The sequence below is a fragment of the Balaenoptera ricei genome, chromosome 10, assembly GCF_028023285.1.
Source record: "Balaenoptera ricei isolate mBalRic1 chromosome 10, mBalRic1.hap2, whole genome shotgun sequence".
Lineage (NCBI taxonomy): Eukaryota > Metazoa > Chordata > Mammalia > Artiodactyla > Balaenopteridae > Balaenoptera > Balaenoptera ricei.
The window spans coordinates 18691665-18835843 of record NC_082648.1 but is presented as its reverse complement, the minus strand read 5'-3'; the positions used below and the strand labels follow the sequence as shown (position 1 = coordinate 18835843).

General features: G+C 36.9%; 1 protein-coding gene and 2 pseudogenes across 1 annotated transcript; 2 read left to right on the top strand and 1 right to left on the bottom strand.

Moving 5' to 3' along the window:
- The first annotated feature begins 30652 nt into the window (after positions 1-30652).
- On the top strand, positions 30653-31827 carry LOC132372843 (poly(A) polymerase alpha-like; annotated as a pseudogene).
- Positions 31828-48501: 16674 nt separating this feature from the next.
- On the top strand, positions 48502-48819 carry LOC132372842 (large ribosomal subunit protein eL42-like; annotated as a pseudogene).
- A 22059-nt stretch (positions 48820-70878) lies between these two features.
- Positions 70879-141517, bottom strand: ETNK1 (ethanolamine kinase 1). Its single transcript, XM_059935447.1, has 8 exons — positions 141095-141517; positions 114721-114980; positions 104572-104712; positions 99810-99952; positions 90713-90796; positions 88413-88573; positions 74672-74745; positions 70879-74339 (listed from the first exon to the last, which is right to left on the bottom strand). The coding sequence occupies exons 1-8, from the start codon at positions 141248-141250 to the stop codon at positions 74267-74269; spliced, it is 1092 nt and encodes a 363-aa protein (XP_059791430.1). The 5' UTR covers positions 141251-141517; the 3' UTR covers positions 70879-74266.
- Positions 141518-144179: the final 2662 nt, after the last annotated feature.

The window sequence follows — 144179 nt, the reverse complement described above, 5'->3', positions numbered from 1 at the left end:
CATTTATCAGATAAAAATAGTCTGCTACAAGAATGTCATGATTAATGAGGTGAGACTCCAGCTAATTACTGTTTCCTCCAGAAGTAATTAGGTTGGCATTGCTAATCAAGATGAATGAACACTCTGACCTGCTTTTTTAAGTGTAAAACTATGAGCCGCTACTGCAATAACATCATTTAGTTCAGGCAGTGTAGTCTTTATTAGGCTTGTAGTTTGATTAAATTCTTTTGTTACACTAGGCTTTCCACACATGAACAGATGAATGCGGTAATGTTCAAAGAGTTTTTCACCCTTAATTAAAGACTGAAAAGTCTTGTTCAATTCACAGGGCGATACACAGGACAGCTCTAAATTGATAGCTTTTAAGTAGAGAATAAGGGAAGGCGGCTTAGGGCTTGTCCACCTGTGAGAGGTTTCCTCCTCCTCCTCCTGTAATTCCACTTATTATGGCTGAGAAATGCATGTGAAATACTTTTATTATATTTTATTAAACACCTTTTTCATTTCATCATAGCCTCTTTTAAGGAACACAATGCATATATCTGTACTTACTTATTTTTTAATGCAATGAATATAAGCGGGGAGGAATACAGCTGATTCGATGCCATTAATAGAACAAACTGCAGTGTGGAACGCAGGTCTGTAAAAGCAGCGGAGTCCACACTTCCTGATGTTTACAGCAGAGCGACTAACGTTTCATACTCATGGTGATGGTGAAGATGTGAATATATTTCACTTCTTTTTGAGCCAAGGGACTAACTCCTTGATCAATCAGATGAAGTCTGAAGATGATAACTTATTAATCTCTTATCAAAAATGTCAGTATCTTTGCCCCCAAATTAGCTTGCTAGAGGTTTGTCTTAGATCCTGGCAACTGTATCACTTCCACGCACTTAAGAAGTTTTCTTCATCTGCCTCCCCTTTCTTTACTTCTTCACATATTTCCATTTTCTGATTCTTAATGTTTTTCTATAGTTATTCCAAAAGGGTGGGATTATCCTCTCCACTCTTTCTCTGCCAGTTGGTTTATATTTCCACTTGCCAGGTTGGGAAATTCTATTTTTATATCTTCTACTTAATTATATTCCCAGTCTAGAATGTGCTGTCTCCTCTTTGATTGACATGTTTAGACCTCCTGCTGCTTTGTTTTTCTCTGCAATTTTGTATACAGGAGGATAAAATAATCTTAAATTTTGACACCTCTTCTAGGTCTAGGAGTCAGTTTCTTTTTCAGGGTTTTTCCTTGTCGAATTTTATAAATGGCTTTTTGTATTAGTGATTTCCATTTTTTAAAAATTCTGTCTTCATTTAGAAAGATATGAATACAGCTACCTGCAGGTCCTACAGTGTCTGTTCTGAACTCTTTTTAACAATCATCAGAAGCCAGGCATTCGAAGCCCCATGCCTGACAGAGACACAGAGATGGAAAACGGGCCACAGTGGTACACAAAGCCCCACTGTGCAAACAGAAAGCCTAGACACCAGTGCCTGCAGCACCAGGATAGGTAAATGTGTCAGGACATGCCCCACTGCTCGAGGGTAATTGTCAGGGTGTCATTATACACGACACTTCATTCTCTTTCCTAATTTTCCAGTTGGGTTTTGAATTTGTCATAGTTCCGTGTCATTTACTTTACTCCATCATTATTCTACACTAGACTGCCTTTCTTAAATGCAGCTCTCCTCACGTCTACAGTTAGCGTTAGATTTCGTCTTAGGATGTTGTATTAAATAGCTCCCAAGTTTTTTTAGACTTGTCTCTCGGGTTCTCTCTTTTCCTTGGTGCCTGTCTGTTTAGCACAAGGATAGCTCCTGTTCTGCCTGATAAACCCAAGCTGGTATCTTGTGCTTTCTGCCATGTGTTATTTAATTAAAACATGTAGTTCTTTCTTGGTCTTCTAAATAGTTCTGGCACCATAGTAGTTGCTGAGACTTGGGGCAGCAAAAGAACTTAACATAAAGCTCTTGACCTTGATCTAGCCTTTTACAGTTTCACAAATTTTTGTTTGTTGATTGTAGTATGTAGTCTCAACTCCCTGGCGAGAATTAAAGATAAGAACTTTGGGTTCAGGTCCAGTGCCAGGGACTTTTAGTACATATTCCTAAGGCTACAATATATACGAGAAATTCTTAATGTACTGAATTATACTTCCTGAAAAAAAAAAAAAAAACTTCAGAAGAGATTTTCGATGAGAAGATAATGTCTTTAAGCTGGGCTCTATGACTGATCGACTAGTTGAGTTTATTCAGCAAAAAAGAAGTTAAATATTAAACATGTAGCACAATATCCATCAATAAAGTCATCCACAATGTTACCCTCTTCCTTAGTTCTTTTTAAATATCATCATATTTAATGGAATTATTTGGGTTTCTCCCAACTCTACACTTCACCAGTTTGTTTTGAAAACTATTGCATGGAAAATGAAAGTTAATTTAATCCTCCTCAGGCTCCCTGTTCATTTTTTTTTTTTTCCAAATTAAAGTTCCTGTGTTTCCAACCCAAGACTGTAAGTTTTGTGATTCAATTTCCTAATTATAAGGCAGGATTTTTTTTAAACTGACTTTTTCTGAATTCATCACAGGTATATTAATACTCAATAAATAATAGTGGCTGATCCTGAGAATCATGACCTCTAGGAGTCAGCAGGAAAGAAAATTCTATTAAGGCAGCAGTGATAAGTTTAGAAAGTCTGAATCTCTTTTCTCACGGTATTATTTAGGGGTAGACTAAGGATGGACAAACTGTGGTTTCTTGAGTAAAATAGGTGAGGAAGACAGGAGTTTTGTACACACCAACCTCCTGAGACCAAGACACAAACCCAGCCAATAGCAGGGGCTCCCTCAGTCAAGCAAGGCAAATGCCCAGAAAGAGTGGCTAATTCTGTCTTGATTTAGCCAACTGTCAGCACTAGGGTTGCAACAGATGGTGTAAGGTCCCAGCACATTGAATGGAATCCAGGGGACCATTGACATTTAGAAGTTTTAATATCAACTGTTTCTAATCTGAGGCCACCTATTCATTTAAATTATAGTCACTGGGAAAGAGGAGAGAGGACCAAGAACAGCAAGGGCCTTATCTTCTCGCTGAGGTTCAAGAGCTGGGCTCCAGAACCTCAGGAAGAGACTAGAAGCCAAGATCGAAGAAACCAAAGCATTAACCCACTCCGAGACAGTGGAGCACACGGGAGAAGAAAAGCTATGACTTATGGGTGCAGCCCAGTGGCCAACTGGCCTGCCGAGGCATAATCATTCATCCAACAACCATTGTACTACAAGAATGAGGGTTCCAACAATCACAGAGTTTACAAATGAGTGGAGAGATCACTCTAAGTCACTAGCAATAATAAAGTATGAAAATGCTAAAATAGAATAGCAGGAGTCCCGAACACAGTCTGAGATGGGCAGGGGAAGATGTCAGGAAAGACCTCCCTTGGAGGAACTTGTGTTTAATCTAAAGCCAAATCCAGAGTCTGATCCACTGCGAAGGAGAACCTCAGAGTAATTCAGGAAACCCACGTTCAACCACACCTGCTAGATCCATGAGAGTATGATAAAGGAAGTTAGGAAAATACACATTATTTTTTGCTGGCTTGGGATTTGACCCTAAAAAAGTATGTGGAAACCTTGATCCTGGTGAACTCATATGAGCAGAGAGTAATATTTTCTTCTTGGATGATATGCAGTTTAAGCCATCTAGACTCCCATTTACCAAAGTGTGTTCCATGGACCACTAGCCCCATAGAATAATCTACACCAAAAAGATTACACGGTCAAGCGCCTTTGAAAAACTTTGAATACTTTTTCCATCTCTTTAAGAATCACAAATCATACTATATACATTTAATTAAGTACATAATCTAATTTATTAAATAATTACTATTAATGTATTTATATGTATAAAGTTATGGCATCTATAATATTTATACAAATATGTCTCTTAATTTATTTAAATATATAAATAAAAGGACATATTAATTAAATATATATACATTTAAGGCACTAAAAAGATTTACAATTAAGAAATGTGCTTGAATTTTATAACCATGGTAATTCACAAACTTATTTAACCATGGAACTCATTTTTATGTAAAAACTACTAATATTTCTTGGAATTAGTGTTCTATATATCATACATCAGCAAATTTTTCTATAAGGGGCGAAATAGTAAATATTTTAGGTATGGGGGCCATATCTGTCACACAAACCAATTTTATTATAGTGCAAAAGCAGTCATGGACAATATGTAAATGAATAGACACGGCTGTTTTCTAACGAAACTTTAGTGACAAAAACAAGCATTAGGCCGGATTTGGCTCATGGGCCATAGTTTGCTGAGCCCTATTCTAAACAATGACTTGCTACCATAGTCCCCAGACCAGCGTTTCCCCTTAGCCATCCAGTGACTAGTGGGCTAGCAAGGGAAGAGTGATAGCCAACCCAAGTAGAGACAATCTTAGGCCTGTATTACCCAGAGGGAAGAATCCAAAAAGAGGAACTCAATGAGAAGAAGGAGAAAGCCCAAGAGATTACACTGAATAAAAAGAAAATATTTTAATGTATTTGCTGAATAAGAGAGCTCCATCACTTAGGACCTCGGACCAATCGTGTCCTTGGCCAGATCCCTCATCAGCATTTTCCTGAGTAGAATGAGTCGGCAGCACTTGAAGTCCCCCAGCACCAACATGCAGAAATACCTGAAGTGAAACTGAAGAAAGCAAAGACTGGGGGGTAAAGGCAGAGGTTGACAATGGTCAGAGATGCCTCTCTTCACTATTCCTGCTCCCTGTCTTCAGGTAGCCAATAATCAGGGTCTGCCCTAAATATGGGGTGATAAGGCAGCTTTATACCTTTTGAGATTTCTGCAAATCTTTCCCACTGTCCAAAATTCCATCTCAGAGACATAAATGATCCTACATGTCTTGTAGGAATGCAGAAAAGACAAGGGAATGGATGCCAGAACAGTCAAGATATGTGCTGTCCATGGCTCCAGTCAAGGACTACCAGGAATACACCTGCAGTTAAACAAAGTGGGATGTATTGATATGTTGCAATGGGGGAGAACACACACATAGAGAGCCATGGGGCCCCCCAGTAAGAAGCTGGCAAGAGTGTGTTATGGGATTGGGGCTTGGCTTAGAGGTTTGTGGGGAGGATTCAAGAAGTGGGGCTTTGCTCTGGATTCAGTTTTTGTGGTTGGACAATGTTCAGATTTGGGGCTGTGTTTGGACATGATTGTGGAGTGGTCTTGTTTTGTCTTGATCCATCATAGTCACAAAGTGGCCTCGTCTGATGTTTATGTTCTATAAAACTGTTATGTTCAACAAGAGGCCATCATGGCCTAAATGTGAGTGTGAGGCCAATTCATAGCAACCCCACAGCTTAGCTAGGTCAGGTCCTAGCTCTCAGGAGCTGCTTTTCCCTTTCACAGGACTACAGATTTGAGGAATAGCAGAGAGAAGACAGATGTGATTCAATAGGCATAGAATTAAAAGGAAAAGTATTTGAGAGACATGAGAAGTTCTAAAACATAAAGTTAGGCAACACAATGTCAAGCAATTTCCAATGAAGAAGAAAGGGAGTGTCTTAAAGAAATTCAAAGTAGTAGAGCAAGGTACACTTAACGGGCTTATACAAAAGAAGAAAGGAAAAACACAAAGCTAATGTTGGCTGGGAAAGGAGAGCAAGAACCAATGGGAAGAGACAAAATAGCTTAACACCCAGTATACTAGTGACTTCCTCTTACTGCAGAGGATTTTGGATGGGGAGGAACACTGGACCAAGTGACTTCTATATCAGAGTACCAGCAGAGAACAGATGGTATGTTCAACTGGGTGACTGAGAAGAGATTAATAAAGAAACTCTTATAATCATTTAGGAAAGGAATAGGAATGGCATAGGCCTCCGGAGTTAGTAACAGCAGCAAGCTGTCACTATCTCCAGGTCTGAAGAGCAAGGGGAGGGCCGAACAGTAGCCCCAGAGAAGAGACTTTATGGAGAAGGTTGATGGCAATGTGGCCTTTGCCAAAGGGAGGAGCCCACAATGGCCCAGCAGCGAGGAGTCCAGGGAAATGAACACCCTAATCTCACTTTTCTTCCTCCCTCCCATCTCCTGCCGGTGACTCCCATTTTCCAAATCCAACTGGAAGCCAAACAGCAAGGAAATCTGTGAATGCAGCCCATCAAGTCAGCCTCCTGAGGCACAAAGAAAGGTGGAATGTAGATGTGGAGGGAAAAATGGAAGATAAGTCACCTTCGACTCAAAGATTCTACTGCTCCACGGTACTGTTTAGTGTCTTCCACTCCCAAATGGGCAAAGCAAATCAGGCCACGCATAAAAAAGAAGCTGCAACAGTGACATCCTTGTTTCCCCTTCAACATGGACATACCTTGTTGGGGTTTTTATTCACTCTTTGCTAATTGCCTGCCATCCTCACTCCCCTTCCTAGTCTCCCATCAGAGAGCTACCATCCCCTCTCCCTGACCTCTTTGCACAAGCATTCTTCCACCTGTTGTACTCTGCTAATGGACCCCTCTGGGCTGGTTCCTGGACAAGTCTCCCCTCCCCAAGTTCCAGTCCCCTGGCCCTATTCACACAACCTATCCAAGCTCCTCCCAGGTGGTCTGGTGCTCCTAAGGCCAAAACAAATCAGAATTCTTTATACGTTTAATCTGGGGGGGAGTGTGAATAAGGAAATGTATTTAGGGCCAAAATTATTCAGAGACTGGCTTCATGACCTCTCCACAAGGAAACTCCACAATCATGCCACTCTATCAGTCCCAAAATATCAAGGACATTATACAACTTATTATTAGTTTACACATGCTCATTTATAATTATTCACTACAGTCTAACCTAGGCAATAATTGAATTCAGGAAAATTCCTTTAGACCATTATTTTGGTTAAAGCTTTCAGGCTAGAAATAGAAGTCAGCTGTCATCTCCATGAGGGCAGAGACTATGTCTCATTTTGCTCACTGGTATCTCTAAAGCATGTAGCAAAGGGCATGTTCTTGGTTCTTAAAACTATGTTAGTTGAATAAGTAATTAAATAACATCTTCTGGATTCCCAAAAGTGAAAAAAAAGGTGGTATCCCAATTTTGAGTATTATATATTTTTCTTCCCTTTAAAAAAAAAGAGAAAAGAAAACCAGGTACAGAAATGAGTATATCCTTCCTGTCAGCTTATAGCTTATACTCCTAATCAATCCATTTAAAGGTCTGCTAATTTTTCACTCTATTTTCCCCTTCCTGTCTGTACCCCATTCACATCCCCCTCCTCAAAACAGGAGGAGGCTTAATGTATTTTTAATTAAACTTTTAATTTTGAGATAACTGTAGATTTATATGCAATTGTAAGAAATAATACAGAGATCTTTTTACTCATTTTCAACATCTTGAAAAGCTATAGTACAAGATCACAACCAGAATACTGACACTGATGCAGCTATATACAGAATATTTCTATTATCATAAGAATCCCTCTTGTTGCCCACTTATAATCACACAACTTTCCTCCTGCCCACACTGCCTCACTCAGCCCTGGCAACCACAAATCTGTTCTCTATTTCCATATTTTGTTATTTCAAGAATGTTATACAAATGGAATTGTACAGTACATAATCCTTTGGAGACTGGCATTTTCACTCAACAGAGCTCTGGAGATTCATCCAGGTTGTTGCATGTATCAAGCATTTGTTCCTTTTTATTGATGAATAATAGTCCATGGTATAAATGCACCACAGTTTGTGTAACCATTCACCTGTTGGAGGGCATTTTGGTTATTTCAGTTTCTGGCTACTACAACTAAAGAGGCTGTGGACATTCACGTAAAGGTTTTTGCATAAACATAAGTCACATGGTCTAACTCAAAGCCAAGTGAGAAGTCCACCAAGTCCACCTTGAGCCCTGGCAAGGGGGTGGGTGTATTACGTTGCTACAGAAGAATGAAGTTTAGGGACCAATCATCCAATATACCACAGTTGCGTAACCTCCAGCTCTCAGCTACCAAAAATAACATAGCAAAAACCTTTCTTCAACGTTCTCCCTTGTAGATCTTTAATGTGTGCTCAAGTGATATGCACCCAAGAGTGGGATACTAGGCCGTAGGGCATTGGTATATTTCTCCAAACACTACCGGATTGCTGTGCATAATGACCATGACCGTTAACACTCCCATAATCAATACAAAGGACTTCCTATCTCTTCACATCCTTGCCAAGACTCAATATTTACCGCCTTTTTTAACTTTGTATTTTCTGATATTTGAAAAGTGGTATTTCATTGCTGTTTTATTTTGTGTATCTTAGATAACAGATGACTTTATAAACCTGCTACCACCTAGACTCTATAATTTATAAATTGCCTATTCATATGTGTTGTTCATACTGTTTCCTCAGTTTTCTGTTTATTTTTGTTGATTTTCAGTCCTTTCTATATTTGGGAATTATACCTTTGTCAGTTTAAGATGCTAAAAAGATTTTTTCCTATTTTGTCATCTGTCTGTTAGTACCGTCTGCAGTTTTCTTTACTGAACAGAAATCCATATTTTTGATGTAGTGAATTTTATTAAATTTTTACTTGAATTCATCTGGAACCCACTTTTATAAGTGGTATAAGATAAAGATCTAGCAATATTTTCCCCCATTTTAGTGAGCATTTTTATAGCATTTTGTACCTAATAGTTCACATTTTCCCCCATTAATTTGTGATGCTGCATTTATTGTATGTTGAGTTCCTGTATTTAAATAAATCTATTTCTGAGCTCTTTATACTCCATTGGTCAATTTGCTTATTCATGAGTCAAGTCAAACTATTTTATTTCTGAAAGCTATGTAGTATGACAATATCTTGTAGGATAAGAATCCTCATTTTATTCTTTTTCAAATTCGATGTAGCTATTTATTAACTTTATTGTGCATATTAGAATGTGTTTGGCAAGCTCCTCAAAAATCCAGTTGGAATTCAGCACTGTTTGTAGATTATCTGGGGGAGAATTAACACCTTTACTAAGTCCTTTCATCTATCAACATGGAATATATCAATAGTTCCATTTATTGTAATCTTTTATGTCCTTAACAGGATTACAAAATTACCTATGCTAAGTTCTCATGCATCCCTTGATAGCTTGATTCATAGATATAGCATAGTCTTTATTGTGATGTGTATGTTATCTTATATTTTATTAAATTTTTAATAAAATTTGATTACTGATCAAATTGATTATTATTTGATTATTGCTGATTTGAGGAATACTACTGATTTTTGTTAGATCTTTTATCTAGCACATTTGATGAACTCTAATTAGCATTATTTCTAATAGCTTTATTTTGTTGTTGGTCCTGTTGGATTTTCTATGATGATCATCATATTATTCTCAAATAGTAACAATTTCCTTTCAAATCATATATCTCATACATTTTTCTTGTCTTATAGCATTGAACATGACTTCAAAATCACGTTAAACATTTGTAGTGATAGTGGTTAACTTGTCCTGTTCTTAACCTTAATGGACATGTAGCTAAATTTTCTCCAGGGTGTAAAAACTTTTCTAAAAGTTTTCAGAATATATTCTTTATCAAAATAGAGAAATCCCTTCCATTCCTGATTTTATAAGATTTTTAAAAATTATAAGTCAACATTGAACTTAGTCAAATGCTTTTTCTGCATCTATTGAGATAATTAAAACAATTGTCTTCTTTGTTTCACATATGTGGGATAAAATAATAATAATGTAGTTTTAATGCATTGTTGGATTCAACTAGCTAATATGTTACTTAGGATTTTTACATCTGTGTTCATATACTAAGGGGACTGTGTGTGTGTGTGTGTAGCAGATATAGATATATATATATACATTACTACAATATGTAATTTTGAAATTAAGGTTATTCTAGCTGTATAAAATACGTTAGGCAGCTCTAAATTGTTTTCTATTAGTGAAAAATAAGATAGAAATCAACAGATCCTTAAAATTTTAATAAAACTTACCTGCAGGGGCTTCCTTGGTGGCGCAGTGGTTGAGAATCTGCCTGCCAATGCAGGGGACACGGGTTCGGGCCCTGGTCTGGGAAGATCCCACATGCCGCGGAGCAACTAGGCCCGTGAGCCACAACTACTGAGCCTGCGCGTCTGGAGCCTGTGCTCCGCAACAAGAGAGGCCGCGATAGTGAGAGGCCCGCGCACCGCGATGAAGAGTGGCCCCCGCTTGCCACAACTAGAGAAAGCCCTGGCACAGAAACGAAGACCCAACACAGCCAAAAATAAATAAATAATTAATTAAAAAGTTAAAAAAAAAAAAAAATCTTCTTAAAAAAAAAAAAAAAAAAAAAAACTTACCTGCAAAATTGTCTGGGCCAGAGGATTTGGAGAACAAAGATACATGATTTCTACTTCCATTTTCTACAATTATTAGTTATTTAATTTTTCTCTTTCTTCTTGCTTCATTTATGTCAGTTTATGTTTTTTTCTTAAGTTATCAAATTTATTAGCATATAGTTGTTCATATTTTTTAATCTCATATCTATAGTCATGTCTTTATTTTTATTTTTTACTTTATTTGCACCTCTTTTACCTTATTAATCTTTTCAGAGAACAGCTTTGGGTTTTGTTAATCTCTGTTGTTTGTCATCTATTTCACTGATTTCTGCCTTTATGCTTTTAATTTTGTTCTCTCTCAGAAAGGTCTTCTCTATTAATATTTTTCAAACTTCTTGAGCTGAGTGTTTAACTTATTTTTTTTAAATGAAACTTCCCTTAAAGGACTGTTTTAACTGTATTATACATACTTCGCCATGTAAATTTTCATTACTCATCAATTCTAATTATTTTTCCATTTTCTTAATATTTTATATTTACTATAAGGGTATTTGCAGTAATGTTGACTTCCAGCTATATGGACATTTAAAAGTTATTCTTTTATTATTGATTGGTGGACTAGGGCTATAGTCAGTATGATCTTGTTCTTTGGAATTCACTAGAATTTTCTTTATCAGTCACAGTTTGGTGTATGTTCCATACATTCTTTACAAGAATGTGTATTTCCTACTTATTGAATAAATCTATGTAGGTATGTGTACTTATAATATACAAATAATACATGTGACATCTATAAAACTTTACATCCAATAATACATTTTACACATAAGTTTAAGCAAATTAATTATCCTATTCCAATTCTCCATATTTAATTTTTATTGTCTCTTTGATTTACCATTTTCTGAGAAGAGTGAATTAAAGTCCCCAACTATGATTATTGAGCCATCTGCCTCACCTTATAAACCTATCATTTGTTGCTTTGTATATTTTGAACCTATATTGTGCTACATATATGTGTGTGTGTGTGTGTATATATATATATATATATATATATATAAAAACACCATAGCTTTTTATCTGATTTCCGTTTTGCCATTTATAATGTCTCCCTTAATCCTTTATGACTTCGGTCTTGAATTCTATTTCTCTGATATTAAACTTGTTTCCTCAGGGTATTTATTTTAGTTCATATTTACCTAACAAATATTTTCACTTCTTTACTTTAAAACTTCAGTGTCTTATAGACAATATACGGCTATACTTATAATCAGGTATTCCCACCATCTTATTTTATATTTTCTGTTCACTCCATCTTTATACTTTCTCCCTACTTTACTTTCTTCAATTCAGTAAACCAAAATTTCTTCTGCTAAAAAAATTTTATGCATGTTATTTCCATTTTCTGGTGGATACCCCATCTTAATAAGACCCATATTCATGTTCTTTTATCAACATCAATTTTCTAAACTTTCAATACTTAAGAATATCTTCCTACAGAAAAACTCCTTGACATTAGTCTTGGCAATGATTTTCTGGATATGACACCAAAGCACAAGCAACAAAAGCAAAAATAAACTGGTGGGACTACATCAAACTAAAAAGCTCTGCACAGCAAAAGAAACAACAAAATGAAAAGGTAACCTATGGAATGGGAGAAAATATTGGCAAATCATATATCTGATAACGGGTTAATATTCAAAATATATAAGAAACTAATACAACTCAATAGCAAAAATATAAATAATCTAATTAAAAGATGGGCAAAGAGCCTAAATAAACATTTTCCAAAGAACACATACAAATGGCCAACAGGTACATGCAAAAGGTGCTCAACATCACTAATCACCAGGGAAATGCAAGTCAGAACCACGATGAGATATCATCTCATATCTGTTAGGATGTCTATTATAAAAAAGACAAGAGATAACAAATGCTGGCAAAGATGTGGAGTAAAGGAAACTCTTGTGCACTGTTGGTGAGAATGTAAGTTGGTGTGGCCACTACGGAAAACAGTATGGAGATTCCTCAAAAAATTAAAAATAGAACTACCTTATGATCCAGCAATCCGACTTCTGGGTATATATCTCAAGGTAATGAAATTACTATCTCAAAGAGATACATGCACCCCCATGTTCATTGCAGCATTATTTATAATAGCCAAGACATGCAAACAACATTAAGTGTCCATTGATGCATTAATAGATAAAGAAGTTGTGGCATATATATATACAATAGAATACTACTCAGCCATAAGAAAAGGGGAATGCTGCCATTTTCGACAACATGGATGGACCTTGAGGGCATTATGCCATGTGAAATAAGTCAGACAAAGACAGATACTGTAAAAATCTTAAAAAAAAAACCAGAAACAAAAAAACTGAACTCATAGAAACAGAGTAAATTGATGATTGCCAGGAGCAGGGAGGTGGGGGAAATGGGTAAAGGTGGTTGAAGGGTATACAAACTTTTAGTTATAAATTATATGAATAAGTTCTGGGGACCTAATGTCCAGCATGGTGACTACAGTTCACAATACTGTGTTGTATACTTGAAAGTTGCTAAGAGAGTAGATCTTAAAAGTTCTCACCACCACCAAAAATAAAAATAATAAAAATGGTAAGTGAAGTAATGGATGTGGTAACCTTATTGTGGTAACCATTTCACAGTGTATACTCTGTACACCATAAACTTAAACAATGTTATATGTCACTTATGTCTCAATAAAGCTAGGGGGGATATTTTCCCACAAAATGAAAAAGTATTTTATCATATTTTCCCTCTGGTTGCTGTACCCTACCTTCTACCCCTGGACACGTGGACATATCTTAGAATTTATTTCTGAGATAAGTTATAAATGATATAATTTATATCATTATAATGATATACTTTTGCTTCTTTATGAGGAGACTTTTCTTGTTTGGATCATAATAAACTTTTCTAAGTTATTTAAAACCCATACTTCATATATCAATCAACTCATTCTCCTGGATTTACTTCCCTCCTTTCTGGAGCATTTCTTCCAAGAGAGTTTTAAAATATGGTCTTTGTGTGTCAAAATTTCTAAGGCCATGTCATGACTGAAACTTTCTTTATCACGATCTTGCATTTAAAAGATAGTTTAGTTAAACATAAAATTATAGTTTGAATAGACTTTAGAATTAGACAGAGCTGGGATTAAATCCCCATTGTGCCACTATGCATGTTACCTTGAACAAGTCGCTTTACATCTGTGAGCCTCACTTTTCCTCATTTGTAATGAAAGAATGTTAATGTCTAATATGCAACATTGTCAGCACAGTTGGTGACACATGCAGGGTAACTGAAATGTTATATTAACCAGGGGCTTAACAAATGTTAGTTGCTTAAAAAAAAAAAGAAAAAAGAAACACTATAGTTTGAAGTTATTTTTCTTTAACATGTTGACACAATTACTGCATTGTCTTCTTGCCTCCAGTTTTGCTATTGAGAAGTCTAGTTTCAATATGATATTTTCAATTTTGTGGATCATCTTTATATCTAGAAACTTTTAAAATTTTCTCTTTGAATTTGGTATTCTAAAATTTCACACCTCTAGCTGTGAGGTTTTCCTTATTTATCTTATCTGGTACTCCATAAGCTCCTTTATATAACTATTGCTCACCTTTTCTTAATTCTGGAAAATCCTTTGTCATTATTTCTCAGTTGTTTCCTCGCCTCTGTTAAATTCCCCACCTCTCCTGTCTTCCTGAGACTCCATCATAGGCATATTTTCATTTATCCTCCTTATCATAAATTTTATTTTCTATTTTTCTTTTTTTTTTTTCATTCTTTCTTGTGTCTTCTGTGAGATACTCTTAGACTAACCTTCCAGTTTACTAACTTTTTCTTTGCGTCCACCCTTTGTGCTATTTATCCCTCATTGAAATTGTTTATTTCAATTGTTATACCCAGTGTTTCTACTTGGCTCTTTAACTGCTCCTTCATGCTTCACGTAACCAATATTCTTTCATCTCTTTGATGACGTTTATTATATTTATTTTAAATTCTTAATCTGTTTCATTAATTCTGATTTGCTTTTGATAGATAATCCAGGTGTTGTCTCTCTTTAGGCATATTGTGCTCCTTAGCTCTCTGGTTATTGTTGTTCTTCTCAGCTCTCTGCCAATTGAAGATTATTTTACCCTAGAGGAATTGCCGGTCTTAGCTGAAATGTGAGATGGGCAAAGTTCAGACTTCTGCTTGTTCTCTTCATAGGTTCATGAAGAACAGGTGATCACATCGCAGGCCAGGGAGCTCAGTATCTTGACCAGTTCTATTTATTGCCCTCTGTCCTGTGACCCCAACTCTCAGGGGATGTTTTTACTCCTCTAACCTTGAAACTGCTCTCTTCTGATATATTGATCTAATTTGGAGTATGGAGGGGTGGGGAAATAAGTAGGAGGAAATGTTTCAGGGCAGCAAGTCATTCTTTATCTGTTACCTGCTCCTCACTCAAGCTAGTCTCTGGCATTGCCATGAGGTTGCCCCACAAACCCTTGAGATACTGCACTGGCACTACCGTATTTTCTGTTCTACAGTTACATGGGAGCAAATTATCATCTATCCAGGGCAATGTATCCAGAGGGAAACATCCACAACTCAAAAGCTCCCTCCCAATACACACAAACACACACACACACCAGATCACAACTACCTTCTTGAGTGTTTCTCACAATCATTAATTTAGTTATTCATACACTGTAAGGAAGAAGCCAAATGCCTTCTATGACCTAGTCTCATTGATTCCTAGTCTCATTGTTTCCAGCATATTCAACTTGTTATAAGTGAGTCACCAAGTCTAGCTCAAGGCAAGGGGAATTAACCTCCACTTCTTAAAATGAAGGAAGGAATATTAAAGAATTTGCAGACATCTTTTAAGAATCACCACTGAAACTTAGAATAGTACAAATAAATGATAGGTCTCCCTTAACCAACATAGGGTTTAACAAACCAAGTGCCATATCAAATTTTAGGACTTTCTTTGTAAATTAACAAAGAATTTCAAGGACATAAAAGTGATACGTCTTTTGTCATGATGTGGCGAACAAATGTTATTCAAGCTTTTCTCTAAACGTTTATAATACTGAAAAATGCTGACTAATGCTATAAGAACTCTATGTTAGAACTGTTCAGGAAAAGTATCCAACACTTCGAAATAAATCAAAAGATGCCAAAATTACTTTTCAATGTCATACTGGAGCACTGTCTAGCAGGTCTGCCCAAGGTTTATTTAATTCTCTAGGAGAATATATCTTTGACTCATTACTTACTGTTCATTAAAGCCCAGACTCTATGAAGATACATATTAATTTGTGGACTTTAGTCTGATAAGTGATGATTTCTCTCCAACAGAAAAATAACCCTAATGCTTATGGTTTTACTGCTCCACGAGATAAAACCTGTTTTGTCTCTTATTAAGCCAGCTTTTTTTATCATTCCTTTCAGAACTGACAGTATAAATCTTTGTTCCTTGAATTCTTTAAACCAGCTTTACCTTCTAGCTGGATCCCTCATGAATGAGTTAAATAAATTTTGACAGGTTCTTACTTTATATTTGTATGAGAGTCATGTTTTTAACTTTTTGAAGAGTATACTTTAATCATCTGTGAGCTTTTCCCACTAGGATACACTCATCTGCTGGAGTCTGTTACACTGTGATGTCCAAGAAGTACACCTTATGAGTTCTTTCCTCCCGAGAATATCTCTCTTGAGTCCCGGAGGAAATCCCAAGGGCCATGTAACTTTTCTGCCATTGACTGTCTGTTTTTTATTCTTCTGATTTTATGTTTTTATATTCATTTCTCATTGTTAGCCTGTATTTTGTCAAATTTGTGGTTTTGGCCATGTCTTTTTCCACCATCCAGCCTAGGGATTTATAAATAATGGACCATTAGGCCAATCTCAACTAGGTAGTCTAGAGATCACCCCGCATATATCAATACATGAGTCTGCTTCGCACATGACTAATAAGTTATTCCCCACTGGTACAAAGGGTGATTGGAAATCTGATTTTATGGTATGACTCTGTCAATATAATGGGGACCTTCGTCAGATGAGAGGTGACAGATATCTAGTTTGTTTGACTTTTTGGTTTGTTGCTTTGTGTGCAAGTGAGCCCAACCCAATTAGGAAAAAGTTTTATGCTTACTAAAAAGGAGAAAATCTCTTTGAGATCTAGATGGGTGAGTTTTTTGTTTCTGTTTATTTTAGACCTGTATCTGTAGTTGTGGAATTGAAGCTGCAAGCTTTTTGTGTGTCTCTGTGTCAATAACTGAGAAAAGCATTTTCCTTTCACTGCATAACTATGAAATATTTTCCTACCTCTGGAGGATATTAATACATTAAACCATAAAACCTCAAATTAAAGTAGCTCTGTTCTGCTTGGTTATAGAGACCTATATGGGCTTACATAAATTTAGTATTTCCAGAATTATTATAAAATAAAGGAACTGAACTTCTAATGCTCTGAATGTGCCAGGCTTTAAAAAGCAAAAATAGAACCTTTCACAGAAACTGCTAGCTCAGAAGCATTTTTATATAATAATCCAAGTTCATGCAATGAAAGTGAATATTACTGGACAAACCACAATGAACTTTCTAGTTTTGCTTAAAAAGAGCTTCCTGTCTTTTCCCTAGTCTTATCAATGTGAAGGATAATAAAAGCATACCTTTTTAAAGATTTGTATTTATTTATCACGAAGAAACTAGGAATCTGAAGTTCTTAGATTTTATTTTTTATAAGTTTATAAGTTCAGATAATATTGCTATTATATAATTTTTAATTGAGGAAAATTACACTTCAACTAAATAATTATAATTTTAATATTTTATTTCAACAGTAATTATGTCCTGTAGTGTGTCAACTGAAACTTGTTTTCCAAGGTCTTTTTTTTAACTTTAAGACAGAAAACTAATACTAAATTGAGTTAATTACTGGATTATTCTTGGATACCTGACATAATATCTAAGTAAGCATAGTTTGTTGTGGGGTTTTTTCTTTTTAATAAATTTATTTTATTTATTTTATTTTTGGCTGTGTTGGGTCTTTGTTGCTGCGCGCGGGCTTTCTCTAGTTGTGGTGAGCGGGGGCTACGGGGGCTACTCTTCATTGCAGTGTGCAGGTTTCTCATCACGGTGGCTTCTCTTGTTGTGGAGCATGGGTTCCAAGCACGCGGGCTTCAGTAATTGTGGCACACAGGCTCAGTAGTTGTGGCGCACAGGCTTAGTTGCTCCACGGCATGTGGGATCTTCCCGCACCAGGGCTCGAACCTGTGTCCCCTGTATTGGCAGGGGGATTCTTAACCACTGCGCCACCAGGGAAGCCCCGTAAGCATAGTTTTAATATATGTGCTTTTGTTTCTTTTTCTTGCACATTGTAGAGGCTATATACCTCTGAGCTCTGTTAACAAATGTGTTAGTTTTTCCTACTTTAAGAAGGTATAAAAAGGTGTGTGTAGTTATAAAATATGTGTGTGCTCATAAGTTTTGTGGTCTGCTAAAAGGCTTGTGTATCACAAACAGTTCACAATGAACTACCTCCAAATTTTTTCTGATTAATAGAAGTTAGTTACTTTGGTTAAAAACTGTGTTGTTGAAGGTGTACTAGAACAATTATGTACAAATGTGAAAGTAAGAAAATGGGGTGTGTGTGAGTTTTTTCCCAAAGGAAAAAGACAGCGGCTTTGTCTTAAAGTACAGTGTCTTGTTTCAGAACATGGAAGGGAATAATGAAAGAAAACTTAGATGGATATAGAAAGTCATAGAAGGTTACAGAGAGTAAACTCCATTTGCTTTGGCTTCGAATACCTGCAAACAATGAGTCTGAAAAGAAGAAATGAAATGTGTAAAAGGAAAATCAGCAAAGTATGCTTAGTTTGATGCATTAATTCAAAATATGCTTTCATGAAAGACTATAATTGGGTTTTCTCTCTGTTAAAATGAAAAATTGTTCTCAGAGTAATTAGTTTGTTCTTAATAAAAGGTAGTAAAAAGATATTCTTCACATTTTCTGTTACCAGCTCAGGTAACAGAAATTCTGTATCTCAGCAGAGTAACGTTCTGTGTGCTTTGTGCTGAATTTTTATGCCCTTACTTATTTTCTAAAGCAAACAACAGTATCAGGAAACTTAGAGGATAGACAATAGAAATTACACAATCTGAAGAAGACAGAGAATAAAAGATTGAAAAACAAAAGTGAACAGAGCTTAAAGAACTTGGGGAACACTATTGAAATGTCTAATATATGTGTAATTGGAGATGCAGACGACGACAGATAGAAGTTGACTTTCTGGATTAATAGCTGCTCACCACTGCAGGGCTCTGGATTTGTCGACCATATTCCAGGGAGGTTTATATGTGCACATTAACATTCCTGGTTGCATCAATGTAAATGAACAGAACAATACACGACGTAATAAAACCTTTCTGTGATCAAGAATAATCTTTGGAGTTAATTATTATCATGGGGGGGGGTTGTAATTTGTTAAGAAAAATGATCCAAAACTTGAAAACAAAGCAAAAGGATGACAGCTTATCTTTTCAATATCATACTGCGGCATTCTCTAGTAGGTGTGCCCAAAATCTATTTAATTCTCTACAAGAATGTACTTTTGCTTGACTACTATTTACCATTGACTATAACCCAGACTCTGAGGTCACACTCTAATCTATAGACTTTTATCCAGCAGAGATACAAATGATTTCTTTGATATGTGCTCCCTTTCCATTTGTACAAAGTCATAATTTTAATTTTTTGAAACATTTGACAGGATGAAATCACTGAAATTCAGTTTTTGAAAAGTCAAATGATTGCATATGAAGCTTAGGTTGTAGGCAGAGATTGACACAGAATCTTCTCCAAAGAGTTAATTTTGTGTGTTTGTTTTCAGGGGATGACCGCTGTAGCCTTAGGCACTTTCGTGTGATTTCATGAGGCAAACAAAACCAAGATGTATGAGCTTAAATACTGCTTTAAAAATCAGTAAAAACCATCCTAAAATCAATTCAAAAATTGACCAGAAGCCACTGCACTTTGCTCCAAAGAGAAATGACATGCTGAGTAAGCAATGCAAATGTGCCTCACTCTTCTCCAGACTGAAGTAACCTGCTGGGTCAGCATGGTGACAGCTACAATGGCAGTAAAGTCAAAAACAGCAAAACCTGCTGAATGACAGCCAAAAGATGGACATTTCATTTACTCTGTTGTTAGTAACTATATTAGTATAAGTTTCTAGGAAAAGCATAATGGCAGAATGTGGCAAAAAACTTTTTGAAATATGCTCTAGAAAGCCATCTCAAAAATAAAAGAAATGCCATAAATTCCCAAAAGATAAGATAATCAGGTTTTTCATATCATCTGATATTTTTGATCAAGAGACCTAAACTTAAATCAGAAGTTTTGACTTCAAAGGACAGCAGTAGCCCTGGAAACAGATGCAGCAGCTGTTTTCCCACAGAAGATGAGGCTTCTTTACACAATGCTCCAAGTATTTTCCTAAAGTCACCAGAATCAGTTCTTCTAAGCTCACATAAACACACTGAGTTCTTGCTGTAATGGTATCTTTGGGGCCCTCACTCTGTGTTGTTAGATGACTTTTTTTGAAGTATTTTCTGCTATCTCCAAAAATTAAACAGGTTTAGTTGGGCTCAGTAAATAAGTACAATCATTTCCTTCTCCCCTCCCCCCTCAAAAAAAACCAAACAAAACTGAAACAAGTAAATTTCCAGAATACGCCATGTTAATAATGAGAGAAGATTGCTAATGAAGATGAGATGCATACCTTGAAAATAATCTGAGAGAATGGAACAGCAAATACCCTTAAAATCTGGTATTTTTGAAAATTTTTATGTGTTTGCTTTTTTCTATTTGGGCTTGAGATTACTACTTCAAGAAGCTTATATTGGCAATGAGATGACAGTTATGAAGTGGAAAAGAAATGGAAAGAGGGTAACATTTCAAGTTTTGTTTTGTTTTTTTTCTCACAAAGTCCATGGATGGTGGGAGAAAAATAAAGCATTAATTAGAGGACATAGCTTTGAACAAACTTGGGGAAAAAATTACATGTTTTTTTGTTTGGGTGTTTTGTTTCATTGTGTTTTGTTTTTATATGTGTGCTATGCAGTGAGCTCTGTGGTACAGGATCTATTCGGTATCCCCAACTCTTAACACATGTAGTACCAAGAATTTGGTAGACATTCCATAAATATTTATTAAGGACATGATAAAATCAAATAATTAATGAGCTGTTAAAAACCGCTGTGATGACTACCATTATTTATAAATCAGATTTCGGTTAAGGCTAGATATGAAGAAGTGCTTCCGGCCAGAGCGTCTCAAACTTTAACATTCATATGAATCAGCCGGATATCTTGTAGAAAGGCAGATTCTCACTCAGTAGTTTAAGGTGGGGCTGAAGAGTCTGCATTTCTAACACGTTCTTAGGTGATGCAAATGCTGCTGATTCATGGACCACATTTTGAGAACCAAGGTTCTGGACAATCTGATGGCTCTGTGTCAATAAGGAGGCTCCAGAATAGGGCGTCAATGAGAAGTGTTGGGCATCTGGCCAGCAAGGAAAGAGGAAGCCTTGGGTCAAGCAGGCTTGGCAATAGTGGGAGGGGAGATGACCATCCAACAAGTGTGCACACTGCCCCTTTATTGCTCTACAAAATGAAAGCTTTTATCTGCTGCTTGAAAAAAAAATGTTTCAAGAATCAGCAAGAAAGTGGGAGATGGGGACAGAGACTGGCTCCTTACCCGTGAAATCATATTCTGACCATCCATGTGGCTTTATGAGGCCAAGTGAGAAGGGTTGTGAAAAGACCAGTCTCCTCCCCTTATGGCACCTTCTCAAGGGTCCTCATTTCCTGGAGGAGAGACCTTGGCTACAATCACAGGAGACCTATTCCCCAAGGACTCTGAAGCGTGGAGGAGAATGCTCTGGCATCACTGGCCTCTCAAGCAGTTTTCACCAATTAGCTGCCCCTTTCCGTCTCTCTTTCTGCCCAGTCCTTGACTCTAATTCCTCCCCCTCTGCTCCAAGACTCACAAATACTGAAGATGCCAAGATGATTCACCCTGCTCCTGCCCTCTCCCCTATGCCTAGTCAGCCATCAGCCTCCATCATGGCCATCGTACTCATGGAGGTCATGATGCACTCAGTGAGACTGTCCCTTTCCTGAAAATATTGTTTAAGGGTCAGAGTGACTGAATGTATTCACCTACATTTCTGGCCCAGAGGTTACATGAATCTCTCAGTCCCTGATGTTATCTTTTGAGCTCAAGTTTTCTACAACACACACAAAAAAAGAACAGAATTCAAGGTATAGAGAAAAAACATGGTTATTTTCTGTTGCTCACTCTTCACCAGAGATGCAATGTGTAATCGTTTCCTGCCTCCCCTCTTATTACAGTGATGGTCCTGGGCTGGTGCCCCGCAGTGCCAATCAAGAGGCAGTAGGATGATGGAAGTAGGAAGCTGGATGCTGCTGGGCTGCCACTCTCAGGGCAACCACGTGGCACAGCTCCGGGGGCTTAATTAACTTAGGTGCAATGTGAAAGGCACCCTCTGGAGTGGTGTGATTCTGCAGCCCTGGAAGGGACTCTTGAGAGAAGATGACCCACAGGAGGAAACTGGGGGGAGGGGGTGTACAGGTGGGCCAAGAAAGGTAAGTGAATTTCAGCTCTCAGGAAGTTTTCTCTAGAACATTTCTCTTTAACTCTATATGGGTATATATACAGTAACAATGATAATTAAAACGTATATTGCCTCAGGAAATTATCGGTGCCATTCGTTAACTGCCAGATCCTCTCCTGGCTTTGTAACAGAAACACAAACTATTGTCTCTTGTGTAAACCACTGAGCATTTATTTCTAATGGTCATGCTTTACAATAAGGACTATGCATAATACTAAATGTGTCAGTGTATATTATCGGGAGTTTTAATTTTATTTCAACAATAACCTACAGATTTCATTGTAGTTGGTATGTTTCCAATCCTGAATTCAACAAGTAAAAAAGGAAAAATTAGTAAAATTATCAACAAGAAATGTATGACAAGGAAAATGGGCTGCCTATAACATAATCTATCCAAAGAGAAAAACTAAATGAGTAGTTGTGTTTCAAGAGAAACAAGACCAATCATGACTGACACGTGTCATCTTAACGCAAAATAAACAGTGTTAAATGCTTGCAATTTTAAATGCAGTGTTAGAAGCCATTGTGCTTAATCCCATTTAATCCTAGCAACAATCTTATAAAATTGGTACAGTTATTGTCTCCATTTTACCCCTAAACAAAGTAAAGCACAAAGGGGATCAGTAACTCACTGCAGGCCGTGCAATTGGTAAGGGGCAGGACCGGAATTCAAGCCCAGGCAGGCTTGTGCAGAGCCCAAGATTTTGTCACTAAGATGTACAAAGTCCCTAGAACTAGCAAAGCCACATTTGTTCCTCTGTACCTGACACTGAGCTGAGTGTTTTACATATATTATCTAAAGTATTAACATAAGTCCATGGTATATTCAGTTCTACTTCGGCTAGTCTGAAAAAAGAAAGAACGTCAGGAAGCCTAATGCGAGCCCAAAAGAGGAAGAATTTCTTAAAAGTTTATCCAGGATTGTTCAGGGGAGGGAGTACTCTGGCCAAACAGTTTGAGCACTTCAAGTAACTTAGCCATAGGAGGGGTATTTCAGATCAAGATCATCCAAACAACACCTCTTGTTCTGATACAATAATTACCAAACCTTCTGGTTATACATTATTTCTTAGGTTTTCTTTTTTTCCCCCTACAAGGAGAGAATGGAAGAACCACTGGCATCCTCCACAGCTTTCTCACAGTAAATTAATGAATTGGCATTCTGGTTTATACATCACTGTTGTGAGTTGGGACACATCAAGCCTGTCTGCTTGATTAAACTATCAAAGCTGAGTTCTTTGATCTTTTATATCAAAGACCACACCAAAGTTCTGTCATTTGGAGAATCCGTTGGTGAAGTAGCAGACCTCCTGGTCTTTCAAGAGGATGTACCTATTTTGTGCCTAACTAAATGGATGTGTGCTCATTTTTTCTTCATGCATTGTTTCTTCAGTCACACACAATTTTTAAAACTAGGGGAAACATATCTCTTGACTATGGATTAGTTGCCGTGAATTCTAAAGTACACAATTCCCTTGCAAGACATTTGGTCCTAACCAAAAAGTCCATAATACATTTGGTCCATAAGACATATGGTCCACACCAAAAGCTCCTTGAAATCTGGTCCAATCCAAAACGTCCATGAGCACATTTGGTCCATGCCAAATGGTTTTAGACAGAACCAAATATCCAAAATTTTTTGGCACATTTTTTGTCTGCTAACCATACAAGTCAGCAGGAAGATGAAAAAAAAAGTAGAAGGGGAGAAATAACCATCGATCAATAACCAGTGGTAGTACTATTTGGGGAGAATGACTTTAAACCAAAATTATTCATGTTCCCAGTAGAAGAAGCTGTATAGAAATATAAACCAAAGTCACACAAAATGAAGGCTATATAAAAGCCTTAGAGAAAGTCAGAGTTCTTTGGTCTATTCCTAATTTCCAGAAAATACGTTTACAAATGGTCAGGCAGCTGAGCATCTGAGATCTAATTGTGTCACATCTAACAAACTGGTTTGATGTTCTCCTTTTAGAAAAGCAGATGGAGTCGTCTAAGACTATGAGAAACCCCTGAAGAAAGATGTGACAGTCTGAGGAACAGACTTAAACTAATGTTTAAAAAATAAATGCTTTCGTGAATTAGCAAGGATTTTGCAATCCAGATCTAAATGAGATTTTCATCATTCTGTAAACAATGCCACAGTAATTTTCTGGTTTTCAAGAAGAAAAAAGGACAAGAATTTAAGAAGTTAAATAAAGAGCAATTGATGGGAAGGAGTTCAGCACGAAGGCAACATCAAGGAAAATGGCTTTAGATAGTTTTTCTTCTATTAAAAATGTCTTTAAAATACAGGGCAGTGCAGAGAATAATACAATAAACACTTATGCATCTACTACATAGTTTTAAAAAACGCTCATATTTTGTCATACTTGCTTCAAGTCACTTTTGAGAGAAGTAAAACCTTATAAATACAGTTGAAGTTCCCTCTATTCCCCTTCCCAGTCCAATTCTCCTCCCTTTCTCCCCAAAACTCATTATTATGAGTTTTGATGTGTACTACATCTATTGCATATGTATGCAGTATAAAAACAGATAGTACCCCAAACACCCAGTCTATATTTAAGTAGATAACCAACAAGGACCTACTGTATAGCACATGGAACTCTGCTCAATATTCTGTAATAACCTAAATGGGAAAAGAATTTGAAAAAGAATAGTTACATGTACAACTGCATCACTTTGCTTTACACCTGAAACTAACACAACATTGTAAATCAACTTTACTCCAATATAAAATAAAAATTATTTTTAAATAAAAAATAGTACCGTATATACAAGTATATATGTGAACTATGTGTTGCATTAAAATACAGACTGGAAAAACACCAAACTTGTATATCTCATGTAATTCATATATCTCATGTACTTTCAAAACATATTCTTAAAATTGTTTTTAAACTGAGAAATTTCAGAGGATAAATTTCAGAGTTAGTTGAAATGGCTAAAAACCAGTGGCCATTTCTTATTGGAAAATAATAAGAAAAGAAACAAAATTTAGAGCAAGGACTTTGTTATAGTGAATTCTGAAAGCTATTCTATAAATCCTGAGAAGATACCGAGAATGAAAAGGGATTTCAAAGGTGGTGATGTGACCAAAAATTCTACCAAGAAGCTCACGTTTTATAAATTTGAAATTAGAAATGTGGGCTTCCCTGGTGGTACAGTGGTTGAGAATCCGCCTGCCAATGCAGGGGACACGGGTTCAAGCCCTGGTCCAGGAAGATCCCACATGCCACAGAGCAGCTAAGCCCGTGCGCCACAACTACTGAGCCTGCGCTCTACAGCCCGTGAGCCACAACTACTGAGCCCGTGTGCTGCAACTACTGAATCCCGCGTGCCTAGAGCCCGTGCTCCGCAACAAGAGAAGCCACCACAATGAGAAGCCCACGCACCGCAACGAAGAGTAGACCCTGCTCGCCGCAATTAGAGAAAGCCCGTGCACAGCAACGAAGACCCAACACAGCCAAAAATAATAAATTAAATAAATAAATTTTTTAAAAAAGAGAGAGAAAGAAATGAAACAAGTCCAAAATAGATTTCAAAGGTGAACCCAGGTACTATAAAAGATTATGGTGGCTCATTGAACTCTCTTCCATGCATGCTAAGGTACTCTCTGGGAATAATTTACACAGCTTTGGAAATGACAATAACTCTTCAAACCTCTAGGGTACTGTTTAGTGAGTTATTATCTGATGTACTAAATTTTCTTAGCACCTAAATTATTCTCACAACATCAGCTATTCCCTGAGATTAAGTTATGGCCTCCATAAACCATACAGTTTTCTGGTCACTTAAGTGTTCACGTGACTTTCAAATGTGCTCAACTTATTCACAGAAGTAATTTAGGCCACCTAGAAAATCCACCTAAACAAGTGAAATTCACTCTGATGCCACTGTGTCCATATGCTTAAAGACAACAGCATGAAGAAGGTCAATCTGATATATGCAAGCCTATTAAAGAGAGAATCTATTGACTGTACCACCAATCCAAATGGCCATTATGATTGGCAAGCAAAGCCAATTGAATAAAGAATGGTTCACTTATGGCTTTTATGTAGTCAGAGCTTTAGTAAGTTATAAATGCTCTATAAGTCTGGCTCGTGGTCAGACTTCCTGGGATCATTAACAGTCCCCTGGTAATTTTATCAAACAGAGAGGTATCGATCCCAGTATTTCAGCCAAATTCTAACTTACAGAATTATAGCCAACTCTTCCCAAATACCCTCAGATTAAGTGATATATTCTGCAAGGATAACCACCCAGCGCTTCTAATGTGCTTCTCCCAACCCACGCCTCTTTGGGAGGCCAAAACCAACTCCTGCTGGCCCAATTCAGTAGCACAGAAGCCTTGATGGATTCACAGAAGCCTCCTCTCCCACCACATACTCAACAAAGAATGAACCTATTTTAATCCTTTTTTAGCAAGAAATGTGTTTTCAGTCATTCCGCTGGCAGGATCAACTGAACATGGCATGGACAGATACTTATTTACAACCACCTGATTTCTCTACAGACCTTCCCAAGAGCAACAGAGAGAAGACGAAGTGTAAGGAGGAAAGTTGTGAGCTTCGACTTCTGCTGGAAGAAGAGAAAATCATCAGCCTAACTGTTATTCCCCTTGGAAATCAACATTAGCTTTACTGGCTCAGAAATGGAGATCAGAAAACACCAAACAATTACATTATTTTAGCCAATTGAGAAATCTGATCATTACTTTTTCCCTAAGAACACCTAGGGGAGATCATCTTTAAAGGGGTGTAAACTAACATGGAGTAAAGTGGTCCAGCAGGTGAGGAAACTGTGGTGTCCCACCAGTCTGCAGGATAACCTGGGATGAGAAACTATGGACTAGGTGATTTTTTTCAAAATCATTATATGTCTCATAATTTTGTCAACAGGAAACTAAATAATAGGGTATTTATTTGTTTGACTTCATTTGAAAACTCAGTTGATTCAATGAGAAAAAAATGAACTACCACGGTTTGGTATAACATAGGTTTTAATCCCGTATGCATTAACAGGTTAACAGAGTTTTAGTTTCATATGTTTGTTTTATATCATGTTTATATAGCTCAAGCTACCTATAAACTCTAGGGCGGAATTCTTCGGTAATAAGGATTAGAGGCATTGTTACTGCGGGAAATAATATAAATGACCACAGCTCAGAAGGCATTAATGCAATTTCTATGCATATAAACTATAGCATAGTTGGCTGTGAAACATAAATACATCTAGTTAACACATAAGCACATTTTGAGGGTCTAAAAAATCATCTTTTCTCTTTTTAGGCAATACTGACACTCATTAGCACCTTTGAATATAATTTCACACAATTTAATTTTCTTATTTATAAAACTGTTTCCAGGTGTGATTATTGTTCATCCATCACAAGATATATTTTTTAAAATAAAAACTGACAGCATTCACTTCCAAAATTTATGTATGCTGGTAGAATGCTCTAATTATACAACAAAGTAATTTTGTTAATGTAATTTTTTTGGTATTTGGTTATACTCCCTAAAGATATTTGCAAAGTTAAAAAAATTAAACTCCAAAGTCCAGGTATTTTCCATTAACACTATTCACAATTTCTTTGTGGATTATAACTGCATAACCCAAAATGATGTCTGGTAATTCTTTCTCAAGTTCCTTTTCTTATTCTGCATAACCAGAAACCCCAAAGACAGGGAGAAATAGCATCTTCGATATAACTGTGGGCTCACTGTTACCAGAGCAAACTGTGACAGCAGAGTCTGAAAGAATTACTTCAGAAGGAGGGTCCTGAAAGTGAGAAAACTCAGGAAACTTTCAGACAGCCTTCATCGATTTGTGAATCCAGACAACAAAAGTACAACAAGCTATCCCCAGTACTAAAGAACTCCAGAAAGGTGTTCCACTTTAGGTTAAGATACAGGTGCAATCATTCATTCATTCGATATTTACTGAATACCTATTAGGTAAGGTACTAGGTAGCAGTGATCCAAGGATGAAAAGGATGGGTCTCTGCTCCAGTCTAGTGGGGGAGACAGATGCACAAGGGATTTGCCTGTGGTGGTTAAGATTGGGTGTGGCAGATGAGCTCATCCTGGGAATGATGGGTATTCCGGGTAACATCAGTCAGGCCTGCTCTGTAGGAATATCCGTGTTAAAGAACAATCAAGAGCAAAAGACACTTCCGACTGAGCATCAGAGTCTGTCGGCAGAGACCCTGTAGTCTCTGGCTTAGAAATTCCCCCCCCTTGCATTATGAGACCATGAGTTCCTAGAGGACAGCCCCAAACAAAGGGGCCTGGTGGGCCTTTCTGCCTACTGCATTGTTTATTTATCCTCTCTCATAATTAAACCTTCTTCTAATCCTACAAGGTAATAATATTTGCAAATGGAGAACACCTGGCTATCCAACATGATGAATTTTCCATGTTTCTGGGGAAAGCGTTGTTCAAGCCAAAAGAAATCTAACATGTCCCTAGAAAGGAACCCGAGCCCTTCACAATATGAATACACAGGCTCAAGGGTTAAATGTATAATGTATATTCAGCACAGAGAAAGCATGAATATTGTGCCTCTGTGTGTGTGTGTGTGTGTGTGTGTGTGTGTGTGCGTGTGTGTGTGTAACCATAGAATTCTAAGCTTGTAGGGTGTGCTTTACATCTATATCATATGTTATCCAGATACCAGTTGTATATTATAAGCTGCATATGCAATACCATATGGACACCATAAAATATCACATGTGTTGTCAGGATCATTTTACATTTAGTGCATGATTAAAATGTCTTATATTATATACCTATCTCTTCTGTGTGTACATGGATTTGTCTCACAAATTGTTTTTATTATCAAATTCAGATATCAATCAAAGTTAAAGTCTCTTTATTGAGATTTAATAAAAAGCAATATGGAAACGTGAATACAGTTTGGTTTTTTTCCCTAGATTTTTCTGCCATGCAGCATTTAACACTGGTGCAGCTGTCAATACCCATTCATCTGCTATCGGGCAGCTTTTTCCTTTCACTCACTGTGACATTTTTAAAGTGGCAAAAAAAAAAGCTTAAAACAGCATATTTGTCACTTTTTTCTTTCTAGTGACCTTTTAAGCACTAGGAAAAATTACCCTATATGTACTAAACGCTTTAATCATTCCACATACATTTCACAATAGTGCTTTCTATAGGGGTATCCTTTAATTAAGTTTAAGAAATTTACATTGTACTTACTGCTGTTCATTTAATTATTCAAAAATTTAAACATAAGAAAACCTCATAGCTCTTAGCTATGGCAACCGTGTGATGCAACTGTAATCTATATTAAGAATCATTTTTTATAAGGAGAATTTCAGAAATAACTTGTACATACCCTCGGCTTCCAGCCTTTAAGTCCTGATAAATTGCTACATGAAGTACTTTTCTTCAGTATTTAAGAAATTTAAGAATTTAAATTTAGTGAAGAAAAAACAAACTGTCTTCATGTTTCCATATTGCTTTTTATTAAATTTAATAAAAATTAAGAAATTTAAAAATTAAGAAATTTAAGGAAAAAGATATGTGGATGGTGAGACATCACAGGGAAAATTTTGAGGAGGAAGATGTTAAGACTGAGTCTCAACCCTATTTTGGATCCGCTGTGAGACCTTGAGGGAGTCACTGTGTATCTCTGATTGCACCTGGTATCTCATCGTGTGCAAAATAAGATACTGATAGCCACTTCTCTCCATCACAATGTGACTGTGGGGACCAAAGTATCAAGCATCTGTGAATATGCCCTGAAATCTATAAAAAATGAAGAGTAACATGACTTTTAGTTCAAAAACAGATATTGTCTGTTTTAGAAGTGGAGCAATTTTAAATTCTTGTAACACACCAGAAAGAAGTCAAAGGTTTAAAACAAGCTAAAATATCGACATTGGCAGTACATTATTTTAAAGTTAGTGTCCTTTCTAAAAACAGAAACAGAAATACTGCTGTACCTGCTATATAATGGCATTAAAAACTGCAAAGAGTAATAATTCTGGATTGCCCATTTAGTCTCATTTTTATTCTTTTCACTTTTACTATGATTGGCGTGTCTTTAGAAGTGAACAGGTCTCACAGACATAGAAAACAAACTTATGGTTACCAAAGGGGAAAGGTGGGGAGGGATAAATTAGGAGTTTGGGATTAACATAAACACACTACTATATATAAAATAGATAACCAACAATGACCTACTATATAACACAGGGAACTATAATCAACGCTTTGTAATGACCTATAAGGGAAAAGGATCTGAAAAAAATAGATACATACATCTATGTATAACTGAATCACTTTGCTGTACACCTGAAACTAACACAACACTGCAAATCAACTATACTTCAGTTAAAAAAAAAAAAAAAAAAAAAAGTAAGTGAACAGGTCTTTCTCCTACCCTCGCTACTCTGTGACCCTGATAATCCAAAGTGAATGGGCTGAGCACCCTCGGACAGAACATCTACTTCACCACTTAGGAGTCAGTCACCAAGAGTAACCTAGCTTCTCAAAGCGTGTCTCTGCAAAACAGAACATAATACCTATCCCAGAAGGTTCTTTGGAGTCATAAATAATGTATATTCAGGGTCTGGTATACGATAAGCTCTGCAGAAATGGTATTTATCACTGTTTTTCTGGCAAGAAATCTCTTAACCGCACTTGGCTCTATCGGTAACGTGGAGGACTTACTGATTCTGAAGTTCAGCAAGAATCCAGCCAGGGTTCTAGAACGTTGCTGTGGTAGCTCTCGGGCGCCACGTGAGGACCAAGAGGAAGGAGGCGAAGCAGTGAAGTCCGCAGGGCCTGAGGCGGGAGCGGGGGCCGGGCTGGGCGTGGACCCGGCGCTGAGGCGTCGACCCGGGGCTGAGGCCCGCCCCCTCTCCCTCCCGCCTCAGTGGCCACGCCCAGGGCGGACGTGGCCGACGTACAACGCGGTTATCGCGATCGCAGCCGCGGCAGAAGCACCATGGCGTCATCTGTCCCATCAGTTTAGCAACCCCCAAGGAATCTGACCGCCTACTTACACAGAAACTAATTGCCACTCAAGTCCTTTGGGGGTTTTGGGAGAGGAAGAGAACTGCAGCGTAGGATTTTCATTTGGGGAAAATTAAATAACCTGGTAAGAGTTTTTACGTTTGGATCTTATAGATGAGGAGTACCTACGAAAGGTACCGATATTGATGCGTTGTGTGTTGCCCCAAGACATGATGATCGAAGCGACTTTTTCACCTCATTCTATGATAAGTTGAAATTACAGGGAGAAGTAAAAGATGTAAGAGCTGTCGAAGAGGCATTTGTAATCAGTTATCAAGCTGTGTCTTCATGGGATAGAGATTGATATTTTGTTTGCCAGATGAGCACTGCAGACTCTTCCAGAAGACTTGGACTTAAGAGATGACAGTCTGCTTTAAAATTTAGATGCAAGACACATAAGAAATCTTAACGTTGCAGGGTAACTGATGAAATTTTACATCTAGTACTAAACATTGACAACTTCAGGTTAACCCTGAGAGCTATCAAACTGTGGGCTAAATGCCACATCTATTCCAACATATTAGGTTTCCTCTGTGGTGTTTCCTGGGCTATGCTAGTAGCAAGAACTTGCCAGCTTTATCCAAATGCAATAGCATCAACTCCTGTACATAAATTTTTCTTGGTATTTTCTAAATGGGAATGGCAAAAGCCAGTCCTATTGAAACAACCTGAAGAATGCAATCTTAATTTGCCTGTATGGGACCCAAGGGTTAGTGTATTATTTTTTCCCCTAGAAATTCACACTGTGCAATAACAAATAAAAATCGTCTGCAAAAACTTCAGGGAGACTTCCCATCCTGTTACCTATGAGTGGACATTACACTTTCTTTCGGTCTCAACTATAATTGCCCTCTGAAGTAAGAAGTGTAATTATGTACCCTGTGAACTACATTTAATTGTACATAATTTGTAATATCAAGGTCACTAACTTTTTAATTCAGTCTATACAGAACTACCTTGTAAGTAAAAGTTGTGTGGGCATTTGTGCTTAAAAAATAAAGATAAAAAGATACTTAAAAAAAAAAAGAATCCAGCCAGGAATCAAGATGCAGTTCTCGGACTTCCCTGGTGGCACAATGGTTAAGAATCCGCCTGCCAATGCAGGGGACATGGGTTTGCGCCCTGGGCCAGGAAGAGCCCATATGCTGCGGAGCAACTAAGCCCATGCGCCACAACTACTGAGCCCACGTGCCACAACTACTGAAGCCCATGCGCCTAGAGCCCGTGCTCTGCAACAAGAGAAGCCCGCACACCGCAACGAAGAGTAGCCCCCGCTCGCCACAACTAGAGAAAGCCCACACACAGCAATGAAGACCCAATGCAGCCAAAAATAAAAATTAATTAATTAATTATCTTTTTTTAAAAAAGATGCAGTTCTCCCCATCTTTCAAGTAGTCCTCTTGAAGGCCTCCTCATCTGGCTTTGGCATCCCTGTGAAGCAAGGGCTGGGAAGGACAGCCCTCCCCTCAAGGCCAAGGATCGCTGTTAGTTTGCAACCTCAGGAATTTGGTTGGTTACCTGGATGAAATTCAAAATCGGCCCCCCTACACAGAGGAGAGACCAATGAAACAGGCAAACCACTCCAGATTGGTAGGTGGCAGGTGTAATCAGCAAGGGAGATTACTTAGGAGGCTTGTCTTGGGACCACAAGATGAGTAGGTCTCTGCACCTGCTGGCGGGAATCTTAAAAATCTATATAGAGGCCTTAATTATGTTCAGTCACGTATGTACCATCCAGATGGTCTCAACAATATCTTACCCCTCAAGGCTATGTCCTTGAAGTAGCTCCTAGTGTGGAAATGGTGGGTGAAATGTACATTCCAAAGACAGGGGAGAGGGCTAGGAGCCTCCAATTGCCCGCATCCAGCTGGCAGGTCAACTTTGACAATCGTGACGTCTTTCTTCCCTCGCCATCATCTTCTCACACGGACAGGGAAGTGGGACAATGGGCTGGCATCACGCCTGGTAGTAATCGGACTGTTCTAATAGAGTTCACTAAACATCATTAAGAAAGGGGAGTAGTAGGATCACTTGAAGCCATCATGTCAGGGAGGTTTGGAAGAGGAAATTGGGCTGGGTCTTAAAGGATGAATGAAATTTGCCAGGCTGGCAGGACTGAGGAGAAAGGTTTCCTAACAAATACAACAGTGTGTCCAAATCGCAGAGAAATGAAATGGCATGGATGGTTCACTGTGCCGAAGTCTGATTTGAGAGCAGACAGAGATCAACAGAGACTGTCTCATGGCACCATCCTGAGAAGTCTAGGTCTTATCCTCTCTTCTGCGAGGACCCAATGAAATGTTCAGTAGGGAAGTAACTTTCCCAGATTTGTGTTTTAGAAATATCATTTAACATTTGTGTAGAGAATGGGTTGGCGGGAGTGGGGTGGGGAGAGTGCACAATGAGAGATTAATTGGTAGATTTTGGAATGGTCTAGACAGGAAATAGTGTGCGCCTGAACTAAGGCAGCTCCGGTGTAGTGGGAGAAGAGGACACGTAGGAGATGGAATCAACAGAACATAGTGAATGAATCTAAGGAGTGGGAAGGAGAGAGGAGCTGAGTTTCCTAGTTTCCTGACTAGGGTGCTGGACTGGATAGTGGACAGAGTAAACATAATGAAATGATATATTTTTCAAGGTGGAAATGCTCAAACACGAATACACCAGAAAACATAATGAAGTAGTCCTATGTTTGCGCTTATCTACAACAAATGTTTAGATTTAAAACACACTTTTGTTTGTATTTGACATCTTGAAATAAAGGCTAAACAACTCTATTCCTATATACTTTAAATCACTTTGAATGTGCAATAGCTACAAACACTAAGCCATCTTCTGGGCAATGATACGCTGTTCCAAATTGGGAGATAACTCGGTAATATTATGTCATGCTTGATAATGTTCTCACCAAAATGTGACATAATTTCCCTTCCACTTACATGGTAGTTGCATTCTTAGAAAATTCTGTGTATGTTTACATGGTAAAAATTTACTATATGTTCATAGGTAAAATGGTGTTACATTCCAGGCTTAGAAAATTGTAAACAGCGTTTTTCACTTACATGGATGCCTATTGGGAACATCTGAAGTTGTACAGAATACAGGACCATTCTTTACGTGACACTGTCCTGGTATTACAAAATCTTGAGTGTCTCTGCCTCTCCATATGCTATGGTGACACTTAAGCCACTGAAGCACCTAAATCATTGGGACAATTCAAAATATTCCCAACAAATTTCCTAAACATTCCCCAGGGGATGTATCACTCTGACCCCACTGAGAACTAGTATGCTTGGGGAATGTTCCAGAGAAAACACCACAGCATCTTCTTTCTCAGCATCTGTGGGCACCATTTCAGCCCAGAAATTAGAAATCAACTACCTTAAAGGGAACTTTGATCCTGATAATTGAGAAATTTTCGTAGGTTTGACTCAACCTGTTCAAGACACACTAACGTTTAATCAGAAAGTATGAGAAGGAAAAAAACAATATCTTATCCATTCTTTAGTTTTTAGAAGTCTCATCTCTGTCTCTGAGTGTTGGTGGGACCTTAGGCAATTCACGAACTCTTACAGGACCTGCTAATCCAGGGGTAGAGTTAGGGGCGAGATATGGAGAACGACCCTGGCTTTACTTTATGGCTGCCCTTGCCCACTGGTTTATTTAATCCAGTGGCGTGTTGGAGCCGGCTTGCGCTGGCTTTTGAGAGCCAATCTAAACTTTGTGGAATTTGTGAGCTGGTTGACAATATATTAGAAACTTGAAATTGACCATGACGACAGTATTTAAATCATGGAAATTGGAAGACACTAAAAATCAGTCCTCTCCCCACCGCCCTGAGCCGGTGGTTAAGCATTTACCAGCACCCCACTGGTTGAAGTTCTCCTCTATCCTGTAGGAAAGGGAAAGGTTGTCACTGGGAAGGCATTATACAAAAGCCCATCCTCTACATCCCATCTGGTCTCACAGGCTGCTCGTTATAACTTTAGCGCTTGGTGATAATGCTTATGTGTTAGTTGTGGACACCTCAATGCTGTTTCTCTGAAGCATCTGTACAAGGGTCTGTGCTGAGCACCGATATAAGCAGCTAAAATGACTCACCCCAAACAGACACCTTTGGGAGATGCTAACACTTCAGTCTGGCAAGGAGTGCATTCCAGCCCTCCCCTAATCCTCTTACAGCAGCTAAGTTTTACTCAAAGCTTCAGCTTGGGTATAAAAGCAGACTCACTCCTTCACTCAATCGGCTGCCCCTGCAAGACCAAGCTTGGGGAAAAACCACAATTGCCCCCAAAGCAACTTGAAAAGGACAAATTCCTGAGCTTCAGTTTCTGGGCCAAAAAGAGTTAAGAGTTTTGTCAGCCCCGAGTCACTAGAGGCTTCAGAAGTCCGTCAAATCTGCCGACTCAACACATTTTGCTTTAAATAGGAAAGATGCCAACTGAAGTTGAATGACAAAAGAGATTTCCAGGGAGTGGAAAAACTAAGGAGAATGTCCGGAAAAAGAATATGTAGGGATAGTAATTATTCCTACTTCAAACAATCTAACAGCCCTTTTACTAGCTATTCTGTCTCCTTTCTCCACCCTGTCCTCTGAGCTAAGTATTATTTTGTCTATTTTACAGGTGGCAAAATTAGATTGGTCAGAGAAATAAGCTAGTTCCAGGACATTTGGAGAAATCAGAACTAAAATTCTGGTCTTCCAAGATCTTCCTGTCAATCACTCTGACTCTAGATACGTGTTCCCTATTTGGTAACATGAAGACAACACAACTAAAATATCCCTTGAACCTCATCCATGCTTAGGCTTTCATGTACATGAACCGCTTTTAAAATAGTTGAAAATAGTCAAACATCCATTTAGTTCAATTGAATTCTAGTACATCTTTTAAAAATCAATATAAGCTACAATAACTCATATGTTATTTGAGCCTTATATTTTTTTCTCTTTTCCTTTTTTAAAGCAACTTTATTGAGATATAAAAGCATGCAATAAGCACAGTAAGTGTACAATGTGATAAGTTTTACATATGTATAAACCCATGAAACCATTATCACTTTCAAGGTAATGATTCTTCTATCACTCCCTCATTTCCTCGTGCCTTTTCTAATTCCTCTCACTTACTCATCCCACCTACCCTCTCAGGCAACACCTGATCTGCTCTGTCAATATAGATAAGTTTTCATGTTCAAAGTTTTATCAAAATGGACTCGTACAATATGTACTCAATATCTGGACTCTTTCATAGAAATTTTGGGATATATCCATGTTGTTGTATAGATCATTAGTTCCTTCCATTTTATTTTTAAGTAACATTCCATTGTATGAATATGCCACGATTTGTTTATCCATTCACCTATTTGGCTCTTTTCCAGTTTGGGGTTTTTACAAATAAAGCTGCTGTGAACATGCATGTAGAAGTTCTTTGTATGGACATATGACTTCTTTTCTCTTAGGCTAATACCTTAGAGTGGAATGGCTGGGTCATATGTAAGTGTATGTTGAACTTTTTAAGAGAGTTAAACTGCCAAACGTTTCCAAAGTGGCTTTACCATTTGACATTCCCAACAGCATAGTTTGAAAGTGCTAGCTCCTCCACATCCTGGTCAACACTTAATATGCCAATCTTTTTAATTTAGCCAACTAATAGGTGTGTAGTGGTATCTCATTGTGGTTGTAATTTGCATTTTCCTGATACATAGTGATATTAAGGATCTGTTCATGTATTTATTTGCCATGCATGTAGCTTTGTGGGTTAAGTCTGTTTAATTTTGTTGCCCATTTTTAACTGTGTTATTTTCATGTTATTGAGTCTTGAGAGTTTTCTGCATATTGTGGATACAGTGCTTTAACAGTTATATGCTTTGCAAATATTTTCTCCCAGCTTGTGGCTTGTCTTCTCATTCTTTTCTCCTTTGGAGAGGAGAAGTTTTTTAATTTTGATGAGGTTGAATTTATTAATATTTATTTTATACATCATATTTTTTGTGTCATAGCTAATAAATCTTTAGCCTAGTGTCACAAAGATTTTTACTTTTGCTTTCTTCTGGATGTCTTATAGTTTTAGATTTTACATTTAAGTCTCTGATCCATTTTGAGATTTTGAGTTAACTTTTGTATATGGTATAAGGTTTGAACTGAAGTTTGTTCTGGTTTGTTTTGCATATAGATATCCAGTTATTCCAGCACTATTGTTGAAAAGACTATCCTTTCTCCACTAAATTCTCTCTGCACCTTTGTCAAAAATCAATTGTCCATATATGTATGAGTCTGTTTCTGGACCTTTCTTGTTCATTGATCTTTTTTTTCTATCTTTACGCTATTACCATAGTTTATTGATTACTGTAGCTTTATAAGTCTTGAAATTAGGTGATATTAGCCTTCTAATTTTGTTTTTCTTTTTCAAAGTCATTTTGGCTCTTCTAGGTCCTTTGCATTTCCATGTGAATTTTAGAGTCAGTTTGTCAATATCACACACACACAGCCTGCTAGGGTTTTGGTTGGGTTTGTATTGATTCTATAGATCTCTTTGGAAAGAACTGACAACTGTATTTCTATATATGTGCAACAAACATTCAAAATTTTAATAGTAAAAATAATATCACTTACAATAGCTTCAAAAATATGAAACAGTTAAAAATAATTATGATAGAAGATGTGAAAGACCTGCTCACTGAAGAATACAAGACATTGCTGAGAGAATCACAGACCTAAATAACCTGGACAATATAACTTGTTCATAAGTCAGAAGACTCAATATTGGAATGATTTCTTCTTCCCTTTAATAATAGAAGCTATTGTACTTTCACTTCTCTTGGAGGTAGATGTGGCCATTTGACTATGTTCTGCCTAAAAGAATCTGAGCAGAAGAAATATGTGTAACCTCTGGGCCATACCTTTTTTACTTTCTGTTTTTCCCTTCCAGGGGGCTAGGGAGGATGGGGACAGCACTCGAGAACAGTGCCTCTTCAAGTCTAGTCCCCTGACCAGCAACATCAGTATCACTTGGGAGCTTTTTAGAAATGCAGATTCTCAGTCCCCACCCCAGACATACTGAATCAGAAACCCTGGTCTTGGGGTCCAGCATTCTGTGTTTTAAAAAGCCCTCCAGGTCTGATACAGGCTAACATTTGAAAACTGCTGCCCTCGGGAATGCAAAGCATCAAGTAGGACCTAGTTGGCTGATATCCTCACTGAGCAGAGTTGCCTACTCTTCCTGGACCACCAGCTTACCTTCACCCTCTTATATGATGGAGAAATAAACTTCTCTTGCTTGAGACTTTTATATTTTTTTTTTTGCTCTTCTGAAATTTTTTTATTGGAGTACAGTTGATGTAGACTTTTGTAATTTTTGTCTATTTGTTATACCATCCCTAACTATGCCCCCTTCTTTCCTCCATGTGGTATTATCCTGTCCTTGTGTCAGGGAAGATTCTCTTTTCGGATATTCTGTTTACCTCAATGATATCAAGAGCATCACTTCATGTCAAGGATTGTATAGGATTGTACACCGAAGGGTACATCATAATAATAGGTAGTACTTTTCCTATATAAATTTTGACACTTTGAAAAGTTGGATAAATAATAAAGTTACATAAAAATGCTATAGTCAAAGAGATATAAATTATCATATACAAGTCAGTCTTAAAAATTAAAATATGAAACATGCCATTTCCCTTTTTGCATAATTTCTCTTCTTTTTCTCTAACTTTGAAGAGGAACTATGATGTTTTTCCTTTGCCTTCAAAGTATTAACTTTTTCAATCCACTCCTATCATATAGGTACTTTAGTCATCAATAGCAGCAAGAATTACCCTGAAGACTTGTGCAAACGAATTGAGAAGGTATGAATAGCCCTAGTTGCTGAAAGTAAAAGAAAAATACTTTAAGTAATATTCACACTTGACTGTCCTAATCAAATCTTCAAGCAGGAAAAAAGAGAAAGAAATATGATGTAGAAAAAATTTCGTATTATTTTAATCATTTAGGTAGATAGAAGCTTTTAGTCATATATATGTATATGTGCGTGTAGATAGATATCGTAGATAGATAGATAGATACTTCCCAAAATATAGTGAAATACAGCCTAACTGTATTTCATCAACTCTTGGTGAAAATTTTTCAATGATTCATCATGAAGCACTTCTTATGATGCTTGAATGAGCCTGTCAAACAACTTGAATACTTCCTAGTGACAGGAGATTCAAGTGTTACAGCTCATTCAATATTCCACTTATTTGTTAAGCACCTACTCTGTACCAGGCAGCCTCTTCAATTTTTGAACAGCTATAATTGTTTAAAAGTTCTAACTCATGTCGAGATGAAATCCTCCTGTAAAGAGCTTCAACACCTCGTAAAGAGCTTCAACACAAAGTGTTTCTCTGTTGCAGAAACACAGTGTACTGGGGGTTGGGGACAGTGACACAGCTGCCTCTAGGGACCTCACGGTGTCATGCGAGCAGGGGCAGGACATCTGATGGTGGAATAATAAACGCCAGTACACAGACATACAAAGTGCTCTCTGAGAAACTGGATGCAGAAGCCACTACCTCTGCTAAGGGAGTGGTCAGAGAAGGCTTCGAAGAGAGCATGGTATTAGAGAAAGGGTGAACAGGACTCAAAAGAAAAAGAACATTCCAGGTCCAAGGAATAGTATAAATACAAGCATGGAAGCCTAAAAGAGCACAACATATTTGGAAACTTCAAGTGGCTCCGTATGTCCTCAGTAAAAGGTTGTGGAGCAGAAGATAAGACTGACAAAAAAGTCTGTTAGAGGCAAATTAGGAAAACACTTGTTCTTCGTGACAAGGAGTTTGAACTCCAGGCTATGGGGAATCAGTAAAGAATGTTAAATGAGGAAGTGACATGATTGACTTTCTTTTTTTAAGTTTTATTAATCAGCTTTGTTTTAAGCAGATGTGGTGTATAATTCCCTAGAATTTTTTTTAATTTTTATTTTATATTAGAGTATAGTTGATTTACAATGCTGTGTTACTTTCAGGTGCACAGCAAAGTGACTAAGTTATACATATACATATATCTATCCTTTTTCAAATTCTTTTCCTACTTAGGTTATTACAGAATATTGAGCAGAGTTCCCTGTGCTATATAGTAGGTCCTTGTTGGTTATCTATTTTATACATAGTAGTGTGTATATGTCAATCCCAAACTCCCAATTTATACCTCCCCCCCTTTTTCCTGTGGTAACCATAAGTTTATTTTCTGATTTGAAAAATTACTCTGACTGAAGTTGAGGATGAACCAGAGAAAGGAGAAAACATAAGAAAGAATAGAGAGGAGACCTGTAAATGGTTTGTTTCTTCCCCTTTCCCTCTCCTACCTTCTCTCTGTTCCTTCCTTCTGAAATAGGAAATATGTCTAAACAAAGGTGATACGTGTGAGGAAGAGATGAACCAACAGATTTCAGAGGTAAGGAAGTAAAATCATCATCAGTACTTTTTGACCAGTCCAATATGGGGATTGAAGGAGAGGGCTCTAAGTCTGCCCCCTGGGGCATCACAGAATTCTTCCCTATGATAAATCTTCAGTCATTTGAGAATAATTATCCCATTCTTTCCCTCACCACTCAAGAAAGCACTCCTCTTCCACCCAAGAACAATAAAATGCCATTCCCCAGTCCTGCTGTCCTCCAGTGCTTGATTAGGTAAAGAGGGTGCCTTATCTAAAATTTCTCAACTCAACAATATGCCCAAACTCAGTAAGTAGATAAATGCATTCTTCTTCAGCCTATAGGTATTTACACCAGCCAAAACATCTCCCTCGCTGTTCAGCTGTCAAGAAAATATATTAATGCTTCTAAATCAAGAACAAAAATAAAATCACTCAGAAATAAGTTTAACATTTCATATTTTGGGCACTTAAAATATTCCTCTATTTGTGCTATCCTGAGCATATGACTTGCAAAGTGAAGTAGCCATAAATCAGGCTACTCTAATACCACTCCTCGCAGACATTTGTCAGGAAAAATAATTAATATACTGGCTAAGAGAACACTAATAAAGCAGTGTATTGCATTTCATTTGGTCCTTATTCAACAACGGTGAAGAGTTCCAAAGCAAAAGACAAAGAAAATTAGAATGATCATTATCCTATACCCTGTCCTATTGATGAAGCACATTCTTGATGCTGGCAAAACTCCTGGACCTGATCTTTATTTTTAACTTACTGATTCTTTTCCATCAGTGACAGACTTGTTCTGCCACAAGGGATGGGTTTCCAACTTGGCCTGAGGGAGGCATGTGGGTTAGAAACAATATTGTCATTGGCCTACTTTTGGCAAGATTGGTGGAAAATCAAACAACTGTTATGTTTTGGAGTTGTGGGCTAATAGTGCCCTCTGTTTTCCATTTTAGCTCCCATCAACAGAATTACCAGATGGCTAAGAAGCCACTATAATAGAGGTAATGTTCCAATATAGTGGGAAAAGACCAACCCAATAAACACTCTAACATTTATCTAGTCGCTTAAAATAGCAATCTAAATGTTTAAAGATAAATTTTGTTAAAAGAATACATAGCAGAAACTCTTGAAGCCTCACTCCTTTCACCAGAATACTTGGTCTTTTTAGAGCAATATATTCATTGCTGATGCCAGCACTCTCAAAATATCTCATCCATCCTCCCAAATGCCAAACCTTATAACCCAGTGGACCACAATCACCTGCAAGATTTGTAAGACTCTTCCTAAACCCCCCAGAGATTCTGAGTCAGTGGGTCTATGATAGAGCATAAGGATCTGTAATTTTAAAGACTCTTTCCAGATGACAGGGGAACAATTTAGAGAAGTCTGAGGTCTACCTGTGGGAGAAATTTTTAAATAAGGGTGTTGGACAGGGAAGCAATCAGTTGGGTGGATTTTCAGTTTACATATATCCTCTGCTCCCGCCCACAGGTTTCTTCATGCCTCCTAGTGGATGGAGGGTGAGGTACCCAGGGTGAATGTGATCCCCTGGTTGAGAACCAATGCTCTTTGGAATAAAGAATCATGGGACTGCTTGGAGGAAAAACAAAAACAAAAAGCTTCCTCTCTTAAAGTGTGAACATGTAAAACTAGTAGGATTCAATTATAGAACCACTGTTTTCTTCAACACCCTCAATTTTGGTTCATTCTATGGGGTTAATGCTTCCTCTGCTCCTGAAAGAAATTCTGGGAAGATGGAATTAGTTTTTCCAGGCATTCTCAGATAAGAAAGTCGTTTTGTCTGAAAAAGAGTCTCATAATTGAAAGTCAAAATTACAGAATTTAAAGCTAAAATTTCCCTCCTCCCCGTGTTCGGACCTGCACTCCCAATGGGGACCCACACATTCAACCTTTTCTCAATTTCCCCTCTTGCTTCTCCCTTTCCTCCATCTCATTTAGTCAGCTTCTTCTCCCCTATGCAAGATTGAAGGTGGAACTGGGGTCAGGAGAGAGAAGGGAGAAGAGGTAAGGACACAGAGAGAAGGTCTTGCCTGACTAAAACCGATGCAATCTGCCACTGGCTCCCTCTGGCTGGCTACTGTGTAAAGCTGACACACTCATGAGGTGCATAAGGGTTCTTTGTGGGGCTCCTGCCCTCACTGAGACCTCTCACGCACAGAACTAGGAAAATCGCTTTGCTCTGGCTCCTGGCTCACAGGTCCTGCAGCAGCTCCTGGCTTCCTGCCGCCTTTCACGATGAGCTCTCTTGCCCTACCTGCCCCAAGTGCTTGGGCAGGATTCAAGGCAGTCCAAGACCAGCTTTCTTTCTCACAGGTGGCCCACATTTGATCCATGGAAAAGACTCATGTCATTCCCTGTCCCATCATCAAAGCAGGAAGCTCTAACCAGAGAATCTTGCTTTTAGGTGCTTAAAGCATGTGTCAGACATCAGTCAACTCTGCCCCTTGAACAACAGGAAACCAATGTATTCCTCTGAAGCACATTTTGCTTGACTTAAAGCAAGAAGAAGCATCTCGACTACTTCATCTCCATGAGGAAAGGGGATGAGCAACATACTAAAAGCTCTCTCTAAACAGTCCTCTCTTATATCTTCAGCTAAGTCCTCCCAATCTCTCCAACTTCTTTCATAGACTGGCGGCAGATGATCTGCAAAATCAGGCCATAACTACCATCTTCTCAAAATGCGTCTAAGTGATGCTGCACCTCACTTGGCATGCAGTGCTTCTATTGTCTTGCGGCCTCAGGTGAAACAGGGATTGAAAGAGTTCCCTTTTACATTTGGGTGGCTAAAATCCTAGTCTTCTAGGCTGCCAAACTGAGAAGGGCAATGAATTTCCATTAGAGGATCTGAACATGCCCTGCATTCACTTGGCTCTTTGACATTTGAAGTCTGGGCAGACTGGCAGGTCCCATTTGCCAAGGAGCAATTACTTCTGTAGTAATTAGGTCTGAAATCATGTTGCCTCTTTGAATCAAAAGCAGTTATCTGCGCGATATAACATTCAACCAGTGCAGACACAGAAGAGAAAATAAACAGCCAATGTTTCTTCCACCAGATGCAGCACTGAATTTCACACAGATAAAGATTCTGAGAGTACTAAACATTACAAGACTATAATCATAAGAATACCAAAGACTTTCTTTTTTTATTTATCTTTGGCTACGTTGGGTCTTTATTGCTGCGCTCGGGCTTTCTCTAGTTGCAGCGAGTAGGGGCTACTCTTTGTTGCAGTGTGCAGGCTTCTCCTTGCAGTGGCTTCTCTTGTTGTGGAGCATGGGCTGTAGGCGCACGGGCTTCAGTAGTTGTGGCTCGCGGGCTCTAGAGCACAGACTCAGTAGTTGTGGCGCACGGGCTTAGTTGCTCTGTGGCATGTGGGATCTTCCCCGACCAGGGCTCAAACCCATGTCCCCTGCATTGGCAGGCGAATTCTTAACCACTGCACCACGAGGGAAGCCCCCAAAGAGATTTATTGACTAAAGCCATATTATTGTTAATTCTATTACAATAGGGAAAGAACAGGGGGGCAAAGTGAGGAAAAAGAAGGAATCTTAAGTGGTAAATGGAAAGCAAAAATTTAGATATATCAAGTATTCTGAAGATCAGCTAGTTTGATTGCTTTGTTTTACATAAAATAATAACAACAATAATAGGCAACCCTACTGAGCATTTACTATGCCTTAAGCACATTATATATGTTATCTCATTTAATCATCACATATATGAAAAACTGTGGTAGATTAAATTATTGTTCTTGGGTGTTCACTCATTCCCATTCTCTGCTATGCAACCTCACAGCACATTTTAGAGGGCAGAGTATATTTCTCTACCCCACTGATGTTGGGCTTGGCCATGTGACTTGCTTCGACTAATGGGTTGTTAGCACATGTAACACAGATGTGTTTGTGTAATTTGACTTGTCATCCTGAATTCTTGAGATAGATTGTTGTTGGTTCAAGAAGAATGAAGAAACATATGGAGCAGACCTAAACTCAACCTGAAACCTAGAGCCAAGGTCAACCAATGAGCATCTTCAAGCAGATATGACCCAACAAACTTGCAGGACCATGAGCTAGGAAAATTAATGCTGTGTAAGTTGCTGAGTTCTGGACAGATTGGGATGTGGCATTATTTTGGCAACAGCTGACTAATATGGAGACTTAGACAAAGAAAAATAATTTCTGCCTATGACCACTACCAAAATAAAGTTCAGAATAGTCATATTCCCAGTTTTCTCCCATACTACCAACTTATCTCAATTTAGATACCTTGACTCTAACCTGTGGTCACTGCTGGATGTTAAGAATTTTATTGGGAAAAGAGTTCTATATGAAATTCACAGAAATTCTGAATTACTAAGAGAACTAAAAATTTCCTCCTCCCTTTTTTTGTTTTTGTTTTTGTTTTTGCTGTGCATGAGATAAAGACAAGCAAAAGGACATCTACAGTTTGACTCAAGCAACATATCAGCTTTAGAATGAAAATGAAAAAAAAAAATAAAGCAAATTGGCAAAAGTTTTTCATGCAAAATGAACCATCAAACCCCAGGACTAGAAGCATATAAATCCTTGGCATTAATCAATGGGTATTTATTGAGTGCTTATGCAACATTAAGCTGAGGGCAAAGATGGTGGTGGGGAGTGGTTGCTTACTGAGTGGTTAAAAATAAAATTATGAAAGAGAGATCTTCCCTTGAGAAATTTTATCCTCATTAAAAAGTAACTCTTGGGACTTCCTTGTTGGCGCAGTGGTTAAGAATCCGCCTGCCAATGCAAGGGTCATGGGTTCAATCCCTGGTCCAGGAAGATCTCACATGCCGCGGAGCAACTAAGCCTGTGCACCACAACTACTGAGCCTGCTCTCTAGAGCCTGCAAGCCACAACTACTGAAGCCCGTGTGCTCTAGGGCCCGCGTGCCGCAACTACTGAGCCCGAGTGCTGCAACTACTGAAGCCTGCGTGCCTAGAGCCCATGCTCTGCAATAAGAGAAGCCACCACAATGAGAAGCCCATGCACCTCAATGAAGAGTAGCCCCCACTCGCCACAACTAGAGAAAGCCTGCGCACAGCAACGAAGACCCAACATGGCCAAAAATAATAAATAAAAATTAAAAAAAAAAAAAGTAACTCTCATAGGTTCAAATCATTGCTTCAAATCCCAAAACATTCAGAACTGCATGGAAAGTCTTAATTTGCTTCAAAAATAAATTCCAAATTTGCTAACAAACAAAAACATCTACCCCACCCTCAAATAAAACCTACAGCAAACATCAACACAATAGTGAAATTTTTAAAACATTAACTTTAAAATTAGAAAAAAGAAAAAAGCCTGATATCACCATTTCTATTCACATTATACAGGATATCTGAACCAGTAAAATAAGAAAAAGAAAATAAGTCAAAAACATGAGAACTAAACAGGAAAAATCAACAGCCATCATTTTTTTTTTAAACATCTTTATTGAAGTATAATTGCTTTACAATGGTGTGTTAGTTTCTGCTTTATAACAAAGTGAATCAGTTATACATATACATATGTTCCCATATCTCTTCCCTCTTGGATCCCCCTCCCTCCCACCCTCCCCATCCCACCCCTCTAGGTGGTCACAAAGCACCGAGCTGATCTCCCTGTGCTATGCGGCTGCTTCCCACTAGCTATCTATTTTACATTTGGTAGCGTATATATGTCCATGACACTCTCTCACCCTGTCACATCTCCCCCCTCCCCCTCCCCATATCCTCAAGTCCATTCTCTAGTAGGTCTGTGTCTTTATTCCCGTCTTGCCACTAGGTTCTTCATGGCCCTTTTTTTTTTTTCCTTAGATTCCATATATATGTGTTAGCATACTGTATTTGTTTTTCTCTTTCTGACTTACTTCACTCTGTATGACAGACTCTAGATCCATCCACCTCATTACAAATACCTCCATTTCATTTCTTTTTATGGCTGAGTAATATTCCATTGTATATATGTGCCACATCTTCTTTATCCATTCATCTGATGATGGACACTTAGGTTGCTTCCATGTCCTGGCTATTGTAAATAGAGCTGCAATGAACATTTTGGTGCATGACTCTTTTTGAACTATGATTTTCTCAGGGTATATGCCCAGTAGTGGGATTGCTGGGTCGTATGGTAGTTCTATTTGTAGTTTTTTAAGGAACCTCCATACTGTTCTCCATAGTGGCTGTATCAATTTACATTCCCACCAACAGTGCAAGAGTGTTCCCTTTCCTCCACACCCTCTCCAGCATTTATTGTTTCTAGATTTTTTGATGATGGCCATTCTGACCGGTGTGAGATGATATCTCATTGTAGTTTTGATTTGCATTTCTCTAATGATTAATGATGTTGAGCATTCTTTCATGTGTCTGTTGGCAATCTGTATATCTTCTTTGGAGAAATGTCTATTTAGGTCTTCTGCCCACTTTTGGATTGGGTTGTTCGTTTTTTTGTTATTGAGCTGCATGAGCTGCTTGTAAATCTTGGAGATTAATCCTTTGTCAGTTGCTTCATTTGCAAATATTTTCTCCCATTCTGGTGGTTGTCTGTTGGTCTTGTTTATAGTTTCCTTTGCTGTGCAAAAGCTTTTAAGTTTCATTAGGTCCCATTTGTTTATTTGTGTTCTTATTTCCATTTCTCTAGGAGCTGGGTCAAAAAGGATCTTGCTGTGATGTATGTCATAGAGTGTTCTGCCTATGTTTTCCTCTAAGAGTTTGATAGTGTCTGGCCTTACACTTAGGTCTTTAATCCATTTTGAGTTTATTTTTGTGCATGGTGTCAGGGAGTGTTCTAATTTCATACTTTTACATGTATCTGTCCAATTTTCCCAGCACCACTTATTGAAGAGAACAGCCATCATTTTATGCTTGTATACATAGAAAACTCAAAAAAAAATTATATAGGTAAAGTGTTAGAACTATTAAGAGATTTTAACAAGGTAGCTAGATATAAGATTATTAGTTTTTAAATCCATATTAAAAAGTCAATTGTACATTTACACACCAGGAACAGACATTTACAATACACAACTTTTAAAAATACCCCCTAAAAATCAAAAATTAAAAAAAAGTTGTATAAATAAATTTCACAAAATCTTTGCAAGATCTCCAAGAAGAAAAATATAATACTTCACTGGAAGGCATGAAAGATGACTTAAATAAATGAGAGATATACCATGTTCATGGATTACATGAACATGTGTGTATTCTAACCATATCAGTTATCCCTAACATGTTCTGTATATTCAATTTAATTCTAATCACAGTTCAGTAGGTTTTATGGAACACTAAAAGCTAATTTTTTAATCATATGTAGATTAATGGGTAAATAGAGAGATGGACAGTTATGTGACAAAGCAACATGGCAAAAGGTTAATTATAGAATCTAAGTAGTGGGTTCATGGGTGTTTGTTTGCTATGAAATTCTTTCAAGTTTTTTTCATTCTTGGAACTTTTCATAATAAAATGTTGGGGGAAAATCATATGGAAATGTCAACAGCTCAGAATAGCCCAGACACTCCTGAAAAGGAAGGGCCATGTGCTTTACCACACAGGAAAATTTTGAATAAAAATTATAATAATTAAGAGAGTGTGGCATTGGTATGGGAACAGAAAAACAAATCAATGGACTATAATAGAAATCAGGCATTTATGAAAACCTGATTTATTTCAGATCTGACATTATAAATCACTGGGGAAAGGGTGGATCATTCATTAAATGGTTCTAGGAAAATTTGTATGCAAATAAAAAATAATTAAAATGTAAACAACAAAATTTTAAAACTCAGGAAAAAATCAAGAGAATATCTTTAAAATATCTTTAAATTAATCAAGGCACAAAAAAGTATATCATAAAACCGTTTGCAAAAAGAGTTTAAAACAGAGAAGATTAAGCTATATATATATTAGGGTTACTAAAAGGATAAGGAAAACATTATTAAAATTTATGGAGTGTTTTTCTTTTCATGCCAATAACACTCTTGCAAACATGGTGAACATTCTTAAAATCCACTGGACTTTCTGTAAGAAGGGTGGCAACACCAACCCCCCCAAAATGACAGTACAAGAAGGGCAAGGATCCTCAGTATGCCCAGGGAAAGCAGCATTATAACAGGAATCAGAGCGACTATGGTAAGCATAGACTAAGCTGTTTTTTCTAGGAAAAGGCTAAAACTACAAAGAAGATTGCACTAAGGCTTGAACGTATTGAGCCCAAATGTAGATCTAAAAGAATCCTGGATATTTAGAGATGCAAGCTTTGGAACTGGGAGGAGATCAGAGAAAGGGCCAAGTGATCCAGATCTAAGCTTCATCTTTTCTTTTGTTATGAAGACAATAAAATTTTGAGGTTATGTTCACTTCATTTGGTTGCTTTGTTCTTTGGGGAGGGAAATAAGCTAGTGTCATCAACAAAATTCCCCTTGTGGGGAAATTTACACTTTAAAAAACTGTATGGAGTGGAGGGATGAGGATACAATTTGGAATGAGCATATCGGGAGCCACAGGTGTAGTAGTAATGATCTATTTTTTTAATTGGGTGATATATATGAATGTTTATTTTATTTATAGTTATAAAACTGGATACATACTATTTTATATATGATATAATATACAAATTAAAGATTTTAGGTCAAATGCAGGATGCTAAGAAACCTAATAGGAAAGTAAAAAAATCTAAAACGCTAATCGAGATAGAAAGAGATAAGCAAACTCTCTTAAAATCTTAACATTTTCATGTCCCTCAACTTTAAAGAAAATAAGCCAAAATAAAGGTGGCACTAGCTTATATTTTACTTTAGTAAATTTGGTAAAGCATCCATGAAGTATAATCTAGAAGCTTAAAAACTGCACAGGACTTCATGAAGTTCTTTTTTATTAGCCTTTCAAAATTTATGAATTGTAGCTAACTATGTCTTTCTGTCTTAGGAAAAAGAGCAAGGGAATGGAAATTATGACCAAATATCCTTCCCTCCCTCCTTCCTTCCATGCTTTCTCTCTCCTTCTGTATTAATTTTAATTTTCTAATACTGTATAATAAATTACAAAAAGAAGAAAAAGAAGAAGAAGATGAAGAAGAAGAAGAAGAAGGAGAGGAAGAAGAGGAAGAAAGAAAAAGAAAACCACACAGAAGCTTAAAACAAAACAAATTTATTATTTCACAGTTTCAGGTCAGGAGCCTGGTCACCGGTCAACTGGGTCCTCTGCTCAGTGTCTTGCCAGGCCAAAAATCAAGGTGTGGCCAGAGCTGTGATCTCATCTGTGACTCAGAGTCCTCTTCCAAGCTCATTCAGATTGTTGGCAGAATTCAGTTCCTTGTGGTCATAGGACTGGTCCCAGTATTCTTGTTAAGTGTTGGCTAGGGGGTCACTTTCAGCTCCTAGAGGCTGCCCTCTGTTCCTAGCTATATGGCACTCCTACAACCTGCAGCTTACTTCTTCAAAGCCAGGAGGAGATATCTCTTTCATGTTTCAAATCTAACTTCTTTTAAGGGCACACCTGATTGGGTCAGGCCCTTCTGGGATAATCTCTCTTTTGATTAATACAAATTCAACTGACTAGGGACCTTAATTGCAGCTGGAAATCACAAGTTATTTGAGATGTCTGAAATATAGAGTGACTGGTGACATTGAGTGGGAGAAAACCAAAGAAAAAAGCTAAGTCACATAAGACATTGTAAGCCAATTGTGGAATGTGGCCTTTATCTTAGCAACAGTTAGAACCCATGAAGGAGTGAAGGTTTTTTAAGAACAAAAATGTGAGACTGGTCAGACCTGCATTTTAGAAGAATGGCTCTAGGGGGCAGTAAGAATGATAAAGAGGACAAGTCATTTGAGCAAGTATTTGTGGAATGAAAGGGAAACCTGTGGCAAAAATAACTCTAGAAACTACCCCCAAAATAAAACGGCATGCTCTCAGAAATGCTTGAATTTGAGAAACAATTATTATAACCAGAAAAAAAGTCATATGCCCTTCCTCCTCTAGCCTACCACAAATATACACATATGGCTTTTGATAAAATAGCTGAGAGAGAGAAAAGGCAAAGTGCAAAGAGAATAACCTTTAGGGGAGAAGCATACTGCAGTCCATACTGTATCTTCATCTACTGTTGCCGGGTAGGGTAAAATTTCATCCTTAAATATCCTTGAAGTCAAAGTCAAAGGGATACAGAAAACTTGGCCAGTTACAAAAGTCACTGTGTCCACAGAATAAATTGTTCAGAAGAACGAACATGCCTGATGGTGAGACTGAGTGAAACTTTTCCTCTGTTATTTTAAGTAATACACCAAGCGTTGGGAGAGGTCAAAACAGAGGAATGACCAATGCACAGGTGAGTTTGATGAAAAACGTCTCCTGATGAAGGGAAGAGAGAATATGGCTCTGCAGAGAGAAGGGGCACATCCTGATCATAAATTTATCTCCATCCGCGGCATTTGATTACATCTCATTCGCTGTGTCAAAGGCCTTATTTTGTGACTGGAGTATCCTGTGTGTATAATAACTTGCCAGCGTCATCTCTTGGTCCTTTTCAGGGATTAACTACTTGCTAAATTCATTTATCAAAATTAAAACTAGGTTTTCAGAATGTTGCCATCCAAATCCCAAGAAACTATGAAAGATTAACCTTTTGCAGATCCTTCCAGACTGAACACCAGTGGGTGACACCAATGCAAGTGATTAATAAGAGCTTTCTAAGGTCCAGGGGAGGTGCTGACAGACATTTCCCTCACATGACAGCATAAGTCATCTCCTAATCAACCTATGAAAACACACACCCTGATACTCTCCATACTAATGGAACACTTCCAGCTAATATTTAGAATATCCATAGGAGTTCTGTTTTGCGTTAGTACCAGAGGTTTTTCAAGTGTATCAGACCTCCTCGATGCTGTAAAACAGAATTCATTAACTCAGTCTCGTTTAATCACTCTAGAAGCAACAGTAGCAGCAGCAGAATGAAAGTCAAATCCAGAGTGAATTAGTCATAGCTTTTCTGTGATGCTGTTTTTTTTTTTTAAAAAATGGCATTAGCTAACATTTTTATCCCACTGACCCCTGTACCGTCCGAGTTGTATACAGCCTGTATACTCACCACGGAGAAGCACACTCCGCTTCTGTCTTATTTCTTCCTCGTCTCTTTACAGCCCGTGGTGCTATCCTGGGGCCTTAGAGGCATTTCATCCACATATCCACATTCGCACAAAATGTTCCAACACCTTCCCAGTACAATCCTTGACATTTTCCCTCCCCTCCCTGAGAGGCATGTGCTGTGAACCTGCTCCTTCTTGCATGTGAAATGGCAGCTGGGCTCATTAATGGTTCCCTCAGATCCTCTACGTCCTTTATTCCTCAAAACAAACTCTTTGGCTCCATTCATAACAGGTCTGATAGCACCCTAAATAAAGTGCCGAGACTTTGCTTCCCATTAAAGGGTACGCGTTAGACCTGGATGGAGATATAAAACGGTACGTGTCCTATCAAAGTATTCCCAGATTCCCTTAATTACACTTAGGGAGTTGTTCCCTTTGAATCCCCTAAACAGGTGGTGAGTGATGTTTTCTTTACCCCTCAGGGGCTACTAGCTTACAATATAATCATTTAACTGGGAAACACACGGGTTATGCTAAAGTCATTCATTTTATATATATCTGGTATACCTAGCATTACTGAGCATATATGGTTACCATGCACTGTGTGAAGCAATTTATATGCATTATTTCCACCAATCTTTATGACTCTGTAAGTTATGTTTAATTACCAATATCCATTTAAACATAAGGAGACTGAGGTACAGGGAGTGTATTAATGTGTCCAAAGTCACTCAGCTAGCAAGTGGCCAGACCAGGAGTCAGACCTGGTCAGTCTGGCCCCAGAGCCTGGGCCATACTCACTGACTGCCTTCCCCTTCACCCTGGGTGAAGCTCTGCAGTAGGTCCTAGAGTCGTGTGGCTGGATGAGTCACATGGATGCTGAAGACAATATTTCTGCCCCACATCCACCCAGAGCATAAATTCCAAGAAAAACACCTTAAAATCTATTACAGAGGTAAGAACAGAGTGGTGGTCCAGCATGGAAAATGGAATAGCTGTCTCAGCCTAGAGGATTAAAGAAAGCTTCCCCAGGGGAGTGACATTCAAGCCACAAATGTGACAAAGAATATCTGAGGAAGAACAGACAATATACTATAAAGTACAATGTTATAAAAGGGGATGTACTAGGAAAGGCAAGAAGCTTGATATGATGGCACGAGACATGGGACCATGGAGAGAGGAAGAGGATGAGAGTGACAAGAGACTGAAAGGTTAAGTTAGGCCTTAATTGCGATGCTAAAAAGTCTGCATATTATTTTCAGGTAAGGGAGCCAATTGCTTTTAAGCAAAAGGATTACATTATTAATGTTAACTTTTGGGTTGCTTTTTTTTTTTTTTTTTTAAAGAATATTAGCCAAGTTAAAGTACAGATAATGGAGTAGAGAGAAAGACCAGAAGAAAAGGCACCTGTTTGGAAGCCAAGACAATAGCAAAAGCAAGACATAAAGAGGGGTGGCTTCCCTGGTGGCACAGTGGTTAAGAATCTGCCTGCCAATGCAGGGGACACGGGTTTGAGCCCTGGTCTAGGAAGATCCCACATGCCGCGGAGCAACTAAGCCCGTGTGCCACAACTACTGAGCCTGCACTCTAGAGTCCACGAGCCACAACTACTGAGCCCGCAGTGCTGCAACTACTGAAGCCCATACACCTAGAGCCCATGCTCTGCAACAAAAGAAGCCACCGCAATGAGAAGCCTGTGCACAGCAAAGAAGAATAGCCCCCCTTGCTACAACTAGAGAAAGCCTGCGTGCAGCAACGAAGACCCAACACAGCCAAAAATAAATAAAATAAAATTAATTAATTTTTTTAAAAAAAGCTTAAAACAAAAAGACATAAAAAGGGCCTGAGCCAGACCAGTGGGAAGGAAAGGCCAGAACAAGACACATGAAAAAATTTCTCCACACTACTTACTCCACCATTGAATGCAAGCACCAATAGAGTCATCCATCTAAGATAACGGAGAAAAGAAAAGTAAAGGAGAACAGGGCAGGAGATGGAAACCATCCATCTTTGAATTTAAGGAGCATGGTGAAGGTTTGAAACAGAGGAAGATAAAACTTGTTAGAGGTTAGAAAAAGGGTGATCTGATCTGTATTGATAGTTCACCTGAGGTTGGATCCTAGTGCCACAAATTGCACAGGTGTGTAATTTTTTCCAGCAGGGTTCAGAAGCTCAGTAACAGGAGCAAAGAAAGCAAGTTGTTAGCTTCATCTTAAATTTCTGTAGAAATTTACGTAATGCTCTACTACCCATTTTAAAAATTGACAGCAATCACAAAAGTCTAGACTGTAGGAAATAATAGGAAAAATAACTCTAGTTCCCTCAACAAATAAATCGTAAGTTGAAAGAGAGAGAAAGAAAGCAGGAATCTGTACATTGAAAAAATATGAAGAGAAAGAGCAACGCATCACAATGTGGGGAAGTATTTGGATACTGAGTCCAGCAGACAAATTATAAAATAATATTTAAAAATTGGCATGGCAGACATTAGAAATGTGAACATTAACTGGATTTTGTGCTACTAAGGAATTACTCACATTTTTGGAGTAACATTGCCATTGTGGTTTTGCTTAAGAGTCCTCAGGTTTGAGAGATTGATACAGACACACTTACAGATTAACTTGGTACAGGGCCGGAGCTTGCTTCAAAATAATCTGGGAAGTGGGAAAGTGGGTGGGGACATAGGTAAAGTAAGATTGGCTATGAATTGATAACTTTGCAGCTGGGTGATAGGTACATAGGGATTCATTATACTATTCCGTGCACTTTCATATAGGTTTCAATTTTTCTATAACAGATTTTGTTTAAGGACAAAACAAGATTCTATTAAGTGAATAATGGAAAAATTGCATTACTCCTAATCATGGCCAGTTAGGGAGATAATGAAAGAGAGGGGAAATTTTTAAAGGGAGGATACACAAGTCAGAAAAAGGCAGAAAGATGAGAAGGACTGGAACACAGAGGAATAAAGGCATAAATACAAACAGAAAAAGAGGAAGCAACCAAGTGAAAGACAGACTTGTGAAATGACATTACCACCTTGTGGTCTTTTAGGATATTGCCCTTAAATACTCCAGCCATGATGTTTTTTCACACCTGTAGGCATTTGTGGGGATGTCATGCCTACACTTGCACCAGGTGTAACTGAGGTCACGGCCATACCTAAGCTTCTGTCTGGAGGTTTCTTATTTGTGACTGAAATTTAGCTGACTCTCCTAATATTTTCAGACTGTACTTCCACTCATTCTCACAAGGTTCCCACATTTACTAAGTTTTATCATCCTGAATGTCCCACTTTATATATTCAGGGTTAGCTTCTAATTTGGTATTTCAGGACTTTGTGAACAAATCTTTGTTCACCTTATCCAAACCCTTAGTGTTTTGTTTTGTTTTGTTTAAAAAAAAAAAGCTTTATCAAGATATAATTGATATCCAAAAAACTGGACATATTTAATGTATACAATTTGATGACTTTGGAGATATGCCGAAACCATCAGGACAATCAAGGTAATAAACCTATTCATCACCTCTATTTGTTATATCATCTATTTGCCACTCTAACTCCAGCCTAATCTTAATTTCTAATTCCTCCATCTCCTTGTGCAGTCTACTCATGTTTCTCTAACCTTGTCCAACTCCACAGAAGTTACTTTTCATTGCAGTATGTGACAGAGCAGCATACGGTATTTATACAGTGTGGGAGTGCCCCACAAGACAAAGGAAAGGATTGGGAATGTGGAACCAAAGGGATTCTACAGCTAAAGTGGCCCCACTATTCAGCCAGATGACCCAAAGAAGAACGTTCCATCTCATACTCAACAGCCCAAATAGCCCCGATGCCATTGCTATCACCTGGTATTATCTTTTAAATTCCTCCTCCTCTCTAGCCTCCTTGCTTCCTTCCGGTAGTGCCCTCACCTGACCCTCCACACTGCATCTAGTTACTTCTCCAAAATGCAGATCAATCCTGTGATTCTCCGCTTAATACCTTCCAGTACTTCCTAACATCCACGAGAAAAAAATCCTAAATGCAGACCGCCAAGCTCTTCCCAACACAATTCCTGCTTTCTAGTCTTATCCACTACAGTGTCCCCAACGTACACACTCCGCTCCAGCCATGCCAGGCTGCTTGCTATTCCCAAAAAGGCCACTGAATGTGTCACACTCCCTTGCCTTGGCACAGATTGTTATTCCTGTCTGAAAACCCATTTTTATGCCTGGTTAACTCCTAATCTTGGTTTGTCTTAACTTAGACACTGAGTTAAGACTCAGACCTAACACAGCTGACCTCACTTCACGCCTGAGTGTTCCCATAGCACCTTAACGCTACTACACTTAACTTATTGTGTTGCGATGATGTGTTTACAGGTCTCTCTACAGTCCTGTCTCTAGCCCCCTTAGACTCAAATGGAAGACAACAGGAACTGTGCTGTACTTATTTAAGCTTTCCCAGAACTTAGCACAGTGGCCCGCAAGGCGTGGGTATGCAATAAAGATTGGCTGCCTTCTCCTCTGCAGCTATTTGTGGAAATCTGATCTCCAAAGTATAGAGTGGGTGGCCAGAGCTTTAATGAAGAAAAGAGATACCATTTGGGGCTGATTGGGTTGGGTATTTTTTAATGATACTTAGCCAGTGTTAGCAAGGATTCTCTCTTAAACTTCAGCGAGGAAGTAAAAATGTGTTCAAGTCTTGCAGAAGTAAATACAACAAAATATATCAAACATATGTATATCATTAAACCCAGAATTCCACGTGTAGGAACTGAAATTGACAATATGCACAAAAATCTTGATACAAGAATATTTGTCACTTGACAATATGCACAAAAATCTTGATACAAGAATATTTGTCACAGCAGTATTGACACAGTCTAAAAAAAAATCTGGGAACCCAAAATGTCCAGAATAGGAGCTTTAAAAAGCAAACTGTGGTATAACCATATGATGGAATTCTAGGCAGTCACTAAAAATTATATAACATGAATTTAAAGTTATTCTCTTGAAAAGCAAAAAACAAACGCTGGTTATAAAACAACTGTGGCCAACTTAATAGTGCATGCATGTGTGTATGTGTGTGTGAGAGTGTGTGCACACGTGCATGCATGTGTTTGTTTCTATCATGGACTAATGCAATAGACTTATGTACATACATACACTTATACACAAACATAAGATACCCATGCATAGTGAAAGTTTGGGAAATATGTATAACCAAAATGAAAATAGGTTTATAAATAATGTAATTGTTGGCTCCTCTGTACTTTCTTTTCTTTTCCACTGTATTTTATTTTATTTATCTTTTAACATCTTTATTGGAGTATAATTGCTTTACAATGGTGTGTTAGTTTCTGCTGTATAACAAAGTGAATCAGCTATACATATTTCTCTGTACTTTCTGATTTTTCTCCAGTGAACAGGTATTGCCTTTAAAATAATAAGGGGAAAAATAAAGGTTTTTTTTTTTTTTTTAAGAGAAGAGGAAGAAGAAAGGAAAGGCGGCGGAGTCCCTGAGGCCATCAAGAGAGAACCTAGGAAGCTGGCCTGAATCTAAAAGAGCATCTGAATCTTAATAACACAAAGACCAATGGAGTTTTACAGAAGGTTAAGCCAATTGGTCATATGTGCCTTAGTGTCAAGTACTCAGATCAATATGTACTTGAGGTCAGTGTCAGTGAATGGTAATGATTTAAAGAGGAGGGAGCTAGAAAGAGGTGGTGATATCTGTCAATATTATGGGTCAGACTATTCACATAACCCTTCTTTCCTTGGTTGCCCCAGCTCACCCCTTCACTCGCCTCCATCCTTACTACAGGGACTTGGAGAATACTAGAAACTTCCTTTATTCGTGGAGAACAGGAGGGATATCTGTGGAAGTAGTGCACAAAGAATACCTAGGCCAAGTGTCTGCCCAGACTATCTGGATCTTCTTCACTAGACTTGGGCATTCCCTCCCCTAACCCAGAGCTCAGTGGACAGAGCTTAGTGCTTGGAAATTTATTAAGTTTAGGTTTCATCAAAAATTTCATACTGTTTGATTTACAAAGAAAACCAATAGGGAAAATCTCCTGTCTCACTAGAATGGATATCAAATATTCATTTTGAAAATTCTTTTGTTCTGACAAAAAAACCCACTAAAATCATACTAGATGAAAGAGGGAGTTGAAGGTTGTGATGGTTAATTTTATGTGTCAACCTGACTGTGTCAAGGGATACCTCGCTAGCTGGTTAAACATTATTTCTGGGTGTGTCTATGAGGGTGTCTATGAGGAATTATGCCGTACCAGAAGCTCAGGGTTGTTGTCTATTGTTGGACATTCAGAGGAAGCAGATCTGATTTGGTAGGTAGGAATTCATGCTATTAAGCTCATACATCATAGCCTTCTTCACTGTTAATGTGGTCATATCATCTATGTGCCCATCGTGCTAGCCCTAGCGTGGCCACTGATATAGGCTGGCAACATCAAATGGCCAAGCCGTTTTGACTGCTTATTTGTTTAGTGCCTCTCCCATGGTGGATTCTATCTGGGGCATGGTTAATGTAAGAATGATCTTTACACATCATGTCCACTCCCATATATTCATCCATATGTCTCTTAGATCTTGTCACCAGTCTCCCGATCTTTTTTCCTTCTATCTCTGACCAGCTTGTCACTGCCGTTAGTCCTCATACAGTGTAACTTCCTTCCACACAAGGTGGATAGCCTAGTGTACCACCCACTGGGAATATTTTCCTTCACTGCAGTTTTTTCAAGACCACCCTGAGTGGAGCAGTAATTCAGCTGCTGCCCACATCAAGCTTACATCTACAAAACAAGCCAAACCGTCTATCAACCAAGCTGAGGGTTTTCCGCCTTCCTTCAGCTGGTCCTACAGGCCCTCCCACGTGACCAGAGGTGTGAACTGGAGGAGGGGCAGTGGTGCAAATATGATGGATAGTGTAGGGGGTGGGTTATCTGCTCATTCATTCTGCTTGAATCTTTTGGTCCTGCTCATACTTGGTCCAGATGTATTATTTCCAACCTATAATGGACTACCACTGAGCCCACCTGACTTTATAACCTGGTATGACCAACAGGATCCAGATCATGATGGCCATTTTAAGACACATGGTTACTTGGGGTCCCACGTTCAACTGTTCCATCTCTACTGGGGACCAGTAGCACACTAACAGCTATTTTTCAAAAGGCAATTAATTCTCTGCTGCAGATGGCAAGACTTTACTCCCAAACCTCAAGGGGCCAGTTTGTGATTCTTCCACTGGGAGAAACTCCTCATTGAATCTTTCTCAACCATTGACATCTCCAACACTGTAAGGTCTATGAAACCACACAGCCCAAGTGGCCGAGCTACTTACACCAAAGGCTCCATTTTTTGCAGAGGTTACCAGTTCTAAGCCCCACTCGAATCTGGCAGCCTCCCATATCACTCACTATATGGGAGGAAGCAGTATTCTTAGGTGTGGAATGTGGTGCCTCTGGAATCCAAACAGACCTATTATGCATTGTGATTCCTTCTTCATAGTCAAAAATGCACAATGTAGCATTTTCTCATTTCCTTTGGAGGGGACATCATACCATATTCTGACCACTGGACTCCTAGAAACTTTACTTAAGAGGTAGATCTATGAATCGTCTTAGGGCTTATCATGTATGTGTTTTACCAAGGCCTCCAGCATGCTAGCTACCCCCGACCCCGTTTATCTTGCCTCATCAGCAGAATGTCATTGCTGTAATGGATCAATATGATGTTCCAGGGGATGTCCAGATGGTCTAGATCTATTCGGACTGTATTATGTCAGAGAATGAGAAAGTTAAACATTTCCTGGAATAAAATTACAAATATATATTGTTTTTCCTTCCGTGTAAATGAATACTCTCTCTGATCCCGGCATGGCTTAAGTGTGATTCATGTCAATCAGAGGCAACAAAGGACATCAGTCAGAAGTACCCATTTGCATCACAGAGCAATGGTCTTGAAAGCCCTCAAAGAAGAGAGGTGCAATGCAGTCACCCTGGGAGAACTGCCCAAGCCTAAGGAGTGCAGTAACCACCCTGGGTACCAGCAGAAGAAGGGCGTGCAGAGTAAAGGATGCTAAAAACCACGCTCGCTGCCCTTGGGTGCTGTAGACCAGAGCCAGTACCATGGTCAAAACATATAGTAGAGAATCAATGCATGGGCCTACAAAGTGGTTCAATCCCAGGAGTCAGCAGTAGACCATTGGTAACCCAGAACCCTAAACTCATTCTGGTCATACGTGAGTAAGAGTCATTTCAAAAGCAGCACATCAGAACTCTTCAGGCAGTGGTCTTGAATGACCCGTTGATGTGCTGTAGCTGGCTGATAGCAGCTCATGAGAGCCAACTGTTAGCATCTCTTCCCAACTCTGCAATCAGTGACATCATGTTAGTAGCCTGAAATTGGCCACGGTGACAGTTTTTATACCATGGGAACTGGCAAACACTTCAGGGCTTTCTTGTGAGATAGATGGTTGTTAAAGTGCTCTTAAAGGCCAAGCTACGTTGGAGACTGAAACTGTAGGAGCATCAACTAGCAAAATTGTGCCCCCCAGCAGGGCCAGCTCCAGAGGCGAGTGGGTGAGGCATATGGTTGGATATATCAAAGCCTAAGGATTGGTTAGACAATGATGGGAGAAAAACAGAGGTGGCCAGTAGGTGAGGATCCTGGTAGGAGGGCCTGAGGTGACACACCAGAGTCTAGGCTAGATAACAATGACAGACCAGAAGAGGGATGTTTGGACAGAAAAGGAAGAGGTCCAAGTTCTGGAGGTTTTAATGAAGGAAGAGAAAAAGTAAGGTGGAAGAAAATGAAAATGAAAAAAGTTAGATGAATAGGAAAGTGTAGCCAAAGATTGGTATAACAGTTTTATATTTCTGTGGTGCATTTTCAGATGACGACCTAGGCACAGACTATGATCAACCAGATAGGACGCTGATATGAAATGGAAATGTTAAAATTTGAAGAGGGTAAAGAACTTCCAGCCTGGGTTGCTGGAGGGACCTTCTCAGGTACAGCTAAGCTGTCCGTGGTGATGACAGCAGTGGGGATGAGACAGGGCTGTGACTGAGACCCCGAAGCCCCTCGTGAGCAAGGAAGCCTGACCCGAAGAATAGAAAATGACAGTAAGAAGAACAAGTTGAGTATGGCATAGTTCGTGAACTTCACATTAGGCAAGTGTGTGCTGGAAAGAAACAGTAGTGGAAGGCTAAGAAAAAATCTACGGTGCTCCGGGCCCTAAACACACGGATTAAAGAAAGTGCGAGCAGCCTCTGCTCTGGGGACTCTAAGTGGTATCCTCAGGAGAGAAGCTGTTCTCAGTTCAGGCAAAGAAGAAAATACCTTGTGAAACAGTTCATGTTTTTATACGCTCTTTCCTTAAACCCCACCCCCTAACACACCCACACATACTACCTGCCTTCCCTACTTACAACAGAAAAACCCTAAGATAGTCTGCGTTCCTGCCATCTGTTATCAGTCAGCTTGGGCTGCCATAACAAAACACCGGACTAAGTGCCTTAAACAATATTTATTCTCTCACAGTTCTAGAGGCTGGACATCCTTGATCAAGGTGCCAGTTGATTAGGTTTCTAATAAGAACTCTCTTCCTAGGTTGTAAACGCTGCGTGCTCACAAGCCCTTGCCTCAGCGCGTGAGCGCTTGAAGAGAGAGAGCAAGCTCTCTAGTGTCTCTTCTTATATGGACAGTAATCCTATCGGATCGGGGCCCCAGCCTTAAGAATTCATTTAACCTGAATTACTTCCTTAGAGGCCCCATTTCCATGCTGGGGGTTAGGACTTCAACATATGAATTTGGGGGAACACATTCAGCCCACAAAACCATCCAAAAGCCAGGCAAAAATGACCCTTATTTGGCAAGAACCTACATAATATTTCAGAGATAAAAGACTCAAAGAAGTGAAACTCAAAGCCTGAGACCTCCAAAGACAAGGTGCCTCCCTGCAGTAGCCAGTGTTCAGATAAGGTGAAGCTACCGGGAGAGTCAGCCCACGTACCAGCTGCGTGACTCAGCAGTTTAAGGAGGGGGCACAGCAAAGGAAGGGCAGGGATGTGCCAAAGTGCAGAAGAGTCCCAATTTCTATATGAATCTTTTCAAATGTATTTTGGTTACTGTATTCTAGCATTTTAGAACTAGAAGGGACTCTAGCGGTAATCTTATTTAATCTGCTCATTTTACAAATGAGAAAATGAAGCCCACAAGGCTCCTGGTCATTCCTGGGAGTTCCTGCCACCCGAACAGGAGGATCTTTCTACTATGTGACACTTTACCTCTAGTTTCTGGCTGTCTCCAAAAAGATGTTCTGAGTTGACAAGGAAAAGGAACAGAAACTAAACTCCACTCAACCTATACAAAGACTGGTGCTATTAGCAACCCCCTCTAAGCTTTCATTTTTTTATTGCAAAAGATAAATGAGCTGCTGTTGACAACACAGTATCAGGTAACATGAAGACAAAGGAAAAGAACGCTGCTCCTCTAACCTAGGAAGGAAACTCACTGGCAAATGTAGCCAAGGGGTTACTTTTCTTTCTTGTTGATTTTTCTTTTTAGACCATTTCAAAGCTGGAACTCAGAAATCTTTTTTAGCAGGATTGCTTTAAGTGGTTAGGGATGTCATGAAGACAGCCTTTTACAAGGCACCTACACAGCCTTCTGCTTCCATGTGAAAAAAAAAAAGAATAACTGCAAGAGGCACAATAAAATTTTAAATTCTTTTCAAAGTGTTACAAAGAGGAAAAAAGAGAACAGTTTGAGTTAGATTCGTAAAATGTGGTGAGATTAAAAAGGCAATCCTTTATCAACTAATTACTAAATATACATAGTTTTTAATAAAAGGGACTAAATCATTTTCAACTATTAAGATTCACAATACAGAGACCTCCCTGGTGGCGCAGTGGTTAAGAATCCCCTGCCAGTGCAGGGGACACGGGTTCAATCCCTGGTCCCGGAAGATCCCACATGGCACAGAGCAACTAACCCCCTGTGCCACAACTCCTGAAGCTCGCGTGCCTAGAGCCCGTGCTCCACAACAAGAGAAGCCACCGCAAGAAGCCCGCGCACTGCAACGAAGAGTAGCCCCCGCTCGCCACAACTAGAGAAAGCTTGCACACAGCAACAAAGACCCAATGCAGCCAAATAACTAAATATTTATTAAAAAAAAAAAAAAAAGATTCACAATACAAAGAGTTGAGAAAACCAGTGAGAGAAATTGCAGTAGAAACCAGAATGTTTGATTCATAATCTTGTGTTGAATTAAAATAGTACAGTAAAAATACCTGATATGTCAGAGTAGTTTTAGGTTGATTCCTCTTTTGTGATATTCTGGTTGGGTTAAGGGAGCACAGGAGATAGTCCAATGCAACTGCCAAATCTTCAGTAAAAAGTAGATTGTTGCCTGCATAACAAATTATTAATGATGGCCACTTTAAAAAATAAAGTTCTGGTATAAATCAATCATGTTTGGCTTGGGTTTTATTGACACTTATGCAATATTATGAGAAAAACAATTACAGATTCTGACTGAAACTCATCTAGAGAGAAAAAAATCTTTCACTGCTTGTTTTAATGTTATGGACATACATTTTAAAAAATATACACTGGTTGAGGGGGCTTGAAAAGCTGCTGGGATGCTAGATTCTAAGAACACTGAATTCTGGTCATCTCCAGGAAATCAACAACAGTTAACAAAATATCCACAAACTTTTCCAAATTTGGGCTCAACTAAATTAACATCAAGCCATGCAGAAGTATACGTAAAAAAGTAGAATGGATTTCTAACTTCCAATGTAGTGAAGTACAGCTTCCCTAATGAAATCACTTTTCAGGTATCACACCAACTCAGGAAAAGTTATTCTGGATAGCCATTTCCAAGGCTCATCTCTCTCCAAGATCAAATAATGCCTTTTGATTTCGTTTTTTGCTCGATTGGAAATATTTCCTAATTATTCAATACTTTGATTCATTCATTTAACAAACATAAAGTGAAGTCCCATTACATAACTAGCACTAGGTAAGGTTATGATACCATAAAGATAAATAAAGCTCATGTTGTGAAGGCTCATAAAGTATACCTGGGGAGGCAAACTTATAGCCAGACAATTATGGATAAGTTCACTCATAAGAGGTGTTCCTGGGCACTGCAGTGAAGCAGAGGGAAGGGCCAGAAGGGACAGCAGCGCAAACACGGAGATGGCTTTCTGGAAGCGATACTTCCAAAGTAGTTGGCACAAAGTTTTTAAAAGCTTTAACAAAGTCAAGAATTAACCTGGTCAAGAGGATAAGAAGCATGGAAAAAAGCAGGGAGTTTTGAACAAGATTGACATGTCCCAGAGCTATAAGTAGATGGGTGTAGCTCTATCTGAAAGTGTAAGGCAGTAGGTGAGAAGAATCTGAAGCTGAAGAGAAGAGCTGAGACCAAACCAAGGAAGGGAAGTCTTCTGTGCTTGGAGAGCCATTTTCAACAGTGAAATCGTCAACAAAAAGCACAAAAATGGGAAAAATGTGGTACTAAATACATAATGAAATACATAATGAAAAGAACATTTACAGTATGAGAGCTAAAACAAAAGGCAGAACCTCAGCGTGTTCAGCTGGGAATTCACGTGTCAAGGGACTCAAATTTTTCACCACTCTGCACAGGCACAAGTCCACAAATGACCACAAAAGTGCCCCAAAAACTGACTTTGGAGTTATAAGTAAATTTTAGCAGGTAGGCGAATTCACAAATATGGAATCCATGGATAATGAAGATAAACTGTGTGTGTACTCACACATAAATATATACATGTATAACACCACACACTGACAATAGAGAATATGCCTTCTTCAAGAACACAGATTAACAGTGCCCAAAGTGAATCATATATTAGGTCAAAACATCAATAATTACCATAAAGTAGAAATAACAACACTCTCTGATCACAATGGAATAAATCAAGATATTAAGAACAAAACCAAAATTAAAAAGGTTCTTTCACCTAGAAATTAAACAACTTGGGTAAAAAGGAAAATATATACAAATAACACAATTTCTGAATATTAATTAAAACACTGCAAGTTAGAATATATGGTTTTTGTTGAAGGTGGTAATTAGAGAAAATTTCAGAACCTTTAACATCTATGCCAATTTACAGTATTAGTTAAATTCCCAACTGAAAAAGCTACATTAAAGAGGTTCCACATTGAATGATGGAGGAATATCTCCTATTGGACCAAAGTTCTCACAGATAACTATAAAATTGGGATATAAAACTACCTAAAAGCACTAGGAAGCAATCAATAGCAAAAGAAACCAGATCAGGATTTACATTTAGAAAAAGAGAATGGCACTGAGTTTCCCATTTTATTAACCTGAGGGCAAGCCACAAGTCAGAGGTTTGTGGGGCACCTAAAACTCAAAAAACCTGCAGTCTTTACTTGAAGAGCCAGAGGACAAAGTTCAAAGCAACCGCAACAGCTGGAAAGTATGGAAAGAAATTCCGAGAAAGACCCAGAGATGACACTAAAATCTGCATACAGACCGACCAAATCTCTGGCTGACTTCTAAACTACACAGGTGTGGGGCACATTCCAAGCAGCCCAACTAAATCTAAAAAAACAAAACAAAACAAAAACTGATCAAAAATTTTAGCTGCTGTCCACCAAGGAGAGCCAGAGTTTGAGTACAGCCAAGTTACATGCCTGCTAAAACAAACAAAATCAATACTTTTCAGAGGATCATAACAGAATCAAGAGTCTCTACAACATATCAATCACAAGTCCAGGAAACAAATCAAAATTACTAGGCATACAAAGAAACAGGAAGATACGAACCATACTCAAAAGAAACCAAATCAACAGATGGTCCCTGGGATGATCTATTGTTGAAATTCGTGGACAAGGATTTTAAAGCAACTATGCTCCAGGATGCAAAGACTATACTTATATTGAATAAATAGAAAATTTAAAGAAAAATAGAAACTCTAAAAAACAATGAAATGGAAATTATAGCTGAAAATAATATCCAAAATTTAAAAAGTCACTGAATGGACATAACAGCAGTTTGGAAATTAGAAGGGAGGAAAGAAGTCTACGAAGTATGAAGACAGATCAACAGAATAATCCAATCTGGAAAACAGAGAAAACAGACATTGGAAAAATAATGAACAGAGCATTAGTGACCTGCTGAACAACTTCAGTCTAACTGTGTGTAATTAGGGACCCATAAAGGGAAGAGAGAATGAGTCTGAATATAATACTTGAAGAAATAATGGCTGAAACTTCCCCAATTTGGTAAAAGACATAAACTTACAGATTCAAAATGGTCAAAATTCAAGCAGAATCATAAATACAAAGGAAATCACATCTAAATACATCATAATCAAATTGCTAAAAACCAATTAAATACAGGACTTGCAAGCAGCCAAAAAACAAACAAAAACCCCAAAACACCACACTACAGAGGACATTCATTTGAATGATCACCAACTCATCAGAGGTCAAAACAGTGTTCTTAGGAAATACAAGTATTGAAATATTAAGGGGTAAAGAAGATTTATGTGTGTAAATTGCTCAAGTAATTCACAAAAAGAAATAGAGAGAAAATGGTAAAGCAAAGGAAGTAAAATATTACTGGGGGAATCTGGAAGAGGATATAAGGGAGTGCATTGAAGCATTCTTCTGACTTTTCTAGTATTTCCTAATTCTGTCAACTGATGGAATTTAGAAGCAGTAACGCTCAACAATGAACAATTAAGGCACCCAGGCCTTAATTTCTAAATATTCTCTAAAACAACAACAAAAAAAAATGTCAGGGATCCGTGAAGAAATAGCTGAATTGAGGGTTGGTGCAGGGAAAGTACAAACCTAGCCTGGAACACCTTATGTTGCCAAAAAAGGAAGTGCTCTAAAAATGAGGTGGGCAATGTTGAAAGAATACAGCAGCCAACTTGAAGGTGCTCTCAATCACCAAGCTGGAACAAACTGAGCGACAGAATGACTGTAATAGAATTATAGCCCACAGAATATCCTTGTGTCCTTACTGGTTGGATAAATAAATAAAGGTAAATAATAAAGGTACGGCTCTTCCTTACAGTAAAATTCCAATTTATGAATGTAGAAGGAAAGAGAGAAATAGAAAATCAACATCATGCAAACATCACAATATTGTTGCAGGAAAAAACTGCCAATGGATGCTAAAATTAATAGCAAAGAAACCGCACAACTTCCAAGTATCCTCTTCCACAAGCTAATTACCAATTAAAAGTAAAACGTGGGGAGAGAAACCTGGCAGACACTTCAATTAAGTAACTAAGGTTAAAACCACTAGTAACGTATGTATTAACATCTTACACCTCATATGATACACTGAAAAGGGCCTATTTCTATGGTAGTCTTGACAAAAATACATATCTATATTATCAGAGTAAGGAAATAAGAAAAACAAATATGAAATGGTAGAGGCAAGGAAGAACTCTGGAAAGCTGAATCAGAAATTGGAGGTGTCAGTATGGACTCAATTTCTAAAACATACATGAATATGAGCATGTGTGCATGCGCGTGCGCGCACACACACACACACACACACGTGCGTGCGCACGCGCGTTCCCTTGCTCTGCCAGCTAAAAGGGCCTAAGATCAGTGATATCCCAGGAGCAATGAGCATCCCTAGTTCTCAGATCTAAATTTCTAAATACTAACCCCCCCCAAAAGGAACCAGGCTCCTTGGAGAAAATGCCTGATTCCAGGGGTCAGGAAGGGAAGTACTAAATTAGTCTGCAATTTCTTGTTTTACTAGAAGGTAAGTAAGTGCTCAAAAAATTTCAGGGTATATCAAAAGGACAAATGAACCAGATTTGATGGGGTTCCCCCAAGCCAAATCTCAATTTAATATCAATATATATAAGTGTAGTAACAAATTATAATGCATTCAATAAAACAGAAACCCATGAGTATATACTTAAAATACAGTCACATGGATGGTAGATCAGAAAGAGAAAGAGAAAGATAACAGACAGACACAAGAGGATGATTCCTTACAGTAAACAGAGATAGATAAATAGATGATAGACAAGAGATTCCTTACAGTAAAAGGCTGATATACGTGAAGCATGCAGCAGCACTAGAAGTAACTATTTTGCAGCCATCACAATAAAGACTGGTTTAGATAATTATCAAGTATTGCTAAATCAGGGGAGGAGGACAGTAGATGTTTGACAAGGGGCAAAATACTTAAATCTTAAAGTATCTCCCCACAGACTGCTTAGTAGTTACCACAGGGAAAACAACTACACAGTGACGACATAGAACAATACTTTGACCAGGTGATCAAAATTAACATCAACATCGATTTCCTCAGATGTGATACTCTAACAAGGACAAATCACTTCTGTAGTATTTTGGCTGGGATACATAACCTCAATCTAATCATTAGAAAACACCAGACAAACCCAAATTGGAAGGCATTCTAAAACAACACACAAACACACACACACTGCTGACTATTTTCATTATGGAAAATTGATCTTCATGATAAACATTATCTGAAGGTAGAAATCATATCTTATCTTTGTATCTCCACCATCTATTACACTACCTGAAAATTAGAAACTGAGCTTAACAAACATTAGTTGACTGGATAGTCCCTGCCTAGACTGTAAGATGCTAAGTCCCAAACAGTGTCTTTATTCCTGCTTCCAGCCCCAAGCACAGTGAAAACACAAAGTATAGTGGCTAGAATAATGAATTTTTAAACTAGGTAAACAAAATTTTTTCATAATTTATACAATATTCTACATTCTAATCTCAACCAAATTTTCAAAAGTAAACTTTTTTCAAAACTTTTAAACACTGTATTAAAAAATCAGAGATTAGAAATTTAAAGACTCCAAATATACAAATAGTTATACACAAACATTTAAAAGCTTTTTCTACAATAGGAAAACCACAAAAATAAGTTGAAGTAACAAGATTTATGGATACAAGCAGTTAGAACTCAACTTTATTGTTACAACCAATTTTTATTTACAGAATATAAATCTCTTCAAAAAGATACATTCCTTCATTTAATCAATGCTGTAAAAGGCCTTATTGAACAGAAATAAAGCCTAAACATCACTTATATTTAAACAGAAATACAGATTCATTAAAAGTTTATGAACACATAGCAAAAATGCATTTTTATTTAAGCAGTTACATGAATGAGGCTGTTTTTAATTTTCTTCACTGGTAACCCCATTTTAACCAGAGAACAAATTTTACTTAAATTAACAGTAGTAAAAATGTAAAAATTAAATTTTAAACATGAAAAGAAGCAACAAAAAACAGGAAGTATCTTCATTACCAAACAGATTAACAAGTTCCCAGACACTCAGATACTTTCTGAGGCATATCAAAACACCTACATCAAACGTTGCATTCATTTGAGAGGTATCAATACATTTTCAGTGCTGAGACTATTTGTAGCACTTACAGTATTTACAGAGCAGCATTATACTACTATGGTTCACATTTGAGAAACATAAATTTAACCTTTATGCCACAATTTCCCAATTCAACATACAGCTAATGCAATGACAATTATTCATTTTGTTTTTTTCTTCTGAAACTGATAAGGACACTGTCATTTAACAACATGGAATAATGCCAGGTCTTCTTTCTTAAAATAATGGTATATTTTAAAATCCAAATACTTCAAATCATGGAAACTTCACCCAGCTATACAAAGGCTCCTAAATACAGTAGAGTTTAAAAGTTTCCTTTTTGCAGATTCTACCAATTTATAATGACTTTAGTACATGTAAGTAACAGGAAACTTCTTCAGATTGTTGCACAATAAAAATTACAGGGTGTCACTACATAATTTAAGTAGCAGCACAGCACAACCATGCAAGCGCTCTCATTTCCTCCACTGCTTTTGGGGGGTCTTTTCCAGTTCACAGGAGCTAGTTTACACGGATACCATCAGGTCTTAATCTCTCTGTTAAAGTTCCTTTTGAAATTTAACTAATGGAACAATTCAAATCAGCCAGCTTTTTCTTACCCTTCACTAACTCGTTCAAATATAACATGTAATGTTTTCAATTTGTATAAACACCTTGTGTTTTGTTAAAATGATTAATGGTATTAATACCATTAATGGGCAAGGTGTAGACAAAAATATGCCTACATTTAGGGATTAAGAGTATTTTACAGAGCATTTTTTCATAACTAGAAAGCCATAGGATGCGTAATGAACACAGATTTTATTTTAACTTGCTGTTTGATAACATCAGTAGCATAGTAAGTGCATTAAGTATAGGAAAGAAGAGAAAGCAGATTTCAGGACAGAAACCTACTAAAAACTTGAATTCTGAATGCCTCAAAGTCAAAAGGGTATTTTCTATAAGCACTGTATTATTTTTTCTATTCAAATAGTTTAAATCTGTCCATTTCAAATTATGATCCAGAAAGGAAAAATTTAGTGTTAACAACTGTTCAGAAAAGTCTAATTCATTGTGTAATATATCTTATTAATTTCAGTTTTCAAGTATTCAAGTAATGCAAACTCAAGCATTTTCTTTTATAGCAATACATTTACGGACTAAACCTCAAAGATGGGGAAAAATTCATTTAAAATAATCGTTACACTTTTCTGTCTGAAGACATCAAACCCAAGACATAACACTGTAATCTCACAAGTGGTATGTAGCAGAAAAAAAGGTGGTTCCATATAACTAATGTCTTTCATTAAAAAAAGAAACAAAAACAAAACAGATTGCCTTAATATGTAACTAAGTTTCCAGTCAAAGACATTCTAAAAATCTAATGAAGAAAATTCAGAGCAAATCAATTTTGAAATAAAGATAAAGCTGCTTTACCACATATTTATAATTCACTTTCCTTTGTGCATAAAAAACTACTAGCATTTGCCTTTTGTGTAAAGTAGTGCAAGCTGCTGCCAATAACAAAACTCTCCTCCTAGCATAAAGCATTGTTAACTTTGTCTATCAACTGAATGACTGACTAATATTAAAAGCTTAAGTCTATATCACTTTGGAATGTAGTATAAAACGCTTATTAAAAGCAATTTAAAGCAGAAAATCAAACTGATAGTTTTCTCATTTACATATGAAGGAATTCAAAAATGGTACAGAAAGCTTTGTGTAATGTAAAAAAGAAATATCTATATAACTTTAAAAGTGGAGGTTTTTAACTTTTAATTGAGAGTGTTTGGGGGGAATTTTTCCTTTAAATCTGGAAGGTTTCATAATAAATATATTTATGAAGTTAAATATTTTTAGTTCAGCAAAAATGGAATTAGCAGTCATTAAAAGAACACATACCTCTTCTGTGTTTTACAATCCCATAATGAACAGCTTTATACTTAGAGAAGCCAACTGAGACATGCTTAAGTTGAACTAGGAGCTATTACTTATCATCTCCCTTGTATATGTGGGACTTAAGATTCACACTGAGATATATAAAAACTCAGGGTTTTTTTGTAGAAAAAGGTTAACAGCATTGAAAACAGAAAAGGATAACACTTCAGTCTGCAATCATAAAATTATATTTTTAATTTGCCTTAGCTTAGAATCATGACTCAAATAATGGAATTCTAACAATGTATTAATTTACTGCTTGCAAGAATCTAACCTCCAAAAACTAGTGGTCAACTAAAGATTGAAAAAAAGTCATATTAGGCACTGAGAGGCTAAATAAATAAGTACTGACATTAACAAAAACTGACAAACCCTATTTCCAGTTCCTCTTGTTACCCCACTGTGCAGCCCGATTTGTTGGCTATTTCCAGTCTAAAACCAAAGAGCTGGATCATTACCTTACAGAAAAATGTCTGCAAAAGGGAAAAGAATGCAAAACAATACACAATCTCATATGCAACATACAACTCACACTAATTTACAAATTTTTATTTACACTGTTTTATATACATTCCAGGCAGACCTAGTTGATGAGTTTTGTGCTCATATTGATCTCAAATGATCATGTATGTGAACAGTATGATTTACTACCACATCTCTTTAATTCCCAGAAAGTGGTGGTAACATGGGGTCAGGAGGGAAAAAAATCAAGTATTACTGGTCAGGTAAGATCATACAAGTATGTAAGGAACAAAGGGAAAACAAATTGTGGAATTTCGCTTGCTAAAGCATCCAGGCCACTATGGTCTATTGACTAACAGTGAGTATACATGAATGCCACTTCTCTAACAACCATTTTCATATTTACAAAATGAGCTTACTATCAGTTGAGTTATTAGGTAAGGCATTCAAGTTCCTTAGCTTAACATAAAAAGGCAAAAGACATCTCAGCAAGCCACAGGACAAAGTTTAGAGGGATGTTTTCCCTTTAGAATCCCTTAAATGGTCAATTAAAAGGGAAGCAAATTTTGAACCCTATTATTAGGCTGAAGCATGATCCCAAAAACCTGTACAGGAAGTGGGAACATCATAATACCCAAAATCTAGCCTAAAAGTGGGGGAAATATCTTAAATACCTTATTTTGTTCCCAAGATTCATTGCCTAGGGCTAAAGTGAGAGCCTTTATTCCCCTCTACATTCACTTCTATATGAATCTCTCTGAACCACTTACAAGAGTATCACAGCTAGCAGCTATGCACAATCTACCAGCAATGGCTCAGTGAATCTCTATTCAAAATAATTTGAAGAATATGGAGTAAGGTAGAAAAATGATCTTCTCTCTTCCCACAGTTCTCCAAGATATATGTGCACTTTTAAGAAGTCAGAAAGCAAAAAAATCAAGAGTACTACATAGTCTTCATTGTTCTAAGAAAATGTTCCAGCCCCAGATGAAAATTCCATGAAAAACAATTTTTCAAGTTCACTCTAACATTACATAAAAAGCTATTCATTGTTTAATTGGTTCCTTTCATTTAGTTAATTAGGTAAAATTCTATTGATCCTACAGTAATATGGTTTATAAAAACAGAAGTGAACATTTGTAACATTGGGGAGGTAGAAAACAAATCTTGGTCTAACACTGTTATATAGACACAAAACAGATTTTAAGATTCTATTCATGTAACTAGAATTTACCATTTTAAATGGCCTGTAAGTGTTTCTACTTACTTTATTAGCTTTAAACATCTTGAGATAATCCAAGTATTTTAAAGCACTTATCTGAGAATACAAGTCACTTGGAATAATACATCAGACTCCCCAGAAGATTTCTCAGAGGATAAATTTGTAGTTGCATATTCTGAATATGCAGATCCATTAAGCCAACTTTGTACATGGGCACTTATGTGACCAAAGTGCAAAGCTTGTCAGACTAATTTTCTAAGCAAAGTTAACCATGACTGCTCAACTCTACACAGCAGTCTTCAAAACTGGATGCTTGCTTATCTATCCCAAAGATCTAAGTTCCTTCCAAATAATAACTGCCGTCCTCTCGCTCTCAAACAGACAAAAACAAACAAACAAAATCAAAAGAAATCAAACCAAACAGAAGCCCTCCTACCATGAGTATTTTTGCTTAATTCACATTGTTATATCAGATTTTAAGTGTACAAGATCCATGTTCTAAATGTTCCTTATTTAATTCTTTTAACCACCTCAACTTATTTCTCTGAAACTATTGATACATTTATCAAGTAATCATTTGCTATCATTCTAAAGACATGGAGCCATACTAAAACATTAAAACCACAGTGTAAGGAATGAATCTGAAGAAGTAAAAAGGAATTCATCTAAATGACATTTTCTTGTTCCCAAGTATGATAAGCATTCTGTCTTTGTTTCAAAAATTAGCAATTGCTGTACTAGCTACTATTTAATAACAAACAAAATATACAACATCTCAATAAGTAAAACAAAATTTTGGTTAGAAACAATTTGATATAGTAAAATTTTAAAAACAAACTGTAACTTAAATGACCATATATAGTATATGAAAACATTATTTAATACAGATTTTGGTAACATAAAATCATCATATATCTATTCCAGGATTATATGGTAAATATTAATATTTATACTGCCAGACTATATAGCAAGAGGGGAATTTAATTCTAAGATGTTCCCCCCCCCCCAAAAATGCTTTCCAATACTCCAGAAAGATGTACCACTAGCATAGACAGTGAATGTACTTCAATCTCCTAAACAGATATTTTTCTATGAACATCTTAAGTTATCTAAACCAGTGTCTGGCATTCCAAGACTAAATGATTCATTTAACTAACAGTGTGTCAAAATAAAAAGGTTACACTAAACACCTAAAATGTTTACTAAAATTAATCTTATTAAAGTAAAACTTAAAAAAAAATTTTCTCTGGAAAATTTTCGTTGCTTACACTCAACAAACAGATGAAACAGATGAAAACAGTCACAGAATTCATGTTAAATTTATAATAAATAATTCACATATAACATAGATTAAATTATCAAAGGATTAAACTGACATCTTTATACCTTTTTGCTGATTTAACAAACTTCTTACCCACCACATACTGAGAGCAGTAGGTGTATTTCTTGACATCATTCAGACTTTTTAAAAAATAAATTGGTTGTTTAGAAGCATAATTTGTAAAGCAAGATAACCAAATTAAAATAATTTTAACATATATTGGCTTTTTGGAATTTCTTAAAATATCCACAAGCATTGTTCAGCTACTTAAGAATAATTAAATGTCTTCTTTACTCAGGCACCTTTAATGCAGTAACCTCAGGCTTCATTTTAAAGTATTGGTTAAAACGAACAATTGCATACCTATTGAGAAAAGAGAGTAACAACATAATTAGAGCTAAAAACCTTAATCCTTCGTTTATTTCCACCCACCCTTTCTAAACTGATTTTTTTTTTAAGTTTTTAAATTTTCAAGGGACATATTTTTAGTTTATTGCACCACCTACTGGACACTTTTCTAATACTGAGATCATTTAACAGATTATACCAGATTTCCTTGCAGACCAATTATTAAATGTATGCAACCTCTGCAGCATTTGACTAAAAATAATAACTACAATGTCCCCTATAAATTCTACATGTAAATCCCAAAAGAGTAGAGACAAATGTAATGCATACAGTAAAATTAAACTTACCCAAGGAAATCAAACTCAATAGTGGAGTATTTGGCTTGAATCAAAGCCCACAATCCCCAAAAGAAATGTGAAGCCTAAAAAAAGGGAAGAAAAATCAAGAATTATGATAATGCATTTCTTTGTAAAACAAATATTAAACTGTAAGTTTTCTTCTTTTTCATCAACTACATGAACAATACTTTCTTGATGCTTTTTTACCACAAAGTGTCTAAAACATAGGTAATACTGAAGTGTACAGTTATCTGGATGGCTATAGACCACTTCTGTCCACAAAAGAGGTTATAATAAATTATAATCACTAAAAAAGAAATAGAGCCCAGTTCCTGTACCATGCTCTGTGTGGGCAAAATTGTTTTTGTGTGGTCATCAGCACTGATACATGTTGTTAGCTAAGTGTTTTTAATGGGTCATAATTGCTAACAGGATTTCCTATAAAATACATTAACAAAGGACTTTGTTTCTTAAAATATATACAAAAAGGAAAATCCAAATCTCAAAAACAAAACATATACTGAAACCTGAAGATGTTCAGGGGGTGACAAATTTCTGAAATCAATTTTTATTGACCCAACAATTCTGCGCAATCAACGATGATATAAAGTTACACAACTTGACTTATGCTGGAGAAAAATGAGTCGTAGGACTTAAAGAGTAAACAGATGACTGTATAATTAGGAGTTGCACAATAATTTTGTATGTGTGCTTTACAATCTATTTTCATTTAATCACGATATTTTAAGATTCTGAGGGAGAAACCAAGATAGCGGAGTAGAAGGACGAGCTCTCACTCCCTCTTATGAGAACACCAGAATCACAACTAGCTGCTGGACAATCATCTACAGGAAGACACAGGAACTCACCAAAAAAGATACCCCATATCCAAAGACAAAGGAGAAGCCACAATGAGACGGTAGGAGGGGCGCAATTACAGTAAAATCAAATCCCATAACTGCTGGGTGGGTGACTCACAAACTGGAGAACACTTATAACACAGGAGTCCACCCACTGGAGTGAAGGTTCTGAGCCCCACGTCAGGCTTCCCAACCTGAGGGTCTGGCAACGGGAGGAGGAATTCTTAGAGAATCAGACTTTAGAAGGCTGGAGGGATTTGATTGCAGGACTTCGACAGGACTGGGGGAAACAGAGACTCCACTCTTGGAGGGCACACACAAAGTAGTGTGCGCATCGGGACCCAGGGGAAGGAGCAGTGACCCCATAGGAGACTGAACCAGACCTACCTGCTAGTGTTGGAGGGTCTCCTGCAGAGGCGGGGTGTGTCTCTGTTTCACCGAGGGGATGGGGACACTGGCAGCAGAAGTTCTGGGAAGTACTCCTTGGCGTGAGCCCTCCCAGAGTCTGTCATTAGCCCCACCAAAGAGCTCAGGTAGGCTCCAGTCTTGGGTTGCCTCAGGCCAAACAACCAACAGGGAGGGAATCGAGCCCCACCCATCAGCAGTCAAGTGGATTAAAGTTGTACTGAGCTCTGGCCAACAGAGCAACAGTCAGCTCTACCCACCACCAGTCGCTCCCATCAGGAAACTTACACAAGCCTCTCAGATAGCCTCATCCACCAGAGGGCACACAGCAGAAGCAAGAAAAACTACAATCCTGCAGCCTGTGGAACAAAAACCACATTCACAGAAAGACAGACAAGATGAAAAGGCACAGGGCTATGTACCAGATGAAGGAACAAGATAAAACCCCAGAAAAACAACTAAATGAAGTGGAGATAGGCAACTTTCCAGAAAAAGAATTCAGAATAATGACGGTGAAGATGATCCAGGACCTCGGAAAAAGAATGGAGGCAAAGATCGAGAAGATGCAAGAAGTGTTTAACAAAGACCTAGAAGAATTAAAGAACAAACAAACAGAGATGAACAATACAACAACTGAAATGAAAACTACACTTGAAGGAATCAATCGCAGAATAACTGAGGCAGAAGAACGGATAAGTGACCTGGAAGACAGAATGGTGGAATTCACTGCTGCAGAACAGAATAAAGGAAAAAGAATGAAAAGAAATGAAGACAGCCTAAGAGACCCCTGGGACAACATTAAACACAACATTTGCATTATAGGGGTCCCAGAAGGAGAAGAGAGAAAGGACCCAACAAAATATTTGAACAGATTATAGTCGAAAACTTCCCTAACATGGGAAAAGAAATAGCCACCCAAGACCAGGAAGCGCAGCGAGTCCCATATAGGATAAACCCAAGTAGAAACATGCCAAGACACATAGTAATCAATTTAGCAAAAATTAAAGACAAAGAAAAATTATTGAAAGCAGCAAAGGAAAAACGACAAATAACATACAAGGGAACTCCCATAATGTTACAGCTGATTTCTCAGCAGAAACTCTACAAGCCAGAAGGGAATGGCATGATATACTTAAAGTGATGAAAGGGAAGAACCTACAATCAAGATTACTCTACCCAGCAAGGATCTCATTCAGATTCGACAGAGAAATCAAAAGCTTTACAGACAAGCAAAAGCTAAGAGAATTCAGCACCACCAAACCAGCTCTACAACAAATTCTAAAGGAACTTCTCTAAGTGGGAAACACAAGAGAAGAAAAGGACCTACAAAAACAAACCCAAAACGATTAAGAAAATGGCCATAGGAACATATATATCGATAATTACCTTAAACGTGAATGGATTAAATGCTCCAAACAAAAGACACAGGATTGCTGAATGGACACAAAAACAAGACCCATATATATGCTGTCTACAAGAGACCCACTTCAAACCTAGGGACACATTCAGACTGAAAGTGAGGGCATGGAAAAAGATATTCCATGCAAATGGAAATCAAAAGAAGCTGGAGTAGCAATACTCATATCAGATAAAATAGACATTAAAACAAAGACTATTACAACAGGCAAAGAAGGAAACTACATAATGATCAAGGGATCAATCCAAGGAGAAGATATAACAATTATAAATATATATGCACCCAACAAAGGAGCACCTCAATACATAAGGCAACTGCTCACAGCTATAAAAGAGGAAATCGACAGTAACACAATAATAGTGGGGGACTTTAACACCTCACTTACACCAATGGACAGATCATCCAAAATGAAAATAAATAAGGAAACAGAAGCTTTAAATGACACAATAGACCAGATAGATTTAACTGATATTTATAGGAGACTCCATCCAAAAACAGCAGATTACACTTTCTTCTCAAGTGCACACGGAACATTCTCCAGGATAGATCACATCTTGGGTCTCAAATCAAGCCTCAGTAAATTTAAGAAAATTGAAATCACATCAAGCATCTTTTCTGACCACAACGGTATGAGATTAGAAATCAATTACAGGGAAAAAAACGTAAAAAACACAAACACATGGAGGCTAAACAATATGTTACTAAATAACCAAGAGATCACTGAAGAAATCAAAGAGGAAATCAAAAAATACCTAGAGACAAATGACAATGAAAACACGATGATCCAAAACCTATGCGATGCAGCAAAAGCAGTTCTAAGAGGGAAGTTTATAGCTATACAATCCTACCTCAAGAAACAAGAAAAACCTCAAGTAAACAATCTAACCTTACACCTAAAGGAACTAGAGAAAGAAGAACAAACAAAACCCAAAGGTAGCAGAAGGAAAGAAATCATACGGATCAGAGCAGAAATAAATGAAATAGAAACAAAGAAAACAATAGCAAAGATCAATAAAACTAAAAGCTGTTTCTTTGAGAAGATAAACAAAATTGATAAACCATTAGCCAGATTCATCAAGAAAAAGAGGGAGAGGACTCAAATCAATAAAATTAGAAATGAAAAAGGAGGGCTTCCGTGGTGGCGCAGTGGTTGAGAGTCTGCCTGCCAATGCAGGGGACACGGGTTCGAGCCCTGGTCTGGGAAGATCCCACATGCTGCGGAGCAACTGGGCCCGTGAGCCACAACTACTGAGGCTGCGCGTCTGGAGCCTGTGTTCCACAACAAGAGAGGCCGCGATAGTGAGAGGCCCGCGCACCGCGATGAAGAGTGGCCCCCTCTTGCCGCAACTAGAGAAAGCCCTCACACAGAAACGAAGACCCAACACAGCCAAAAATAAATCAATCAATTAATTAATTAATTTTTAAAAAAGTGTTTTAACATAGATTAAAAACCATGTAAAAAAAAAAAGAAATGAAAAAGAAGTTACAACAGACACTGCAGAAATACAAAGCATCCTAAGAGACTACTACAAGCAACTCTATGCCAATAAAATGGACAACGTGGAAGAAATGGACAAATTCTTACAAAGGTATAACCTTCCAAGACTGAACCAGGAAGAAATAGAAAATATGAACAGACCAATCACAAGTAATGAAATTGAAACTGTGATTAAAAATCTTCCAACAAACAAAGTCCAGGACCAGATGGCTTCACAGGTGAATTCTATCAAACATTTAGAGAAGAGCTAACACCCATCCTTCTCAAACTCTTACAAAAAATTACAGAGGATGGAACACTCCCAAACTCATTCTATGAGGCCACCAACACCCTGATACCAAAACCAGACAAGGATACTACACAAAAAGAAAATTACAGACCAATATCACTGATGAATATAGATGCAAAAATCCTCGACAAAATACTAGCAAACAGAATCGAACAACACATTAAAAGGATCATACACCATGATCAAGTGGGATTTATCCCAGCGATGCAAGGATTCTTCAATATACGCAAATCAATCAATGTGGTACACCATATTAACAAACTGAAGAATAAAAACCATATGATCATCTCAATAGATGCAGAAAAAGCTTTTGGCAAAATTCAACACCCATTTATGATAAAAACTCTCCAGAAAGTGGGCATAGAGGGAACCTATCTCAACATAATAAAGGCCATATACGACAAACCCACAGCAAACATCATTCTCAATGGTGAAAAACTGAAAGCATTTCCTCTAAGATCAGGAACGAGACAAGGATATCCACTCTCACCACTATTATTCAACAGAGTTTTGGAAGTCCTAGCCACGGCAATCAGAGAAGAAAAAGAAAGAAAAGGAATACAAATTGGAAAAGAAGAAGTAAAACTGTCACTGTTTGCAGATGACATGATACTATACACAGAGAATCCTAAATATGCCACCAGAAAACTACTAGAGCTAATCAATGAATTTGGTAAAGTTGCAGGATACAAAATTAATGCACAGAAATCTCTTGCATTCCTATACACTAATGATGAAAAATCTGAAAGAGAAATTAAGGAAACACTCCCATTTACCATTGCAACAAAAAGAATAAAATACCTAGGAATAAACCCACCTAGGGAGACAAAAGACCTCTTTGCAGAAAACTATAAGACACTGATGAAAGAAATTAAAGATGATACCAACAGATGGAGAGATATACCATGTTCTTGGATTGGAAGAATCAACATTGTGAAAATGACTATACTACACAAAGCAATCTACAGATTCAATGCAATCCCTATCAAATTACCAATGGCATTTTTTACGGAACTAGAACAAATCATCTTAAGATTTGTATGGAGACACAAAAGACCCCGAATAGCCAAAGCAGTCTTGAGGGAAAAAAACGGAGCCGGAGGAATCAGGTTCCCTGACTTCAGACTATACTACAAAGCTACAGTAATCAAGACAATATGGTACTGGCACAAAAACAGAAACATAGATCAATGGAACAAGATAGAAAGCCCAGAGGTAAACCCATGCACCTATGGTCAACTAATCTATGACAAAGGAACCAAGGATATGCAACTGAGAAAAGACAGTCTCTTCAATAAGTGGTGCTGGGAAAGCTGGACAGCTACATGTAAAAGAATGAAATTAGAATACTCCCTAACAAAATACACAAAAATAAACTCAAAATGGATTAGAGACCTAAATGTAAGACTGGACACTATAAAACTCTTAGAGGAAAACATAGGAAGAACACTCTTTGATATAAATCACAGAAAGATCTCTTTTGATCCAACTCCTAGAGTAATGGAAATAAAAACAAAAATAAACAAATGGGACCTAATGAAACTTCAAAGCTTTTGCACAGCAAAGGAAACCATAAACAAGACGAAAAGACAACCCTCAGAATGGGAGAAAATATTTGCAAAGGAATCAACAGACAAAGGATTAATCTCCAAAATATATAAACAGCTCATGCAGCTCCTTATTAAAAAAACAAACAACCCAATCCAAAAATGGGCAGAAGACCTAAATAGACATTTCTCCAAAGAAGACATACAGATGGCCAAGAAGCACATGAAAAGCTGCTCAGCATCACTATTAGATAAATGCAAATCAAAACTACAAAGAGGTATCACCTCATACCAGTTAGAATGGGTTTCAACAGAAAATCTACAAACAACAAATGCTGGGGAGGGTACGGAGAAAAGGGAACCCTCTTGCACTGTTGGTGGGAATGTAAACTGATACAGCCACTATGGAGAACAGTATGGAGGTTCCTTAAAAAACTAAAAATAGAATTACCATATATATGATCCAGCAATCCCACTACTGGGCATATACCCAGAGAAAACCACAATTCAAAAAGACACATGCACCCCAATGTTCATTGCAGCACTATTTACAGTAGCCAGGTCATGAAGCAACCTAAATGCCCATCGACAGGCGAATGGATAAAGAAGATGTGGTACATATATACAATGGAATATTACTCAGCCATAAAAAGGAACGAAATTGGGTCATCTGTTGAGACGTGGATGGATCTAGAGACTGTCATACAGAGTGAGGTAAGACAGAAAGAGAAAAACAAATATTGTATATTAACGCATATACATGGAACCTAGAAAAATGGTACAGATGAACCGGTTTTCAGGGCAGAAATTGAGACACAGATGTAGAGAATAAACGTATGGACACCAAGGGGGGAAAGCGGCGGGTAGTGGGGGTGGTGGTGTGATGAACTGGGCGATTGGGATTGACATACATACACTGCTGTGGATAAAATTGATGACTATTAAGAACCTGCTGTATAAAAAAATAAATTAAATAAAATTAAAAAAAAAAAAGCATACTCACAGATAAAAAGAACAAACTAGTGGTTACCACTTGGGGTGGGCAATATAGGGGTGGGGGAAAAAAGGGTTATCATGGGGTTATATGAAGTCACATGTGTGATACTTTTAGAAATTGTAAAGCACTATAAAATTTTTAAAATCTTTCATTCAATAAAAAATTACAATAAAAAAAAAAATTGGCAGTGTTTTGGTCAGTTCAGTAAAGCTACACAGAAAAGATTGCCAAGCATATGCTGCTCCTAGTTTTTATGCCTTCTGTGGTTCAGATGCATTTCTTTCATTCTGATTACTTAGGAATACTTATCTCCAGCTTGCTTTTTCCCATTAGTTTCTGTCTACTTTACTGTCTTCAATTTATCTTGTTTAATGACAGATTTTTAAAGCACTTGGTACTTTACTTTTTTAGTCATCATTCTTTTTATATCCCTACTTATTACATCTTATTAGAAAACATATTTTGTTCTGTGTTTCAGTTTTTTCTGCTACATATTTATGAGCCTTCCAATTGGCTTTCTCTTTGAAAGCATTAAACAGAATATTGGTATAAATTATATTGTACATACAAGCAAAAATAAAAGTTGCATGTGTACATTTTTAACACTTACATAGATTGATATTTAGCTTACATTTATCTCTACCTATGCATTTTTAGATTAGCTATAATCCACATCCAAATATTTAGACCATCTGTTCTCATATCTTGAAAATGGATTGATCTATATTTTTCCCTACTGGAATCCTACCTTACTATATATCCAGCTTTAATTTTCATATCTTTCTATAGTGGTCAGATTCTACTAAGTTTTACCATTGCACTGTACTCCTTAGCTTTTCTAGGCTGGGACTACACAACACTGCATTGAACAGAGTTAAATATTTGATAATCTAAAAAAAAAAAAAAAAAGTTTCTGATAACACTAAGACTTTACTTCCCAAGAAATACTCTATTCTAACTAGAAATACTATAACTAGAAAAAAATTACTAGGTGTGTGGCTGTAAGCAACTTAATTAACCCCTCTGTACATTTGTTCCCTCATCTGTAAAATGCAAGTGAGATATTATAATTTATAATAAGATATAGACATTTGATCTTCATTCACTGTTCCTGGCTCATAGCTCCTTGGACTTTCCTAAGCATAGAGCAACTGGGAGCATCTTTTGTTATAATATTTGGTCTTTTGTCATTGGTTCCTGAAATAGTTCCACAGCCATAAATGTGAAAGGAATGTCTTTGTTATTCTTAACAAGCCCCTTTCAACCACATGTTAATGAGGTGTCTTTTAGAAAGCCCCTAAGCTTGAGGGCTGGTTGCCAGGGAAACTAACCACGTGATTAGAAGGTTGGAACTTTAGGCCCCACCACCTCCAGACTTCCAGGGAGGGAAGAGGGACTGAAAACTGAGATGGCCAATGATTTAATCAATCTTGCTTTGGTAATGAAGCATCCACTAAAACCTAAAAGGAAGGGGTTTGGAGAGCTTCCATATTTCGTGAACCAGAACCTACGCACATGCTGGGAGGGTGGTACACCTGAAACTCCACAGGAACGTAAGTTCCTACACCCAGGACACTTCCAGACCTCACAGTACTGTACCTCTTCATCCAACTGTTCTTCTGTATCCTTATAATATCCTTTATGATAAACTGGTAAACAAATGTAAACGTTTCTCTGAGTTCTGTGAGCCACTCTAGCAAATTAATAGGCCCCAAGGAGGGAGTTGTGGAAGCCTCCCATTTAAAGCCAGTGGACTTGTGAGTGGCTAAAGGGGTGAGGGGGCAGTCTTGTGGGACTGAACCTTTAACCTATGGAATCTGACACTATCTCCAGGTGGATAGTGTCAGACCTGAGTTAAATTTGTAGGACACCCAATCACTGCCTGCTGAGAACTAGAGAACTGATTGGTGTGTGGAAAAAAAACCACATCGGAGCAGCTGGCATACAACAAACATTCAATAAAATGTTAATTATTATAATTATATGAAACCAAAATGACAAAAATGATGAAGATTTTTTTAAATGGTCTTCTTTCTGTCTAAGGCAGTGTCTCAGGTATTGAAAAGTGATTTATGAGATGAGATGCCTTCCTTCTTTTGAAAGTCTCAATCAGTGGTTCTCAAAGTGGTCCATGAATCCATGGAAGATTCTGAGGCCCAAAACTATTTTCATAATAATACTAATATGTTACTTGCCTTTTCGACTATGTTCACATTTGCAATGATGAAAAAGCAATACTGGGTGAAGCTCCCGGTACCTTAACATAAGTCAAGGTAGTGGTACCAAACTGAATTAGTATAGTAGTCTTATTCTTCACTACCACCACACACTCACAGTACAAATCCAGTCTCACTAAAGAATGTCCTTTAATAGTTAAAGTCCTTTAACTATTAATTTTATTAAATCTCCACCCTTGAGTACATGATATTCTGATATTCTGTGGGATGATACAGGAAGTACATATAAAGCATGGCTGACGCATACCCAAAGCATGAAGCTGTCTCAAGGAAAACCACATATGACTGAGTTGTGAGCTAAACTCGCACATTTTTAATGGAACATCATTTTTACTTGAAGAACAACTGACATATGAACTAGAGTTATTAGACTTGGGTATTTGGCAGACATTTCTCAAATATAAAAAAGAGAACTTGTCATTTCAATGAGAATAACTGACAGTATTTGTTACCAATAACAGACTTTGACTATTCAACCTAAAATTAGAACTTTGGAAAATTTGTATTCAACTCTGTGAGCTTATCAGCTTCTTAATAAAGTACCTAAAACTTTTCTGATACTGGTGGTGATATCAATAAATGTGATTTTTAAAATATCATATAATGAGATGTATCAACTTTTAGAAGTTCTATACAGCTCAATAAATCCATATTTTCCAAATGACTAATGAATGACATTCAAATTACAAAATCACGCATTGATAAAAGAACCATTCAAAGTGCAAGATAAACTAATGGAGATTAATGTAATAGAATACAAAAGTTAACTTAAGTGTTCAGACTGAACATTACAATTAACCTTTAAGAAACTATCACTTGCTGAGTTTTGGTGAAGCATCAAAAAAGAATATCCACAATTCTCTGAAAAGGCAAAATGCTCCTCTATTCCAACAACCCTATGTGTGTGAAACAGGACTATCTTCATATACTTCAACCGAAACCATACATTGTAAGAGATGAAATGCAGAAGCAAATATGAGAATACAGCTTTTGTTATGCCAGACATTACAGAGGTTTGTAAAAGTATAACAAATTATGTCATCCTTCTCACTGAAGTGTTTTTTGATTTGGAAAATAGTTATTTTTCATTTTTAAAATGCTGTTTATGTTAATATGAGCTTTTTAAAAAAATATGTATTTAATAAATATTTTGAATTTGTTTTAATTTCCAAGAATGGTAAATACTGATAATTAAACCATATAAACAAAATCTCGTAGAGGTCTTCAAAAAAGTTTTGGAAGCGTAAAATAAGGTACTGAGACCAAAAAGTTTGAGAACCATTAGTCTTAATCACCTCAGCATATTCTAATGATATAAAAATCATCTGCAAATGGTATCATAATCTCTACCTATTAGGTGGGTTCTGTAGTAGAAAAGACTAAAATCAGGGGACATTCTACACCTAAAAATAACATCAAAACAGCTCTCCCCACCATTTCAAGCAGTGCTGGCAAATGTATTTCTCAATTTTTATTCATACAGTAATGTAAAATAACTAAATGATTCTATACTAGAGAAGCATTATACATAAAACTTCACTTTTTTGGTAGGTAACACCTTTTATAGGGTGAAAAATTAAAATTTTATATGTAACATTAGACTCATAAACAGATAAAAGGGGAAGTGAGGAAATAGCCCATTTGTCATTTTGCATTCCCAAAAATGGCAAAGAGAGAATATTTAAGTACAAATAATATAATAATCTGTGATTCTATGATTTACTAATACTACTTCTCTCAGATTTGGAAGTTATGGATATGTAAGTCTCTCTATCAAAGGGTATTTTAATTCCTAGGCTACCCACACCTGTTGCAAAGAAAAATTAAAAGCTTTATATGGTGAACAAATAACTAAAATGAATCCTCAAACTGTTTCCTGAAAACCTCAATATAACTTTAATATTTTACTTAGAAAGAAACTGAAGTCTGCCAACAATGTGTCTAAAAACTCCTCAAAGCTTAAAAAAACCCCTGTATTCCCTATTTGGTTTTGTAATGCAAATACCTACTTTTGTTTGTCATCTCCGCAACATTAATTAATTATAGTAAACAATTAATTAGAAGTGAAATCTTTTAATATTGAGAAGTCTGATCATATCATTTACCAAACATTTATTTATTTAGAACATTACCAAACATTTACCAAACAATAAACATTTACCAAACATTATTTAGAACAGCTACACCTCGATCTTATTCAAACCTCTTTTCTTCCCTTATCAAAACAGCTTTATAACTTATGTATGTGCTGTCTTCTTCATGACAAGTGATTAAGGAAAGAGGAGGAAACAGTATTTAAGACACATCCATAAGGAACAAGAGGAACTTGCCGGAGAATACAGGGAAAAGGGCATTCTAGGTAGAAAGGAATAATCTATACAAAAGCATACAGGCTTAAAACACCCTGGAGTGTTTAGAAAACAAGATGACTCTGCCAGAGAGGAGGTGGGAGGTGAGAAATTTAGTGGGAAATAAGACAATTTGTAGATGCTATCATTTGGATTTCATTCTGTTAAGTCATGGGGAGTCATAAAGTAGGAAAGTGACACAATCAGATTCATAAATTAGATTCTAGTTATTAGAAAGAGCGCTTTTAAAATATACAGTGTGAATTACAGACAGAAAAAACCTGGAGGTAAAGAGACCAGTAAAAACTAACATAGGTGAGAGACAAAGGCCTTAATCAAAGGTCACGCAATTAAGGAGAAAGGTTTGGAATTGACAGAATTTTAGAATAGAACCGGAAAAGAGAAACAATGTGAGAAGAAGAGGAACACATGAAAAAAAATTCTTTCCTGGTTTCAGAATACAGCAACAGAATGGACAGCATTTCAATTAAGTCAAGATAGTACAATAAAGAATAAAGAATGGGACAGAGGATAGGATGCAGAAAATAAAATTCAAGTTTGGACACCTTGTGGTCAAATACTAATGGGACCCCGGATAGATAGAGTCAGTACTGATCTGGAGCCTGTCAGTGGGATCATTAACAGAAAGGGCAATAAAAGCCAGGGGACTAGATCACCCAATAAAAGTATATAAAGTGGAGAACTCTCCAGTAGTCCAGTGGTTAGGACTCCGTGTTCTCACTGCCGAGGGCCTGGGTTCAATCCCTGGTCAGGGAACTAAGATCTCACAAGCCGTGTGGCACGGCCAAAAAAAAAAAAAAAGTACATAAAGTACATAAAATGAAAGGAGGGAGGCCCCAAATCCGAATACTAGGAAACACTAGCGTGTAAGAGGGTTGGAGGAAGAGTAAGAAGAAAGAGGAGCCAGAGAAGGAGACAAGCAGGAGGGCACAAAAGAGGAAAACCAAGGAAGAATGGGACCACAAAAATTAACGAAAAAAAAATTGGAATCAATGGAAAATAATGTCAAATGCTATGGACAGATCAAGTAAGATAAAGACTGAAGAGTTTTAACTGGATTTAGCAATTATGTCATTATTGTTAAGAAAACCCTATATTCTCTACTTTAAGATCATGCTTAAATAGAATAAATAGAAACAGCAGGCATCCTAGGATGAACTGGAGAGCATGTCATTAATTTAACCAACAGTTCTACTCAAAATAGACATCAGAACAGCAGGTAAAGAAGCCACCTTTCAGCACACCTCTTACTTAAGATGTATTCTGTATGGCTCTGGGGGAATGCTGCTCTTAAGACTATGGAAACAGTACACCTGTGAGCCACCAATAGGGTCTTTTTGTGAAGACTACATAGCAAATATTCCCCATGTCAACTGCAGAGAATTATATTAAAACTAAAAAGAAGTAGTAGCTAAAATAACTTCAACCCAGTATTCAATTTAATTGTCTCAACACCTTAGCTGAAAGCTCATTCTAATGGCATCACGTCATTCTCAAAAGGTAATTTAAATGAACTAAAATTTGAAAGCGTAAATGCATTTAGAGTAAAGAGAAGTGGGTCTTGAAAATAATAAAGCATTACAATATCAAAGATGCAGGAAATAACTGCTTATCAAAAGAAGGTCAGTAAGACAAAATACTGGTGGTTATGAAAACATAATTCTACTAGTCCTTCCAATCTACTTTTATCGTGTTAACATGATATGTTAACATGTTAACATGTGATGATTAAATGTATTGTGGAAAAACCTTACTACCCATAAGTCTGTCCTTGATTATGTTTTTTATAACATAAAGAAAGAGAATTAGATATTAAAAAAAACTACTTCACACATTAATCCTAACTCTAACTAGAATCCATTCATTAAACAAATAATTTCACTGAGCACTTAACCATGTGGCTAGGCATTGCTGTTCTAGGGGCTGGGGATATAGCAGTGAATGAAACAAAATTTTTGTCCTCAAAAGCATTACAGTGGGGGAATTTTAAACAATCTCATTTTGTCATTATTTTAAACAAATAACAAGTTCACAAAACTCAAAATGGGGAACTGTTTAAAAAATGATGAAAATTTTTAGTTTTTAACATTATATCAAGAATCTTTCATTAATTGTTTAAATTTAAACTTACCAATGCAAACTGATTGACTTGAATGAAGAGTATTTCTACTTCCTTTTCAGTAACTTCAGACCCAAAACCCTTATATTCTTTGTAGGCTTCAAGGTAAGAACGCAGCCACTGGCCCTGCAGTTCTCTGTCTGGATAAAGACTATAGTCTACATCACTCACACCTAAAATAGAAAAGAAAGTACACTGAGATTTTTAAGAACACATTACACATCTTCTGCAAACTTTAATAATCCCTACCATCTACATATGTTTTCAGAAAAAAATTATTAAATGTTTCCATTTTGGGCTGAAATACTAGATATTATTAAGTAAATAGCATTTATTAGAATAATAAACCAATCATAATATATTCCAAATTAAATTCTAATGCACAGTACAGTTGATCACTATAATCAATTCTCATTGCCTCAGTTTTTCCTCAAAGTATGAAGCTTGCTTGAACCACCTGCATCAGAAGCCACAAATCTTCGATTTTAATAAGTACCTCAGGAGATTCTTATGAGATTCTTATGCACACTAAATATCTAGAGCATTTCCTAGAACTGTGGCTCTAAAGCTTCTTTAACCATTTCTCACAGAGTAAGAAATACATTTTTATATTGAAACCTTATACACACACCTGATACTAAATTTCACAGAACAATATTTACCCTAACTACACCTTCCAATTCTGATACATTCTATTTCTTTTCCCTTCCTTGCTTTAATTACCCCACATATCTGATCTCATGATGTATAGTTTGAAAAATACTAATCTAGTTCATAGTATTTTGCCTAGCCTTCAAGGTTCTTCCTAAGTTGATCCAAACTTACTTCTCTGGTCTTATGACACTCTATTCTCCTTCATGGATTTTATATCCTACAGAAATAGGTATACTCATCTTGAAGATTTCTTCCTTCTTCCTGCAGTGGCCTCTCTTTCTCTTCTATCTGCACATCCAAACTCTACCTAACTTTTTCAATATTTTTCTACACAAAATCATATTAAGATCACTCTTTTGTATCCACAGCAGTGACTATCCATATTACTAATATGGTGATATCTCATTATATGCACAACTGCTTTCCCTTCCTATAGATATTTATGTACAACATGTATGTGGGGATATGGCATGTACAGAGGCTTGGTGGAGGGAAATAACTGAAAACACGTAAACTAAAACTTTCCCCCACCTCTCTTTACCCAGTCTGATAACTTAGAAGTATATGAAAATACATGAATACATAAATATATAAAAATACAAATTCAGCAATGAAAAGTTCCTGCTAGGTATAAACCATCCAGGGGAATTCCCTAATCTTCACTATTTTAGAGCATTTCATGTTTCTAAATATAGCCATAAAATGTATTTTAAATTAATTATACTTACATTAAAAAAATTTAAACTTTTATCTTTGATGGTAATAAAAGATTATTTTCAGGGGTAAAAATGACCAGGTTTTCAATTATTCATAGTCAATGAAAAAAAAAAAAAAAATTCTTGAGCTCTTTAGTTAAACAACATTCCAAAAGCCCAAGGACACAATAGAAACAGCAAAGGCTTTTAAATGATTAAAAAGTTGGTTTCAAATCTTAGTTCTTCGCATTTTACTGTGACCTTGGTGAGTTACTTTACTCATTTGTAAACTGGGTATATTACCCAACTTGTTGTGTAGAAAAAATCAGATGAGATGAGATTTACAAAGCAACTATGTCAATTCTTAACAAAAGTCACACATAAAAAAGCCACAATCGGGGCTTCCCTGGTGGCGCAGTGGTTGAGAATCTGCCTGCCAATGCAGGGGACACGGGTTCGAGCCCTGGTCTGGGAGGATCCCACATGCCGCGGAGCAACTAAGCCCGTGAGCCACAACTACTGAGCCTGCGCGTCTGGAGCCTGTGCTCCGCAACAAGAGAGGCTGCGATAGTGAGAGGCCCGCGCACCGTGATGAAGAGTGGCCCCCGCTTGCCACAACTAGAGAAAGCCCTCGCAGAGAAACGAAGACCCAACACAGCCATAAATAGAAATAAATAAATTAAAAAAAAATCATTTAAAAAAAAAAAAAAAAAAGGGACTTTCCAAAGTCTTTAAAAAAAAAAAAAAGCCACAATCATTATTTTCCTTAAGAAATTAAGGAAGAGGTCATCACCTCTTTCCTCCAATAATAAAGAAAAACCAAAAAGGTCAGGAAGAAAATAAAAATTGTTGCTCCTACCCCCAGTTGATCTTCTTTAAAGAAAAGGAAAAACAATTCGAAAAGCACCCTTTCAAAATTATATATGCTACTCCATTAGAGGAACATGTTCCTCTAGATTTTACCTGCAAATTCATTGAAATGATTTCCAATATCATATGCCAGGTAGTTGTATCCAGAATATTCATAATCAATGAACTGTACATCACCTATGTGAGACACAAAAACAGAGACATAAGAAATCACATATAGGATCAGAAAATCCCTATGCTATTTATAATTAAATAGCTTCCAATATTTTGTCTCATTGTACGTGCTTGGTTACATGCACTTCTGAGACAATACAGGGTAAGGCTGTGAATTTTATGGCAATGAGCTTTACAAAATTCAAATTATTTATCTGGGTCAACAGCTTCTTTGTGAACATTAATGTCCACTACACTAAAGAAAAGTCAAGATACAGTCATTCTCCAAGTTCAAACAAAAGCAAAATATGTCTTTAACCACATGGGGGCATCAGTTACTTAAAAATTCAAGTTTAGTTAGAAATGAAAACTATCTTTGGAAACTTAATAATCTATGCAACTTTAACAAAAAATTAATCTATGATACTCCAACAGTGAATTGACAAGCTAATCTATATACGAAAATAAAATACAGACTTTCAAAGACTTGAATTCTGAGAACCCTGCACTTACGTTATAACACTTGCTGATCAACGTAACAACATGCCTAATTTAAGAAGTTAGTTGCTATCAAACTCTTACATATTCCTGGAATGCTACATAATTAAGGTTTCCAATAGCATATTTGAGCAGCCTTAAGGTGGTTGTTTTATCATTTAAAAAGAGCAAAGGTATAGTTGCTTTTAAATATTTTTTTAATTTGAGAAATTTTTACATAAACTAAAGAGATTCTTATTCTAAATTAGTGCTAAACATAGATACAGGTATGCGTATTTCATTATAATTCTCCAAAGACTATCCTGTTCCGCCTGCCCAAGGGACAAACTCCTGCTTAAGAACACTTCATTTTCGAGTACTGAATATTAGAGAGGGTTTGACTCAACAGAGATATAGGTCCTATTTTTTAAAAGACGAGAAAAAGAGAGAGAGAAAGAGAGAAACATTAGAAAAAAAAAAAATCAAAATGGGTCACTGTCTACATCAAGGGATCACAAACTCAAAGGCTAACAGGGCTCAACAGTTAAAACAGATACATGAACAGAGATGGCTGTAAGAACACTTTCTAAGCTGCTGATATTGAGAAAATGCAGAGCATATGTCTAGTTACATTATCTTTTAAAACATCAAGCTCAGGTAACAAAACAAACTTCTGGTTTATACACACTGGCTTTTCCCAGATAAAAGAGCTTTTGGACTGTCATGTGTCATACAGATTTATATGTTTAATCTGGGGATGTATGTTGATCATATTCAAACTCAGAAAAAGAGAATTATATGACGAAAAATGTAATGGCAAGTGGAGTATTTTAGACAAAAGCAAAAAAATTTAATGTAATTGTATTTAATATTTAATTCAAAATTTTTATAATAGTCAAGTCTAGAGTAAAATAAGTGAGATCATCAAAGTATAAAAGCCCAGTCAGTTACCAAAATCTATATGCATATTGACAAAATAATATAAGGTTTTTAAAAGTTGGTGACTACATAAACCACTGCAACTCAACCAGTTTAAATTCCTGAATTCACAAAAACTATTCCACAGAAAGTCTTAAAGTTAACCAAATCACTTCACTAAACTGCAGAATGGGAAGACAGAACAAGCTTTAACCAAATCACTTTACTAATAAGCTCCAAAATGAAAAGTCAGAACATATTTTAAAATTTTTTTCTAGGTACCCTTGGGAATGAGAGAGTAAAGACCACCACCATGACAAAATACTGTGCAGCCATGATAAAAATTTCATTTTCAAAAATTATTAAATGACCAGGAGAATTACAAATGTTATATGAAAAAAGACACAAAATAGTAAACACAGTGATCCAAATTATTAAAATATTATGCCTGAAGAGAGGAAAAAAGAAAAAAAAACATAATGCACAGGGGGAAAAGATGAATGGAAATAAACCAAAACAAAATGTTTCTACTAGTTTCATTTCAGATGGTAGACAAGTGACCTTTTTTCCTTTATTCTCTGCAATAAACATTACTTTTAGGAGGAAAAAAAAATGACAGTTTAAAAAGATTAAGATGAATAAGAGACTAAACACGATTTGGGAAATACCTAACCACCCAGCCTTCAAGAAATCAGGATTCCAGAGGATTTACTAAGTTGTATTACTGAGCCAACCAAACAGTTTTAATAAACAATGTTTTAAATTGCAGCTGTTGATTGCTTTAGCTCTTTTAAACACAAATTCTTGTAGAGCTCATATTAACAGTTACATGCCAATAAAAATACACAGCCCAGTCCTGAAGCTTACTTTTGCCACATAAACAAAAGCTTCAATTTCAATTTTCAAAATTATATTTAGAATTTGGCAAACATAAATAAAATGGCAGGTAAAACATGCCTGCTTATAAATACAATTTAAATAAAGCATAGATCATTTTAACAAAAGTTAAAATCTGTTTCAGTACGAAAATTTTAGCAATGACTTTTTGTAGTAGCATTAATTCATTAAAACTAGCCTTTATTTTTAAATGCTATGTTGAGTTTATAAATAATGAAATTTTAAAAATAAGAAAATGAAGCTAACAAGATACAGATGAGGCTGTTACCAGGCTCCGTGCATGTGAACAAGTGATGCGATAAACCTCCAGTCAGTGCGTTTAAGAAGCACGGGTGCGCCGCCACATGGCAGCAACAATGGCATACCTAATCTGTAGCAGATGAAGAAAATTTGGCAAACTCACATTTTACAAGACACAAAGCTTAAAAGGAAAAAAATTTTTTTTTAATCTGCATTAACTATTCTTTTCAAACAACTGCAAACAAAGTGGAACTCAACCTTAAATTTAATCTTCTGCAACAAAGTAAAATTAAAGAGGCCTGCTTCCCTTATTTCGGGTGCCAGAAAAATCAAATTACTGGAAAATGCTTTCCTACCAAAAAAATGCACTGAACTTTTTTCTTCTACAAATTTAACTTCTGAATTCTAAAATTTCCAATTATTTAGAGGAACATCCACATCACTATTAATAATTAATAGCTCATATGGCATGACTATCTTGTTAATTCTTTAAGATATGAATTTTTAATTGGGGATTCAAGGGTGGAAAGAAAATGAGAATACTCCAGAAAACTTTACACAAAATTTTATATAGGCAGATTCTGAGGGGATTCTCAATTTTCCAGATTCTCAAGGGATCCTTGACCTCTAAAAAGTAAAGCATTGCTTTAAGAGCTAAGACTATATTTTATCTGTATATAATTAGCACACTCACTAGCACACAATGGGTAAAGCATAAGATTACTGAATAAAACTATAATCTGAATTTTCAAAAGCTACATTTTTCTTTTTTTGTTTCTTACGCAGTAATGAAATCCACACTCTACTGAGTTAAATTGTTCAAATCTCAGGACAGTTTAAACAATATTTAAAGTACTTTAAAACCAAAAAAATTAGCTTATTAACTAAGGCTATTATAATTCACATGATACATTCATTTGGACTCCTTTTATGTATTGTTGTTACGGAGAAAAGGATAAAGATGAAAAGCAAAATAACCAATATGAGAAACTGAAAATGTTTCCAACTCACTCTACTTGCTCTACAGTGTTATGTAAGGCAGAAAGAGAACAAGAGAGAAAAAGTAACCATGATTACACTAATGTTGGCAAAATGCTCTCTATTACACAGAAAAAGGAAGTATTCTGTTCTGGGAAACTTTCGCTTCATCCCTTACTCTAGCGTCCAGTAACTTTACCCTGGACGTGTACACCTTCACCACACAGCACTCAACATTCTGAATGTAAACTTGTGTATTGTGATCTGACTTGCCCACTACATGGCACATGGCTTCCTGGAGAGGCAGTAGGTCCCTTCCACTTCTCCTTGTGCAATCCACAGAGCAAATCCTAGCACACAGGAAGTATTCAAATGCTAGTGAAATAAATGGAGGTTTTGCAGAAAATGCTCAGACACAATGATAACACGTTTAAATGGCAGCGGGGGAGAAGCATGAAATACTGAGGAACAAAATATGGCATTTCTGACATTCTTATTCCAGTATATGATTGAACATACAGTGGCACTGAATGTATGAGTAAAGAAAAAACACTGAACTAGTAACCATTTTAGGTAGCTCTTCCTTGATAGTTCAGGTTTTTACAGTGCATTTAAAGTTTTTTATTACCCGATTTAGGGTTATTTTATTTTATACTAAATAGTGATCCAGACTACAAGTTAAAACAAGGTTAAGATTATCCTTCATAAAAATTCCACCCTGGAAAATATAGGTTAGCAAATAAAAAAATAAATTTAAATTTTAAAATAAAACAAAAAACTCTTGTTAAAATATCAATAAAATAACCACAACCATATCCATGCCTTTTCATGAATAATAATAAAGTGTATAAGATTTAGAGTCAATCAAGTGACTAAGAATGGTGACTCACCCATTTTCTATTTATATTGTTTTATTTAAAACTCTAAAGAAAAACCTGGCTTACTCTGTAATTCCCAGAAAAGCTTCCTTTTTCTTCCACTCATTTGTATTTCCTTAAATAGCTGTAAATCAGCTTCTTGCATTTGCTGACAGAGAAAATAATCAATGGCAGCCATTTTAAGTAACATATTAGGTCTTCAAGTGAGCTTTTTATGAAGCTTTTATGAATGGGGGAAAAGGAGAAACAAAACAGCCACCAATAAACATTCTGACAGAGCACCAAGACATGAGACAACAAACTCAAAAGCTTTAGCAATTACTTCTAACATGTGAGCAGTTAAAGGATTAGCTGAAATTAAAATATTAGATTTGAAGTCAGTCAATAAGCAATACTGAAATTTGTTCTACTTAGTATAAATTCTTTTTAATTAATTGCTGATTAATTTAAAAGATGACTGATACAAGTCTTATCTTACAATTCTGGAGCGAGAACCACTGCTTTTGGTTTTACTATTATATAACAAATTCTATCATCATATCATTAAGTATACTTTTCTTACCTTTTTAAGATGTCATTTCACTGAAGCCAAGGAATGGGCTGCTGTCTTACCAACCACCTAATTCCTGGCACTGACTAACTTTTCAAAAATCTTGGCAGCTACCATCAACTTCAGAAAGGAAGCTTACTCTTCTCCCATATTCCTGAGTCCTGTCAACTGACATGATGAAAACAAGTAGCAGCAGTATTTCTTCTGTGATGCCTACCAGTTCTGTAACATTCGCAGGTGAAAATGCCTAAAAACTGCAGCGTGCTCACAGTCTGTGTGTGTGTATATGAGTACGTATATACACATATACATATATATATTTTTAAACTTTAAATTAATCACTCAAGTTATAGTTAAGATAGAATCTGTAAATTGCACTTAAAGATAATCTGAATTGTCATCGCATACCAATGAGTCATAAATCCTTCTGGCTTATACTGATAGTAACCATTTTCACTTTTTCAGAATCAGATACATTTTGTATAATGCATCTCCTATAAACATGATACAGGGGTTGGCAAACAATGTGTTCTCAAGCCAAATCCAGCCCAGTGCCTGTTTCTGTAGACAAAGTTTCATTGGAACACAGCCACACATATTCGTTCATGAATTATATGAACAGTATATGGCTGTGTTTGTGCCACAACACAGATCTGAATAGTGGAAACAGAGACTATAACATGGGATGAAAAGTCTAAAGTATGTATTACATAGCCCCTTACAGAAAATGTTTGCCAACTCCTATCATGGTATAATAGCTGCAACTGAGAGCTGCTAAGCACCTAGTCTGGTGCTATTTACATTATATGCATCATCTAAAATCTTTCCAGGAACCATCTGAAGTAGATTTCATCTCCTAAGTTTCAAATAAAGCAAATAAAAGTTCTGGACTATCAACAGTATAAGCACTTCCTAGAAATCTGTTAAACATGCAGAGTCCTAAGTCCATCAATAGAAATTCTTGTTCAGATGGTCTTGGATGGAGCCCAGAAACCTACATTTTTCCCAAGTACCCTAGGTGATTCTGGTGCAGATAGTAAAGGATCAAATATAAACAATTAATGAAGAGATAAAATGACTTGTCTAATACCACCTACTTCCATATGTGATTAAGCAGGGATGTGAACACTAGTGTGCTTGGTTCCAAAATGTATATTCTTTTTGACTTCTCTTTTAAGTTACTTAGGAGTTTGATTACTCTTTTAAGAGTAATATATCTGCTTTTAAGAGTTACTTAGAGATTTTTAATCTAGTTACAACATATAAAAATCTAATTTACTACGTTTGAAAAGTACATGCAGAGACTTCAAGATGATCCAATATAAATTCATGAAGTTTAACTAAAATTTGTACTTCCAAGATATTAAGGGTCTGAAACACACTATAGAGAGATACTGAGCTTGATGATGCAAAGGCTAGTCCCGTGGCTTTCATCTTGTTATTTTTATATATATCATAGGTGGATACAAAATGGTGAAGTCCTGACCTCAAATCACATGAATGATTTAACAAGTGATAACAAATCAAACACATTTGTGAACATAATATATAGCTTAATCATTTATTCTTTGTAGAAACCATTTTAACTTGAAAAGACTTAACACTTGGCTTTTAGATGCTATAACAAAGTAACAAGTTCAGGTAAAGAACTTTGCAGTGCACATTTCTAATTTTCATGATCCTCCTTGATATTGCAATTATAAGTACTAATACTATGCTACAGCTCAAATGTATATATTTTCTGCTTATTAAACTTACTAAATTTACATAATTTACCTTTTATAAAGTATGAGGCATGTTACTTCTCCTTGTAACTAAAGACAAATATGTCATAGTCACATTACTTCAAAACCATTAGCTCCTAATTTGAAACAGAGTAAGATAATAATAAAAAGAACAAGCTTCTTGCCACATGGTCATGAGTTTCAGATTTTACCTGAACAACATTCCAACCATGTTTTCTTAAGGCTTATGTAGCAACTAATCACATAGGAATTGATTTTTTTAATGGATGCCAGAAAGTCCAAAGTAGCCCTCCTAACGGACAGTATAAAGCCATTGGTAAGAAAAAAAGAACAGAATATCACCACAACTAACATACAAACATAACCACAAAGACAAGAAGAAACAAATGGTACATAACAGACTTCTATGAAGAAGGGCAAACTCTAAAAACTCTATCAACATATTTACACTTGTTGAACTGTGAGTTTTATTCTTCTGTGTAGGGAAGAAAACTTAGACACAAAAGTATGATTTAGGTAACTCGTGGTAAAGTAAACAATGACAACCTTGAACTCTTAAAGCCAGATGGAAGCATAACTATTTTATTTGAAAATATGAGAACTTTTCATATCACCAATCAGTAGTTTAGATAGGCAACTGGTTAAATAAAAAAGCAAAAATTAATTTTTTTACCTAAGACATAGTAATCTGATTTTTTTGGTCCCTTATGTTTTAGATTATAAACAAGTTTGTTCAGTGAAATGAATATTCAAAAGAAACTTATAAAATAAAAATATGAAAAGTTAAAATTATATTCCAAAGGAAATAACAGATTCTCTTGATTAACTTGCAGTTAAAAATAAAGCTGAGTGTCCACTTCAAATGTAAGATGAAGACCCTCACTTGAAATTCCATTATATAAAATAATGTGTTATTAGATCTTGCACTGAACTTAAAAGCTAATATACATCGCTTTAATGCATAACTAATACTCTAGTCTCACAAATGGCATTGAGATTTGGTTACTAGTATATAATGTAGTACATATATACTATGACAATTATATATAATAAATGGATAGTAATAAATTAAAGGGCACTGTCAAGTACTTAATGTTTTGGGGTACACCTGAAGTTTTCAAAAAACGATTCCACACAGACTTCAAGACATTCAAAATAAAGATGTTAGCTCAGAAAATTTTTTAAAAATAGAATCTCTAATCAGATTAAAGTATCAAATATAAAAGGTACTTAAGTATGTTTTTGAAAATATGTGCTTCAGTCTACCACCCTTGACAGTGTTCTTTGGTTAGTTTTCTTCAAATTAAAGTCAGTTACAAATATTAAAAGCTTTTGCATTAGAACAGTCTCAGCTTACAATCTGATAAGAATGGTCATAAACAGTATTTAACATAATATGACCACTTAATCAGAATTCATTGGCTTCAATATCTTCACAACAGCACACTTTTAATTCAAAATAATCTTCCAAGTATGATACCTATCTTCAAAACTGGTTTCCTACAAAATGCAATAGCTTCAAAGTTTCAAACAGACTTTTTGAATTAATACTAATCTTTCAACCAAAATTGCGTTTTAAAAATGTCAATGTAGTATTGAAGGGCACCTACCATTTTAGCAACCAAACCTCAAACCACTTTATCCAATAATATAATACAACCAAGTGTTTCTTAACTATAAAAACATAGAGAATTTGAATACAGCAAGATAGGAACAATCCCAAAAAACAATTCACCAAAAAGTTCACTGACCATCTCAAAAAATGTTAAAAACAATTTACTAAAGTGTCTTGATTATTACTTTAGTAGATAAAATTTCAGCAACTACAAATAAAATTTCCTCCATCTGTGGCTCTCTCCTTAGCATCAAAATATCTAACAAATCAGTATAATAAACAGGTAATGGGAAACCTGGAGACATATTTGCTTCTAATACTGCTGTCCCCCCCCGACACTCAAAAAATTTCTATATTTATAAAACAGTGCAATGTCAGCTGGTTTTTCAATAACCCCCATTACAAGCAGGTGCATTTTCAAACCATGAACTACCAAATATTTACAATTAAATTCATAAACAAAGTAATTTTATCATTTTTCATTTAAAACTCTAACAGAAAAACCAAAAACTGTTTCTAATAAACCAATTCTAAGAAACATATTTTATACAACTATGCAGAGAATATATATTCCTAATTTAGCACAGTTACTGTGACTTTGTAACCAAAAGAAAATGTTGAAGACTGCACACATGTTTTTAACCCTTGCGTTTGAATTAAATTTATTGACACAAAGATCAAAGGATTGTTAAGAACATGAAGAAAAAAACTTTACTCACTGCTAAAGTCAAACACCTACCTTGTTTCTCATTGTAGATTATATTCTTACACAACAGATCATTATGGCAAAGCACAACAGGTGAGCCCAGGTTAGAAAGAATCTTCTTCATCCAAGTCATTTCTTCCTGAAGAATCTGAGAGCTTGGGATATCACTTAGGAACCTTTCAGTTTTTTAAAAAAAAAGAGTTATATCTTATTTATATTAATGGCAACATTTTTTAAAGTTTCATTAAGGAATAAAATCTTCTTTTCTTTTCTTTTTGGTCATATAGAACTTATTTTTTTCCTTCTAGTTTTATTAAGATATAATTGACACACACAGCACTGTGTAAGTTTAAGGTGTACAGCATGATTTGACTTACATACATCATGGAATGATTACTATAATAAGGTTAATGAGCCGCCATCATCTCACAAAGATACAAAATAAAAAGAAAAAAACGACTTTTTTCTTGTAATGAGAACTCATGATTTACTCTCTTAACAACTTTCATATATAATGCACAGCAGTGTTAATTTATCATGTTTTATATTACATCCCTAAGTACTTATTTATTTTGTAACTAGAAGTTTGAACCTTTTGCCTACTTTCATCCAATTCCCCCTTCCCCATACCCCACCTCTGGTAACCACAGATCTGATCTCTTTTTCTCTGAGTTTTGTTTGTTTTTGAAATATAAATGACCTGCAGCACTATGTTACTTCCTGGTGCATGACACAATAATTCTATATTTCTATACATACCAAAGAAAATCTATTTTTAATAAGTTCTTTCCATTTAAATGCACAGACTTCTGAATTAAAACAAGCCAATTATTCTAAAGATTAGAATAAAGAAAAACCATTAAAAAGAACTTAAACATGAATAAAAAGAAACAGAGCAACAGTTAAAATGCAGGGCAGAAAAGTAAAAAATGTATCAGTACAAAATGGGATGAGGGAATAATATATATATCTAACAGCTAACAATTACTAACACTATTCTAAATGTCTTATATTTATCTCCATTTTATAGATGGGGGAAACCAAGACACAAAGAGTTTAATAAAAAGAAGTTTAAGTATATTATTTAAAATTACAAAGATAGTCCATTAAAGAACTAAAATATCTATTTCAAGCTTGGAAGGGTGAATATAGTACAAATCAGCTAAAGTCACATTTGAAAGTCAATAGATATTATCTACTATTGATAAATCAACTCATTATTTTATGATAATCATACAATCGTTAATCATATAAAATTATGATACTATCATATGGTAACCACATCATAGAATACTCATCTTTACAGAGAACTGCCTCAGTAGTCAGGCTGGGAAGGGTGAGAGTTGGTACGGCAAGAAGGATCAGTGATCATGGCTTTTTATCCTACACTCTTTTCTGTACTATTTATTGTGCTGTATTTGTAATAATTTGATAAAAATACAATGGAACAAAAATAGGGTGCTACTACTAATTCCTCAATAGCACCATCAGGCTTACAAAATAAGTTCTCTTCATTCTTTCTCTATATCATCTCTCAAATTACCCCTTACATTTCCATTTTATAACACAAAAAGGATTCTGTATCACTGAGTTTACTTTAATGAATTTGCCTATGGAAATAATAGGATTCAAAGGATTATTAACATAATTACAATCATATACAGACAAAAAGGAATGGAAGAAAATATGAAACATATTTTTAATATTTTAACTGTTTTTAATGTTTTAGTTGTATATTTTCTGTTGGGGCAAGGTTCTTTCATTATTTACCACACTGCCTCTCCAGCTTTACCCAAGTATCACTAACCTCAAGCATTTGAAGTAACCTTCTCTGAATAATAATAATAATAATAATTTTTAAAATAGCAGCTAACATTTATTTAGCACTTATATGGCCAAGCACGGTTCTAAGAAATTTGTATATGCCAACTCAATTAATCCTCACAGAACCCCTAAAAGGTAAATATACTACCTTTGTTATTTCTGTTTTATGGAAGAAGAAATAGGTAATCTGTCCAAGGTTACACAGCAGAACTGAGATTTGATCCCAGGCAGTCTGGCTCCAGTCTTGTACTCTTAATCCATACAGCACCATACTGCCTCTCAACTCTGCACCACTGCCATCTACTTACTTTAAAGTGATTTTTCCCAAAATTTTTCAATAAAATAGCTATTTCAAAAGAGAATTTTTTTTTGTTTTTTATGTTATCACTTTCTGAATGTCCAGTACACCGGACAAACTTCCAGGTGTCTGCCTATCTCAGTTAAAGGGGTATAATATCCCTATCCATTCAAAGTTTGACAAACTACATGTAAATAAAGCACACACAGAGTGAGTCAAACTCATCTTTGAAATAATCAAGCTCAAAAGAATATAGCTATTTTCCACTAATGAATTATAAAAAATTAAAAGAAATGAGAAAAAAAAATCCACAGGTCCTGCTTACCTCCATTGTTCTTAAAACAAAGACTTCCTGAATACAAAAGCTGAAATCTTCATGTACGCTTTAGGTATAAAGACAAAATAAAATTTCCAATTTTGGTACTAGTATTAATCACACTATGTAAAAACACGTTTGGTGTAGTTTCTGAGGCCCGTGCCCCCGAGTATTTCAGAAGGTCCTAGCAGGACTGTGCTCTGGGTGTTTGTCCAGAGCGGCTGAGATGGTGGAGGAGGAGGAGGAGGAGGACTCTGAGCTCACCTGCTCCCACTGGCGCATCAAAATTACAAACACCTACAGAGCTACTTACTCGTGATGAGAAAGACCAGAAGACTGGCACAAAAGATTCTTTAAAGGTATAAAGAAGAAGCCACGGGCTTCCCTGGTGGTGCAGTGGTTGAGAATCTGCCTGCCAATGCAGGGGACACAGTTTCGAGCCCTGGTCTGGGAGGATCCCACATGCCGCGGAGCAGCTGGGCCCGTGAGCCACAATTACCGAGCCTGCGCGTCTGGAGCCTGTGCTCCGCAACAAGAGAGGCCGCGACAGTGAGAGGCCCGCGCACCGCGATGAAGAGTGGCCCCCGCTTGCTGCAACTAGAGAAAGCCCTCGCACAGAAACGAAGACCCAACACAGCCAAAAATAAAAAATAAAAAAATAAATAAAGAAGAAGCCACAAGAAGACGAGCAGAAGGGGCAGAGACGCAGCACAGTCAAGACCCATACCCCTGGGTGGGCGACCCACAAATGGGAGGATAATTACAATTGCAGAGGTTCTCCACCGGAGAGAGGACAAGCCCCACAGCAGGATCCCTAGCCTGGGGACTCCTGCACTGGGAAGACATTTGGCTTTTTAAGGGCACACTTTCAGGAGAACCAGAGGGCTGTGGGAAACAGAGACTCCACTCTTAAAGGGCATATACAAAATCTCACACACTCTGGCATCCAGGTCAGAAGCAGTAATTTGAAAGGAGCCTGAGTCAGACCCACTCGTTGATCTTCAAGAGCCTCCTGGAGAGGCAGGAGGCAAATGGAGCCCACCCTTGACTAAGAGACACTGGCCGCAGCCATTTGGGGGAGCTCATTCTACCAGGAGGACACTCGCCCTGGTAAGTGCCATTTTGGAATCCTCCCTCTAGCTTACTGGCACCAGGACCCAGGCCCGCCCTGGCAGGCCAAGTTTTAGGACCCCTTGGGCCCCTCAGGCAGCATCCAGGGATCTTGCCCCACCCACCAGCAAGCTGACACCAACTTCCAGGACATGCTGGACACCAAAGCCAGCTGTGCCAGGAACCAGCTCTGCCCACTGGGGGTCTAATACCAACTCTGGGGAACCCCAGGGCCCTGCAGCCAGAAACGCTGGGACCTGGCTCCACCCAGCAGCAGACCAGCACTAGGCCCAGGACCCTCTGGGATCTGGGCCCTTTCCATCAGCAGGCCAACACTACATCCGGGACCTCTGGTCCCACAACCTGCCCCCCAGACCCAGTTCTGCCCACCAGAAGGCCAGCACTAGCCCCCTTAACCCTGCTGCACGTTGTACATGAAAGTTAAGAGAGTAAATCCTAAGGGTTCTCATCACAAGGAAAAATAATTTTTTCTACGTCTTTATTTATGATGGATGTTCACTAAACTTACTGCAGTAATCACTTCATAATGCATATAAGTCAAATCGTTATGCTGTACACAAACTTACACAGTGCTGTATGTCAATTATATCTCAATAAAACTGGAAAAAAAAACATGTTTATACACTTTGGATTCTCAATACTGATTTACACATTTTTCTATATAGGAAATGAAATACCTTAGTCACTCTGAACCTGAAGTCCTACAAAAGCTGAGACTCCAGTAAATGAATTTTCAACCTCATGAGACTTAAATAGTCACAGGAAACTAAAACCCAAACTTTTTCACACTCCAATATTACTACACTGTCCCAGTATAGATCTCTAGGCCCCTTCAAAACAGCCTTCCTTTGGACAGAAGGAATTTTTTTAAAAAGGTCTCTATTGTCAACTCACACTACGAAAAATATACCCATTCATAGTAATCTTTATATTATGTTTACTGCCAAATAAACATTCCATATTTGTTTCTTGGTTCACCACTTCCCCACTTTTAGAGGGGATGATTATTTTTCTTCTTTTTTTTTTTTTTTTGAGTCAGCTGTGGGAAGGGAAGGAGATTTCTGTAGTGCCTTCTGAGAGCCAAATGAATTAATGCTTATTTTACTTAAATGCAAAGAGATAAACCAAACCAGATTTTATACACAGAAACCTTACAGTTATCTTTGAAACCCTATATATGAGCAAAGCAATGTAAAACATAATTTAAAATGTAAAAGTAATTTTACCTTTTATTAATGTCTTCATCTGCAAATCCTGTGGGAATGAGAGAGAAATATTTTCCCATCTTTAGCCATAGGTTAGATTTGGGAATCCAGCCATTGTGTGCATGAATAGCATGGATTTTAGCAAGCTGACGTGCTATAAGCCTGTTTAAAAACAAAACAGCATAAAAAAGAAAGTGTTAAGCACCATACAGTTCATATCTACTCATAGGTAAACTAAAATAACTAAGGTGCCTTTATCTTATAACATGATTTATTTTTACCATATATAAGATTCAAACTAATATGGCAAGTCAACCCTCAAAAGGAGAGGCAAACAAATGTTTAAAGCATAAGTAGGAAGAAACACCTAAAATTAATACAGTAATTAAATACTGTGTCCAAAAGGGACTGAGTGTCTGGATATAGGCAGCCTATTTTGATTATACAATGTTTGCGACCAGCAGAACAATACACAACGATAAATGATTTCAAGGCACATATTAGATATTAATCACTGATGCATTTAAATTACACTGAGTCATTTTAATTTTGAGCTTTTGAAGTCACTGAAGTTAAAGGGCAAAAGGGACTAAAGTAAAAAGATAAATGGGCAGATAAATAGGTTCTATGAGTTAATTTCTGTAAGTGTGTTGTTAACAACAAACACTCTGAACAAACGTTAGGATTTTATGATGTAGAATCAATACTGATATAACAACAAAATAGTTTGAAGCTGTGTAGTGTATTTGTGTCCACACCATCTTTGTATCTGCAGAACCTAGTACAGCAAATGCTAATGGAGGAATAAGCATACCAAATAGAAATAAGAACTAAATTACCATATAGTCCATAGAATAGTAGGTAGAAACATGACTTAACAATAATCTACAAATAAAAGAACTTAAAACTGGCAAATTTTCAAGATGCTAACAATCTAATGTAACATTCCTCAAAGTACAATCCTAGGACCTACAACATAGCACCACCTAGGAATTTCTAAGGTTCCACCTCGGATCTACTGAATCATAATCTCTATGGGTAGGCCCCAGCACTGCATTTTAAACAAGATTTCCAGGTGATCCTAATTCACTGTATAATCTGAGAGGCACTGATATAATGCTCCAATTCTGCTTTTGAAGTCACTGAGGTTAAATGGCAAAAGGGACTAAAGTAAAAAGGTAAGTGGGCAGATAAACAGGTTCAGTGAGTTAATTCCTATAACTGTGTTAACAAGTTCTCTGAACAAACATTAGCTTGGCTATGTACTAAAATCAATCTTTGGAAACTTAAAAAAAAAAAAAAGAAAGAAAAAATACAGAGGCCTGGGTATTACCCCGAGAAATTAATTGGTTTGGGGTGCAGCCAGGGCATCAAGACATTTTAAAAGCTTCCCAGATGACTAATACGCAAAAACCACTTAACTAAGTACACAGGGAATCTAGCATTGTAGTAATCCTTCACCAATCTGTGATTAAATAACACAGTTTTATTATATTTTTATACTACAGTGAATATTCTCATCTATCTAGTTTTTAATAAGAGTCCTGACTTTCCTTTGGAGAAACTTCCATCCCCCTCACTTTTTCACGTGGTTCACTCAGAGCTCATCTCAATCCTAACTCCCTATCCCACCGGCACCACTAACTTTAGGAGTGAAGAGATGACACAGACTTGCCCAGAGCATTCCACCCTTCAGGCCAGAATGATTGGTTCAGGGCATATTACCCAAACTAGGCCAAAATGATTTGATCCCAAGACTTTGGTTGAAGCTACTGACTTTGGTTGAGGCGATCAGAAAAGAAGGGACACACTCCCCACACTGCAAATTGATTAGATAAGCCTGTAACTGCTAAGAATCATAATTGTCACTCCTTAGAAAAGTCTGCCAGAAAAAAAAAGGTAATTCACAACAAAACAGACAGTGATATTCCTAATGGCACTATTAGAGCCCCTGGATCTACCCATGCTTGAACTTAGTATTCTCAGATATATGAATCAACAAATTCTTCCTTCTTTGAGTCAGTTTGAATTTTCAAATTATTATTCTCAATAAGTCCTAATGCATCTCAGAAGTGTTTAGGCATTACTGCAAGTGAGTTTCAGTTCTACTACAAGAAATATTTGATGTTTTGTTTGAAAGAACACAGCATTAAAGAACCAATAGATTGACTAATATTCTTCATCTTTCAGTTTGGATGACTGTAATTCAGCTGACCACATCTCGTTTGATGTTTGATGATCTGAAAAACATTTCACAGTAGGGGAAAATGCTCAATGCCTGTAAGGAGCAGAAAACTGTTATTGGTCTGACAGTACTTGATGCAATGAAAAGAGGTCTATAGGACATAGCCCTTGCAAATCTTTGATACCCAAAGCTGTAACTGAATTAGCTGTTACCCTACTGATTCTCTCATGTACTCAGGTACAGAAATTGGTGAGTTTCTCTTGTCTTCAGAGTACCACTGGATTTTATTACTGAATTTAAAATAAGTGATAAAATATTTGTAATGCTGTTCTTTAACCCACCTAAATTTTTAAAGAGAAACCTGCTTATATTGTTATTCTGAAGCTTAAAGTTTACATGTAGCTCACATTCAGCAAGCTCCTCAGCCTAAAACTGCTGCCAAGTGCAGTGTCTGATGCATTCAATATTTTCTCCTTGTTTTCTACTCTGGAAAATAAGTATGATGAGGTTTCACTGTAAGTGAGTAAAATTTGCTTTCGGCCTTTATTTTGATGATTAAGTTAGGATTCTATGGATGCTGAAGTTATGTGAAAGGAGAGACATAGATATCATATCTGAGAATATCTTTCGCCTTTAAGGCATTGCATTCTTGTCTAAAGTGGAAAATTTGGCTGATTTGAGAATAAAATATAACTGAGTATGCAACCATGTGAAGAATAAATCTTATTTTTTGGGGAAAAAAGAATCCTAATGCATTACCAAAATATTAAAATCTTTTTAGGTATGTGTGTTTTGGTCCATACCTCTCAAATTACCAAATAAACATTTTTATATAAATTAAATAATTATTGCTTAAATGATCTTCCCCAAGACCATATACTCTACAAGAATATAGGAAAAAAAATCTATTTTTATATCAATCTCTCATACAGTATTTGCATAAAAAGCTAGGCCCAAATGAACATGTACTACTTTAAGCATCAGGAACCTTCATGAAAAAACCAAGTGATAATAAAATCAAAACAAAGGAGAGTACAAATATACACATATATACACGCAAACACACATATACATACATAGATGTATGTGTGTGTGTGTGACACATATATATTTGAAGCCAGTAAAAACTGGTTTTAAAACTTCAAGGAGGGGAATTGGGACAAAAGGCCTGAAGAAAGGTAATCCATGTTACATAAAACTCAAGGGGCAATCTATATCAACAGAACATTATGACCTAGAAATGTTTACTCAACAAATGAGACCAGTGATTCAGAAGAAGGGTCACATATTAGAACAGGTATTTAACACCAAAAAATTTTATTTGCTGTTTTAAAAATAAATAATAATGTCTATTTTTTATAGTTTTACCCCAGAGTTTGTATGAGACCCTGATTTGCAAAACACAAAATGTAGTCTCAGAAGTTGTCCAAATATAAGTTATTTAGCTAGGAGTGACTGGAATGACAATTCTAAGGCAAATACTTCAAAATGGCCACAACTCCAAGGGGTTCTTACACGTTAATGGAATCTGTTGAACATGAATAGCTGCTACAAGAAAAAGCACCTACTAATTTTGATTCTCTTCACTTTTCTGGCAGAAAGGTGGCTAACTGGAGCTGAGCCAGGATTTGAACTGATGATGTGATGCAAAGGCCAAGGCCTTTCCAGTGTAATGTACTGCAGTAACACTGCCCAGAATTAGTTGGGTTTTCTTCTGACTTTGCCCTTGTATTTTAAGTCTAAACTGAAGCAAATCATTTCATTTCTCTGAGTCTCAGATTTCTTACAAGGAAAATCAAATTACTGGCGTAATCTTAAAGCTCTCCTTCAAATCTAACATGATATGCCCCTGAATACCAGAAAAAAATTTACATAAACATTTACTCAATTTAGAGATTTAAGTTCAACAATGACAACAGGAATTTCACATTCATATTCATATACAAAGATCCTGTAGACTAACTTCCCATTTCATACCAATTTCCTACTAGGTATAATAGAAATGTTAAATATACATAAACTATGGAGTGAAAGGCAAATTTTCCAAATCTGATTTTGATTTTTATCAAAATTATCAAATATTTTCTCCTTTGAACAAATTTCTGAAATTACAAGTGAAGTTATAAAAATTATTTTATATGCAATTTTAAAAACATTTCTGCATAACGTGATATATACCTACTCAAATGGAAAACAAACTAAAATATTAACAACCACCATACAATAGCAAAATTAGTATTTGTAAAAAAACTATAACAAAACTTAAGAGCTAATGATTAATATCTTCTAAAGTAAATTATAGATATATTTACCTTATCTACAGGCGCACTGTTAAAATAGAATTCGATTATATAAGGGACAAAGTTAATGTTAAATGATAACATCATGCTTACTATTATGTAAGCATGATGTTATCATTTAACATTAACTTTGTCCCTTATATAATAATAGGTAAAAATATATTCAGAATAGTGTTTAAAATATTTTGTAGCATTTTCCTATATAATTAAAAAAAATAGCAGCAAATAATAATAGTATAGTTGAGATTGCTTTATCAATACTACTGATAAATACTATCACTAAGTTATCATACAAGGGGCAAAGACCATCCCTTATTCTTCTATCCTAGCATTCAGCACTAAGAGGAGGTACTTAACAGATATTTGATGAATAAGAATCATCATCTTGGCAACAGACTCAGGATACATTTAGAAACTTACCATAGGATTCTACCACTATTAGAGTTTTTCTCTGGTGGATTAAAATTTATCCTGGATTTTTAAAAATCTCATATAATAAGAACTGTGCCAAAATTAATGCCTAGCTATAGAAAAACAAAATGACCATCCATTTGAAATACTGCCTGTTCTTTAACAAGACACATCTTGTATAAGCCTTTTTTGCAAAATCTAGGATTCAAGTCAATTTTTACAGGTCTCAGAACTACCAGTGTATCTTTTCTGTAGCAAAATTAACAAGGAAAGGAAGAAAATCTATTATACAAATATCCTCGTGGAAATAACAAGTATAGTTCAATTGCAAGCATAGCAGCTACATACTTAAAAACTAGGCTTTGCTAAGAGATTTTAAAAATTAAATAAGTCCTACTTACAAGTTCCATACTCATCTAAACTTTTTGATAAACTGGTGTTGAACAAAATACGCAATTTGTGAAGGATGGCTTTGTTAGGAAAATTTATGGTTTTTACTAGTAAATGAATTCACCGAAGTTGCAGAACACAAAACCAACACATAAAATACATTGCAGTTCTACATCATCAATGAGCAATCCAAAAAGGAAATTAAGAAAACAATTCCACTTACAATAGCAACAAAAAGAATAAAATACTTAGAAATAAACTTAACCAATGAGGTAAAAGATTTCTATACTTAAAACTACAAAATGTTGCTGAAAAAAATTAAATACAGAAATAAATGGAAAGACATCTCATGTTTGTGGACTGGAAGACTTAACATTGCTAAGGTGCCAATACTACCCAAAGTGATCTTTAAATTCAATACAATCCCTATCAAAATCCCAATAGCATTTTTTGCATAAACAGAAAAAACTCCACCCTAAAATTCAAATGTAATTTTAAGGAAACCCAGATAGCTAAAACAAGCTGGAGAAAAAAGAATAAAGTTGGAGGTCTCACACTTCCTGATTTCAAAACTTATTACAAAGCTACAGTTATCAAAACAGAGTGGCACTGGCATAGCCTCAGACATACAGACCAATGGAATAGACAGCTCCAAAATAAACCCTCCAATTTATGATCAAATGATTTTCAATAAGGATGCCAAAACCATTCAATGGCAAAGGACAGTCTTTTCAACAGCTGGTGCTGGAAAAACAGGATATCCACATGTAAAAGAAAGACGTTCCTTAATCCTTTCCTTAAATCATACATAAAAATTAACTCAAAGTGGATCAAAAATCTAAATGTAAGAGCTAAAACTATAAAACCCTTAGAAGAAAACATAGGAGAAAAGCTTCATGACACAGAACTTGGTAACAATTTCTTGGATATGACACCAATAGCACAGACAATAAAAGAAAAAACATAAACTGGACTACATACATCAAAATTTAGAACTGTGCATCAACAGACAAAATCAACAGAGTGAAAAGGCAACCCATGGAATTAAGTATTTGTAAGTCATATATGTGATAAGGAGTTAATATCCAGAATACATAAAGTACTCTTACATCTAGACAACAACAAAAAAATCCCATTAGAAAATTGGAAGAGGACTTGAATTGACATTTCCCCCAAGAAGATACACAAATGGTCAAGAAGCATAAGAAAAGATGCTAAACGTGACTAATCATTAGGGAAATAGAAATCAAACCCACAATGAGATACCACCTCCTTGCAATTAGGATGGCTACTATCAAAAAAACAAAATAATAAGTGTTGGCAAGGACTTGGAGAAACTGGAACCCTTGTGCATTGTTGGTGAGAATGTAAATTGGTGCAGCCACTATGGGAGACAGTAAGGCAGTTCCTAAAAATATTAAAAATAGAATGACCATATGATCCAGCAATTCCACTTCTGATTATATACCCAAAAGAACTGAAAACAGGGTCTCAAAAAGATATTTGCACACCCATGTTCATAACAGCATTATTCACAATAGTAAAAAAGTATCAACAGAAGTAACCCAAATGTCCATCCATGGATTAATGAGTAAACAAAATATGGCCTACATATACAATGGAATATTACTCAGCCTTAAAAAGGAAGGAAATTCTGACACACGCTACAACATGGATGAACCCTGAAGACATTATGCTAAGTGAAATAAGCCAGTCACAAAAAGACAAAAAAGTACGATTCCGCTTACATAAGGTACCTAGAGCAGTCAAATTCATGCAGACAGAAAGTAAGATGGTTGTCAAGGCTGGGGGTAGGGGAGAATGGGAAGTTGTTTAATGGATACAAAATTTTAGTTTTGCAAGACGAAAAGAACTGTGAAGACTGGTTGCACAACAATGTGAATGTACTTAACACTATGGAACTGTATACTTAAAAAATGATTAAGATGGTAAATTTTGTTATGTGTATTTTATCACAATTAAAAATAAAAAATGTTAACTAAATTATTTAAATGGTCATAAGAGGGCTTCCCTGGTGGCTCAGTGGTTGAGAGTCTGCCTGCCAATGCAGGGGGCACGAGTTCAAGCCCTGGTCTGGGAAGATCCCACATGCCGCGGAGCAACTGGGCCCGTGAGCCACAACTACTGAGCCTGCGCGTCTGGAGCCTGTGCTCCGCAACAAGAGAGGCCGCGATAGTGAGAGGCCCACGCACCGCGATGAAGAGTGGCCCCTGCTTGCCACAACTAGAGAAAGCCCTCACACAGAAACGAAGACCCAACACAGCCCAAAATAAATAAATAAATAAAAATTTTTAAAAATAAAAATAAAAAAAATAAAATAAATGGTCATAAGAAAGAATACAGTTCTTAAAAAGACTTGATTAGAGCAATTCAATTGTTTTCTATTAGTAAATTTTATATACAACAGAGAAAAAACTAGGTAATAAAAAATTAAAATTTCTGATTTTCCCTATCATAGAGTGGTCCTTCTTCTTCCTAGTCTTAATAAGATAAGGTTTTACTGCACTAACATCAAGGCAAATGCACTTTAAATTCCATACTCAATAAAGCCAAATGTTTGAAAATCTCAAGGCTGCAGAGAATCTCCTCAAACACCCACTAATACTCACTAATTGCTCCTCTCTTGGAAGCTTTTAAAAAATTATAATAACAGGCATTTTTTTGAAACTGGAAAAAAAAATCCCTAATCCTACCATCCCAACAGAATTTATTTCTTTTTTACAAACTCCCTTTGAGTTTTCACATAAGCAAATTATTTCCTGACTGTAGCCACAGTTCAACTAGTAAGCTGATTTTTTTCCTTAGTCCTGCATCAGACATCTTGCATGTTTTAGACAATATTCAATAGTAACATAACACTTATTTGTGCTGATGTACCTTAGTTATATCTAAATATGAGTTGTTATGATGCAATCAAGCATATGCCTTTCTTTTATGACTTACTATATAATGCCCCATTGATTTCCGAAAGAGAACATTACCAATTTTACTTGCAACTCACAGTGTACCAGTTCCACTACAATACCCTCAACACTGGAAGTTGGTGTTTTTTAGTTATGCTTCTTGATAAGTGAGCAATAATTCATTTTAAATTGCATTTCTCCCATTATGTCTGTTGCTGAGTGGCTTTAATTATACTTCAGCCAGTATTCCCAGCAAGAGGCAAGTTTTAGAGAAATACTTGATGAGAAAATTCCTAAACACCTTAATTTGAATTAAGAAAAAAATATTTAAAGCTCTCTGCAATACTTGATTGCTACACAAAAGTTCAAATAAAAAAGATCATTGGGCTTCCCTGGTAACGCAGTGGTTGAGAGTCTGCCTGCCAATGCAGGGGACACGGGTTCGAGCCCTGATCTGGGAAGATCCCACATGCCGCGGAGCAACTGGGCCCGTGAGCCACAACTACTGAGCCTGCGCGTCTGGAGCCTGTGCTCTGCAACAGGAGAGGCCGCAACAGTGAGAGGCCTGCGCACTGCAATGAAGAGTGGCCCCCGCCTGCCACAACTAGAGAAAGCGCTCGCACAGAAACGAAGACCCAACACAGCCAAAAAAAAAGATCATGATAAACTTCCATAAGTTGAATTACTAGTTAAGCATTAGCCTGATGCTATTCGTCTTTACCTATCGTCTCCCTCAGACTCCTCCATGCTCTGCCTCATCCTTTAAAGTCCAATTCAAATGTTACCTCAGTTAAACACTGCCTTATTTCCCAACTATACCACAGTAAATTATTTGTACTTTTTTTGAAAATCTTTTCTGTTCCTCTGTGTATACTATTTAGCTTATTTTTTCCCCAAGGTTATTGTCTGTCACAGACTGTAAATTACTAGTAGAGCAGCTGACTGAACCATTTTTCCTCCCCTAGACTACATTAAACATAAATATATTCCAATGCCTTTCATATTCAAAGTAGATACTCTCTATTATAATCATAATACAGGCAAGTAGCTACGTCTGAAGAAGCCAAAGCAAGAGAATACTGTGGACTTTGATCTATGGCTCAAGACCCTTTCAGGAAGTTTGTGAGGTTAAAACTATTTATGAACTATTTTCATAAAGTATTATTTACCTTTTTCACTCTCATTTTCTAACAAGTGCACAGTACAGTTTTGAGAAGCTACATGAAGTGGTGTGATGATGTCATCATGTTGACCGACAGCTAAAAGAACGTGCGCTTGATAATCTTTCATTCTAAAAACTTTGTCTAACTTCTAACATAGTAAACACTGATAAATATAATTCACATAAACAAAAGTTCTTTGGGTCCTCAATAACCTTTTAAGAGTTGTAAAAGGGTCTTGAGACCGAAATGTTTGAGAACTTTTGATTTAAACTATCAATGAACTTGCTGTTTTCAAATCAAGCCCAAAAGAAAATTTTAGCAATTTTAGAAAAATGATCGAGCATATGCAAGACATTATTCTTACAGAAAACATAATACTTTGAATTAAATAATTTTTAAGTTTAAAGAGTAACAAAGACGTGCTAACAGAATTAAGACTCATAGTAAGCAAGAACTCTGAAACTATGAGCAGCTGGGTAACGAAGCTTAGTAATAAGAAATGTGTAATGCTTTGATTCAAGCACTACTTAAAAAAATTGAGAAGCCTTGACCTTCTCCGACAGGCTAATCCAAAACCTCTCACAGTCCTTTCTTTTGCAAAGAGTTAACTATGAGAATTCAGAAAAAAGGAATGTTTTTTCTTTAGCAAAAATAAAACAAAACCCGAACAAAAGAAAGTTTCTAAACTAACCAAATAGTTGCCTAAAGAAAGAAAAGGCAGTTTTAAAAAACATTTCCTTGTGCACTTAATACTCTTATTTTTCAAAAGGACAAATTATTTAGGAAAAGAAATGTACCTGAAAATGGCAGGGTTGCAGACATGCTTTGGATCCAATGCTTCTCCCTGTATAAATTCATAGCACAGTCCATTATTGAAGGTACAGTAGAGTTGTGGTGCACAGCCGTGAGCCTGCAACACTCGGAAACTCTTCACTTCCTCATCTCGATCGACTAACAACTCAGTCTTATTGCCATAAATTCGCACCAGGACTACGTCCTCCATTGTATTACCCACATAACAGCCAATAAGTTTGTTTGTGATTCCATCTGTGAAAAGCTGCCCAAAAAAAAAGAAAAAATGGGGGAAAAACAATTATTTACTTTTAAGGAAGGAATAGGAGATAACTTGAAAATCATTAAATACTAATTGAAAGAAAATATCTACTTAATATAACTTTTGAATACAATTTTGCCTAACATGTCTATAATTTTAATTCTAGATTTAAACAAAACGGAATACCACTGTTTACTATGTTGTGTTATACAATACACACATTCTCTCTCTCCTATATCTAATAGATTGGAAAGTCTCTGAAGACAGGGAAAGTGGCTCTCTTGCTAGCATAGTATATGATATAAAAGTTTTTAATAATGTTCATAAGTTTAAATATACAAATATAATATACCATAATTTATATTATGGTAAATTTCCAATTTATAAAAAACTCAACTTTAAATGTTTTTTCCAAAGATTACTTAACATAATATGCATTAAAAATTGTTTTAAGTATTCGGGTTATAATAATTTAAACTTGAATGCTACAGCTAAAAAAAAAAAGAAGCACAACCTTAATTAGAGGAAGAAAGATTTCTCAGGTATTTTCTAAAAGGGAGTTTGGGGACTCTTCAAGAGTTTTAAGTGCTTAAAGTCCTTTTTAAGATTTGAGTACAGTGGTATATTAAAAAGTAAACAGATGATAAACAATATTAGTTCTCTAAGTCTATTCAAAATTGCAGCTTTCATTTTCCTCTACACTAATTTGACACTAAAACTAACTTTCTACTTATCCAATTATAACTCAGAGCTTTTGGAGGCTCTCAGTGGAATAAAGGGATAAAAGTTAAAAGTGAAAGTAAGCGTTAAGGACATTTTTCCAAAGACAACTGGGAAAGAACAGGAATAATGGACAAAGAATAAGTTTTAAATGTATACACATTTAACTAATGCCTGAGAAAGAAGGTAAACGTTTCTGTTTTGATAAGATTGTTGTAATGATAAATGACATCTGAAAAGGCTTTAGATCTTAAGCTGAAATTTGAAAGAAAGTATTTATGTATCCTTATTCACCTAATGCAGATAAATTTTATGAGCTAATGTGAAAAGATTTATTTTGAATATCCATGTTTTTTGGATATGCAGAGACATACAAACTTTGCTTTCCACCTAGATTTCAAAAAGATGGTATGTAGGGAGACACTGACAAGAAGCATATGCCCTTAAACTAAACTCCAATCATCATTTTATTAAAATCTATGTTGAAAGCATGTTGTTTCCTATTAAAATGCCATAACAACTCACACATATTATTTTGTAACTCCTCCAGATGTCACGTAGAGATGAAGTATTTCAATTATTGTAATAAAGTTTGAGAAACATTCTGAAATGCTTGTAATGAAAGACATTCTACACTCCTCAAAAGCCAGGAGTGAAATCTGTTTTCTACATCCTCCTAACAAATAGTAAGGACTTAATACTTAAACACTAGCTTGTCTTCTTGATCTAGCTTATAACAAATTCATTCTTTCACTCTTGCCTATAATAATAAATTTCCTTAATTGTGCATGCTATTTTGAACATTTATGTGTACATGCAGAAACATACATATAAAGACATATGCACTTAAAAAGGCTAGAAATGGATAACATTACTGGATAAGATTATTGAATACTATATAGACGTTTATAAGTATAACATAGAGTCACAACTCCAATGACACTAACCCTAACATACTGTTGCACAAAACAGCCACATATTTGCAATGAAATGATAGTCACAATAAACCCCTGGAGCAAAAAAATAAATATATGAATAACTTCATTTACAAAAGTAGTTTATGTATAAATAAGGATAAAAATATCTGCAAAGATATCCAATAAAATATTAGGTAGTTTAAACCTTGTCTCCTGTTTTCTTATTTCTAAGTAGTTTAAACTTTTCTCGTTTGGCTTATATATGTTTTCTCACTTTTTTTTTCTTTTCCTGTAATCAATCTAGTTTACATGTGAAAAAATTAAAATAGTGAGAAAAACGAAAGGGGCTAGTAACTGACCTGGCACGTACAGCAAGGCCTGGAGATTCTGTCGAACATAAGCAATTTCATAGAACAGCAATATCAGATGAGGCCACTCTGTGACCATAATGCATCAAGACAAAAACAAAGTCGCTCTGTAATCATGTCTGAACAAAGACAAAACTATGCATTTTTTCCAAACCACAAAAATGACCAAACACTCCCCTATTCTGGCTAATGTGAGGGACTGCCGTTCCTTTTCCAGGAACAGCTTTGGTCCTGCTTCGTTCCTCCAGTCCTCTAGGTAAGATACCCACACAGTCATAGACTTGCCCCACTTCCTTCCTGACAACACCCAAATCCAGAGGAAAGCCTTGCTTCCTTGAACCCTCTCCCAAATTCAAATCTTATACGAAGTCCTTTCTAACACCCACATACTCAGAGACCAACCATTCCCCATGGAATAAGTCTTCCTTAAGGAAGGAGTAATAAACCCAATTTCTTTGGCTTATCCTAATGATCTCTTGGAGATTTCCGACTTTAAAGATGTATGGATAATGCTTTTTGCTCTTGGATGGTTCCCACCTCATATATAAAGCAACAATTAATTCAAGGTGCTTCAGCCTTCTGAAACACACATTTAAAAATATACTAGGTATATGCTAGGTATGTGTACTATACTAGATATATACTAGAAATATAAAATTCCACCTCAACGGAGGGGGGACAAAACTACTACAAATCTCATGGAGCTCCTTTTTACAGGGTTTATCCTGCACTGTTTGTCAAGTATTTAAGATAGTACCAGTTCAGAGGATGAGCTACAGAGCAAGACTGCTTGACTGTAAATTCTAGCTGAGTGACTTTAGGCAAGTCACTTACCTGTATGTGCTTCATTCATCTCATGTTTAATATCAGCACATTAGAATCTGCTTTATAGGTTTTTATGAAAATTAATTACTTAATATACACAAAAGCACTTAAAACAGTTCCTGACACAAACTAAGCTCTTATCAAATATGTAGATAACTAGATATTTAAAATTTGAACACAAGACAGCAAAATAATTCATGATGAGATCATAAAAGTTAATAATTAAGACAACAGCTATGTTATAGATTAGCACTAGACTCTATGCTGCTGCACTGGTACCACCTAGCAAATCTTGAAAGCAAGACCCAAAGATTCAAACTATTACCAAAGAACTACAAAAACTATCGACTGCCTAACAAGGTAAAATTCACAATGTCTAATATCCAATTAAAGATTATTCAGCATGGGGAAATCCCTGGCGGTCCAGCGGTTAGGACTCTGCGCTCTCACTGCCAAGGGCGCAGTTTCAATCCCTGGTTGGGGAACTAAGATCTCACAAGCTGGGTGAGGCGGCCAAAAAGAAAAAGATTATCAGGCATGCAAAAAGGGCAGAAAAATACAACCCACAATGGGGGGTGAGAGGGGGGTCAATTAATTGAAACCAACCAGAACTGACACAGATGTTAGAATTAGCAGATGTTAAAACTGTACTCCAAAAAAAAAGTGTGTTGTATTCTTACAACAAAAAATTAAGCAGAGTCATTGAAGACATAAAAGAGACCTAAATCAAACTTCTCAAGATGTCTGAAGGGAAAACACACTTAGATGGGATTTAACACTAGGTTAGGTAGTGGAAAAAACAATTTCGCAAACTTGAAGACATAGGAATAGAAACTATGCAAAACAAAATACAGAGGAAAAAAAGAATTATCAGAGAGAGAGAGAAGAGCATCCATTAGCTGAGAGATTACATTTAAAATTTGAGTCCTCAAAGAAAGGAAAAAAAGAGAACAGAAACATTTTTAAAGAAATGACAGTCAAAAGTTTTCCAAATTTGATGAAAACCTATCAACTCAAGATCCAAGAAGCTAAACAAGCCCAAGCCAAAGAAACATGAAGAAAACTACACCAAGGCACCTCATAATAAAACTGCTTAAAACCAGAGATAAATCATTTAATGGTACCAATTCATTTTAATCTTCCATTCACTCAGGCATATTTCAGAGTCACCTTGACCCCTCCCTCTCCATCCCCCACACAAAATGTTTTCTTCCTAGGTAATTCTTAAATCCACTCCTGTTTCTCCATCCCCTTGTCAATCTCCTATTTGCAGTATTTTAATAACCTCATTGGTCTCTCTTATGCCAGTTTAACCACCTTCCCACCTTCCAAAAAAATTCACTCACCAACTGCCACCAAAATAATCCATCTAAAATACAAACATGAACATGATGACTGGCAATCTTCAACTGACTCCACACTGTTTAGAGGATAAAGTTTAAGTTCCTTAGGGCGTACAAGTTCCACAATACCTCCCAAGTTATCTAGTGATCTACCTGACAAATTCACCCTTCTTTTTCTTGACCTCACTAACTTCTAACTTCCTTCAAAATTCCAACACAGGAGTTATATCCTCCAGGAGACAATTCCTAAACTCAGATAAGACATAAATACTTCTCAGTGCTTGCGAGTGCCCTATATATAGCATTACTAAAATGCACTGTAGGGACCTCCCTGGTGGTCCAGTGGTTAAGACTCCACAGTCCTAATGCAGGGGGCATGGGTTCGATCCCTGGTCAGGAAACTAAGATCCCACGTGTCACACAGCACGGCCAAAAAAAAAAAAAAAAAAAAGTACTGTAATGTATTATATTTGCCACTCCATATTTACTGTGAGTTCCTCTGAGATTTGGAACACACGGAAAGAAGAAAATATAAAGGTGAAAAACAGGAATATAAAAGATGAGTCAAAGAGGAAAAAAAAGTATGATAGTACAGTGAAAAACTCAACCATATAAGTAGTTACATTAAATGTGAAAGAACTAAATAATCCAATTAAAAAACTAAGTATGAAAAAGAGAACTATATACTACTTTTTACAAGAGACACGTAAAAGAAAGCTGATGTAGCTACACCATATCAGACAAAATAGATCCTAATGATACATTCCAAGAGATAAAAAGGGATGTTTTATAATTATGAAAGGATTGAGCCACCAAGAACATACAAGAATTCTAAATTGAGTGCATGCAATAACATAACTTCAAAATACATATAGCAAAAACTGACATACTACACAAATTCCACGATAATTGTCTGAAACTTGAGCATATCTCTAAGAGCTGATTTTTTAAAAACAGGGAAAAATCATTACATATACAAGAGAGCTAAGCAATAGAATTAAAAATCCAACTTAACTGACATACACAGAACACTGTACCCAACAAGAGAATATGCATCTTTTTCAAGTATATATAAAACATTACCAAAATTGACTATAGGCTTGATTATAAAGCAAGCCTCAATAAATATCAAAGGATTAAAATCATTCAGAGTATCTTCTCAAGCTACATTGAATATGAACTAGACATCAATAACACACCACACATACACGTATACACACCTCAAATAAAATGGTTAAGATAGTAAATTTTAGGTTGTTTTTTTTTACCACAATAAAGAAAAAATAACTTAATATTCTCCCACTTATTTGAAGTGAAGCAATGCACATCTAAATAATCCACTGGATGAAGAAAAAACTACAATAACTAGAAAGCATTAGAAAGCATTCTAAACTGAACGATAATAAAGTCATATTAAAACCTGTGGGTGCTTACACGGACATGTAAATACAAATATTAAAAATAAAAAAGGCAGAAAATTAGTGATCTAAGCTTCTAGCTCAAGAAGCTAGAAAAATAACAGCCAATTAACCTTCGATTAAAAAAAAAGAATTAGGAAGAAAACAAAAGGGCAAAGTTATCAATAAAACATAAAAACTCAACAGTCAAAAACTGTTCTTCAGGGCTTCCCTGGCAGTCCAGTGGTTAAGACTCTGCGCTTCCAATGCGGGGGTGCGGGTTCGATCCCTGGTGGGGAAACTAAGATCCCACAAGCCACAGTGGCACAGCCAAAAAAAAATAAACGAACAACAAAAAAAAAAACTGTTCTTTGAAGATAAAGTTGATAACTTTCAAGCAAAATCATCAAGGAAAAAAGATATTAATTATCAATAAAGAAGTAAACTTTATTACAGTATAGACATATATTACTAGAAACAACTCTTCCAAAAACAGACAAAAAAGAAACAGATCCCAACTTGATACCAAAACTTGTCAAGGACATTACAAGGAAGGAAAATTACAGACCACTATCTCTCATAGTTGCAAAAATCCTAATCAAAATATTGGCAACCGATACAATGATATATAAAAAGGAGAATACATCACAACCAAATGGGGTTTACTCCAGGAACGCAGTGGTTCTTAACAAATTGTTTTAAAACGTCATTGTAATTGAGCTCAATAACAGAAAAATGGAGGCAAATCATGTAACCATCAAGAGTTGCAGAAAAGTACTTGATAAAATTCAACATTCATTCATGATGAAAATACTTAGCAAGCCAAGAATAAAATGAAACTTCCTTAATCTGACAGAGTATCCAAAGAAAACCTACAGCAAACATCATACCTAATAATAAACTATTGAAAATGTTCTCCTTCAGAATGGGAACAAGGCAGGGATGCCCACTATCACCTCTTATTGCAATATTGTGATGATGTCCTAGCCATTGTAGTAAGACAAAACAACAAGGGGCGGAGTCAAGATGGTGGTGGATGGTGGAAGGAGGATGCAGAATTCACATCTCTGAACAACTAGGGCAGCTACCAGGCACCAGTGGGTGACCACGGACACCTAAGGGGACAGGAGGAACCCCCAGCAACTGGCTGGACGTGGGGTGTGGGGGGGAATGAGGGGGGAGGAGAAATGGAGGTGGGACAGGACTGGCGCCCCTGAGGGGTGGCTGGGGGAGGCGAAGGGATCCCATGCCTGAAGGGGGAAATTGGGGGTCCACTGGGAGGACAGAGGGTCAAAAGGGAGCATGGCCAGGTTTCCCCTGCCCACTTTGGCCCCCAGGAGCCTGCTGAGATCCCAGGCCTGATCCTCTGCCCACCTAGGCCCCCTCCAGCCACGTGGGTCCTGAGGGAGTGGGAGGGAGGGAAGGGGAGCAAAAGTAAAGGCCGGACTTAGGGGACCCGCACCCCTGAGGGGTGGCTGGGGGAGGGGAGGAGTTCCTACACCCAGCAGGACCCTCCCACGGTTAGGGGTCCAGCAGGGACAGGGGAAACCCTCGGGGAGACCCAAGGGGAGGGGGGCATGGAGGAACGGAAAGGAATGCAGCCAGCGCTTTCCCTGTCCACATTCCACATAGGCACCAGGGACCCTGTTGGGCTCCTGGGCCTAATCCTCTGCCCTTGGAGCCTCCCTCCTGCCACGCAGAACCCAAGCCCCACCCCTACACCCCCACCCAGGGCCCCACCTCTACACTCGGAGACCCCCCTCTGAGACCCGTTCCAACCACGCTGGGTCTAAACCCCACCCACACACCCTGACCCAGGGCCTTACCTCCAAACTCCATAACTCCACACTCCAGAGGCCCCCCCTTTGGACGTGCTGCCTCTCCCCTTCCGTGCAGGTCCTAAGCAGAGGCCCCACCCCATGCTTGAATGTCACCCAGCCTAGGCTCCGCCCCCAAGGCCTCTTCCAGCTGCAGCTGCGTGGGTCCTGAGCCTAAGACACCCACCCCCACCCGCCACTAGGTCCTGCTCCACCCTAAACCCCACCCCTGCCTAAGTCTCACCCTGCCTAAACTCCGCCCCCCATAGCCAAAGCTTTTTATTTTTTATTTTTTTTCCTCTTTTAGATTGGGGTTCTGTTTTACCTTGTCATTGATTCACTGTTGCTGATTCATTTATATTTCTATTGTTCTGCTCCTTTTGGCTTATCCCCCCCACCTTTTTTTGTGTTGCGGTTTTGTTTTACCTTCATGCAGTTGTTTTAATTATACTTTTATTTTTCCTAATATATTTTTTATCTTTCTAACTTTATTTTGTTTTTTATTCTTTGTTATTGTACTGCTTTTTTTTTCTTTTCTTTTTTTTTTTGGCCACACAACGCAGCTTGCAGGATCTTGGTTCCCAGGCCAGAGGTTGGTCCTGAGCTCCTGTGGTGGGAGTGCCGAGTCCAAACCACTGGACTAACAGAGAACCTCAGACCCCAAGGAATATTAATCAGAGTGAGGCCTCCCGGAGGTCCTCATCTCAGCACCAAGACCCGGCTCTATCCAACTGCCTGCAAACTCCAGTGCCAGACACCTCAGGCCCAACAAGAAGTAAAACAGGAATACAGTCCCACACACCAAAAAAAAAAAAAAAAAAAAGAAACGGCAAAAAAAAAAAAATGTGACAGATGAAGGAGCAAGGCAAAAATCTACAAGACCAAATAAATGAAGATGAAATAGGCAACCTACCTGAAAAAAATTCAGAGTAATGGTAGTAAAGATGATCCAAAATCTCGGAAATAGAATGGAGAAAATAAAAGAAACATTTAAAAAGGATCTAGAAGAACTGAAGAGCAAAGAAACAGTGATGAGCAACATAACAAATGAAATTAAAAATACTCTAGAAGGAATCAATAGCAGAATTACTTGAGGCAGAGGAATACGTAAGTGAGCTGGAAGATAAAATGATGGAGCTAACTGCCAGGTAGCAGAATAAAGAAAAAAGAACAAAAAGAATTGAGGACAGTCTCAGAGACTTCTGGGACAACATTAAATGCACCAACATTCAAATTACAGGGCTCCCATAAGAAGAAGATAAAAAGAAAGGGTCTGAGAAAATATTTGAAGAGATTATAGTCGAAAACTTCCCTAACATGGGAAAGGAAATAGTCAATCAAGTCCAGGAAGCAAAGAGAGTCCCATATAGGATAAATCCAAAGAGAAAAATATTAATCAAACTATCAAAAATTAAATACAAAGAAAAAATATTAAAAGCAGCAAGGGAAAAGCAACAAATAACATACAAGCGAATCCCCATAAGGTTAACAGCTGATCTTTCAGCAGAAACTTTGCAAGCCAGAAGGGAGTGGCAGAACACATTTAAAGTGATGAAAGGGAAAAACCTACAACCAAGATTACACAGCAAGGATCTCATTCAGATTTGATGGAGAAATCAAAAGCTTTACAGACAAGTAAAAGCTATGAGAATTCAGCATCACCAAACCAGCTTTACAACAAATGCTAAAGGAACTTCTCTAAGCAGGAAACACAAGAGGAGAAAAAGACCCACAAAAACAAATTCAAATCAATTAAGAAAATGGTAATAGGAACATACATATTGATAAGCACCTTGAATATAAATGGATTAAATGCTCCAACCAAAAGACATAGACTGGCTGAACGGATACAAAAACGAGACCCATATATATGCCGTCTACAATAAACCCCCTTCAGACCTAGGGACACATACAGACTGAAAGTGAGGGGATGGAAAAAGATATTCCATGCAAATGGAAATCACAAGAAACCTGGAGTAGCAATACTCATATCAGATAAAATAGACTTTAAAATAAAGACAGTTACAAGAGATAAAGAAGGACACTACATAATGATCAAGGGATCAATCCAAGAAGAAAACATAACAATTATAAATATTTATGCACCCAACATAGGAGCACCTCAATATATAAGGCAAATGCTAACAGCCATAAAAGGAGAAATTGACAGTAACACAGTAATAGTGGGGGACTTTAACACCTCACTTACATCAATAGACAGATCCATCCAAACAGAAAATAAATAAGGAAACACAAGCTTTAAATGACACAATAGACTAGATAGACTTAATTGATATTTTTAGGCTATTCCACCCGAAAGCAAAAGTACAATTTCTTCTCAAGTGCACACAGTACATTCTCCAGAAGAGATCACATTTTGGGTCACAAATCAAGCCTTGGAAAATGTAAGAAAACTGAAATCGTATCAAGCATCTTTTCCGACCACAACGTTATGAGATTAGAAATCAATTACAGGAAATAAACAGTAAAAGCCACAAATACATGGAGGCTAAACAGTGCACTGCTAAATAACCAAGATCACTGAAGAAATCAAAGAGGAAATCAAAAAATACCCATAAACAAATAACAATGAAAACACAACGATCCAAAACCTATGGGACATAGCAAAAGCAGTTCTAAGAGGGAAGTTCATAGCAATTCAAGCTCACTACAAAAAACAAGAAAAATCTCAAATAAACAATCTAACCTTACACCTAAAGGAACTAGAGAAAGAAGAACAAACAAAACCCAAAGTTAGTAGAATGAAAGAAACCATAAAGATCAGAGCAGAAATAAATGAAATAGAAACAAAGAAAACAATAGCAAGATCAATAAAACTAAAAGCTGGTTCCTTGAGAAGATAAATAAAATTGATAAACCTTTAGCCAGACTCATCAAGAAAAACAGAGAGAGGACTCAACTCAATAAAATTAGAAATGAAAAAGGAGAGATTACAACTGACACCACAGAAATACAAAAGATCATAAGAGACTACTACAAGCAACTAAATGCCAATAAAATGGACAACCTAGAAGAAATGATCAAATTCTTGGAAAAGTACAAACTTACAAGACTGAACCAGGAGGAATTAGAAAATATAAACAGACCAATCACAGGTAATGAAATTGAAACTGTAATTTAAAATCTTCCAGCAAACAAAAGTGCAGGACCAGATGGCTTCACAGGCGAATTTTATCAAACATTTAGAGAAGAGTTAACCCCTATCCTTCTCAAGCTCTTGCAAAAAATTGCAGAGGGAGGAACACTCCCAAACTCATTCTATGAGGCCACCATCACCCTGATATCAAAGCCAGACAAAGATATCACACACACACAAAAAAAATTACAGGCCAAAATCACTGATGAACCATAGACGTAAAAATCCTCAACAAAATACTAGCAAACAGAATCCAACAACACATTTAAAGGATCATGCACCATGATCAAGTGGGATTTATCCCAGGGATATAAGGATTCCTCCATATATGCAAAATAATCAATGTGATACACCATATTAACAAATTAAAGAATAAAAGCCATATGATCATCTCACTAGATGCAGGAAAAGCTTTTGACAAAATTCAACACCCATTTATGATAAAAACTCTCCAGAAAGTGGGCATAGAGGGAACCTACCTCAACATAAAAAAAGCCATATGTGACAAATCCACAGCAAACATCATTCTCAATGGTGAAAAACTGAAAGTATTTCCTCTAAGATCAGGAACAAGACAAGGATGTCCGCTCTTGCCACTATTATTCAACATAGTATTGGAAGTCTTAGCCACAGCAATCAGAGAAGAAAAAGAAATAAAAGGAATACAAATTGTAAAAGAACAAGTAAAACTGTCACTGTTTGCTGATGACATGATACTATACACAGAAAATCCTAAAGATGCCACCAGAAAACTACTAGTACTAATCAATGAATTTGGTAAGGTTGCAGGATACAAAATTAATGCACAGAAATCTCTTGCATTCCTATACACTAACAATGAAAGATCAGAAAGAGAAATTAAGGAAACAATCCCATTTACCATCGCAACCAAAAAGAATAAAATACCTAAGAATAAACCTACCTAAGGAGGCAAAAGACCTGTACTCAGAAAACTATAAAACACTGATGAAAGAAATCAAAGATAACATAAACAGATGGAGAGATATAGCATGCTCCTGGACTGGAAGAATCAATATTGTGAAAATGACTATACTACCCAAAGCGATCTCCAGGTTCAATGCAATCCCTATCAAACTACCAATGTAATTTTTCACAGAACTAGAACAAGAAATTTTACAATTTGTATGGAAACACAAAAGACCCCGAATAGCCAAAGCAACCTTGAGAAAGAAAAACGGAGCTGGAGGAATCAGGCTGCCTGACTTCAGACTATACTACAAAGATACAGTAATCAAGACAGGATGGTACTGGCACAAAAAACAGAAATGTAGATCAATGGAACACAATAGAAAGCCCAGAGATAAACCCATGCACATATGATCACCTTATCTTTGATAAAGGAGGCAAGAACATACAATGGAGAAAAGACAGCCTCTTCAATAAGTGGTGCTGGGAAAAATGGACAGCTACACATAAAAGAATGAAATTAGAACATCCCCTAACACCATACATGACAATAAACTCAAAGTGGATTAAGGACCTAAATGTAAGGCCAGACACTATAAAACTCTTAGAGGAAAACACAGGCAGAACACTCTATGACATAAATCACAGCAAGATCCTTTTTGACCCATCTCCTAGAGTGAGGGAAATAAAAACAAAAATAAACAAATGGGACCTAATGAAACTTAAAAGCTTTTGCACAGCAAAGGAAAGCATAAACAAGTGAAAAGACAACCCTCAGAATGGGAGAAAATATTTGCAAACGAAGCAACTGACAAAGGATTAATCTCCAAAATACACAAGCAGCTCATGTAGCTCAATATCAAAAAAAAAACCCAATCCAAAAATGGGTGGAAGACCTAAATAGACATTTCTCCAAAGAAGACACACAGACGGCCAACAAATACATGAAAAGATGCTCAACATCACTAATCATTAGAGAAATGCAAATCAAAACTACAATGAGGTATCACCTCACACTGGTTAGAATGGCCATCATCAAAAAATCTACAAACAATAAATGCTGGAGAGGGTGTGGAGAAAAGGGAACCCTCCTGCACTGTTGGTGGGAATGTACATTGATACAGCCACTATGGAGAACAGTATGGAGGTTCCTTAAGAAACTAAAAATAGAATTACCATATGACCCAGCAATCCCACTACCGGGCATATACCCTGAGAAAACCATAATTCAAAAAGAGACATGTACCACAATATTCATTGCAGCACTATTTACAATACCCAGGACATGAAAACAACCTAGATGTCCATCAACAGATGAACGGATAAAGAAGATGTGGCACATATACACAATGGAATATCAGCTGTAAAAAGGAACGAAATTGAGTTATTTGTAGTGAAGTGGATGGACCTACAATCTGTCATACAGAGTGAAGTAAGTCAGAAAGAGAAAACCGAATTATCATATGCTAACGCATATATATGGAATTTAAAAAAGCAGTACTGATGAACCTAGTGGCAGGGCAGGAATAAAGAGGCAGACGTAGAGAAAGGACTTGAGGGCATAGCGAGGGGAAGGGGAAGCTGGGATGAAGCGAGAGAGTAGCACTGACATATACGCTACCAAATGTAAGGCTAGTGGGAAGCTGCTGCATAGCACAGGGAGATCAGCTTGGTGCTTTGCGACAATAGAGGGATGGGATAGGGAGGGTGGGAGGAAGGCTCAAGAAGGAGGGGATATGGGGATATATGTATACATGTAGCTGATTCACTTTGTTGTACAGCAGAAACTAACACAACACTGTAAAGCATTTATACTCCAATAAAGACGTGGGGAAAAAAAAAGACATGACAACAACGACAACAACAGAAGTAGGAATAGGAAAGGAAAAAACAAAACTCATTATTTGCTGATACAGAGAAAATGCACAAAGTATCTAAATTTAAAAAAATAATTAGAACATGGGAAAAATTCAATGTATTAACATATCAATTGAATTTCTCTATACTAACAGCAAACCTTTTTTTTTAAATGATATTCTTTAAATAATATCAGAAAGCATCAAATTCCTGGAGGGAAAAATGAAATGAAAAATACAAGATCTCTACATTGAAAACTTCAAAAGTTTGAGAGAAACTAAATAAATAAATGGGATATACCATATTTATAGATTGTAAGACTCAATACTGTTAATGAATTCACTTCTCCTCAAATGTCTATAGATTCCACAAAAATGTCAATCAAAATGCCATCTAGTTTCTTTTGAGGAAATTGAAAAGCTGAGTCTACAATTTACATGGCAATTTAAAAAGCCAAGAACAGTCAAGGCAATTTTAAAGAAGAACAAAGCTAGTGTCTCATACCAAGGATTATAGTAACTATATCATACCAAGACCTAGAAGCAAAACTTGAGAGCAGTCAAGATACTGTGATACTGGTGCAGTAATAGACAAAACAGACTAAAGGAACAGAACAGAATTCATAAACAGACCCACATACAGTGCCACCTGGTTTATGACAAAGGTAACACTATAATGGTGAAAAAATGGTGGTTTCAGGTAACACTATAAAGGGGAGAAAATGGTCTTTTCTATAAGTGATACTGGATCACTGGATACTGATAGCCATTCGGAAGAAAAATGAGTCATGACCTCCTCCACCTTGCACCATAAACAATTTCAGATCAAAATGTAAAATAGCAAAACAATAAAGCTTCTATAAAACATAGAGGAATACCTTCAGGACTTTGGCATAGGAAGAGATCAAGACACAAAACATGCTACCCATAAAGAAAAAATTGAAAAACTGGGGTTAAAACTGTCAAAAGACATTATTAAGGGTGAAAATGCAAGCCACAAACTGGCAGAAAATATTTATAATACATTTCTTCAAAAAAAGGACTCGGGAATTCCCTGGCGGCCCAGTGGTTAGGACTCCACGCTTCCACGGCTGGGGGGCCTGGGTTCAATCCCTACTAAGATACTGCAAAGCCGCGCAGCGTGGCCAAAAAAAAGAAAAAAGGGCTCAAATATAGAATATGTAAAGAATATCTACAAATCATTAGGAAAAAAATAATCCAGGAGAAAAATTAGCCAAAAATCTTAACAGGTATCTCAAAATAGAAGACATTCAAATATCCAACCCACAGAAAAAAGATGCACTAGTTATTAAGAGAATGCAAATCAAACCCATAACAAAATACCCTTAATGCCTACGCGAATGATAAAAATGAAGACAGATAATAACAATTGTTGGTAAAGATGCAGCACCTCTGAAACTCTCATACAGTATTGCCATTAGGGGTATAAATCGACACAACCACTTTGGAAAACTTAAAGTATCTAGTAAAGCTAAAAATACACACCAGATGACCCAGCAAGTCTACTTCTAAGGATCCACCTAACAGAAATAGATATTCACACTCATCAAAAGATTTATACAGCTATGTTCACAGCAGCATAATTTGTAATAGCCAAAAACCGAAAACAATCCAAGTGTCCACCAACAGAAGATAAATAAACTGAGGTATATTCTTACAATGAGAATAAGAAAGAACTAACTATATATACAGGAATAAATCTCTCATAACTTTAGTATATGCCAACCCCCCCAAAAAAAGTATATACCATACGATTCCATTAAAAAAAATTCATAGAGAGGGAAAACTACGATATAAAGTCAGGATAGGAGTAACACTTGCTTGAGGAGAGTTGATGGATAGTGACTCCAAAAGAGTATAAGCGAGGATTCTGGGGTACCATTTCCCAAATCTGTTTCCTGACTTGGATACTTATTACATGGGTGTGGCTGCTTTGTAGGAAAATTCATCAGGTTCTACACTTAGGATTTGTGCACTTTTTATTATGTATATCACACATCAACAACAAATTTAACTAGAAAAGAGTTAATGTAATACTCAGATCAGAAAAAATGTACTGCCAGTTAATCTTTTGATTACCTTCAACTCACAGTAACCCTAGAGAAAATTTCCTAAAGCGATAAGGTTTTTAAAACTGAAAATAAATGCGTAGGTACTTTAGTACTTCGGTTTAAATTTAATTAATTTTAATTTACTATCTTAAAGAGGAGATACAGATACACATAGATACATATCCTCTCATATACATATATAAAACGAAATAAAATTTCTTACATGTATTACAAACATTCTCAACAGAGATGATATCACCACCAAAGGAGCAAAAGTTGGTTACTGAGGGAAGAAAAAAATCTAGAGATATTACAATGGTTTGTGGCTCTCTAAAGCTCAACCCTACCTGCAAAATCCTATTTTTTAGTATTTAATTTCTCCTGTTAGGTACAAATTAACATAATTTAACCTTCTCTTTAGAGAGTAATTATTAAAAACGTTGAGAAAGAGTGGAACATAGAACATAGAGATATTCAATAAATGTTTGCTTTTATATAGACTGAATGATCGATTTGTAGAATGAGAAAACTATGACCTAGGTAAGTTCTCATATTTTTCCAAAGTCATACAATGGCAAAACAGGATAAAAAACCTGATGTCATGACTCTTAATGTTTCAGGGATACACCTTCAAGTTTATGGGTTCGCTAGCATGACCCTAGACTCACTGTAATATTGTTAAGTATTATCTGAGGAAAAGAATAAGGAAGGGGCAGAGGATGATCAATCCCTGATGCCTGGGTGTTTGCCAGATCACCCACAGTATGAAACGGCAGGCATGCTGTCATCTATTACAAGAGGTAAAAGTAAGTGAAACCTAAAAATGATGGCTCCAACCCCAGAAGAGTTGTCCCTGAATCCACAATAAAGTGCAAAATAATGAGAAATAGGCTAAATGTGTGATTCCTTGGCTGCTGTTAGCCATACTACCTAGGACAGAAAGATAAAGGCTGTTTTAGGGTAGATCTTGATGTTGCACCAACCCAGGTTCCAGATGGTCCAATACAACATCAGGCTGCTAAGCACAGAACTGTCACAAAAGAGAATGTGTGCTCCACAGCAGATAACTCTTCTTTGACCTCTGTAACTCATCCTCTGTTTACCAAAATGATTCCGGTGGGAAGGGGACAAAATAAGGAAACTACTGAAACCAGAGGATATAGTGTAAAGTTGTCTCATCATCAGAATGGTTAAGTTAGGAGCAGTCTATGGTTTGAAGTCCATGGCATGTTTAGGCTAATGCAGGACCCACAGCTTACTACTGAACAGTCTTGAATGGCTGCAACTAACCCAAACATACAGCAATCTAATCCCAACAAGACTGCTAGACTGGAAGAATGGATAGAAGTAGCTACTAAGTTTGTTTCCTGAGAAGGGGAATTGTGCGGTCCCTCCTCTGCATGCAAAGTGGATCACTCCAGATGAAGTGGCTGATATACTGCATATGCAGGCCATAAAAGACTGGCCTTACAGTGACCAGGATATTCAACCACCCCCAGGTCACGGTGAATACCATGATAAAGGTTTCTCCTTCTACATGGGTCCCCCATGTAACTCTCCTGTTACCAACATAAACTGTTCAGGATGCTGGATCCGATTTGCTGTCTCAAGCTTCCCTTTTCGGGTCTTAGGGATGATAGTAAGAAAACTAAATTAAAAGTAAGCGGAAAAGATAGGGGAGATGGCAAATGACTTGTCCCAACAGAGTGAAAGTTTTTCATGGTTATCAAAAAACTGGATGAATAAAGCAGACATTGATGGGGTTGAAGCAAAACTTTTTAATGAAGCATTATCAGATTGGATGGACTGATGGGACCTGCTAGTGGTCTCCCAGCATTGAGTGCCCCGAACAAATCCACCATATTTACTCGAGCTTGGGAGATTTTAAAAAGCCAGGGTACAAAGATGATATTAAGAGTCTGCCACCAATTCGGGAATAAGCAAATTGACTGTGAGGCCAAGATCTTAGCCCAGCCCTCAGCAGCTGGGAACCCAAGGCCAAATTCACATAAGTGGGTGAAATGGCCTAGAGGGAGAGAAGAAACCTTTTGACAGGGAAGCCCAATGCACTGAATCCAAAACCTATGTGAGAGACTCTTAAAGGAGCAACAGTTACTCTGCGAGGACATGAGGATGCCACTGTTGACGGTGAAAATTTGTATGCCAAGTGGAGTACTGGAACAGGTATTATGAGAGGTGGTTCTGTCTCCTTCGCCAGAATGTAATACTGAGATAAATATGTTTTATAGTAACACTTTCCCTATTTTAGTACTGTAACAGAAGACATAAATTCACCCTTCAGCCAGGACTAACTGACCGTATCAATTAGGAACTTAAAGAATTGCCCAAACCTGCACAGGTTGCTCTTTGAAGCAATATAGAATACCCGGTGGACAAAAAGAAATTACAGTCTTAATGATATCTTAGAAGTTAAAGCGATTATTAGTGAACTTGAAGGTCACCTTGAGACCCCCAAAACATAATCCAATACCTTCTTCCAGTATGTGACACTGCCCTGCAACTACAAACCCTGAGACGATAAAAATATTAAACTCTACCTTAGCTACTATGAAATTTCTTTAGTCCTTAAAGATGACTAAGATACCAAGCAGGGTTTCGATATTTATTTATGGTCTAAAATGACCGATTAACTACTGAATTCAAATGAATGAGCTTCCACAGGCCAATACAATGGGAAAGACAAGCTTCAATTATTCTTTAAGACAATGGTTACTGGACGAGCCCAGAAGCCTAGAAAGATGGAATTAATGCATGTCAGTTAACTGTTTTGTGGAAGTAACTATTGGATTCCACCATCTTCGAAAATAGCAGAATTAAAAGTAATGTAAAAACAAAACAAAATACCATTTTCATGTATTCAACCGGCAAAAATTTTTTAATTTAATATCAGAGGTCGGACAAAGTATAGAGAAAAGGATACTTTCCAACACTGTTTTGAGTATAAATTATATAAAAGTGAGAAATAGCATAACAGTTTTGTGTCTTGGATTAGCTATAATACCCAGTTATTCAATCAAACACTAATTTAGATGCAGCTCTGAAGGTATTTTGCAGACGTATTAACCAGATAACTTCAAGTGAAAGGGATTATTCCCCATGAATGTGCCTCATTCAATCAGGTGAAGAGCTGTAAAAGCAAAACTTAGGTTTTCCTGAACATGTGCCCCCTTAAGACTACAATATCAACTCCTGCCTGAGAGCTTCCAGCTTACCAGAGAATGCCCTACAAATTTCAGATTTACCAGCCTCCACACTTGTGTGAGCCAATTCCTTGAAGATCATACTTTTTTTTTTTTTTTTTTACTTTTAACCTTTTAATTCCACTAATAAGAATTTACTCTATGGATATACTTAGAAAAGTTATCCAAAATATATGTATAAAAGCAGATCACTGCAATACTTTTTTTAATACCTAAAAAATAAAAACGACAATGTTTTTTTAAAAACATGGGGCAGATTATATATACTGACATGGAGATGTCTAAGATATATTATTTTTAAAAGCAAGATACAGAATAACTTAATTATATACACAAAAAAGAATATAGTTATATTTACTACATTTGTAAACATAGGTAGATAATGTACACTGGTAAATCTATAATTTGATAATTTTTTATAAGTTCAAAAGAAGTTGTTCACAAAATTACCTTTGGGGAGAATGACTTGGTGTTGGGGGGGCTAGATTTTTTACTTTTCATTTTATAGCCTTGTGTTTTTTTTGTTTTTTTTGGTTTTTTTATTAATTAATTTTTTTTTATGGCTGTGTTGGGTCTTCGTTTCTGTGCGAGGGCTTTCTCTAGTTGTGGCAAGCGGGGGCCACTCTTCATCGCCGTGCGCAGGTCTCTCACTATCGCGGCCCCTCTTGCTGCGGAGCACAGGCTCCAGACGTGCAGGCTCAGTAATTGTGGCTCACGGGACCAGCTGCTCCGCGGCATGTGGGATCTTCTCAGACCAGGGCTCGAACCCGTATTCCCTGCATTGGCAGGCAGATTCTCAACCACTGCGCCACCAGGGAAGCCCCTATAGCCTTGTTTTTTAAGGGCATGTATCATTTGTATTTTTTAAACAAAATCAACAAGGTTAGACAGAATATGAGCCTTTTCTAATTTTCCTCTTTATACTCTTTACAATTTTAAAACCTCACTTTAAAAGTAATTAAGTCACATGATGTTTAACATGACCAAATATTATGCCTGTAGCTATCAAAAATTGTGGTCAATACCATACCAACATGGGAAAATATTTATGAAAAAATGGAATACAAATTGTACATACAGATGGCCAAACACATGAAAAGAAGCTCAACATCACTAATTATTAGAGAAATGCAAATCAAAACTACAAATCACCTCACACCCGTCAGAATGGCCATCATCAAAAAATCTACAAACAATAAATGCTGAAGAGGGTGTGGAGAAAAGGGAACAATCTCACACTGTTGGTGGGAATGTAAATTGATACAGCCACTATGGAAAACAATATGGAAGTTCCTTAAAAAACTAAAAATAGAACTACCATATGACCCAGAATACTGGGCATATACCCAGAGAAATCCATAATTCAAAAAGACACATGGGGCTTCCCTGGTGGTGCAGCTGTTAAGAATCCGCCTGCCGATGCCAGGGACATGGGTTTGATCCCTGGTCCGGGAAGATCCCACATGCAGCAGAGCAACTAAGCCTGTGCACCACAACTACTGAGCCTGCGCTCCAGAGTCCATGAGCCACAACTACTGAGGCTGTGTGCCACACTACTGAAGCCCCGCGCACCTAGAGCCCGTGCTCCACAACAAGAGAAGCCACCACAATAAGAAGCCTGTGCACCGCAACGAAGAGTAGCCCCGCTCACCGCAAGTATGGAAAGCTTGCACGCAGCAACAAAGACCCAACGCAGCCAAAAATAAATAAATAAATTTATTTTAAAAAAGACACGCACTCCAATGTTCATAGCAGCACTATTTACAATAGCCAGGGCATGGAAAACAACCTAAATGTCCATCAACAGAGGAATGGATAATGAAAATGTGGTACATATATACAATGGAATATTATTCAGCCATAAAAGGAACGAAATTGGGTCATCTGTAGAGATGTGGATGGACCTAGAGAGTGTTATACAGTGAAGTAAGTCCAGAAAGAGAAAAACAAATATCGTATATTAACGCATATACGTGGAATCTAGAAAAATGGTATAGATGACCCTCTTTGCCAAGCAGAAATAGAAACACAGACATAGAGAACAAATGTATGGATACCAAGCGAGAAAGGGGTGGGGTGGAAGGAACTGGGAGATTGGGATTGACACATATACCCTATTGATACTGTGTATAAAATAGACAACTGATGGGAACATACTGTATAGCACAGGGAACTCTACTTAATGCACTGTGGTGACCTAAATGGGAGGGAAATCCAAAAGGGAGGGGATATATGTATATGTATGGTTGATTCACTTTGCTGTGCAGTAGAAGCTAACCCAACATTGTAAAGCAACTATACTCCAATAAAAATTAATTTTTAAAAATTGTACATAAGGTTCAATAACAACTATGTAAAATATTTAAGGGAGAAGTAGAAGGTAATAAACAAAATGAAACAGTTGATTTTTTAATAAACTATGAATAGGAAGTGGGTTTTTTTCTACTCAAAGTTTTAATATTGTGGTACATCTTTTCAGTAAAACTAAATTACTTCATGATCATATAGTCTCTTATTTAAAAAATTCATACACAGTATATTTTCTCAGAGTACTGGAAAAAATGACTAATTCAAAATATTCTGTTTGTTAACAATTTTTTTTTAAACTGCTATTGTGATTACCACTAGAGGGAGGGAAAAGTTAGGAGCAGGAAGAGAAAAGGGAGATATTCTGTGTTGCTGGTAATATTTTCTCTTTCCCTGGGCTGGGGCTACGAAGGTATTTATTCTACAACAATTTATGTTTCATTCATTTTTCTGTTTGTTTGTTGCATCTCACAGTTTTTAAAAGGGTGATAAAAATTTACCTATTTATAGCCCATCAGATATATCAGAGCAAAATAACTCCTTATAAGACAAAATCCTGGGGACTTCCCTGGCAGTCCAGTGATTAAGACTCTGTGTTTCCACTGCAGGGCGCGCGAGTTCAACCCCTGGTCAGGGAACTAAGATCCCACGTGCCAAGCAGCGTGGCCAAAAGATTAAAAAAAAAAAAAAAGATAAAATCCTGAAAAATACAACCTGATTCCTTAAATATACACTTTTCATTACTTCCTTCATTTTTGTCACCCACAAAAAAAAAAAAAAAAAAACCTTAAGCTTCCCACTTCCTCCCTCACCTGCAAGCAATTAACAAGTCCTGCACGTTTATTTTCTGAAATGTCAAATCTGTCCCTTATTTCCATCTTCAAGGCCACTGTCCTAATTTGGATCCCAGCACTGCTTGTCTGTACTAACATAACAGTCTCTCCTAGGTTGTCTTTCACAAGCATTTTTTAATGCAATACACAGAAAGAAATATATTTATCCTCTAATTCAGTACATATATACTTTTATATAAAACTAAAAGCTTCACAAGATAATACTTACCTTATTACTTGCAATGCTCTCTGATCTATCCTATCACATCTTATTTTAACTCATCTTTTTAAACTGTAGTGGTTTCAACCCACTACACTGATTTAGCATCCTCTTAGTGTGCAATAACCACCAGTTTCAAAACCAATGTCCTTTGTAAGTGATCACTTACTCCCCAATTCAAAACATTTCCTTCAATGAAGGCTGCCTAAATTGTAATCTGCCACTTCTCTAAAAAATATATGATATAACTTACCTGCTTAAAAACATTCACCAGCTTCCCATCATGTCCTAGATAATAAAATACCACCTCCTTAAAGAGGCATAAAACCTTCGTATCTAACCACTCCCTTATTTGAAAATCACTCCCACTTCTTTTCTTGTTCATACACCATTCTGCCCAAGATACTCATAGTCTAGCTTTTGTGAAAGCAGTTTTTCTTTGCCCAGAAATACTTCCCCATTCCGTCTCCTATCTTTCCTTCCAAGCTCAGTTCAGGTACCCCGTCTTCTATGAAGCCTTCCCTCCTCCATTCTCCCATGCCTACCTTCTGCTACAAGGAATGCTGCTGAAAAGTAGCATTATGCCAATACAAAAAAATACATGTCAAAATTACTGAATTTTAGGAGCTTACAATTCTTTCATAACAACTTTCCACTTACAAATGGTGGGGGGAGAGCCTGGGGGAAGCTGGAGTACTAAAACATACTATGTATAATTTTACGTATTTCATTTAATTCTCCTGATACTCTACTCTTAGTAGTAAAGTAGTAAAATTAGTACTAGTAGTAAAATGACTATGAGTACTATAGTAGTTAAATTCTACTATTTTCTACTATGCTACTATTTTCCAAGGTAGAGAGTAAGTCCTTTTTATAGAGGCTTTTAAATTTGCCAAAGGTGACAAAAGGCTGGAATCAGGATTCAAAAACCATCCTCTTTCCACTATACTATGCTGAGGCCCCAAAGAGAGGTGAAGTGGTTTGCTAAGTCCGAGTCACACAGCTATCAATACCTGAAAATAAACTAGTACAGTAGGCTCCTGACTTTTTGGTCACATGTTATCAACATATATGGGAACCTATCAAACAACACATCTCTCTTAGCCATAGTCAAATAGTCTTAGGTCCTACCACCCACTCAAATACTTTACTATTAGACAGTAACTATCTTAAAAGAAAGCTGAAGTGAATCGCGTTTCCAAAATAATGTCACATGTGGAAAAGTAATGCAAATTTATGTTTAAGGAACTTAAAGCAAAATCTTTCTATGAGCCAAAGATTTAATTTTTAAGAAATTACTAACTTCACACAGAAATGGCTTCCCTGTCTTAATCATAATATACAAACACAAACTTTTCTCAAAGAGCAATAATTCATAAGATGAGTTCTCATCCCAGATCTGCCATTACAAACTCCAAGCTCACTTTCGTTTAACTATAAAATACATATTAACAGTCTACATCTATCTCACAGGGTCGTGGGGAGAATGTATGTGAAAGTGCTTTCTTTATAAATAGTAAAATATTATTAAATAAAAAACACTGTGACTGGTATTGTTTTAGAACTACTCTGACTATTCTAAGATACTACACTCCACAAAGCTCACCACTCCTTTTATATTGTATTCTTTTAATTTTGTACAGATAGGGAAAAAATAATTAAACTTTTTAAGACTCTATCTAAAATGAGATATATTATTCCCTGTGTCCATAAGTTGTTAGCAAAGACTGGGCCCTCTATTATTCTGAATGCATTGAAGTCTTTTTTTGTTTACTTCTGGATTTTCCAACATGCTCTCAATAGTTCAGCTGTCAAGAGTAAGTGCCAGGTAAAATAAGTATTACTAGAGTAAGCGTCTAAGGTATGTTTAAAGCATTTTATATCACATAAGAATTTTAGAAAAAATCTTTTTAAAATATGGGCTGTATTACTGATACCTGTTTTAATCTGTTGACTATTATGTTAGGTATGATTTTTATCTTTATACCTCAAAGGAAATAAAAGCAAATCTCAAAAGAAAATATTCCCATTGATATTTACTAAAGAAATCCTGAAGCATCATAAAAGCAGAGTTTATAATGACCTAGAATGTGGGAGTCAGATCTACCATATTGAGAGATGAATAACCATCAACTCTGCTTAGCAGTTGTTACAGCTTCTGGATCAATAGCTTTGCTTGCAAATGGAGGGATTATATTTCTAAATAACAATCATCCTAAGGGCAAAAAAACATGGTAGTATTTACCTTCACTTACAAATAAGTATATTAGAAGTTTGGATAATGAGTCCAAAGGTCTTAAAGTCAAAAGCTGCTACATGGGTATCAGATTAAGATTCAATCCCAAGTACAACAATCAAAAAACAGTTTGATGTTAGCATATTTTATCCTTTTTTTTTTTTTAAAACCGATATCCTGGCTTTACTTCACTGAGTTTCACCTGAAAAAAAAAGATAGTACCTATCTAAAATGGTTGTTCGGGGGATTAAATGATTAAAAAAACACCTAATGTACCTCTGGGTAGCTATTCCTGCTGTTCTACAGACAAACACATCAACTGAAATTCCAGTCTTCAAAGCTTCAAACTCTTAAGTCTCTGCTTAAAAAGTAATATGGTTTGCCAGTACCAGAGTTTACCACGAAGTAGCAATGTTTTTAATTAATATCTGTTTAATTTATACTTGACTGCCAGAATATAACTCATTTTAATAAATATAAAAATCTTCTATAATAAACTACAAATAAGTTAATGAATAATAAACTAAAGAAGTCTAGAGTTTCAAATTGGAAGTTTCAATTAAACTAATTTTCCTTAAAGAAAATATATCATACTATTTTTTTTTAATTACACATGAAAATCATTTTGGATTCACTATGTCCTACATACTTGGCTAACAAACATTCCCTTAAATTTTCAAAATTTTTGTCTTAACTTTTTTCCAAAACATATGGGTCCTTCTAATCTGCTCCAAACTCTTCTAGGCAGTAAGAACTGAAACCAACATTCATGAAAGCTGAAGTGTCGAGAACTGTTCTGGGCCCTAGGGCACTGTTCATGTTTTATTCATTTTTGTATAGGTGACTACTTTACCAAAGAATCTGAGATACTGTTAAGTCAATTAACATTGCTGAAACAAATCAGTCAACAAAATAAGGCAGATGATGTGGCTACTTCAAATGAATACTCTTACATTATTGCTCAGATTTGAAACAAACCTAAAATATGCAAGCCTTTAAAATTACTTTGTGTTTGCAAGGGAAAAGGAGGTTCATTTTCGTATATAGTACCTGAAACTCCAAAAGTTAAATACAAATTAGTATTCAAAATAAATTTCATGTATGCTTAATCGTAACTTATTAGAAATAAGCTATTAAAAAATGCATAGGCTCTTAAGGACTTTTTCTCCCAATTTTTGTCTATCTACGAATACAGTGGCTCAGGAAAAAGAAATATTCACAAGCCACTGACCCTTCTAACATCAGATATTGTTAGTTTCACTAACATGACTATAACATTTTCAGAAGTACCGATACAAATAAAATAACGTGTGCAGGGCTACCGAAGAACCCATGAGGACCACGGTCACTACTTTGGAATCGAGTACTGTCGCCAATCCCAGGACTTGAGAAGGTAAGACGCAGGGTGAGCATCAATGGGAGCACACCGACGGGGGAGGGGAGGGAAGGGAAATGAGAAGATCAGAGAAGATTAATTAGCACATTATTTGTGAAAGGGTAGGAGATGGTGGCTTGGGCCGATGGGCGAGGACCCCTCGCAAGGGAGTGGAAAAGGTTCTTTTCGCAGTTAGAAGGGACAGGGGAGTGGGAGGAGGGGCAACGATCAACAGGAACCTTCCCGAGGTGGAAGGGGTGCGTCACGAACGTAGCCGCCTCGGGAAAGAGAAAATCTGCCCCCAGGACGACCTCAGTAAGCAATGGTGAAGGAAGGGGGAGTGACCTTCCTAGGTGTGACGGAGAAAATACAGGATCACTTCCCAAAGAACGGAGGGAGACGACGTTCCCGTAGGTCCTCCCGGGTCACCGGGGACTAGAAGGGATGGTGAGATCGCCCCCGCCCCCCAGCCCCCCGGGGCCGCGTCAAGGTCGGGTGAGACCTGGCGCTGAGGTGTGGGCGTTACCTGCAGGGTCACCTCCTGAGGGTCCCAGTGCGGCCGCAGGTGTTGCAGGAGGCTCAGGGCCCCCTCCCGGCAGCGCTGCTCCTCCTGATCCTGCACCGTGACGTCCAGCTTGGGGACCTCCGGGGAGCCGGGCGGGACGTGGATGTAATTGGCCATGGCCCAGGCTACGGCAGAGACTACCACAACGACGACGGCGACGGCGACCACGAGAACGGCGGGCGCCGACAGGCTGCTGGATCCTTCCGTCCCGGGGCGCCCTCGCGGGAGGGCTGGGGGCGTTCAGACTGACGGCAGAGCGGTAGGAGAACAGCTGGTGGCGGCACTCTCGCCGACCCAGGTCTGGATAGCGGCTGAACTGACCAGAGACTGCTCACGGGGAATATCCTTCTCGTCTGCGCTCGGCCGCCGGCGGGCGCGGAGCATGCCGGGACTGGCCTGACGCTGGCGTCACGCGCGGGGCGGGGCCTCGGCTGCGTTAGGATCAAGGCGGAGTTTCTAGCCGCGAGCACAATGGGCCTAGTGCCTGGAGCTCGGTTCCTCGACCGTTATCGGACAGTGCGGCGCGTGCTGCTAGTCTTTAAAACGTGGCGCTCCCGCTTGGAATGAGCCTGACCCCTGCCAAGCCCCGAACGAAAGGCACTGAGGCTTTAGCTCACCTGATCGGGAGGGTCTTGGGGTCTGGGTTTGAGGTAGGGCTGAGTTTTTCTGGGAAGCGAGGGAAGTGTCCTGAAATAACTCCAGGATCAGCCTCTGAATTTGGCCTGAGTCTGGGCAAGCTGGGTTAGCTGCGTCGCCTTGATCTCGGAGCCACTGTGTACTGAGGACTAACCACATAGTTGGGTTGGCAACTAAATTCCCATCAGCAGTATACGGAGATCATGGTATTTGGGACAGTTAAGATATTTGGGTAAGAAAGCGACTGCACTTCAAGATGTGTTTTTAAGGTCTGATGTTTGATCATACCGAGAGTTATTCAGAGTCGGCAAAAACAGGTTATAGTGTAGGATGAAGATGGAAGGAAAGGAGTTTTGGGCTCAGCCTCTAGATGCCTGTTTCAGGGTATCCCTGAGGGCCTTGAAAGAGCTACCTTCAAACTTTTAGTCTCATTGTCTTATAGCAGCTAATTCCTCTGCTAGGGGAATACTGGAAACTGGGTAATCCACAAGTAATTTATTGGGACCTCCTAATTTTCCCTATGATTTGAGGAAAATGGGTTGAGATTTGACCTCTTAATCTGTCTTGCCTGCAGCATTTGGTAAATGGTGAATACGTTTGTTAGTGGTAAATTAAATGGCTAACTGGAGTCAGCTTAATTAACAGTCAAAATGTTTATCTCATTAGCATCAGTTTACATTCTGATTGTTCAGAAAGAACCTACCTACCTTTGTAAATCACAAAATAAATAGCTCACTATCAATAAAGGTAAACTTCATAAATTAAAAAGGAGAAGAGAGTTTTATAAACAGCAAGACAGTTGATTCAACATTTTCCAGACTTAGTCCTTTTTTTTTTAAATCGTATACTAGGAGAAACTCTAAATTATGCATTCCTTTCAATTTGGGGAGAAATAATCAATATACTAATTTCACATTTCAGGTAGTATCTGTTGTTGTTGGGTTTTTTTGGTTCTTTTTTTTTTTTTGGGTGGCGCCACTCAGGGTGCTGGATCCTAGCTCCCCATCCAACCAGGCCCTCAGCAGTGAAAGCGTGAAGTCCTAACCACTGGATCGCCAGGGAATTCCCTCTATTGTATCTTTGTATAATTTGTATTTTTTATTATTAAACAGTTGGCATTTTAAGAATTTTGAAGCTATGATTTGAATTGTGAAATGATTTAATAGCAAATTACAAAAATTATTTGGGGGATCATACAAGTTTGTAATTTTAATGAAGCATCCATTAATAACTAGAAGGACCTAAAAAAAAAAAAAACTTATTAGGTACCTAAGAATAAAACTAACAAAAGATGTGTAAGACCCTTATGGATGAAATTATATTAATGGAGAAATGAACCATATCCATGAATAAGAAAGATACTTATTAAAAAGATCTGTTTTCACTGAACAAATCAATAAGTATAGTGCAGTTACAATTAGATCTCAACTGCGTATTTCACACAACTTGTTAAAGTGGCATTAAAATTCACACCAAAACTTAAGGTCGAAGAGAAGCTGCTATAATTCTTTGTGGGGGAGGGAGGGTTAGAGAATAAGTTGGGAGAACACATCCTACCAGGATTTATGATATAACGGTTTAAGAATGGGCAAATAGACCAGTGGAGCATGGTAAAGATTCCAGAAAAAGACCTACACACGTGTGAGATCTTTGAATATGATAAAAGTGGCATTGAAAATTAGTGAGGAAAGGATGGAGAAACTACTGGAATAACTGCTAATTGTATGGGAAAATTTTTTTGATCCCATTGTTACTCAAAAACTGGGTTTGCCTCTTCGTGGGTGTCAAGCCAAAAGACACAACCAAGGCAGAGAGCTGGAGAAGGTAGTATTTATTACTTGCAGCAAGTGAGAACACCAGGGATCTTTCCCAAAACAATGTCTCCTCGAACAGCAAAATTGGAGAAGTTTTAAGCTAAGGGAACATGCATATTCATGAATATGCTTGAGTTAAGGAGAATTCAGCAAATTATTGGGGCAAAGGTCAACAGAGTCCAAGCTTTAGTCTTGGACTAAAGGGGGGGGGGGGCGCTTAGTTCCTGCAGAACAACTCAAAGATATGTATCAGATTATGTATATCCATTGAGGAGGAACTAGGACTGTTTTATAGCTGAACTGCTGCTGCTTGACTGCTTTTCCACTGTTGCTACATTCTTTTCTTCCCTTAAGATCATTAATTACTGAGACCTGTTCAAGGGCAAGCATTGCAGCCAAGCTTAGATCACAAAATGGCTTAGGCCAAAAATGGCTTCTCTTATGTCAAGAAAGCCATGCCTGGTTTTCTTTCTCTGGGGACCCCCTAGCCTATCTGCTTACAGACTTAATTAAAGTTTAAAACTTCTGCTCTGTGAAAAACTTCTCTGTGTTAAGAGAATGTAAATCCAAGACACAGACTGGGAGAAAATGTTTGC

Excerpts from the sequence above, each read along its gene's own strand:
- ETNK1 (XM_059935447.1), bottom strand. The coding sequence starts at position 141,250 with ATGGCCAATTACATCCACGTCCCGCCCGGCTCCCCGGAGGTCCCCAAG. Across the intron at positions 114,981-141,094 it reads CTCAGGAGGTGACCCTGCAG|CTTTTCACAGATGGAATCAC; the intron begins GTAACGCCCACA and ends TTTTTTGGGCAG. Across the intron at positions 90,797-99,809 it reads AATCTACAATGAGAAACAAG|GTGATGTACAGTTCATTGAT; the intron begins GTAGGTGTTTGA and ends TGTCTCACATAG.